The sequence below is a fragment of the Myotis yumanensis genome, unplaced genomic scaffold (genome assembly GCF_028538775.1).
Source record: "Myotis yumanensis isolate MYYU_CA2020_CCGP unplaced genomic scaffold, mMyoYum1.0.hap1 SCAF_6, whole genome shotgun sequence".
Taxonomy (NCBI): Eukaryota; Metazoa; Chordata; class Mammalia; order Chiroptera; family Vespertilionidae; genus Myotis; species Myotis yumanensis.
Window position 1 is genome coordinate 44,434,985 of NW_027223757.1, and position 144,179 is coordinate 44,579,163.

Below are 144,179 nucleotides of genomic sequence, written 5' to 3' on the forward strand. Positions count from 1 at the left end.
TCGATCCGGGCTTTGGTGCCCAGCCCCAGGGGGTGGCGGGTGGCGTTTCCGCTCCGCGCGGCCAGGTGAGTCCATGGCGCTCCCCACTCTCTGGCTCGCGGGAGGGGCCGGAGGCGGGCCGCGGGTTGAGGGGGACCGAGATCCGGGCTCGGACTGCAGCTTCCTCCGGGAGGAGCCGCATCTGCAGCCACCCCCGCAGCCCTGCCGAGCGCGCGGAGCCTCTGCAGGCCGTGCCGCCGGGGCGCGGGCCGGTCTGGCGCGCCCCAGCCCTGCAGCTCCGGCCGGGGCGGAGGCCGCCGGACCGCGGAGATGCGGGGCGGGGGCAGGGCGCGGGGTAGGTGACTTTCTCCCGCCTGTTTCCCTGCCCCGGGGAGCAATGACATCACGCGGCCTTTTCCAGGCGCCGACACAAAGAGAGGCTCGGAGAGGCCGCCGCGGGGGCACCCGGCGGCCGCCCTGGGCCCTGGGGTGCCGCCGGTCAGGACCGCCTGGCGCGGCCGGAGCCCTTTCAACTCCTCCTCCTCCTCCTCCTCCTCTGCAGCCACCGCCGAGGTCGCCGCTCGCGCCCGCAGCACGCAGCTGAGCCCGCGCCCGGCCGCGCCGGCCCCTTCCCATGCGGGCGGCGCGGGCCCTGGGAGGGGCGCCCGCAGCCAGCCGCGCAGCATGCACTGGGGGGTTGGCTTTGCCTCGTCCAGGCCGTGCGTGGTGGATCTGAGCTGGAACCAGAGCGTCTCCTTCTTCGGCTGGTGGGCCGGGTCCGAGGAGCCCTTCTCCTTTTATGGGGACATCATCGCTTTCCCTTTGCAGGATTACGGTGGGATCATGGCAGGGCTGGGCTCCGATCCCTGGTGGAAGAAAACACTTTACTTGACCGGGGGAGCTTTGCTGGCCGCAGCTGCGTATCTGCTCCACGAACTCCTGGTCATTAGGTGAGCCGGAGAGAGGGCCCCCGCAGGGGCGCCGGAGGGGCACCTGGCCTGGGCAGGGCTGGCGCGAGGGGGGACCCTCGGTCTCGCCGCTCAGATGCCCAGGTGACCATGGCCTTGAGGGGCAGTTTAGAGTTGACAGAATTAAACTGGTATTGGGAGGGGAAAACATGCGTCTCCCAATTTTTCGGTGCTGAAAGCAAAGTCTTTGGCAAGATCCTAAGTGCAATGTTTTACAACAGAATTAGGCCCTGTAGGAATACTAAGTTACACTTTTATGAAAGACCTTATTTATTTATAGAGAATAATGCTGGAACATTAACCACTAACCTTATATTTTACTTAAAGGCTAGTTCTCCATTTTACACCCCTTCCCTTCCGCCCCACCCCCTCCCTTCCGCCCCAGTGTTACATCCTGAAAAGGCTGAAATTGCAAAGGGTCCAGAGAGCTCTGGGCTCCTGTTAAGGCTGCATGGCCAGGTATAGTGCTGTGCAGTTTTGATGCAACCTTCACCTGGTTGTCTGCTAATCTGTTATTTAAAGCGAAGCACCATCTTGGGGTTTACCTGCTGTTGTTTTGTGAGCCATAGGAAATGTAGGACTAGCATATGGGCGTGTTTGACAAGAACATGAGAGTCACCCAGTGCCACCAACAGTTGCATGGCTGCCTGCCGCAGAATGTTGACAGGATTCACTTCGAAATAGCAGAAAATGGAGGCCCTGCTGTTGGCACATCCAGCCCCACAGGAGATCTTTGTTTGAGTAGGACAATACCATAGACTACTGAGGTGGTCGGTTGGCTAATGGCTACATTAATTGACCTTTAAAATTTCTGTGTGTTGGGCCCTCTGTCCCTGGGAGATGACCAGAAGCAAGCAGTTTTCAGTAGCTTAGAATGTAGCCCTCTTGTAGTATCTTTTAAACAATGAGAAATGAGCCCACACTGCCTTTTTCCAGTGGGGGAGACCTGCACAATAGGTTGTAAACAAAGACAGTGACCTTTACTAGGCCTGCAGGCATTCCAGGAGGACACTGTGACAGACCAGCTCAGGTGCTGTGAGTATTTCTAGTCTCAGAGGGTGGGAAGTCATTTAGGTCTGGGGAAAGGTATTTTCGTATTATTTAGTCATAATTGAGAAGTTTTGTTTCCATCTTACACATTGAATGCTCTCACTTAGCACAGTGCTTGAATCTAGTCTAGTTGAACCGAATAAAAAAATGTAAAGTGAAATGATCTTTTGGTTATTTTATGTTTTTGTTACTTTTAGAACTCTATTTCAGTTAGGTTTCAAGCTATATGAAAAACTGACACATTTGTGCAGTAGTTTAAACGGTAACCCCATTGTTTCTCAATTATAGTCCAGCCCAAAGCCTTTTCAGGATCCCAAACCACTTCTCATCAGTTGGCCACTTTGTGAAGGGAGGGAAGGCACACTTCACAGGACTGAGTCTAAACCCTGCTTAAATGACCTTGCAGTAATAGCGAGGAGCTCATAGCTCACGCTGAGAGCAGGCCACGCCCTGGTAGGTGTGGTCGCTGGACAAAGAAGAGGCCTCTGGACAGAAATGTGTCCTTTCCCTACTTAGGAGACTGCTTGGATACTTATTTAGTTGAGGCGTGTTTAATCCTTGGTTGATTCACTTTTGTTTCTTTTTTTTTTTTTTTTTTAAATATATTTTATTGATTTCTTAACAGAGAGGAAGGGAGAGAGATAGAGAGTCAGAAACATCGATGAGAGAGAAACATCGACCAGCTGCCTCCTGCACACCCCCACTGGGGATGTGCCCGCAACCCAGGTACATGCCCTTGACCGGAACCGAACCCGGGACCTTTCAGTCCGCAGGCCGACGCTCTATCCACTGAGCCAAACCGGTTTCGGCCACTTTTGTTTCTTAACAGATACTTAAATTGAGTTGGAAAATCCTGTTCTAATGCAAGTAATAAAAGTGGCTGCCCATTTCTGAGTCCTTAGTAGGGGCTCTACATAGCAGTGCTTTACTTGTGTGATTAGATTTACTCCTCACAACTAGCATTGGATGTTTGATCCCTTTTTATAGGTAACGAAATTGTGGCCCAGGATGGGTAAGCAACTTGCCCAGGATCACACAGTAAGAGTAGTAGGATCCAGATTCAAATCTGAGAATGTGTGTGGGCCGAGCCGGATCTTTTTTACCACTGCCTCCTAGAGAGTACCACTTGTGAAGGAGATTTTGATGTGGGGGAGAGGAAGAGAAATGTAGAGAATTGGGGCATAGCTCAGGGAAGACAGGCCTGTGGAAGGACCTGAATTTTTGACAGCCTCTAGGGCAGCGGTTCTCAACCTGTGGGTCGCGGCCCCTTTGGCGGTCGAATGACCCTTTCACAGGGCTCGCCTAAGACCATCCTGCATATCATATATTTACATTACGATTCATAACAGTAGCAACATTACAGTTATGAAGTAGCAATGAAAATAATTTTATGGTTGGGTCACAACATGAGGAACTGTATTTAAAGAGCCAGAAGGTTGAGAACCACTGCTCTAGAGGCATGGAGGGATAGTAGAAAAAAAACTGAGGTCTGGGACTGAGGTTCAGAGGGTCCATGATAGAGACCTCTGCTTAAAGGGAAATCGTCAATTGTCTGTGTATTTTAGGGAAAACACTAAACAATATGAAATATGAGAAATGGACACTATACCTTGAAATGGCTATACTGTCTGAGTTCACTGGCAATTGTATAGTCGTCACTATCTGCTTGGATTTGCTGCTGCATAGACTTAACCTTAATCTATGGCTATGTCTCCAGAGCGGAAACTAAAGTTGATGGATGAGAATTATTCACAAAGTTTCATTAATGAGTATAACCCAAGTAGGTATTTTGGATTTTCCCCCACCACAATATTTTTAAACAAATATAGTCCCAACCCTGTGCTTTTTTCTCCCAGTGGAGGTAGCCCAGCAGCTATCTTAAATTCAATGTGGCATTTGGACATGTATTGTTTGTAAGTTGAGTGACTAAATAGTGGCTTTTATTGGTAGCTCATTTGCACTTAAGGCCCACAGGCTCAGCCTGTCCTAGAAAACTTAGGCAATCAGAGCAGCCCATGGGGTCATCTGATCTCCCTAAAGAGCTCATCAGCCGTCCACAGAGGCATGTTCACTGTGGTATTTTTCACTGTGGGAGTAGGGGCCAGTCTTGCTCTGTACAGTGGGGCTTTGACTTACGAGTTTAATTCGTTCTGTGACGGAGCTCGTAACTCAAATTACTCGTATGTCAAATCAAAAAGTGAACGAGTGAGACACGTGATGCTGGGCTGATGTTGTGGCGTTCACTGTGACGTTCGCTGAGCCAGCTAGCGGTGGGGTATCTGAAGCTGGCTTGTAACCCGAATTTTAGCTCGCAACTCAAAGCAAAAAATCGGCCGAGAGACGGCTCATATCTCGAAAAACTCGTTAGTCGGGACACTCGTAAGTCAAGACCCCACTGTACAAGTATTCTCTTATATACCCCTTGTTTTATGGGCACTTTATGAAATATTAGAGGCCTGGTGCATGACATTCGTGCACTGGGGTAGGGTCCTCAGCCCGGCCTGCGCCCTCTCGCAGTCCAGGACCCCTTGGGGGATACCGCCTGCCAGCTTAAGGCCTAAGCTGGCAGTCAGACATACCCCAAGTGGTCCTTAGCGCTGCTGCAGAGGCGGGAGAGGCTCCTGCCACCGCTGCTGCACTCGCCAGCTGTGAGCCCGGCTTCTGGCTGAGTGGCACTCCCCCTGTGGGAGCTCACTGACCACCAGGTGGCAGCTCCTGCGTTGAGCGTCTGCCCCCTGGTGGTCAGTGCACGTCACAGCGACTGGTTGTTTGGTCGATTTGCATATTAGCCTTTTATTACATAGGATAGCTTCTGGGAAACAGGTCACCTACTTCCCTGCTCCTGTTAGAGAGAGATTCCTGATGTGTGGAGGGAGGGCTCTGGGGCCTGATTGAGTTCAGATTTACTCTTCTTTTAATCAGTCATGTGACCTTGGATTGGAGAGTAGGCTTCTTGGCTACTGGGTTTTCTCATCTGTAAATAGGGATGATGATAGTAGCCTCTTCACAGAGTTGATGAAATGAGTTAGTATAATGTTTGATAATATAGTGAGCAGACAGTAACAGTTGGACATTAGTTGTTATAGACTTTCATCAGAAAGTTAGGCTTGAGTGGGCTGAGTCAAACTGGCTGTTTTCATATTACTAAGTGAGGAATTGTTCATTTTGGTGTAGTTGAAGTGCTTAAGAGCTTGGGACCTGGAGCTGTGAACAACTTGATCTTAAGTTGGTAGTCCTTGGGCACGTTACACCCTCTCTGAGCTTCAGTTTTGCTGTCTACTATAAAAGATAAATATCGTATAATATACTAAATTTAAACTGCAGCAATATCCCCTCTGTAGTTACTGAAATCATGTAATATACATGTATACAAAGTCATTGGCATACATGCTTGTCACATAGTTAACATCCATTCTTCTTATGACATGGCTCATGTTAACCATTACAATTAGATTGTTCTGGCCAGTGGCTCAGGGGATTTTATATTTACCTCCTAACCTTTCAGTCCTTATATTTTTGCCCGGCTAATTTACGTAAAAATACCACTCCGTGATTTGAATTATTTGAGTGGACAAAATCAGTTAGTTTGCACTTTCTGGGAATATAGTCTAAATGGCTCCTTAATTCTGACCTCCCAAACATTTCATCTAAATGAAAACCTTTGTTTCATAGCAAATATTTTTATTCATTTGACCAATGTTTTAAAAAGGAGCCATTCTTACCTCTTTATTTTTAATTTTTATTTTTTTAAAATATATTTTATTGATTTCTTACAGAGAGGAAGGGAGACGGGTAGAGAGTTAGAAACATCGATGAGAGAGAAACATCGATCAGCTGCCTCCTGCACACCCCCCACTGGGGATGTGCCCGCAGCCAAGGTACATGCCCTTGACCGGAATCGAACCTGGGACCCTTCAGTCCGCAGGCCGACGCTCTATCCACTGAGCCAAACCGGTTAGCAGGGGTGGGCAAACTTTTTGACTCGAGGGCCACAATGGGCTCTTAAACTGGACCGGAGGGCCGGAACAAAAGCATGGATGGAGTGTTTGTGTGAACTAATATAAATTCAAAGTAAACATAAAGGGGTACGGTCTTTTTTTTTTTTTTAGTTTTATTCATTTCAAACGGGCCGGATCCGGCCCGCGGGCCGTAGTTTCCCACGGCTGGGTTAGGGCCTTACCTCTTTAATTGGAATGGCCACTTCAGTGGTAAACTTTTCCAAAAGAGTTGTTATATTGATTGGAGATGCTGCAATAGGTGACCATCTGTGTGATGATGATATGAAGAGCTTGTCTTTGCTTGCTTAGGTAGATAGATGTATTTGAGGGATTCAGCTAGGAATGATGTGAGGGAACCAGAGCTCAGGGAAGGCCAACGAGAAGAGTAGGTAGCGGTTAGGTAGAGTAAAAGATGGAAATTGCAGAAGCTTCCTGTGGTGTATGAGTGGAACTGTGTGGAATGATGAGATTTTGTAGTGTAAGGGGATAAGACCATATCTCTTTGAATTACAGTAAAGTCCATCCCTCCTACATATGCTTGATAGCTCACCAAATATTTATAGATATTAGTTTATTTAATTCTCAGGATAATCAATACAGAATAGGAACTCTCCTCACTCTCTCTGTGATAGAGGAGAAGAGGGCGAGGCCAGTAGGAAGCAGGACGTGGACTTGACCTCACCTGTCCAGACTTGGAATCCAGTATTTGTTTTACTTCATGGCGGCTATTGAAAAACTGTACCAGGGAAGTCCTCCCCACCCAAAAAAAGTAGCTAAAGAAAAGATAGATGATGTGTGGCTGAGACAGAAGAAGGGGCAAAGGTAGGGACACTGAGATGCGTGCTGTGTGGTGAAAGGTGGGACCCTGGGAAGGAGGAGAGTATGAGAGAGCCCAGAAGCCAGTTCCTCTGCTCTGCAGGTGACAGGCCAGGTGAGGGGCAGGTAGTTTGGAAGAGGGACCAGAGTGCTCAGTGTCTCAGACGCCCTGCAGACGTGGGTCAGGGCGGAGGAAATCTGCATGCTATGCAGGGCCCTGTGGAAGAAGAGCCTGTTTCATGGTGCAGCCTCAAGAACACAGGCTCTGACTACCTGTGCAGTCTAGCTTCTGCCACTTACTAGTGATGTGACTTCAGTGTCCTCATCCATAAAACACGGATCACAGTAGCATCTACTTCGTAGGGTTATTGTGAAGGTTAAAGGAGATAATACCTGTGAAGCCCTCAAAACCATGCCTGACACATAATAAGCCCAGAATATAATTTTAATCTATCCATCTTGTCCTCTGGCAGGTAAAGATAGCCAGTAAGGGGAAAAAGGGGACCTGTACCCGAAAGTACTCTTCCTGTCCATAAGCTACAGGAACCAGAAGGAGGTTGATATGTAGTTACTTTTCTGGGCCCTGGAGGTTGTGGTAATATCGGAGCTTGTAAGGTTCTTTTGTAGTTCACCAAGCTTCCACTCGCTCAGTGCCTCAGGGTGAGGTAAGCCCCAAGACAAACATCTGCTTATTCTTGAGGAGCAACAGTCCAGCAGGGGTCTCTGAGGAACTAAGGGAACTGAATGTATAACACGTGGATTGTTCTTTATTTCTGTTTTGGTTTTAACAGGAAACAGCAAGAGATTGACTCCAAAGATGCTATTATATTGCATCAGTTTGCAAGACCTAACAATGGTGTCCCCAGTTTATCTCCTTTCTGTTTGAAAATGGAAACTTATTTAAGGATGGCTGACTTACCCTATCAGGTACTTGTGTGCAAATACGTTTTATACTCATAACAGCAAAATCTGTTAGACCTCGGTCCCTTATCTCACGTGGTGGGAAGGGCTGGCACTCTTTGCTAGAGGGGGCGAGCATGAACTTTCGTAGGGTTCAGGGCCATGTTATTTTTCCTGAATAGAGTATAATTTGGTTAATAGTTTGGATAGGCTGTTAATACAGGTGGGTGTACCATTCATTGCCTGATGTGGTTTTATCCTTCAGGTTTTTATTTATTAACAGCATTAAATTTTGTCTCATGAATCCTGGGGGCAGAGCACCCAGCAGGCACCAGGAAAATGTTCGCAGGTCTTGTGAATTTCTCCACAGTTTCCATGATTTGTTTGGGTGACTTTCAGGGAAACACTGGCTCATTCAGCATTGGAGAGTGAACATAGGCGTGTATTTAAGGGCATACTTTGTTCTCTGAGTAATGCTTGAGCTGTGTCTCACAGATTTGACAGGTTGTGTTTTCATTGTCATTCAATTCTACGTATTTTTAAAAAATTCCCTGATGTTTTTCCTTTTCACCTAAGTTCTAGCCAAATGCAACTTTTTTAAGGTTTTTTAAAAAAAATATATATTTCTTTATTGGTTTCAGAGAGGAAGGGAGAAGGAGAGAGAGATAGAAACATCAATGATGAGAGAGAATCATTGATCGGCTGCCTCCTACATGCTCCCTACTGGGAACTGAGCCGGCATCCCAGGCATGTGCCCTTGGCCGGAATTGAACCTGGGACCCTTCAGTCTGCAGGCTGACGCTCTATCCACTGAGCCAAGCCGGCCAGGGCTTAAGGTTTTGATTTTTGTTGCTGCTTTTTAATTTTATGGTCAGAGCAGGTGGTTTCAGTGATATTAATTTCATGGAATTTACTGACCCTTTAGCCTAGTGCAGTGGTCGGCAAACTGCGGCTCGGGAGCCACATGCGGCTCTTTGGCCCCTGGAGTGTGGTTCTTCCACAAAATACCGACTTCTGCGCATGGGCCACGAAGTTTCAATGCACTGTACATGCGCACCTGCACCTGGTATTTTGTGGAAGAGCCACACTCAAGGGGCCAAAGAGCATGTGGCTCGCGAGCCACGGTTTGCCGACCACTGGCCTAGTGTATGGCTGCTTTTTAAAATATATATATTTTTATTGACTTCAGAAGGGAAAGGAGAGAGAGAGAAAGATAGAAACATCAATGATGAGAGAGAATCATTGATCAGCTGCCTCCTGCATGCCCCAGACGGGGGATTGAGCCCACAACCCGGGCATGTGCCGTGACCGGGAATTGAATCGTGACCTCCTGGTTCATAGGTCGACCCTCAACCACTGAGCCATGTCAGCTGGGCTGTTAAGACTTATTTCTAACATCTTATTTAATACTTGTCTCCTTACTATTACTTTGCTTTTAATTTTTCTTATTTCCTGTTTTCAATTGGATAGTTAAAAATTTTTTTCTTGTCATTTAAAACAAATTCTATTTTTGTTGCTATAGTGGTTGCTCTTAAGATCCTAATTTGTGCTTATTTATCCCCATTTATTTCTTAAATGTATCCCATTGTATTTGCCCTCTACTGATACAAGTGTGTTAGCAGGTTCACATGAACCTTGGGTCTCTTCCTCCCAGCCCTCATCCCATCTGTGTTGCTGTTGTGTAATATGCTACTTCTGGAATTTTTGAAATACTATCTCTTTTTGTTTGTTTTATAAACAGCAAGCCTTACTAAGTTATTTGACAAGCCTAATTTCCCATCTCTTATCCCACAGGATTTGTTTATCTTTTTCTCTGAGTACTTCCTTGATGAGTATTTTCAGAGTGAGCCGTTCAGTGGCAATCTGTGGCTTTGCATGCCTGAGAGCTTTGTTATGTCCCCGCATTGGATAATTCTGTGATAAAAGTTTTTTCCCTTTGGTGGTTTAAAAATTATATTTTCTTTTTTTTTTTTTTTTTAAATATATTTTATTGAATTTTTACAGAGAGGAAGGGAGAGAGATAGAGAGTTAGAAACATCGATGAGAGAGAAACATCGATCAGCCGCCTCCTGCACATCTCCCACTGGGGATGTGCCGGCAACCCAGGTACATGCCCTTGACCGGAATCGAACCTGGGACCCTTGAGTCCGCAGGCCGACGCTCTATCCACTGAGCCAAACCGGTTTCGGCATATATTTTCTTTTTTATATAAAAATTTGACAATATAACTCAGTTGCCTTTTTTGCATTGGTGTTGCTATTGAAAAATCTGATGTTAATCTGACTCTTTTTCTTTCTTTTTTTCTCTGGAAACTTTAGAGTATTTGTTTAATCTTGACATTCTTAAATTTCACTATAATGTGCCTTGGTGTGGGTCTTTAGTATCTTGTTTGGTCCTTTATCAATATTTAATTTGAAATCTTTAATCTTTTTAATTCTGGGGAATTATCAGTTTTCAAGTATTTCCTTTTCTTTTTTATTTGTTTTCCTTTTCGCCTTTCCTGTTCCGTGTTTTCTGAATACTGAAGGCTCTGCTTTTATTTTCTGCATCTCAGAATGTATTCCTTCATTCTTTTCTGCTTCCTTCTGGGAGGATTCCTCTCTGGGTTTCCATTGCTCTATTCTCTCCTTGAATCGATCGTGCTATTTCTCTCATCTATTGTGTTCAGCTTTTACATTTTTTTTCTTAATAGTTCCCCTTGGTTTGTATTACTAATCTCTTCTACTATCGCTTAGAGGACATTTATTATGCTAATTAAAAATTTTTGGCCTGTCCCAATAAGACTGCCTCCCGTTGTAGATATCCAGTCTGTTGCCCTTCTCCCACCGTGGTTGTACTCCTCTGGTGCCTAGTTATTTTGGTTTGAGATCTCCTTTCACCGGGGAGGTCAGCTTCCCTGCCTGGGAATTTATACTGAGCCAGGGCTAAAGCTCAGGCTGCAGGTTGTGTACCTGGGAGGGGGTTGAAGAAAGGGAAGGAGGTGAGCCCCAGACATTCTCCAAACCAGTGTGGTCTCTGGTTTGCTGCCACTCCTCCCAATGGCTCCCACAGATCAGGGGTTCACCTTTAAGCTCTTACAAAGTAGCAGCATTGAGAGGAGGTGGTCTCCTTGGATGGAAACAGACCAGCAGGGAAGCTGGAACGGGGAGAGCTCACCCAGCCAAGCTTTTGGCTGCCCTGATAACAATATTCTCCCTCCATCTCCTGACTCCCCACGGCCTGTGCTTTCTGAGCCAGTTTCTCTACAGAAGAGGGGATGGGGATCCTTGTGAGCAGCACTGGGATGAGAGTGAGTGTCATGCTCTCAGCTTGGGAGTGCTGTTATGGAGGTTCCCTGGGAATGTGGTGGAGTGGCACCGAATTTGGACTCTGGGGGATCTGGGAGGGCATGGGGTCTTTATGACTGGGGGCTGAAATGCAAGGGTGAGTCTGGCGACGGAAGCAGGGAGAAAATTACTCAGGACTTTCTAAGCCAGCGATGGAGGAGAAAATAGCCACAGAAACAGACCAGGCTGGGATTCTCTAAATGCAGTGGATCAGGTTTGAAGATCGCTGTTCAGCGTGGTGTTGGCAGTTGGCACTAAAGATGTGTGTCACCGAGGGGTGCTGATTGGAGGAGAACGCTGTCCTGCAGCTGCCTGTCTCCACTCCATCGTCACTCTAGACAAGCTTCCCCCTTTAGCTGTGGCAGGTTTGGGACGGTGAGGGTCAGAACCTGAATCTGTGCTTTGAGTTTCTGGCTGCTTCCAAGATCATGTGTGCCTTCACCTCATGAAGGGATCCCGCTGTTGGCAGCCACTGCTGGGCGGTCTGCCCTTCCTCTCCTGACTCTGCCCCATCTTTACCAGCAGCCTATGTACCGACCTTTGTTCATTTTTTGGAGCAGCTGCTTTTTAGTTCGTATAACGGAAGCAGCAGGACACACGCCTCACTGTGAACCTGGAGCTCTTACAGAGCCTTTGAGAAGGGCAACGCTTACCCCCTCCCAAAATTATTGTTTCTTGTTCAGTATAGATGCATTTTTAAAAAGGGATGATATAGGAGTGTTTTTCTTCTGTGCGGTCCCTGTGGGAAATAAATGGAGGGGTGTTCAGCGTGGGGCAGAGATCTGGGTGGAAGGAAAGTGGTTCTGTGGTTTAGAAGTGGGTGTGCCTGCCCGAGTGCCTGGACGCCCAAGTGCCATCAGCAAGGGTTTGTGACGCCTGTGGTGCCTGGGAAGTGGTGGTGGGAAGTGCCCATTTCTCAAAGGATCAGTTAGAGAGGTTTGTCTTATTCCCAGGGGCTCCACCCTTGGCCCCTTCTTTGCCCTTTGCCTTTTAAAAAAATATTAAAATACCATGTTCCTAAGAGCATGACTTTATATTTGAAACTTTTCTATTTTTTAACCTAAGGGAGGCTGGAATAAATATTTGATGACCATTAATAGGCACTCACAAAGCTTTTTAAAAAAAAGTTATCATAGTTATTATCTTTTTTAAATCAAGATATAAATATCAATAGGTCAATTTAAAAAAGTTTCATATTGTAATAATTAAAGATTCATGGGAAGTTGCAAAACATGTAGAGGGAGATCCCACAGATATGAGTAATAAAAGAAAGAAAATAGCTTTAGCATTTTTTCTGATTACATGTATTTGACATATGGCCCTTATAAGGATTTCAAACAGTGCAAAAAGTATAAGTGGAAAAGGAAAATCGCCTGCCATCCTACTAGCTAGAGATTGCTGTCACTGATATTGTTGACCATCCTTCCATTCATTTCTCTAGACCAGTGGTTCTCAACCTTCCTAATGCCGCAACCCTTTAATACAGTTCCTCATGCTGTGGTGACCCCCAACCATAAAATGATTTTTGTTGCTACTTCATAACTGTAATTGTGCTACTGTTATGAATTATAATGTAAATATCTGATATGCAGGATGTATTTTCATTGTTCGCGACCCACAGGTTGAGAACCGCTGCTCTAGATGTACGTGAAGACACCTACATCATTTGACATAACTGATTGTATAAGAAGCATGTATTTCACACAATAATTCTTTTAAAATAGATAATGGCTTCTTCGGAACTCACTGCTCTGGCTCTCAGTTTTAACTTTTGATTTTTTTTAATTTGCTGATCTTGCCTTTTTTCCCATTTATTTATTTATTTAAAATTTTTAATAGAAATTATTGGGGTGGCATCCCAATCTTTAAAAAATTTTCTAAGCTACAGACAAGTTAAAAGGATAATAGAGTGAACACCCATATGCCCTTCACCTGGGCAGTTGTTGACATGCTGCTTTTTTGCTTTATTTCTCTTTATACATACCTTATGGACAATTTTTTTCTTTTTAATTTGTCTGTATTTGCCACAATCTTTTAAAGTAGAACGTGACTCAAGCACTACATTTCTAACTTGCTCTGAGTTACTTTCAAACGGCTTTACAACAACTCTAGGTTGGCTTGTAATTTTGCCATGCTAAACAATACTTTTCTTTGGAGACAAGCCCTATGGATAGTTGCTCTCATCAAGTTGGTCAGCTTAAAATACTGATTTCTAGAGGCCGTGCATGCAGTTGGTAACTACAGGGGATGTTAGGCTTAAAAAGTAGATCTCAGGGAATGAGAGTTGTTTTAAGCATGTATCTCAGGACACTTTAGCAACAAAAAATTTGGTCTACTTGGGAATCCACTTGAGAGATAAACACTTTAGACCACAAAGCTAACAAACATTAGCCTACATGTATCTTACAACAAACATAACCCCATTCTGTTAAAACATACCTTTATGGACAGTTTTTTTAATGAACCATTTGAGAATAGGCAGCAGAAATCATAACACTTCATCCCTCACTATTTCAGTGTGTATCTCCAAAAAATGAGGACATCCTTCTATAAAATTATAATAGACACTACATTATTGTATCATATATAATATAATAATAGCTTCATGGATTTTTTCAGTGAGTTATAACCCACAGAAATTGCTCAAGTTACTTCAAATTTAGTTGGTGGGAGACCTTTCAAAGGTTGCAAAGCTTCAGGGAATATAATAGACTAGAGGCCCAGTGCACAAAATTTGTGCACAGGTAGGGTCCCTAGTGGCTGCCAGCTACCAGCTGGGGCCTCCCTTGGTTCTATGCTGCCTGCTGGTGGTCAGCATACGTCATAGCGAGTGATCTCCTGAGGGGACACTTTGCATATTAGGCTTTTATATATATAGATGTAAATTTAGCTGAAAATTTGGGGCATCATGACTGTGTAGCAAATCAGAATGACAAAATTTGGAGTGAAGGCACTTTGTCAGATACTTCATGCGCATTTGGTTCTAGCAATTGTTATTATATTGTCCTCATTTTTTAGAGAAGGAAAATGAGGCCCTGGGAGGATTAGGGAGACGCAGGGAGGTCCAAGGTCACACATTGAATAAATGATGGAGCCAGATTTTTATGCCAAAGCCTATAGCTTTCACTGCTGTGCTAATAATGCAGTGTGAATGTAGATATATTGACCTCACCAGGGACAGACTTGCAGGGGAAACATCAGCTTGAGAAAAATGTAGAGAGTTTACCTCTTCATCTTTCTTCCCAAAAATTGCTTTCAGAAACTGTCCTCAGTGGGTCAGTCAGACTCCAATTGCTTAAATAAAAGTAGGCCAAGAGTTCTTTAATATATTTATGGAAGTTAAGGAAAATATATACTTTATTTTAAAAGTAATATAACCACATTTAGAAATTTGAAATGCATGTGAAAGACCACCTGCATCTACCCATAGTCATGCAGGTTGTTCACTGCATAGCAATGCCTGGTGAACGAGTGGGAGCAGGGAGGACTTGCCAGGCTGTGAACCCTGGCATAGTCTGTATCCACCAGAGGAGGTTCTGTTTTCCTAGTTGCCCAAAAGCAATATGGCTAGCAGCAGCCCCATTAACTCCCCTTATTCCAGGCTGGGCCCAGAATGAATTACTTTAGAATAAGCAATAAGATCAAGTATCGATACCAAGAGATGGAGACCAGTTAAACCTGCTCTGGTTTTTAGCCTTCCAAAAAGGTGATATTTCCTCAGAGGTCTGAGAAGCCTGGGACCCTCAAACGTAGTCCATGCCCAATTCTTGTGGGCACAAATGGGCAACTGCCTTTAAGGACCATGATTTCTAGCCATAACCCTGTTATCTCATTGGAGGCCAATTCAATGGTCATATGTACCACATACAACATACAAGCATAATTCTTAGACACAGAGAGACTTGACTTAGAAATTTTGTATCATTCTATATTTTTTATCCCTTGTGGTGAGATGTGCTTTTTGTTTTTTTGGGAAAGGCACACACAAATCTTGGTGTGATTTAGGTAAGAACAATTAGAGCAATAATCATCTTCGTTAAACCCAATAATTTCTCACACAAATAAACCTCAAATGGTAATTTTTTTTTCTTGGAAAATTTTGGTTTCTAGTCTAAGATTTGACTGGGGTCTCCTAGAAGGAGGCCCTCACAGAGTTTGCTGTCATCAAGCACAAGGAAGGATCTTGTGCGGGACTTGATGGGTGTGGTTACGTAGGTTTAATTCTGTTTCTCTAGGAGGTAATGAGGGTAAGTGGGTGCTCCTAAAGCAGAGGTGGGCAGGCTGCAGGTCTGTGGGCCAAAGTCAAAGGAGGAAGAATATTTTGTATTACATTACATTCACATTTCAGTGAACAACTTTTTATTGCCACTCATATTCATTTATGTGTTGTCTATGGCTGCTTTTGAGCTATGACTGCAATGTTGAGTTGTGACAGAGACCATATGGGCTGCCTAAAATTTACTATCTGGCCCTTTACAGAAAAAGTTTGCTGACCCCTAGTTTAGAGAAACAGTTTAAAGATGTGAAGGTCTGATATATTTAAAATTCACCCAATGCAACATTTTAAAATAAACAACATTATTGAGATATAATTGGCATGCTATAAACTGCACATATTTAAAATGTGTAATTTGGTAAATTTTGGCATTTGTAAATATTCATGAAAACTCACCATAATCAAGATAGTGATGTATCCATTACCCACAAAATTTCTTTTTGCCTTCTTGGAATCCTGTTGTCCTGTCACTTCCTGTCCCCTATCCTCCCGAGTAAATACTGATCAGCTTTCTGTCACTATGAATCAGTGTGAATTCTCCAGAGTTTTATCAAATGGAATCCTACAGTAAGTACTCTTTTTTTGGTCTGACTTCTTTCACTTAGCAGCGTTATTTTGAGATTCACCCGTGTTAATGAGTATATCAGTAGTTCATTCCTTTTTATTGTAAGGTTATACCAGAATTTGCTTATTCATTTACCTCTTGATGAGCTTTTGCTTCCCCCCCTGTGTTGGACAATTGCAAATAAAGCTTCTATGAACATTTGTGTACAAGCCTTTGCATGAATATATGCTTTCTTTTCGTTTGGCTCTCTCTCTCTCAACAATAAGCTAGAGTCCATGATAAAATCAATTGGAGAAAAGCAGTATCTTCATGTGCAGTAAATCTTTTGTGTGTGTTTTTATTCCCAAGAGTAACCATTTATTCTCTTTAAGATTTTATATGCTGAGTACATTCACTTGAGTAGTATAGTCACTATCAAATATACAGTTGAGATGTTTGTTTCTGTTAATCAAACAGTGAAATTTAAATAAAACATTGCTTTTCTCTTTTTAAACTTTACTCTGCTTAGAACTATTTTGGTGGAAAACTCTCTGCTCAAGGGAAAATGCCTTGGATTGAATATAATCATGAAAAAGTTTCTGGCACAGAATTCATAATTGACTTCCTGGAGGAGAAGCTTGGAGTGAACTTAAACAAGAACCTGGGGCCTCAGGAAAGAGCCATCTCCAGGGCGGTGACCAAGATGGTGGAGGAGCACTTCTACTGGTGAGTGCCCGGTGCTGGGCAGTGCCCAGCCTGTCCCCACCCTTCCAGTCAGCCAAGTTCTCTGTCACTTTTCAGATACTCCCAAAACCATTCTTTTTGAAAAGAAAACTTTGCAAAAATTTTCTGTGTTCTGGCGGACTTAGGGATCAAACTTATGACTGTTAAGTTTCTAGAACATTTTCTGTAGGTGCCCAGCTAGTACCTGTCTTAGGCTTTGTGTGACACATGTCTCTGTAGAAACTACAGTTGACCCTTGAACAACGTGGGGATTAGGGGCACCAACGCTCTACAAAGTTGCAAATCCACATGTAACTTTTGACTCCTTCAAAACTTAACTACAACTAATAGCCTACGGTTGACTGGAAGCCTTGCCGAGAACATGAACAGCCAATTAACACATATTTTGTATGTTATATCTATTATATACTATTATATTTTTACAATAAAGTAATCTAGAGAAAAGAAAATGTATTAAGAAAAGCATAAGGGAGAGAAAATACATTTATAGTATTGTACATATTTATTGAAAAAATCCACATATAAGTTGTCCCATGCAGTTCAAACCCATGTTGTTCAAGGGCCAGCTGTACTGAACTGTGCCCTGATGTTGAAGTAGAAAAGTGGCCATAGATGATATGCAAATGAATAAGCATGACTGTCTCCGTAAAAGCACTGAAATTTGAATTTCACTTAATGCAAAATATTTATTTTTTTGACTTTTTTTGCATCAACTATTTTAAAATGTAAATTTGTTAGCCTATGGGCTATAGTTTTCTGACCCCTGCTCTGGACTGGAACTCACTAAGGTGAGGGAGATATTTTAATAAACTGGGCTCTTCACCAATACAAACTGCTGCATTAAAATAACATTCATCAGACACCCAGAGCAGGGAACAGGAAACGAAGTCAGGATACAAGTCTTTTTTTTTTTTAAAATATATTTTATTGATTTTTTACAGAGAGGAAGGGAGAGGGATAGAGAGTTAGAAACATCGATGAGAGAGAAACATCAATCAGCTGCCTCCTGCACACCTCTCACTGGGGATGTGCCCGCAACCAAGGTACATGCCCTTGACCGGAATCGAACCCGGGACCCTTCAGTCCGCAGGCCGACGCTCTATCCACTGAGCCAAACTGGTCAGGGCAGTATACAAGTCTTAGGTGAAATAAATTACGCAAGCTTTGTAGGATTGTTGTCAGTTTGCCTTAGAGGACAAGAGTGTCTCTGTGCTCAGCAGGAAAGCATGCTACTGCTCTCTGCCCTGACTGCCTGGCTGCTGGCTGGTGTTCCCTGAGTCTGGAGCATCACACACACTGTGCTGTGCGCTGGCTCGTTCTGCACATGGCCTTGTGCTGGCTGTGACACTGAGCGAGTTACACAGACCCAGTTCTTCTTGCTTTATTGTCATCTGTGTTTTTAAAAAATTCTTTTTCTTTCATCCATTTTTTGGAAGTCGGAACACCTTTTCCTACCCCAGTAGATAAGTTTTCTCTCTGATTTCTGCAAACGTTATCTTGTTCTAAAGATGTAATTAAGTATTATTAAGCCCACTTTTTGGCATTAATTGTTATTCCTGGGCCAGTAGCTCACCCAGTAGCGTTTCCCTCCTGCACTGGGAGATACACTCATTGTGGAGTTGACTCTGGAAGGCTCTTCCTCATCACCTTCCTATTTCATCCATTCAGCACTCTTTCTAACTAGAAAACTTGTTGTTCTAGCTCTTAGATCTTAAGTGCCTTTCTGTTTTTCTTTTCCTCTTTCTACTCTCAGTTCCTGCCCAGTTTATTGCAGGGCTGACCTGAAGCACCACTTCAGAAGGGGTGGGAGCAAGGAGGGAGGCAGCAGCGGTGCAGGTCGGCGTGGGAGTAATCACAGGCTGGGTTCCAGAATGAACCCAGGCCTTTCCTTAGAGTAACACCTGTCCAGAACTGCTGGACTTCCCATTTCAGAGTGCAGGGTTCTGCAGTTAGAACCAAAATGCATGCCATGCTTAGCCTCAGGGAGTAGCCTGTAGGACAGAGCCTGTCTCACCTGCTTGCCAGGTTCCAGGCCCTACTTTGTGGCACTGAGGGAAATGAAGAACCAGCACAGGGCCACCCTGACCCCTCTGCGTTCCTTTGATGTGGCCCTCCAAAGCCCACTTCATTCGACTGATGGGCCCTAGGAGAGCTAGCACTTTGTTAGCTGCCTGAAAAGAAGCTGGGAGCCTTACATTGGTTGGTAGTTTTGTTACAACTCTTTGATTTCTGTAGTGGTTCATAAAATTTATATTTCAGTTAGAAAATATATGTATTTTTTGTTTTGTTAATATTCACCCGAGGATATTTTTTCCATTGATTTTTTTAGAGAGTGGAAAGGAGGGAGGAAGGAAGAGAGAGAGAGAAAGGTAGAGAGAGAGAAACATCGATGTGAGAGAGACACATCAATTGGTTGCCTTCTGCACAGCCCCATCTGGGCTGGGATCTAACCTGCAACCCCGGTACGTTCATGCCCTTGACTGGACATTGAACTCATGTCCCTTCGGTGTGCAGGCTGCCCCTCCATGCACTGAGCCACACTGACGAGGGTTAGAAAGACTTTTATCCAGAAAGATTTCCAAGTACCACTTGTCACTACTATGAGTGTATGGACATATTTACTTCATGGTAGAAGTTCATCTTCTGCCCTTCCCTCCCCGCCTCTCTCTACAAGGGCCCCTGCTAATACTTGCTGGGGGTTGGGCTGTGGTGGGGGAGGGAAGGGTGCTTTTGGGAGGAGTGGGAGGGAGAGATGGGAGGTGCTATCCTGGTAGGAAACTACCTTAATTTTACTGACCACAAACTTCCAAATGGTTGAATCATACATAGATTCTTTTTTCTTTTTAATTAGAAAAATACTTTTTTGGGTTAGCCAATATTTCCCATTTGTGTCTCCTCAAGGGTTATTTTGAGGAAGAAATAGTTAAGGTGCAAGGCCATGTCTTGATTGAGATGAGAATATACAGTGAATTTTCAAAAAGGAAAATCCTAATTCCTCCAATTCCCTTAAGTCCCTAGTACAGAAGGAAAAACAGACCCTCCTCTGTTTCATAAGCTTTCCAGACCTTTAGCCAACTTCTTGCTTTGGGAGATGCAGAGCAGCCTTTCCCGAAAGCTCTAAATCCCAGTGGAGAAAAGACCCTGTCCCCACTCATGATGAGAAAATGTGTGACACAGAAAATCCATGGATTCTGCACCATTGGGCTCCTCCTTCTTCCCATTTTGTAGTCTCAGAGGCAAAACACCAAATGTGCACCCGTAGAAACTGGGGCCAGCTTAGGGGACTATAGTATGTAGGAAAGCAGTGTTAAATGTGAGCTTTCCATGAGAGCCTGTTCAATTCTAGCAGTCCATAAGCCCGCAGGTGTGTCTGCACTTACAGTGGTGGAAGAGGTGGAACCAGTTGTTTGACTAATGTGATTCAATTATCTGGAGTTTTCAGATACGTTTACTTTGGTCTGAAGCTTTAAAAATGTTCCAGGTATGGTTTTTGAAGAGCAAGGACAGTAGAAAGGTGTTATTGTTATGTAACATCACACAATTCTGAAGCTGTTTTAGGTCTGCTCAAATAAGCACGCTCAGCTATAAAGTGGTTTTTTTCTTGCACTTGAAAAAAAACCATAGCATTATGTCCCACTGGCTTTATAAAGCCATTATGGAAGATGAAGAAGACAGGTTTTTATCTCCTTTGTTCCACTGAATGCCTAAGTCAGATCCAATTCCATATAAGGGGAAGTCTGGGAGACACAGGGTCAAATTACAGGAATAAACTTGATTTTTGGTAACAGACACCATAGCTTCTTCTGTGTGACATACTGCCCCCTTGTGGACACCAGTGAGTGTCTTAAGAGTCTTCCAACCCCATAGGGAAGTGTGTAGGGTAGGGTTGTCAAACTATCTAGTCATAACATTATCAACTATAAATATATAGGCATTAGAACAGGGAATTCAAGTTCGACTCTAGGTTGGCCATAATTTTACAATTTTGACTTTGTAAATGAATAGTGTGTGTGTGTGTGTGTGTGTGTGTGTGTGTAGCTTTAATCAAATGACTTATCGCCAGGATCTTCTCTAAAAGCCAGGGATTCTCTCTCCCTGATTACACCTCGATTGATGTGTTCTCTGATATCCTCCCTCCCAGTTTTAGATGTAGTGAGGGCTCCTGTTTGGAGGAGCTAATCTCATGCCTGTGACTTGGTGAAAATACAGAAGTTTATCCTATGCTCCTGCACCCATGAGCATTTAGGGTACAAGCAAAATACAGCAAGGAGAGCACAACATGGAGAAAGGCGTCCTCATGGTTGGGAAGGCCACGTGCAAGGACTCCTCATTAAACAGTGGTCTGCAGTTTGCCACATATTGATATTTGTTTCTGCAATGGGCCAGGTCTCATGTTTGGTTATAACAAGAGAAATTTTCATTTAAACAGCCAGGGTCAGTGTTTCTTTCCTGTCTTCTCGCTCGCCTTTAAAAATGTTTGAGTCGGGTTTATTCTTCTGTTCTAAGATAATCATATTTTTAAGAACACACCTCTTCGCCCTAACGGGTTTGGCTCAGTGGATAGAGCGTCGGCCTGCGGACTGAAGGGTCCCAGGTTCGATTCCGGTCAAGGGCATGTACATGGGTTGCGGGCACATCCCCAGTAGGAGATGTGCAGGAGGCAGCTGATTGATGTTTCTCTCTCATCGATGTTTCTAACTCTCTATCCCTCTCCCTTCCTCTCTGTAAAAAATCAATAAAATATATTTTAAAAAAAGAACACACCTCTTTGACCCCATTTTGCAGAACAGATCAGATCCATCAGTTGCACTAAAGAACATGAGTATCAACTTCCTGAAAGAGGCTCTGCGAATGATAAATTACTTTAATTGCTTAGCCTAGTCTGCTTTCCAGATTGGCCGTCCTCGGCCTCTCCAGCTAAGAATTCATGACTCCTTGTGCCGCTGCCTCTTCCCAGTGGAGAGTGACACAGATCTCAGAAGAGAGCAGTGGCAGCCTCTTCTTCATCCTCCATAGGCACTGCAGCTCTTTCCCTTTTTCTACTTAAATACTGTCATCCCTTAGAAACACTGCTGAGCAGTGGCTGGCTCAGAGGGAAGCCTTTTTTCATCCAATCAATAATTCATTTCTTCAGTGAATGAATGATTACTAGTGGCCAGGCACCATGCCAGATGGGGGCGGGGGAAGCGAGGCGATGAGATGCTATCTCTGTCCTCCAGTGGCTCCCAGGCTGGCGGGTGACATGGAGCCTTGGTCAGTGCTGGGGAAGAGTTTGAAGAACCAAGCAAGGAAAGGCAGCCAGCACCTGCTGGGGGATGAGGGGAAGGCTTCCCAGAGGAGCTGGGGTCACAACAGAATCTAGGGACAATCAGAGTGGCAGGTGAAAGGGCAGGGTGGTAGGGAACGATTAGGATATCCGGGTAGAGGGAACAGCCTCTGCAAATGTCTAGAGGCACAAAAGGGGGGTTTGGCAGGCACATGTAATTCTTTATGGTGCCGCATGGGAGGCAGTGCAGGGGGTGGGTCAGACTGTGGGAGGGGGCTGGTGTGTCAAGCAAAAGAGCTATGGGGAGTTAATGACTCTGAGAAGCATTGTCATTCTGATACATGATCAGATTTGTGTTTTAGGAAGCTCTTTGTGGTAAAGGGATTTCTGGAGGGCCTTGAGGAGATGTCAGGAGACCTGCTAGGAGGGTTCTGTCCTCAGGGTTGAGAATGATGAAGGGCTGAACTCCAGTGTTAACTGAGTTGGAGGAAAGAGTGAATTCCCAGGGTGACTGGTGGTCGGGAGTGAGGGGTGGGAGCAGTGAGGAATAAATAGCTCCTGAGCTTCTTTCTGGCTCAGGTGAGGAGAAGCAGGTTGGAAGGGAAGGAAGATGATGAGTCCAGTGTGGAAGTGTTGGTTTTCAGTTCCTGAGAATCTCTCATGAGGGTCCCTGGATCTCAGGACAGAGGTCTGGGCTGGCTATGGAGTTGGGAGTCATCAGTTTGAAATCATGGGTGGGAAGTAGATCACTCCATGAGTGAGAAAGATAGAAGGAGTAAAGGTAAAATCTTGGGAACATGTAAGAGGTGGGAGGAAAAGCAGTGAAGACATAGGTTAAGAAAGAATTCTAAGAAATACGCCAATATTGTTGGCTCTATAGGGAATTAAAGAAAGATAAATATGGAAGGAGGTTGATTTGGAGTTTGCAATAAGGAGGGATTGTGGACTTGGGCAGGGTGGTTTCAGTGGAGTGTAATGGGTGGGAGCCCTGACATGCAGACAGAGTTTCCAGGAAGCGTGGTTGCAAGAGGAGGTGGATTCGTGCTTGTAGTGGTATGGAAACGTGGTCAGTGATGTCTTGGACCTGTAGTAACTGATTTAGAAATCCACGAAGCACCTATTTTCTTTGGTAGTTAAAGTTCATACACACTTCACAGGGCTTGACCCTGAAAGAGCCTTCCTGGCCCTCATTACCTTCTCTTCCCTAACACACATCTATAATACGGGGCCCAGGGGATGAAAGAGAGGAAGGAAATCAAGAGTAGGGCAGGAAAGAGAAGGGAGAAAGACCAGACAGTTTCTGAGGTTACTTTTAACTGCAAAATTCTGAATCAACCCAGTGTTCCTTCTTCTGTGCCCTGCATTCAACTTGCTAATGCAGGCAGGGAACCTTACACTCTTCCTTGCATTGGTGGGGCTCCTGCCTGTCCCACCCCCACCTGCTGCTCTACCCATTAGTCTTCAAAAACTCTTTCCCCATTGCTGCATCCTCATCTTCTGCACCTGCTCTCCTCTCCTGCACAACAAAGGAGATGGAAGTCATCAGTAAGGAGCCTTGAACCTCTCTGCAACTCCTCACCTCTTGCAAGCGGTGCCCCTGCTTCTCTCCAGGCTGGCCCTTCCAGCCGGCCGTCTCCTCTTCTAACTGCCCTTGAACTGTGGTTTCCCCACTCCTTACTCTGGAAACTTCCTTAGGCAACCTCATTTCCTCCCCCAGCTTTAAAACTGCCACCAATGCCTCTGCCCACAGATTCTCTATCTGGACCTAAACTGTCTCCCGAGTTCTCAACCTGCTGGACTCCTCACTCAGCACTCACATGGAACCTTCAAATGCAACAAGTTAACTTATCTTTCATCAACGAAGTCTATTCCACCTTGTGTATTGCCAGTGTTGGCTAAAGCAATATCGTCCACTCAAACCATCAGCCTGGGAGAAAAGGCCTAGTTTCTCTTATACCTCATCCTGTATATCCATTGGTCTTTTTCTCATATCTCAGTATTTGTCCTATGTGTGCCCTGTTCACCATCCCCTTGCCATTGTCTTAATTCAGTGCATCATTTCTTTTTTTAAAATATATTTTATTGATTTTTACAGAGAGGAAGGGAGAGGGATAGAGAATCAGAAACACTGATGAGAGAGAAACATCAATCAGCTGCTACCTGCACACCCCCCACTGTGGATGTGCCCGAAACCAAGGTACATGCCCTTGACCGGAATCGAACCCAGGACCCTTCAGTCTGCAGTCCGACGCTTTATCCACTGAGCCAAACCGGCTAGGGCTTAGTGCATCATTTCACGCCTGGTCTTGCCGTGGTCTTCTAGCCAGCCTCCCTCCGCCAATTTCTTTACCTTCACCCCGTCCTTCACCATCAGTCTGATCATGTTTCTTGTCTGCTTAAAACCTTTTAAGTGTTTAAACTTTGCTTTCAAAATCAAGTTTAGCCTCCTTTGCTTCACATCCATCCTGATCTGATCCTTGCCCACTCTTCCAGCCCCCAAACACTTTCAAACTTCCTCAGGCATCCTGTACCCCAACCCCCATCCTGAAGTTCTTGCCACTCATCCACCAGCCAATGCTCTTGCTGCACGCACCATCTCCCTCTGCTCTGCTTGAGAGCTTCTGCTCATCCTTCAGCATCAGTTATGCTTATGACAAAACCTATGTAATTTGCCTACAAAGAATGCATTCCCCCGCATGTCAACCTATCAGCTTAGAGCCACGGTATTCCTCATTTTTACACGTTAGATGCTTCCTGGTTGCTATTATTACCTGGCCATACTTAAATTAGGATAATTCTGTTTTATTCTCGGATCACTGACTTCCAAAATAATGAAGGATGATATAGCCCGTTTATTTAGATCTGTACAATTAGAATGAATGTGCTGAATTATTCTAAGAGAATGTGAACATTGACACCTTAATTACTTAATTGCAGGTGTAAAAAGAAGAGCAAATAGAAAAGCATTTAGCTTGAATAGTTTTAAAGAATTTACTAGAATAAATGTGAGCTCTTTCATACCAAAAGCTCCATTGACTCCTCGAATGTCTCGCTGATTAGTCACCATTGCCATATACCTTTTCCTTTTCTCACCAAAATCCATTGCTTGGTTTCTCAATAGTTTATTTTGAGAGACTTTTAAAGAAGAGGCACACAAACCCTTCTAACAAGATTTTAAAACATTCCTTTAAAAAGGTAATAAAGCCTCGCCAGTTTGGCTCAGTGGATAGAGCTTTGGCCTGTAGAACAAAGGGTCCCGGGTGTGATTCTGGTTAAGGGCATGTACCTGTGTTGCAGGCTCCTCCCCAGCCTGTGCAGGAGGCAACCAATCGATGAGTTTCTCTCACATTGATATTTCTCTCTGTCTTTCCCTCTCTCTTCCACTCCTTCTAAATTTTAGAATCTAAAAGTCAATGGAAAAATATCCTTGGGTGAGGATTAAAAAAAAAAAAAAGATAATAAATGGTTGCAGTACAGAGAATATGTTGAAATTGGTTGTAGGACCTTTCAGTAAAAATCAGGAATGTTTAAAAATTTTTAGGAAAATCTTTTGCTTTTGTTTTTCCCCCTAATTTTTATTTTGTAGAGGAGCAAACCCTAAAGAAGAAGAAGAAGAACAATATAAAATGATCAAATTTCACGACCTATTTTCAGGTGTATTTTTTTTCTTGAGGTGGAAAGTAGCTACAATTTACTATCATCCCTTGTGTTCTCTCTGTAAAAATATTTTTTACTCTTCTAATTATTTTGAAGTAATCATTACTGCTATATCAACATAGGAGTTGAGATGACTGCTAATGCATCTTTTATTACTCATTAAAAGGAAAAACTAAATATCTTATGCCTGTAGCCCACAGCTACATTTTTCTGTCTTCAGTAGGAAACCCTTTAATTTCTTTAGAAAAAAAAAACCAACCACACATGTTTTTATTGATTTCAGAGAGAGGAAGGGAGAGAGAGAGAGAGAAACATTAATGATGAGAGAGAATCATCGTTCGGCTGCCTCCTGCAGACCCCACACTGGGGATTAAGCCTGCAACCTGGCCATGTGCCCTGACCAGGAATCGAACTCAATCTCCTGGTTCATGGAAACCTTTAATTTCTGTCTACCAACACTTAACCGTAAAGACATTCCTGCAGTTGCACAAGTACAGAGAACAAGATCAGCAAGGGCCTGGGTATCAGCCAGCATAACACAGGAACAGTGAATAGCCACCTGTTACATAGGGACACATGGGCAGGTGGGAAATGATCCCATCAAGTTCCTTTGGTGTTTGTATCCACCTTAGAGTCCTAGAGAACAGACTGAAGCAGAGAGTTGACTTTTTGGAGAGCGAGTTGTTAATGAAATACTTATAATTTATATAGTTTATTATAAACATGAACAGGTATACCTACTCCCTAATCCTTTCGCAAAGGCAAAAGGTTTCTTTAAAATAAAATTTTTTGTTATCATGAAATATAAAGTACATACACAAAGTATACAAAACAAAAATGTGCGGCTTGATTAATTAACAGAACATAACCTGTGTAACCATTGCTTTGATCAAGAAAGGGAATGAAGCCAGCACCCCAGTCATTGCCCCCCCATTCCCTCCCTGCCATTGCCCCCGCTAGGTACGCACTGTGCTGCCTAGAAGCCTTTCAAAGTGGGTTTCTACTTGTTTTTTGTGGGGTTGCCTAAGAGAAAGCAGAAGCATGGCCTTGTGGGTGGGTGAGGGGGGCGGTCTGCGGGCGGGTGGCAGGAGAGGTTTGGTGGAATGGCAGCACGGCATCGTTATCTGAGTTTGTGACTGTGTCTCCCACGCGCCCCAAGTCCAAACATCCACTAGGGCCTGTGTAACACCTGCCATGCTTTTATAGAGAAGCTGCAATGATTCAGTTCCTCCAGAGTGTTCCAAATCCTGACCCACGCGTGGGGAGGTGCCCCGTGGAGCTGCCATGTATCTAATGCTCAGTAGTAACTTGTTTCCACACACTTCCAGGACGTTAGCTTATTGCCAGTGGGTGGACAATCTCAATGAGACCCGGAAGATGCTCTCTCTTAGTGGTGGTGGTCCCTTCAGCAACCTGCTGAGGTGGGTCGTGTGCCACATAACGAAAGGAATTGTGAAACGCGAGATGCACGGCCACGGCATTGGCCGCTTCTCAGAGGAAGAGATTTACATGCTGATGGAGAAGGACATGCGGTCTTTAGCAGGGCTTTTGGGTAACGTACCACACCTTCTATTCCATATTTTCTATCCTTACTTTTTGCATGATTAGTAGAGCACTGTTAGTTTACTGATTTAAAGTTTGATTTCGGTTGGTTTCTTTGCTTCCACGTGTAGGTTTCTGTCCCACCATGGGCTTAATTGTGCTGGGGAGGTCCCTCCAGGAATAGCAAAGAGCGGTGTGTGTCCAAGGGCCGGTGAGGATGCTGAGAGCAGAGTGACCCACCCTCATTCACCTGTTGGCTGCAGGTGGCTGGGCTGATGTGATTCTATACTGGGCAGACTTGAGTCTTAGCTATAATGATTCATAAATATGATTTGAACTTAGGAGCTTCTATGTGTGAAATGACGGCCTCTCCTGGGGACAACTCACGTACAGGGAGCCAAGCTCTCTATGTGACTAGTCATACGACCTAGTCCTTCGGGCTGCTGATTTTGTTTGGGGAGGGTGGGGTTCACTGGCCCTCTCTCGGCACCCTCATCTCCATTCTGGAGCACATTAGGGACCTCACCTCTAGGAAGTGGGGTTTGGGATTTGTTTTGTTGAAACCCTCCTGATGCCCTAGGAACTGGGGGCTGTGCTGGGTGTAACCTGCCCCCTGCAGGGTGACCCACTTTGGCTCCTTCCTGCTCCACATTCCAGATGCTTACTGGACCCGGAGTCCTCCCCTGAACCCCAGCATTGGTTCTCGGCAGCTTTGTTACATGGGGTGGTGGTGGGGCTGGCTGGGCTCCTATCTAAACAGGCATTCGAAAGCACTGCCTGGCTTGAAGATTGACACTGTCTGGACCTTCTGGTGCCTTTCCTCCCTGAGCCAGGGGGGCCTGCCTGATGTGGATATGAGTGGGATTAGTCTCCAGTTTGTCCCATTCTGTTGGAATGTTAGACTAGACGCCCAGCCTCACAGAGCAGGAGTGCCGAGGGCCATTTCCTCCTTAGCAGTGGTTCTGTCTGCTCCTGGCTTCCTCCCTTCCTCACCAGCTCATGCTGTTGGGAGCCCCAGCAAGCCAGGCATGGAGCCCTCGAAGTTAAGACTTATGCCAGTGACATGCTGCTCATCTCTCACAATTTAACAGTGGGGCTCCTTAACCAGAGAGGGGTGGTCATCACCTTTCTGGGGCATTTCTGGTTGGGAGAACTAGGGGGCAGGATGCTAGCTGTATTAATGATCACTGTCAGTGTTTCTCTGGCATGTATGACTTGGAAATGCTTTCTCCCCAATTGTGGTGAGATGGGAGGTGAATGAATTGCTAATAGCTAGCAAGTATTCAAGACAGCATCACCAATCTAGATGATTTTCTGCAAAGAGAAACAGTGGCTGCTCAGAAGCTGAGTGAGCTGGAGTTAGGTGCTGTTTGGGGGCCAATCAAACTCTCTCACAGAGGCACTTTTTTTTCTGCATTGAGGAGTGAGAAGCTCTTTGGCTGAATATCATAGTTTTTCTTACTAAATGAGGCAAAAATCATCTACTTCTCCCTACACCCAGGAACAGAGCTTACCTTTAATGCCCAATGCCTAAGGGACTCAAAATGCAAAATGACTTTCTGTTGGGATTGTTCAAGAGTTGGGGAAATTGCCCAGTTGGCATAGCTCAGTGGTTGAGGGTTGACCTATGAACCAGGAAGTCACAGTTCAATTTCTGGTCAGGGCACATGACTGGGTTGTGGGCTCAGTCCCTAGTGTGGGGTGTGCAGGAGGCAGCCGATCAGTGATTCTCTCTCATCATTGATGTTTCTATCCCTTTATCCCTTCCTCTCGGAAATCAATTAAAAAAAATGTATATATATGTAATTGTCCATGGATATGTTTGATTCATCAGGATAAATTAGATATTGATGTTTCAGTGTAATAGACATCAATGATTTGAACACCTCTATATCCAGGAGCTGGGGAATTCAAAGACAAATTAGAGGTCGTCCCTGCTCTCAGGGAGCTTACAGTCCAGTGGGAGAGATGAGACTTTAAAGTATGAGTAGGAATGGATGGCCCTGAGATGGTGATCCATTTTCTTTTGTTTGGTTTTATGGCCTATGAGTTAAAAATGGCATTTACATTATTAAATTATGTGGATAAAAATGCAACTGAGATTAAATGTAGTCTGGGAACCCTAAAATGTTTACTGTCTGACCCGCCAGAGAAGCTCGCTATTCCCTGCCCTAGAGGAGGAGCCATGCACAAGGCGGGATGTGAGGTCGCAGGACAGGACGGAGCTCCATGCCTTTGGGGTTTCAAACCTCTGCTCTGGGGACACATCAGAAGCCGGATGGAATGTGGGGAGAACTAGGAGGCCATACAAGAGGTGGCCGTCGTGCTGGCCCAAGAAAGTAAACAGTCGTCCTAGTGAAGAAAATAAGGAAGGATCTTATTATTTCCAGGCAAATAATGAGAAAGGGACCCACGAGAGAGGAGCATTTTAGGATCAAAATAGTTGTCATTGATTTAGATTTCCTGGGCTTTGTGAGTCGAGGTCATACCCTTCCTTAGGAGGCTGGCTCCCCAACAAAGAGATGTTAAAACTTCAGGCTGACATGCATAAGTACTTGAGGAGAAATGATCTCTTTTTGGAGCTGCTATTGAAAGAGCCAAGTAATGAAGTGGAATTTGTTAATGGAAGTCAGAAAAACAAGCTGATTGCCAGCCAGCTGTGCTTGACTAATGAAAAATGGATAGCACCCTTCTTCCCCGCCCAGCCTGAAGCCTTTATTAAGACATAAAGATGGCTTGGGGAGCCTCTATTTTTCAGAGTCCTTGTTGACATTGGGTTGTTACATGTCAAAGAGCCAAATCTCTTGGTTATTTTAATAAACATCAGTATGTGAGCTCAATGATTTAAGAAAGAGTCTAGGGAGGCCAAGGAGTGCTTCCTTCCAACGGCAGTAAGAGGAGTCACCTGCCATGCATGCGTCATGGCCACCCTTTTCAGCATGTATAGTTACAATGTGGTACAGCTTTTCAGGATGAATTAAAAAATAAAATAGTTTTTAAGTACATAGATATTTGATTGATCACTTCATTCTTAGTTAAATAATATATAAAAGATGAAAAGAAGCTTTTGTGATTAGTAATAGAAAATTTCTAGCCCACTCTTAACCAAAAATGCCTTTGGGATTTCGTACCTCCAGCCTGGGGAGCCTCACTGTGGTACAAAAGTGGTGCTATGGCTCAGGAAGTAAGTGGGCTGTGGTAGAGTGAGGGGACTCAGGGAAGGGTGTGTGTCAAGGAAAAGGTAAAGAGAGTATGGCTGCAATTATGCCTGGAAGTCTAGGCCAGAAATCTTTGAAAGGCAGGGTGCCACTTTGCAGAACCCCTTAGCCCTCTGACATGCCAGGAGAAGGGAGAGCCAGTCTCAGTGAGCCAGGACTCCAAAGGAGGAAGCTGGGATCTAAGAAGAAACAGATTAGGGGAGGGAATGTGATCACTACAATAAGGGAGCTTCCCTCTTTAGGGAATGTGCCTTTCTTGTCTCTACTGACCCCTAGAACTCAGGCTGGGGTCACAGTCTGCAGAATGGTGGGGGGGGGGGGGGGCGAGGTATTGGTGATAGTTCAGACTGTTACAAAGGAGTCTTAAGGAAGCTGTGCATTTATCTGATGGCAATAAGGCAGCACAGACTACTAAAGTCGAATGTTTCTTTGCTTTTAATTGAACTGTTATAGACCCTATGGGGTGACACAGTAGTTATCTCATGAGAAAACCAAATGCATGATTGGTAAATAAAATTGGTTCGGGAGAGATAATCATATAGGGGGAGGATAATAAAAATATGGCTTCAATTATAAGGCTCAACTGTGCACCATTGATGAGCAATAAATATGTGTTGGGTGAAGGAAAGAGCTAAAGAATGTCAGGGTGCATTTAGCAGACAGCCAATCTGGATTCCAGCATCTGTGGACCTAGGAGTACTTTCTGAGCAAAATATTGAAATTTGTAAATGCATTAAGAGGTGGAATCAGAAATAGTGATGGGTTCTCCAGGTGGCATCTGCAATTTCCTATGGAAGGATATACTTTTCAGTTATGGCTAGAGACTTAGAAGGGAGAGTATCCTATATAATAAAAGCCTAATATGCAAATTTTCCCCTCAACCCAGAGTTTGACCAGGGGACAGGGCCGGCCGGCCAACCTCCCGTGAACCCTTCCCCAGCTGGCCCGGCCCGATTGGCCCAGATTGGGGCCGGCTGGCTGGACCCCACCTGTGCACAAATTTGTGCACCAGGCCTGTAGCCCTATATAATAAAAGGCTAATATGCAAATCAACCAAACAGCAGAATGACAGATCGCTATGACACGCACTGACCACCAGAGGGCAGACACTCAATGCAGGAGCACTGCTCAGCCAAAAGCCAGGCTCACAGCTGGCGAGTGCAACGATGGTGGCAGGAGCCTCTTCCGCCTCCATGGCAGTGCTAAGGATGTCTGACTGATGGCTTAGGCCTGCTCTCTATGGGGATGGCTTAGGCCTGCTCCCCAGAGGGAGCAGACTAAAGCCGTCAGTAGGACATCCCCCGAGGGCTCCCGGACTGTGAGAGGGTGCAGGCTGGGCTGAGGGACTCCCCTCTCTTCCCCCCTCCCGCCAGTGCATGAATTTCGTGCACTGGGCCTCTAGTACTTGTAATAATTGGAATTCAGACAGAAGGGCAATGCCTTTGACTGAGGCCGTGTGAGTCTGGCTATATGGTCAAACACACAAAGGTGTGCCGGGCTCTTTGTGGGGGTTGAAGAGACAGTGGTGAACAAGTTGGGCACAACTTTGAGAGACTAGAGCTGTCACCTGACAGAGGATGCTTTAAAGAGCTAAGCAGTGAGCTATGGTGTCAGGAGGTTGGAGTTCAGTGGGATACCTAAAGGTTTTTTTAAGGGTATAAAGTTAAAAGTGACAGCAAGGAGAAAGTAAAAATACTTAACTCATAATTTGCTTCTAGATAAGTAGGAATTGAAATACAAACTAGGTGAGAAGGTCACAAGAGAGCACTCCAATAATTGTAAACAACTAACAGACTAATAAGCAAACTAATTATTTATATACTATTTTTTGTATTAGTTATATAGCAGGTACTATTCGAGGTTCCTGGGAAACAAAGATGAGTAAGAATGGTCTCTATCTTCAAGAAGCTTATAATCAAGTCCTAGGATGTGAAAAATGTCCCAATGATGTATTAAGATGTGAAAAATTTCCCATGTGATCTTGGAACTCTGATTGTAGTCTTTCAGAAGTGGGAGGGATAGGGAAAATGTCAGAAGATGGAGACAGGAAATTGTTCCAGTTTCTAAAAGGGGAGGGAGAAGTAGAGTCGCATAGTGAAATGAAAAAAATACTAGAATGAATTATTAAGTAGATAGTTTTCATGAAGGACTGTCATTGGCTCATTATGAATAAATCACTGTCTCTTCTTGACTTGCTGGACTTACTGGTTGGATCGACCATCTCTTGATTTCTTTAAACCATAGGACACCATCTGTCATGATACTCTTGTGGGCAAGAAGCTGGTTTTCAAAGGAGGCTTCATGGACGTGTGGTGACATCGAGGTTTGTTGAGTGCTCTCATGGGGAGGAGAGGGATTTCACCTGGAGCAGCGTTTTCCTAAAGAGATTTACAAAGTGACAGTAGAAGGAAGATTGAGGTATGAGTTTGAAGGCTCATCAGTAACAGGCCTTATTACTGAAAAACAGTTTACCACCTTATGCATTGTAAACTGTTATCTTAAGGTTATTTTAGTTTTCTGATTCTTTACTCACTTGTAAGAAACATTTTTTCCCTTTGGATTTTTCCTAATTATGTTTCTTACGTGAATTGGTGCTCCAATCCTTTGTCCATTTTTTAATTGAATATTGGGGTTTTTCTTTAAAATAGAATCGATATACTTATATATCACAGATACAGTCTCTGAGTGACATTTGAGGCAATATTTTCTCTGTCTTGCTTGGAATCTTAAAGACTTTTGTGACTCACGGTCATCCTCTTCAACCCCAGCTCCACTGTAGGCATTCACAGTGCTTGTATGGACCTTCTGGCCAACACCTCAGAGCCTTGAACCCTGTCCCTGCAGTGAGCTCTGCTCCTTCTATTGAGCTGCCTTTTGCCATAGGCCAGCTCCAGGCTCAGGCAACACCTGGGCTGTCTGACGTCTGACCAGGACTCAGAGCCTGCCAGCATGCTCCCTCTTATACCACCCAGTTTTGCTTTTTAGTTCCAGTAGAGTGGTTCATCTAAAATGCACATCAGACCTGTAAGCTCTCAATCATTTTAGACTAAAATCCAAATTCCTTTTCTTCACAATCTGAGTTCTACTCACATCTCTCTCCTTATTGCTTCCCTCTCCCTACACGCACCTTGATTCCCACTGCACGAAGTTACCCTTGGATCCCTGAAGCCCACTGTGCTGTTTTTCAGCTTCATGCCTTCCCATAGGCTTCCCTTGCCTTGCTTAATTTGACAGATTCTCAAGACTTACTTCCACTTACTTAAAAACTTCTGTCCTCCCCAACCCCCTCCAACCTCATGGGGCTCCCTACATTGGGCCTTTCTCTCCTCTCCTGCTCCATTCTCTGCATACTTCCATCATGGAAGTACGACATTGTATACTACATTGTACTTCTCCAGCCTCTTCCTGTGCTTCTCCCCTCCCCTGACTATCCCCCAACTTGGCCTGTGGACATTGTCATTTTGAAGGAATTGGCTCTAACCCTGGTATCTAACAGGAGGCCTGGTAAATAATAGGCAGTCAATAACTATTTGCTGAATGAATACTAACTTCCAAAAGGAATTCGAGGCAATCCACATATAAGACAGGGAAATATACTAGTATTCAACATTAATACAAAAATTTTAGGAACCAATTTAGAAAAAAAATTGTGTTCTTGGAATGAGTATTTCTATAATCGGGCACAATTTAACTTTGAGTGTTTTGGCTACCAAGATGAAATGGGAAATGTATGGGAGCAGGTTTGCATTTATTTTCTAGGAAAAGAAAACACACAATTTCTTTTTCAATTAGGACAATTTTTTTAAAACCTGAATTCGAGGAAGAAATTCTTCAATGGATGCTACATAAGGGATATTGGATTTCCTTAAATACAGTGCTTTTGTTTTTCTTTTCTGGACAGTGCTTTTGAATATAAACATTTGTAAAAATGTTCTTAATGAAAGCTCAAGGTTTAACATTGAATTGCAGCTCCAAAGGCATTTGCTTGGGGACCTACTTTAATATAATTCCAATATTTTTTCTGATATAATTTATTATAGAGGTGGAGCTTAGAGAACCTAGAGGTTTTGATAACTTACTCTACAACCATTGCACAGGTACCTCTTACTGGTAGATCCACTTTCTAATGTTATTTTTTTTGCAAGAAGGGGTTGAGGGCAATCTTTGGCTGGTCCTGAGTCAGCTATTTTATGTTTAATTCCTTAGTGACTACCAGAGGTATACTCTTCCATGTTGTTGGGTAAAGAGAGTTCTTCTTGCATTAGGTGGTCCAGCCTTGGACATTCTCTCAGGAGAATTTAAGGGCTGACTTGCTGTGCTGCCTGGTTAGAAGGCCATCTTGCTTTCATGGAAGGTGAGCTATAGCAGTATGGAGCGAGGTCAAACTAGTTCTTCATGAACTATTAGCTCAAGTACCTATACAGGCCCTTGGGTGCTCCCCAGAGTTCTGCATCCTAGAGTCCTTACTATCAAGTATTTAGAGGGATAATTGTGGTCTAAACAATTTAAGGGCAAGGTATTATAATATAGTTGTCATTCACTGAAAAACATATTTATTGAGTACTTACTGTGTGCTGGGCACTAGGATGGGTACTGGGGGATCCAGTTTTAACTCTCAAGTGGTTATTTATAGTGTGATTTCTTTCACTGATTTTACAATTTAGACAAAAATCACAAGAGAACCACTCTGATGAGACTGTCAGGGTATCCAGGTACCAATAAACCTCCAAATAGTTAAGTTCATTCACCTGTTAAAGGAGGGTCACTCAGCATTGTCCATTTAAACATTGGAGGATGACTGCCAAATGTTATAATTTAAGATTTAACATTTTTTCCTTGACCCATTATTAGTGAACAAGATCCATTGGTTTGGATTTTTTAAATGAATTTTTTTTCAAGCATACAGAAGAGTGGACGAGTAGTCCAATAAATAGCTTTTATAACCATCACTGCAATTTAATAGCTGTTAACATTTTGTCACAATTTTTCAATTATTTTTTTGGGCGTGTGTGTGTGGATGTATTTTACAGAAAATCCAGATATGATGATGTTGAACCTCCAAATACTTTTGAGTATAGCTCTGATGTTTTCCTCCTGCAGTGGGCAACCTTCGAGATGGCCACCAATAATCCCGCCTCCCAGGGTTCTTCCCCTTGTGTAATCCCCTCGCTTGGACTTATTGATTTGCTTCGACAAATAGAATATGGCAGAAGCAATAGGATGTCCCTTCTAAGATTAGGCCACAAAAAGACAATAGCTTGCATCTTGGGCATCCTCTCTCCTGCGCTTGCTCACTCACTCATGTGCTCTAGTGGAAGTGAGCTCTTTTGTGGGTTGCTCAATGGAGAGGTCCACCTGGCAAGGACCCATATCTCTGGCCAAGAGCCAGCGAGGACTGAAGCCTGTTAACACCCGTGTGAATGAGTGTGGAAACAGGTTCTCCCCGAGTCAGGCCTTGAGTGACATCTTGATTGCAGCCTGTGAAAGACCCTGGCCCAGAGGCACTGGGCTAAGGCCGCATATATTCTTAGCCCACAGAAACTGTGAGGTAATAAGTGTTTGTTGTTTTAAGCTGCTAAGTTTTGGGGTAATTTGTTATTCAGTTAGCAATAACTAATGTACCTACATAGCTCCAACCCCATTAATCCCAGTAGGTACCTCCTGGAGCAGCTGTTGTGTTTGAAGAGTAAAGCCATATTGTCAGCAGAAAATTTCTTTTCCTGCCAAGGTGGGTTGTGGGCACCAGATCTCAGTTGCCCCAAGTTATTTAGATGAAAGGTTTTACATCACTTAGAAGTAGAATCTTATCATTCAATCTGTCAAGAGACAAATATTACTACCTATTCTGATTCTAGCATGAGTATTCTCAGTTTAGCTGTGAAGAAACCTGAATCTATTCAAGATTATGGAGCTTGGCACACAAGTTTTCTGTTTCTGGATTCACTAACCTTTGAGGAAGCAGTCTGCTCTGGGGAGAGTTATAGGGAACATTCTTAACCATTTAATAGTCAAATACATGGATAATAGCTTTCAGTAGGGAAATAAGGCCTCCTACAGTAGGTGATAAAAAAAAAGTCCTACACTTGAAGCATCATACAGAGTTTTGATCTGATGCCCAGCATACTCATGAGTATGTCATTTGAGAAAGTGTAGGACTTCCATTTTAAGTAATGAGGTCAATAGTAATTTGATTTCTTCCCAAGGGGCCTGTGTCTATTGAGTAAATAAGTAAGGTCCACCACTGTGGGCAGGTCCTAAACAGTTTTGATGGTTAAAAAGCTTTACCAGTTTTTAAAAAAATATATTTTTTATTGATTTCAGAGAGGGAGAGAGAGAGAGATAGAAACATCAATGATGAAATAATCATTGTTTCCTGCACACACCCCTACTGGGGATTGAGCCTGCAACCCTGGGCATCATTGCCTTCTGCACGCCCTCTATTGATCCTTGACTGAAATCAAACCTGGGACCCACAGGCTGACGCTCTATCCACTGAGCTAAACCAGCTAGCGTTCTTTACCAGGTTTTGATAACTGCTCAGAAGTTTGAAAGTGGATGAGGATATTGGGATCCATAAAATAAAGAAAAATCCTTTGGAAATGTGAAGTCTGTTTGCTTGACCCTGATGGCCAAACACCACACCTTCCATTAGAATCTATTAGTATTCGGCTTTCTTAAAGGAAGGATACGTTTCTTATAAAAGGATTTGAACTTGAATTTCAACATGACATTGAGTTCTGTCTGATGTGTTTTTTATGGACTATACCAGACTTTAGGGGGCTACCAGATAGTCTTTATTGGATAAAGAGAGAGAATAGCTGATTGCCCAAATACAGGACAGCCAAGACAGAAATGAAATTAAGGGGAAAACTTCTCCTGGGATGTAGTTTGAGGTGAGTGCTCTGTATTCTTCATTCTCAGGAGGTGTATTTGGGAAAGTAAAACTGGGGAGCCCTATATAACTTTTGTTGTTGCTAATCTTCACCTGAGGATATTTTCCCATTGATTTTTAGAGAGTGTGGAAGGGAGGGGGAAAGACAGAGAGAGACACACATTGATTAGTTGCCTCTGGCATGCTCAGAGCACCAGGGATTGAGCCTACAACTGAGGTACATGCCCTTCATTGGAACTGAGCTCATGACCCTTCAGTCCATGGGCCAGATGCTCTATTCATGGAGCCAAACTGGCTAGGGCCCCATCTAACTCTTATACCCCTTAAATCGCACCATTTCAGTCAAATATGTAGTCAGACACAGAAATAACAATATTGCATCAACTTAAAGAAGAGCGACAAATAGCTCTGGCCAGCTCACAGTTGATTGAGAACAAAGGTTGCTGAATTGAATCCCAGTCAGGACACATGCCTGGGTTGCATGCTCGATCCCCTTGGGGGTATGATGTTTTTCTCTCCCTCTCTCTCTAAAATTCAATTAAAAACGTAAAAAACAAAACAAAAACGAATGCTGATCGTCAATGGCCAGTAACACTGCGTCATCGTTAGACATGTTCTTTAAGACTGCCAGAAGCTGTTGTTTAATGTTATTAAATTATATTAATAAATGAGTCTGAGCAGGCATTTGCCTCCTCCTGAGAAATACTTTCCTAATCTAGATTTCCTGTGTGCATTTTTCCATAACTGCTGGAAAGGTTTCTAAAATTATAATATATGCCCATAGAGGCTTTGAGTGGAGTTTAGGAGGTGCTCATGAGGACTGAAGTACAGAGAAGCAAGGGCAACCTGTTCCTTGTAGCGGGGAATGTACGTATTTCTGAGTTTCATCGTAGGGGGTTTTAAGAGCCAGGATGTCAAAGAGAAGACTGGGAGGAAGAGGTGAGATGATTTGTTTTGATGGTCAGTGGGAAATGGATCAGGATAGTTCATACAAGTTGAAAAAAAAATCCCTCTTGTGTGTCCTTTCAGAGAATCTTATAGGAAATTGCAGGACTATCTAATTGCATCCATAATGAACTCTGAGGAGAGATTAAATTTAGGGGCTTCTTCTGTTGTCCCCCTCACCCATTTTTATCTTTTCCCAGAGTGTGAACCAATTGGTGCAGCTAGTAGATGGCAGAAAGTTGTCAAAGTTGATGATTTTAATTCTGAGATTTATTCATAGGACCATGAATAACCTCACATATAAGATACCACCTCCCATCACCATCCCCCGCCCCAGCTGAAAAAATGAATACTCAGTGATTTTAGACTATGCTGGGAATATGAACAGGAGCTCTTTAAAGGAAGTGGCCAGTCATATTATTTCCGACAAAGAGAGTTTGATCAGGAGTATAAGAGAGAACAGAAAGGAGATTTTATTTTCTCTGTAGCTTTGGGAGAGTCACATGTACCAAGAGCTTAACGAGTGAGTGTGTTCTTTGAAGGTTGGCTGGCAAGATTACTGTGCCCTGTGCTGTCCTTGGGGGAAGTACTTAAAATCTTTGTTTCTCAATTTTTCTTAAATTCCCATTTAATTAAAGGTGAGAGGAACAATTAGAAATATGAATGGTGTCCACATTAACTTCACGGAAATAATCTGTTTAAAAATTGCATCCATGCTCTAGTATAGGGGACTCTATGTAGGTGAAAGACAGAATTACTCTTTGTTTCTTAGACTAACAGAAAATGAGTGCTTGAAAATATGGTTGTTCGCTTTAATTTCTCTCTTGAACTTATATTTTCTAGCAAAGCCAGTCTTTTATCTTTTATATGTACAGAACTTGAAAATTTAGCTAAATGGTGTAAGTGGAGCTGATAGTGAGCATTAGCTGCTGGTGACTAATTCTGGGAACAGAATTCATAATGGAGGAAGCAGATGCGATGCAAAGGTTCATTTCTATAGCAATTTTTAGTGTTTGGAAATAAACTTTTTACCCACTATTCCACAGTGATATATGTGAAAACAAGTAATTAACTTTTACTTAGAAGTATGTTAGTGGAGACTTACTTTCCCAGGAATAGGAAATATGGCCATACATTCTTTGTGTGATTCCAAAGGAAAGAACCGGGATCAATGGTGGAAGTTCTGAGACACGTTTTGTCTCAGTATCAGGAGCTATCTAACCATAGAATAGTTTGCCCTGCCCATGAAGTAATGGAGAAATTCCTAGTGGGCTGGGATTGAGGAATGTGGGGTAGGGAAGTGGGAAAAGAGATTTCTACACTGGGAGAGATGTTAGACTGCTTTTGTCCACAGGTAGTGTTCTGATTATTGGTGATGACTATAAAATAATTCCGTAAGTTAGAATAGCACCTTTTTGCTTGCAAAATGCTTTCACATTTTCACATTATTATAGATATACTAGAGGCCCGATGCACGAAATTCGTGTAAGGAGCTTGGCCCTCGCAGCCCTGGCTTCGTCCGAAAGGATGTCTGGAAGGTTGTTCAACTGTCTGGTCTAATTAGCATATTACGTTTTTATTATTATAGATATTTAAATCCTCACCCAAGGATGTCTCTTGATTTTAGAGAGAGAGAGAGAGATTGATGTGAGCGAGAAACATCAATTGGTTGCTCCTCCTTCCCTCCCCCGTATGCACCCCAACCCCAAAAGGGGATCGAATCCACAACCTAGGTATGTGCCTTGTCTGGGAATTGAATGGGCAATCTTTTGGTGCATGGGATGATGCTCAACCAATGAGCCACACCAACCAGGGCTCTAGTGGGACTTTTAAGGCCCACATTGCTCTTTGCTTTTCTCCTCTTTTCCCTTGGTTCCCCTGCTTACCAAACCCAGCGTGTATCAACTCTGCACCTTGCTTGTTCTCTCAGTTGGGCTTGAATCTTCAGCCATCCCTCAGGGATTCTGATGTATCTTGAGCCCCTCACCTCCCAGGGTTTCTGGTATATTCAGCCTGGAGACTGACAGGGAGTTACAGGTACTCAGATATTCCTCAGCTGCTTCTGTTCATCCCTACAGAAACCAGTGGGGTGGTTCAGCTACTGCTCCTAGGAAAAATGGCCATACATTCTTTGACTTATTGCCCATGCCTGCTTCTTCAGAACCCTTCAGAAGTGCCCTTAATGCTTTGGTTTTGCTAAAACCCTTGGATTGTGAGATCTGGGATCACTGGGAAGACCTGGGAGTGCTCAGACTTGAGACTTCAACTTGGTTTGGCTGTCTCTAAGCAGTCAAATCTAAATTCAGGTTCCCTCTTAAAAACACTTCCTGCCAAGGCCCCGAAGGCCAAAGCTGAAACAATTTGAGCAACAAAATAAATAATGAGAGTACTGGATTATGAGCCTCAGAATAAAATAATTATCCATAAGTGCATACTTAACATAAATAAATAATTGAGCACATTAGTAAATGAGGGATGAAGTGAACAGTAGACATTTAATCAATACATGTAGAAGGAATGAGATAGAAAATCTTGATTAGGCAAACACTACGGAAGTAATTGTTTCAGATAACATCCACCAATGGGTGTTAAAAAATCAAAGGGCCAACGTTTGTGGACAAACAGGAGATTTATACAGTCTCAAAATATCTCTCCTAAGATTATTAATCGCAAAAGGAAAAATAGTACCATGACAGTGAAGAAACCTCACAGACACTACCTTTATCACATGGTCAAGGTTAACATCTCCAGTGACAAGATATGGACATTATGGACCCTCTGATTTGATGCTCTGAGAAGGTGTATTAGTCAGGGTTCCCAGAGAAACAGACCAATAGACTATATGAAAAAAAATTTAGTATAAAGACTTAGTATAAGGAGTTGGCTCATGCAGTTATGGAAGCTGACAGTCCAAAGGTCTGCAGGGTGAGTTGGCAAGCGTGGATCCAGGGTGGCTGATGGTGTGGTTTGAGGCAGGAAAAGCCATGTCCCAGTTGGAAAGCAGTCAGGAAGGAAGGGTTCTTTCTTGCCTGGAAGAGAGTCAGCCTTTCTGTTCTAGTCAGACCTTCAACTAATCAGACAAGGCCCACCCACATAAGAGAGGGAAATCTGTTTCACGCAATCTACCACTTAAATGTTCATCTCATCCAAGACACCCTCACAAAAGCACCCAAAATAATGTTTGACCAAATAACTGAGCACTTCATAGCCTAGTCAAGTTGGCAAAAAAAATTAACCACTACAGAAGGGTACAGTAATACTTATCTGGTATTCTTGCCAAAAATACATGACCTAATCTAATCATAAAAAACCTTAGACCTAATCTAATCATAAAAAACCTTAGACAAACCCAGATTGGTGAACATTTTACAAAAGAACTGACCAGTATTCTTTAAAAGTTCAAGGTTATGAAAGAGAAGGGAAGACTGAGCAATTTCATAGGTCGAGGAGAAAGGAGGCATGACAACTAAATGCAACGTGAGCTCATGGACTGGATCCCGGAATGGAAAAGAACATTAGTTGAAAAACTAATAAAATTTGAATGATGTCTATAGTGCAGTTAATAGTATTGTATTAATGTTAATTTCCTAGTTTTGATAAATGTACTGTGATTATATAAAATGTTAATATTAGCAGAAGGTGGTTGAAGAGTACATGGCAACTCGGCTATTTTTATAACTTTTCTGTGAGTCTAAAATTATTTAAAAATAAATCGTTTTTAAAATGCTACCTGCCATTGGGTACTCTAAGGACTTTTTAGTAACAGGATATTTTTATATTCTTTAAATTTATAAATGTTGTATGTGTATACACATAGACTTTTGTATCTACCATTCACTATTTCCACAAATGATAAATTTCATCAGTTTTGTTTGCTAGCACCTTTTAAAAATATATTTACTGATTCAGAGAGGAATGGAGAGGGAGAGAAAGATAGAAACATCAATGATGAGAGAGAATCACTGATCCGCTGCTTCCTGCATGCCCCACACTGGGGATTGAGCCCGCAACCCGGGCATATGCCCTGACTGGGAATCGAACTGTGACCTCTTGGTTCATAGGTCGATGCTCAACCACTGAGCCACTCTGGCTGGGCTGTTTGCTAGCACCTTTTAAAAACTCTGAAACTTCTGCACCCTCTGTATTCTGTATTCCTCATGGTAAAGCATCTTTTTGTAAACATCCACAGCTCAGCCCTCCTGTTGCTCCATGGGGTCTTTATCGCTGAGATGATGGCCCACGAGGCATATTAGGCAGAGCAAAGAGCGATGGGCGGGAAGTCAGGGACCTGGTGCCAGCATTCTTAGCCTGGTTCTGTTACCAACTCAGTGTCCTTCCAGTTCTAGTGTTCTGAGGCCAGTGGCAAAGTTGAGCTGAAACCTACATGCGCTAGTTCATGTACAGTTTCAAATTATTATATTTTAAATTATTTTTTCTTTTTATCAACATCCTATGTGTTCCATTTTTAGGTTTCTGAAGTTTTTTTTTTTTTTAAATCAGTTTTTCCTCTTGTCTTGGATTGTACAGTGGACTTCACAGATTTCTCTCAGCATTGCACCCTGAGACTTTTTAGCAATTTGAGATAATTTATTTTTCCCTTTTGATCAGAAAGAAGTTCTCCTTTATCTTTTCTTCTCTGTGAAACAGTGTGTAGCCCTTCTCCTAATAGTCCCTAAAATCCTCTTGTGGCTTCCAGTTGGTGGGCTTCCTTGCATTCAGGCCTTGAATGGGCTGAGCCTGTCACAGCTCCCAAGGGAGCACTGGCTGGCACACCCCTCCTATCCTTGCAGGATGATGGTATAAGAGCTCTAGGCCGGGGTCCTTCTGCCTTCTGCATCACTGATGCCAGCAGGGGGGTGGCTGAGGCATGGAGCCAGCAGGATGCACTATTAAGCAGTAACGGACACTCTTGAGAACAAATTATATACTTGGCTTTTTAAAAACATTTTTAAAAATATGTTTTCATTGATTTCAGAGAGTAGAAGGGAGAGGGAGAGAGAGATAGAAACATCAATGATGAGAGAGAATTATGGACCAGCTGCCTCCTGCATGCCCCCTACTGGGGATTGAGCCTGCAACCAGGAATCGAACTGTGACCTCCTGGTTCATGGGTAGATGTTCAACCACTAAGCCACACTGGCCAGGCATATATTTGGCTTTTCTTTGTTCTTGTAGCCTGGGTAGTATTTTTCCCTTGTATTCCCAGTATTTGGGTAGTGGGTTTAGATCCCAGGTAAAGACTCAAATGTTGGATGAGTTGGTTGGCAATGGAAAACACCTAAGGGCTCTAGCATGGACACCTTGCTTATCCTCACCAGAAAAGACAATTTGGTAGGTTCAGTATATTGTACTATTGTAGGTTATTCCCTGGTCCCTGTGGAAAATAGAGTAGAAATACATTTTTAAAAATTGCCTCCAGCTCCATATGGTGGCCTTGTTGTTGTTTTAGTTTTTTGAAATCGAGATGTAATTGATGTATATATAATATTGTGCAAGTTGGGACGTACACCTTATTGATTCGATATATGTATATATTGCAATGTAATTACTACCGTAGGGTTCACCAGCACCTTTATAATAGCATCAATTTGTTAGATTGCATTCCCCTCCTAGTTTGCCTGTGTGTTGTCATCAGGTATTTAATTTACTCAGCTTGACACTCAGGAACAGAGAAACAGGCAGATATTTGTAGAGTACAGCATGTAGACCCATGCCTGACGTGTAGGAAACACTGTATTAGAGTTTGCTAAATAAAAATAAGAAATTACCCTTACTTTCAAAGAGTTCACCATTTAGTTGGAAAGATAAAATGAACAAATGAAAAACAACCAATATATGGTTCAAGAAATTGAGGTTAATTGGCATTAAATGACTTAAAATTCTATAGGGTTGTACGTGTAAAAGTGAGATTTGAACACAGGGCTGTCTGAATTAAAAGCTACTGTTGCCACCAGATAAAGTAAACACAGAAATCTTTGAAGCTGAACCTCATAAGATGATAGTCTTTATCATATGGAGGGAAGTGAGGAGCACATAGGTTTTGGGGGAGCAGAAGAGGGGTAAGTTCAGCATGAGCAGTAGCAAGCATAAAGTGTCCTGGGGACTGTGGGGTGTTCCTTAGATTTACTAGAGAAAGGGAGGCATGTGGAATAAAACTGGAACATGGGTTGGAGGCCGAGTATAATGAGCTTGAATTCATAGTTAAGTTTGGACTTTTACTTTATAACCCATTTTGTAAACCATTAAAGGTATTTGTGAAAGGGAGGGATATGATGAAAGAGTGTCTTAGAGAGTTACGTTCAGGGGTATGGGATGGGCTGGAGATCCAGAGGGGCTATCGTCATGAGAGCTAATGTTTATTGAGTCACCCAGATATGGTGCTATGTGCTCTACATGCATTATGCCATTTACTCCTCACAGCAGCTCTAAGAAATGGGCACCGTTAATATCATCTCATTTTCCAGAGGTTTTAAGAGTTTTAAGACCAGGCTCCCACAGTGAACTAGGTGGATCACTTCCACCTGTGCTGCCTCTACATGCTATAGCACCTGACGGTGGCCCAGGAGACAACCTAGGTCAGATGTGATAGTCAGGTGACAAGGCCTGAATTAGGTCAGTAGTGGTGGAAAATGAGAGATGGGAGCAGCAGTGTGAAACTTCCTGTAATTTTATAGCTTTTCTTTATGTAGTGTTTCCTATGGAGCTGGTCCTTAGTGGTGAGAACCTTGCCGAGACCAAGGAGGCTTCATGGAAAACCTTGCCTCCAAACTTCTTAACTAACTTAGGCCTCTTGTTTTCCCCAAGGAAATGTATTAAATTAATAAAGTAAGTGCTGAGTTTGGTGTGCTTGGCTTGGGTTACTATTGAGATGGTTTAAGCAAACTTCCAGGTGTTCTCAAGCTTTAATCACTAGAATTGGAGACGAAGAGGTACCTCCAGGTCTGTGGGCGATCTGTTGTTCTTTTTTTCCACGAATCTCCTCCCTTATCTGTTTATCTTGACATCTTCCCAGTTACTTCCCAGCGTTGCAATTGTTTGGTTTAATATATCACAGAATTGTTCAATTTGTTTTACTTTTGTTTCTCTCATTTTTTGAAAGAAAGAGGGGTGCATGCATTCTGACTCTGGAAATCTTTTGATTCACAGTTAAATGAGCACATAATGCAAGTGTGCTGAGTGCCATGTGACCTTGCGGGGCAGCACAGGCCAGCAGTGACCTCTCTGTTCTGTCTGCTGCAGGTGATAAGAAGTACATCATGGGGCCCAAGTTCTCCACTCTCGACGCCACCGTCTTTGGACACTTGGCACAGGCAATGTGGACCTTACCTGGGACGAGACCTGAGCGGTTGATCAAAGGCAAGCACTACGAACCTCTTCAGGTTTTGAGAGTTGCTGGGAGGGTGCAGGGTAGGAGTAACACAATGGAGAATTCTAGCTGATGCCTGGGAGCTTGATGGAGACACCAGGCAGTGATATCCAGGGCCAGGGTGTTTTCTGTGATCAGCATATGTACAGGTGGAGGAGATACTGGGCTTCTCACCTGCCGTCTTGTTCATGTTGTGTTCTGGCAAAGCTGACACAAATCTTGCCATGTCTACACCGGGGCTTTTCTCCCAGCTCTTACGTATTGACATAACACTTGTTGCTGAAATATGGCTTGAGTTCTTATGGCAAGGGTTCCTAGTACCCTTGTTTTGTTGGTCTTCATTATTTTCTTTGGGACGGTGGTAGTTTACCACTTTCTGGTGTGTCCACTGCTGCAGCAAGCACAGTGGGCTAATGGACTCACTGCTCCTTTTGTCTCACCTGATTTTATATTTTTCACATGTAGGTGAAAGTACACTATCCTGTGTCGTTTGAGTTCAAAGCACTCCTTTCTCCTATTTCAGTAGTGTCTGTAGATCAGACAGACAGTGAGGAAAGTGTCAATAAATGCTTTGTAAGTCTGGTGCTATGCAAAGTTTTATATTAATACTAGAGGCCTGGTGCACGAATTTGTGCACAGACGGGGGGGCGGGGGGGCTATGGGAAGTTGGCCAGCTGTGGGGGAGGGACTGTGGGAGGTTGGCCACCGGCTCCCAAGGAGGGAGCCGGCTCTCGGCCCCCATGGGAAAGGGGCGCATCCGCCGCCACCCACCACTGGTTCCCTGTCCCAGCCTGGCCTGAAGGCCCTGATGGGGTTGGGAGAGGAGGTGATGGTCCCCAGCCGGGTGTGGAAGGGACAGACGCCAGACATCGCCGCCGCCGCCGTCGGTGCCCCATCACTGCGCAGTTCCCCACCTTACCCCCTCCTCCTTCCTTCACCACCACGCCACCACCACTGTGGGGCAGGCAGCACCTGGAAAAGGGAGAGGATGGGAGCGAGATAAACGCTTGTGTCGAGGGCTGACTTTCAATAGATCGCAGCAAAGGGAGCTGCTCTGCTATGTACGAAACCCCAACCCAGAAGCAGGTCTCTACGAATGGCTCAGCACCAGGAGCTGATGGGGGCCAGCCAGCCAGGGGGAGGGGTCGTGGGAGGTTGGCTGTGGGAGTGCACTGATCACCAGGGGGCAGCTCCTGTGTCAAGTGTCTGCCCCCTGGCGGTCAGTGCATGTCACAGTGACTGGTTGACTGGTCATTCAGTCATAACAGTCACTTAGGCTTTTATATATATATATTATTTGTACATTTTGACCAAAGAAACACAATCGTGTATTTTTGTTGTGTGATCTTGGCTGTAAGACCTGTCAGAATTACAATTCTAGACTGGAGGGGTAGAAGTGGAGATGAGTGGAACCTGAGCAAGAGATGAACATACATACATGTGGGGGTGGGGGTGGGGATGGGGTTGGTAGCCAGGAGTAAATTTCATGTTGGCAAGGGGGCAGGAAACATCAGTTTAACTTGGGTTGATGTCAAGGAACCAGATATTGGCGTGTATGTGTGTGTGTGTGTTTGTGCATGTGGCTTGTGTATGGTGGAGTGGGGTGGTGATGTAAACAAGGTAATGGGGGCCTCTGGAAGAGGCTTCCCTTGCATTGCTGGTGGGAACTGTTTAGAGTCATCTCCAGTTTGAAGCAGTGCCTAAACAAGTGCCTGGGAGTTAGGGATGTAGGGATCAAGGTTCAATATTTAGGTTTGGGGAAGGGGGTTGACAAGAGTTAATCAAGGTGTTTATGCTCCAACTGAGCAGGCTGGGCATGTAGATGAGATCACCAGTGCGTAGCATATAGAATGCTCTCAATTATTGTTGGATGGGTGGAAGGATGGAAGAAACCAAGCAAGGTAGAATTGTACATGAACCTGAGGCAGGCGAGCAGCCATGTGTGGTGGTCATGGGTGGGTGGGGAGATTGGCTGGTGGAGGTTGTAGCTGTGTGTGTGTGTGTGTGTGAGTGTGTGTGAGTGTGTGTGTGTGTGAGTGTGTGTGAGTGTGTGTGTGTGTGCGTGTGAGTGTGTGTGAGTGTGTGTGTGTGTGAGTGTGTGTGTGTGAGTGTGAGTGTGTGTGTGTGTGTGTGTACTTACGTGCACTCATGTGCACGCTCAGAAGTTCAGACCAGGCTATTGGTAATAGGAGTCACTCTCCAGATTCTGCTATTGGTGAGGCTGGGGCTCCAGGTACGTGGCCAGGCTTGGTTGGAATGGTTCAGGCATTGATGGAAGATCTTTTGGACTTCTGCTGAGTGGGGCTAGGGATAGTATGGATTGATATCAAATTTCCTAAATGATCAGTGTAGAGATGGTCCTTATTAGTAGATGGAACTTATCTACTAGTAATTTGAATGTTGTCATATTGGTGATATTTATAGCTTTTACAATATTAGTTTCCCTTTTTTAATCCGAATTTCCACAGTGGTCTAAAAAGTATTGATTCCTTTTAGTTCATTTAGGAGTGTGTTTTATATTTACTCTCCTTTCTTGTTACTTTCCACTCCCTCCCTCTGATTCTCTATCACACCACCCTTACACACCCACTAGCACAGCCCCCACATCTACTTACTTCTACACACACGCCCCATACACACTCACTTGTACACATACACTTACACTCCTGGCCAAGCATATTCGCGCATGCGCACGCACAGACACACACCTTATGCATACACACATGCCCATCTCTTGTGGTGACCTGTTAGTCAGAAGCACTCAGGAATCCATCATCAGTGGAATTCTCAGATCCTGTAGTATTCATCCCTTTTTGCAGAAATGAAGCATCTTTTGTAATTTATTTATGACTTGGCCCTTTCCTCTATTACTTTCTGGAAGGACTTGAGGCATTTAGTGTTCTTTTTAGAGGATTGATCAGCCTTTTTGGAGGATTGATTTTGAGTCCTATCCTGAGACACACACGTTTGGGGAAATCTTACACCATCATCTGCAGGGGCCTTCTGGCACACAGCTGCATGCACTTCGATTCTTAAAACAAGTTGGTAGCTTTCAGCTCTCCCCGGGGATGGGTGTAGCATGAATTATTCAAGTGCAGAGACTTTCAAATCCCATTTTAGTCATTAGATTCAGGCCCTTCCAAACCTTTGGATCCAGGCTACTAACATGCAGGCACACTGCTAATTTGGTCTCAACTTCTTCTCTGTCTTTGTTTTTTCTGTGATGGAGACTTTCCCAAGAAGTAACGAGAGAAAGGAGATGTAGAAACAGTCAAGCCTGGATAATTTAGAACTGGCTCAAACACAGGAGTGTGAATGGCTTGGGTCAGACAGTGTGCTGCCTTAGCTTTGAAACACCCATGTGTGTGAGTGTATAAATATTAGCTTTTTGGTTCTACATATTATTGACAATATGTAGCCATAGAAACTACTTCTGGAACCTTCTAGATTAATGAGAAATGTTCCTTAATTTAGGTGAGTAAAGGGACAGACTATGAATAATCAGCAATTCTTAAAATATTTATGTATTTGTTTATGTAGCTAGATCTCTGTAGATATAAATATATGAAATATTATTTTCTTAACTGGAGATAATTTAGACAAGATAGAAAAGTTAAAAAGATAAAAAACAACTTGTGACCCCCATCACTCACAGAGAACTGCTATTAACACTGTGGTATATATACTCATCTTATATCAAGTAAATGAATGTCCATATTTTTAAAAATTGAGATCATAATATCAATACAATTATAACCTACAGTTTTTAAATTATCTATGTAAATTGCCATTTCCCTTGTCATTAAATATTCTTCAAAACAGTATATTTAGTAGTTGTATAATACCCTATCCTATGGCTGCATTGTAATGTATGTGATTAATCTTCTTTTTTCTGGACTTGTGGTTTATTTCAAATAAATTTTACTAATATTCTTTAGTGAATATTGTATAAATATATACTCCTGCTTTTCACTGCCTATTTAATTACATTTCAAGTTGGGGAATTATTGTCTCAAAGGGTATAAGCTCTTGGTCTATATGGCCACGTTGCTTTCTAGAAAGACTTTAGCAGTTTATATTCTCACAAACATTTGAAAACACTTCAAATTTTGTTCCTCAATTAGGGTTGCATATAATTTATTTTGAAATTTTTGCCATTTTTATAGTCAAAAAAGAATCTTCTCAGTTTTATTATCAGCAACACTCTTAATGAGGAGTCACATTTGATGTATTGATCAGAGTATACTTATTAGAGAACTAGAGGCTCAGTGCATGAAAATTCATGCACTGGAGGGGGGTCCCTCAGCCTGGCCTGCCCCCTCTCACAGTCCGGGAGCCCTCAGGGGCGGGAGGCGACCCGGCGATCAGGGGAAGGTGACGCCCCATCACACCTCTGCTGCTGCCACTGCTGGCAGCACAAGCCTCGGCCGGTCCTGGTTACCTGAGCCTCAGGCCAGCCCTGGGTGGCTGGGTGCCACCATCTGAGGTTTGCCTGCGCCTTGGGCCAGCCCTGGGCAGCTGGGGGGCTGAGAGGACTGGGGTTCTCCAGAGGCAGGCACCCTGGAGGGGTTGAGGGGACTGGGTGCCACCATCTTGTGGCTGTGGGCGCCACCATCTTTGAGGGTGGGGCAGTCAATTAGCATATTCCCTCTGTATTGGCTGTGGGTGCTGCCATCTTTGAGGGTGGGACAGTCAATTAACATATTTCCCCCTTATTGGCTGTGGGTGCTGCCATCTCTGCGATGGTGTGAGGGTCAATTAGCATATTCCCGCTTGATTATATAGGATTGCATGTGGACTCGGGTTCTCTTTAAACAGACACAGAGACTGGAGGGCTGCCCAGGAAAGTGAAACGGAAGCAACAGAAGGGAATGGGTTCTGTGATGCCTCTGCTTGCCCTGCAGAGCCATATCCAAACCACACAACCTAAAGCTGGTTTTCTGAATTTGTAAGAAATACAACTCTGTGTTCTAAGAAAAGCCTTGATCAGCAACTCTTTTGCCAGCAGTTATTTATTGCACTTGGACTTTATTTTTTGCTTATTCTCTGACAGGTTAAAAGGTAGGAAAAATGCTGGATATGCTTGAAAAACAAGAGTCCTCACTCTTGCTGTGCTCCACCCTGAAGTGTTCAGGAAAGGTTGTTGTGGGGGCATGCAGGTCCCAACAAAGGGCTGGCTCAGAGGACTTGTGTGGGTCTTTGGATTTTGAAATATATGAATTAGTGCCCTCTTGCTTCAAGGAGACGAGGGCAAGGGGCTGTCCTCATTAGGGAGTATCCTCATTAGGGCATTCAAGTTTGCAAAGGACTTTTCTGGGAGGATATTTCAGTGCCCTTCCTGCCCGTGTGACAGAATGCTAATGTGAACAACCAAGAGCACAGCCAGCACCTTGCACAGTGTGGAACTGGGCGATGCTGAGCAAATACCTGGAGACCAACTGAGTGTGTGTGGGCACTGGCTCCACGTTTTCCAAATATTTGCTAGTTAATGACCAAGGGCTGGGCAGGTGGTGCTGGGAGGCTGGCAGGCTTCTTCTCACTCGCCCTCCTGTCATGCAGGATTGGCAGCCCGGAGAAACCGAGGCCTGGGTTCTGGGTATGGTTGCCAAGCTCTTCAATGTCAAATTGTACAGAATGTTTCTGAATATTAGAGAAATTGGAGTGACATGGGAAAATAAAAGGAGTCACCTTTTTCAAAGAATGGTGGGGCATAGTTCCGTTGGAGAAACTCCCAGGAAGAGCTCTTTACTCTGGGATTGTGCTCTGGTTAGAGGGCCATTTGGCGTTCTGATGAATATCCTGGCTAAGGTGTTTGTGAGTATCACTGATCACTCATTAGTATTTTACTAATTTATTTTATTCATTTTTAAATTTAAAATGTAATACATGATTGTCACAATAAGTTGAAAAATACAGGTATATTTTCAAAGATTTTTGACCTTCCCTCATCCATATCCAATACCACCCCCTATGGAATAAGCAGTATTAAGGATTTGGAGTCAATCCTCTGTGTATTTCTTTTTTTTTTAATCTACAAACTTATATACATGTATATATATATATGCCTGTTTTGATTTGTTTTTACTATTTTAAAACAATGAAATTACATTGTACATATTACTTTGGTTTTTTTTAAAAAATATTTTATTGATTTTTTACAGAGAGGAAGGGAGAGAGATAGATAGTTAGAAACATCGATGGGAGAGAAACATCGATCAGCTGCCTCCTGCACATCTCCCACTGGGGATGTGCCCGCAACCCAGGTACATGCCCTTGACCGGAATCGAACCTGGGACCTTTCAGTCCGCAGGCCGACGCTCTATCCACTGAGCCAAACCGGTTTCGGCTACTTTGATTTTTTATCTTAATACACTATCATATCTCTTTAACATTTGTATATTATTCTATAGAATTTATACACCATACTTTATCAATCAATTCCTATTGATGGACACTCAAACTCTTTTCATCTTTCTTATCTTTCTTTTTTTTTATTGACACAATTCTGTATTCAACATCCATATACATGTAGCTTTACATACTGATGCTCTTATTTTAGTAGACTAGAGTACTAAAGGTGGTCTGCTATGTACGTTTAAAATTTCAACAGACAGCATCAGATTACTTTCCAAGAAAGGTTATAGCAATTTATTTAGACTTCCACCAGCCATGTAGTACAGTGCCTGACCTCTACATTGATGTTCAGACTTTAATGTTTACCAGTGGATGAAATTGTTATTTGATTGTTGAGTACACTTTGAAAATGTACTTTTCCTATTGTTTCACAAAGTTTGCATCTTCAATATAAGCATTTATGTTTAGTCATTATCTCTCTCTCTCTCTCTCTCTCTCTCCCTCTCCCTCTCCCTCCCCCCCCCCCCCCCCCCCACACACACACTACATACAACCTGTTTCTGCTGCCAAGTTTTTCTATTTTTTTGGCTGGTAGGCATGTTGAGTGGGTTCACTGATGGAAAATCTGGGCACAGGAAGGATTGGCAAAGAGAGATAAAGGTAGAACTTAATTATAGATTTTCACTCTATCAGGATGGGTGTGTGAGCTCCCAGTCCTTGCTTATCAAAGCAAACCCTTTCTTAACTGCATGATAGAATAATCACTTCCTTCATGACAAGTCATTTTGAAGGCAGCATCTTATAATTCTTTGAGACCTCAGAAACAATTACAGAAAAATATTCTGTGACAGATGGTGCAAAGCTGTTAATTCCCAGGCCAGGCTGTCAGCTCCCCAGTAGAGGGGCAGAGTAGAGTCATAGTGAAGGGCTCAGAGCCTGGGGAATGCTGGAGTTTGAATCCTGGCTCTGCCACTATCTAGAACTTGACCTTAGTCAAGTTAATTAACCTCTCTGTTGCAGTTTTCCCATTACAGATAGGGATAATAATGCTTCCTGCCTCATACAGCATTTTTGCAAGGACTAAGAGAGTCAATATGACTTCAACAAATGAAAAAAGCACATCAAACAGTGCCTGGTACACAGTAAGGACTATATATGTATTTGCTATTCTTATTAACTTTTATTATTGACCAGTGAAGTGCTATTGATGTTGCACAGTCATGAAGGGGGCAGGTCTCGGGAAGGAAGATAAAGAAACAGGCTGTAGAAAGAACAGCCACAAAGAAGTGGATAGACTCATGGATGGTGTAGATCCTGTGGCCCTTGTGACCAGATTATGACTTTCTCACAGCTCCTAGGGAATGCACTTGATTAAGGCAAACAGGGCTGTCCCCAGGGCCTGCTGTGAAGTGACCATAAGTCATTTGTGGTGTCCCCCCACCACCTCCTTGCTGCTGCCTCCCATCTTTATCCAACCCTTGGTTACCTGTGACTGGCAGCAATACCTGGTGAGGTGTGTCTCAGGACTGTTTCTTTTCGGTAGAAAACAGGTTAAGGTTTTGCATGTCTTTCCAAAGGGAACAGTGAGGTTGGCTTTTCTGCTTCTGGCTCCTTAGTGTATACATAAAAATCTTTGAGTAGGGAGCAATCCAAAGTGTGAATTGAGTTATTACACAGTGTGAATTGAGCTATTATGATCTGATAGGACTGAAAATGGTACCCTGGAACCAATACAAGAACATCCTATATAACAAAAGCCTAATATGCAAATAGACCAAACAGTGGAACAGCTGGTGGAACGACCAGTCGCTATGACACACACTGACCACCAGGGGGCATACATAGGAGCTGCCCCCAGTCTGCAGGCCCCAGGCTGGCCAAGGCAGGTGCCAGCAGAGGCCCCCCAATTGCCCTGCCTGTCGCCCCACAGATTAGCCCTGATCGCGGCCAGGCCTAGGGACCCTACCCATGCATGAATTTCGTGCACCAGGCCTCTAGTTGGTTTATAGGCTTCACGAAGCAGGGAGATTTGCTTTATTGTGTTTTGTAGGGAATATGTGTTTATTTAAAAGCAGAACAGCAATCAAGATTTGAAAAATTTTGCCCAGTGGGTGTGGCGGCTCAGTGGTTGAGCATCAACCTATGAATCAAGAGATCACTGTTCGATTCCTGGTCAGGGCTCTACCCAGGTTTCAGGCTCGATCCCAGTGTGAGGTGTGCAGGAGGCAGCCGATAGATGATTCTCTCTCATCATTGATGTTTCTTTCTCCCTCTCCCTTCCTCTCTGAAATCAATAAAAAAAAAAAAATCTAAAAAAAAATTTGAAAAATTTTAATGACATGGGAAAACATTTGCATTAATGCTAACAGGAAGTAACAGTTAAGTAATAATAATAATGCCAATAAATAAATAGGAAAAAATACTGGGGGAAATGACACCAAAATGTTAATTGTGGTTATCTTGGATTGATAAGATTATAGATCCTTTGTGTTTTCCTTTTTTTTTTTTTTAAATATATTTTATTGATTTTTTACAGAGAGGAAGGGAGAGAGATAGAGAGTTAGAAACATCGATGAGAGAGAAACATCGATCAGCTGCCTCCTGCACATCTACCACTGGTACATGCCCTTGACCGGAATCGAACCTGGGACCTTTCAGTCCGCAGGCCGACGCTCTATCCACTGAGCCAAACCGGCTTCGGCTGTGTTTTCCTTTTTATGATTTATAGTTTCTCTATACATAGTTCTAATTTTCCAAAATGGGAATATGTTATTTTTTGATGGAAAATAAAATAGAGTAGTTATAGATTATAATTAATAGACTATTTATACAGAAACAACCTAATTGGCCTGTGATAGGAGATTGGTAATAACAAAATGAAACTATGGTATATCTGTATAATGAAATACTATGCAATTATCAATTGTGATAATGTGAAATTGAAAGATTTTAATTATATGTTAAGTGGAAAAAAGTAGGATAGGAAACAAAATATATAGTAAATGTCATACAGCAAATGTAAATATATATATATATATATAAATACTATATAAAATTCTGGAAGAATACAAATGAAAATATTATGGAAAATGGGATTATTGATAATTCTTTTATTTTTTTGTTTATCTATATTATCTATTTTTTGCAATAAAATATGGATTACCCACCTACACAATAAGTGAATGTTTATATAACTTTTAAATATATGTATTTTAATTTAAATTCTTTATTGTTAAATATATTACATAAGTCTCCTTTTTCCCCCATTGACCTCTCCCTGGCAACCCCCAACCCCCAGCACATGCCCTCCCCCCACCCCTAGGTCTGTGTCCATTGGTTATGCTCATATGCATGCATACAAGTCCTTTGGTTGATCTCTTACCCCTCACTCCCTGCCTTCCCTCATAGGTGAATATATTTTTATTGAGGGAGAGTGAGATAAAAACAGTGATGAGAGAGAATCATAGATCGGGTGCCTCCTGCACAACCTCCTGGGGATCAAGCCCGCAATCCTGGCATGTGCTCTGACCAGGAATCGAACCATGACCTCCTGGTTCATAGGTCGACGCTCCACCACTGAGCCATGCTGGTCGAGCTTTATATAACTTTTAAAAAGTAAACATCCTAAGACTATTTTTAGGGCAATGAAGTTCTGTAAGACAGTGACAAATTACATATTTATAAGCAATGTTGCCATCTGGTGGATTAAAGGCAAAAACTCACCCTCTTCCTTCCTCACTTGAAATTAGGAAAGGAAGGCCAAATACTGTGTTGTGTTTCAGACAAATGCCTGGATGATTTTAGCAATTTAACCATGTTCCTTTGATTCATATGGAAAAGAAGTAGTCCAGTCACTGAATGAGAACCCAATTGTTGGTGCTGCTGTGGAATTTAATTTAAAAAGTGAAAAAAAAATCTACTTTACTCTGGGTACACTCATCCATAGAGACAATTCTGAGTTATCCATTTGACGGATTATTTAGAGCAAAGTTTCCATCCTAACATAACATTTGTTAACCACTTGGCATAGTGCCCAGCCTGTAATAACTCTACAAATATTTATGGAATGAATGATTACCTCTGGCTGGTTTAATCCAATTGACAGTTGGTGTATTTTCATGGACTATAAATTAATTTACATATGAACCAGTTGAAGCAAACATAAAATAATAAAATGCTTCACAAAGCCAAGTGATGGTAGTGTAGCTGCCATTTCAGATAAACTATCCATCCCCAATTTCTCATCACCATAAAACTCACTCCTAAATTTCATCTAGCCCCTCACTGAATTTACCTTTTCCCACTCACCTTTCTTTTTTTTTTTTTTTTTAAATTAAATCTTTATTGTTCAGATTATTACATTTGTTCCTCTTTTTTCCCCCCATAACTCCCCTCCTTCCAGCTCCCACCCCACCCTCCACCCTCACTCCCCACCCACTGTGTTCATCCATAGGTGCATGATTTTTGTCCAGTCACTTCCCGCATCTCCCACACCCCTTTTTCCCCCAAGAATAGTCAGTCTATTCCCTTTCTATGTCCCTGATTCTATTATAATCACCAGTTCATTCTGTACATCAGGTTATTTATTCACTTGATTCTTAGATTCATTTGTTGATAGATGCATGTTTGTTGTTCATAATTTGTATCTTTACCTTTTTCTTCTTCTTCCTCTTCTTAAAGGATACCTTTCAGCATTTCATATAATACTGGTTTGGCGGTGATGAACTCCTTTAGCTTTTCCTTATCTGTGAAGCTCTTTATCTGACCTTCAATTCTGAATGATAGCTTTGCTGGATAAAGTAATCTTGGTTGTAGGTTCTTGGTATTCAGCACTTTGAATATTTCTTGCCATTCCCTTCTGGCCTGCAAAGTTTCTGTTGAGAAATCAGCTGACAGTCGTATGGGTATTCCCTTGTAGGTAATTGAGCCTCTTTCTCTTGCTGCTTTTAAGATTTTCTCTTTGTCTTTTGCTCTTGGCATTTTAATGATGATGTGTCTTGGTGTGGTCCTCTTTGGATTCCTTTTGTTTGGGGTTCTCTGCGCTTCTTGGACCTGTAAGTCCATTTCTTTCACCAGGTGGGGGAAGTTTTCTGCCATTATTTCTTGAAATAGGTTTTCAATATCTTGCTGTCTCTCATCTTCTGGCACTCCAATGACTCTGATATTAGACCGCTTAAAGCTGTCCCAGAGGCTCCTTACACTATCTTCACACTTTCGGATTCTTTTTTCATTTTGCTTTTCCAATTGGGTGTTTTTTGTCGAATCTTTGGTTTGATTATTGTACTCCTCTGGTCTGCTATTGGGTATAATATTCTTTATTTCAGTCCGTGTATGCTTACTTTCTAATTTCTTTATCGTAGCATCGAGGGTCTCATTAGTTTTCGTGAGGCTCTGCACAAATTTATGGCAAGCCCTCAAAATTGCGATTCTTAGCTCCATATCCTCCATTTCTGTCATGTTTTTTTGTCTCCGCATCTTTTATGCTTTCTTGGTGCACCCCCTTGTGGTCTCTGTGCGCAGTCTTGTTCTAGCCAAGCCTTAATTGTTGTAGTTAACACTAGAGGGGTTTGACCACCAGGCCGGCTGGCTGTGGAAATCAGCTGTGTGGAAAACGTCTGCCTTCTGGGGAGGTGCTAATCCAGCCTTTGCCTGAGGCAATCGGCAAATGGCTGTGCGCAGGGTTTGGGCGGGGCGGGATCCACAGGGCGGGCGGAGGGAGCAGTTATGGCCACGCTCAGTCCCGTTCCCAGAGGCTCTGCTTCTCAGAACCCCGGCAGCCGCTGCAAACCTCGGAGAGAAAGCTGCCCTCAGGTCCCAACTGATGCCGGATAATCCCGCTTCTCCCGTTTGAGTCTGGGTCCCTAGAGACTCGCCCGGATCTGGAGCCCAGAGTCTGAGACTCACTCCTGGCAGAAAACGACAACCGCGCCCTCAGCCACCAGCCCGCTTTGCGCGCGCACCTCGGTACCTTTGTATTTTCCACACTGCGCCGCCTCTGAGCCTCGATTTGCTGTTCTCTTTCCTTCTAGTTGTAGAGTCTCTCTTCAGCCAGCCTTCCTGTGGTTCTGGGTGATGTCCGTTCAGTCTTTTAGTTGTATTTTTGAAATGGTTGTTTGCGGCAGCGGTCTCCGGTGTTTACCTACGCCGCCATCTTGGTCTCTCCCCACTCACCTTTCTTATTATGTGTAGAAAGTCTAAACATTTTGACAGTTCCTCTGTGGGGAAATTTTTTTTTAAGTATTTTTGATTGATTTCAGAGAGGAAGGAGAGGAAGAGAGAGAGATCACTGATGAGAGAGAATCATTGATCGCCTGCTTTCTGCATGACCCCTACTGGGGACCTGAGCCCAAAACCCAGGCATGTACCCTGACCGGCAATTGATCTGTGATCTCCTGGTCTATAGGTCGACACTCAGCCACTGAGCCACGCCGGCCCGGCTTGAAAACATTTTTAATGTCTGCCCCGCCCCATTCTCCCACATTCCCCAGAAAGCCCAGCGCGGGCAGATTGCTGCCCCTGAGAGCTAACCCTGGCTGTCCTTGCCGCCCTGCAGGTGAGCTCATCAACCTGGCCATGTACTGCGAGAGGATCCGGAGGAAGTTCTGGCCCGAGTGGCACCACGACGACGACAACACCATCTACGAGTCGGAGGAGAGCAGCGAGGGCAGCAAGACCCACACCCCTCTGCTGGATTTCAGCCTGTACTCAAGGACAGAGACCTTCGAGGACGAGGGAGCAGAGAACAGCTTTTCCAGAACCCCAGACACGGATTTCACTGGACACTCGCTCTTTGATTCCGACGTGGACATGGACGACTACACAGAGCACGAGCCATGCAAGTGACACAGCCTCGCGGGCCCTTCCTGCTGGAGCTGCCACTGCCTGGGTCGGTCTGGGTGCCCAGGTAGAAATCCACCGGAGCCGGGAAGAGGCCTCCGTGCCTGGCACCCTTCTCACAAGCGACTGGATGAGAGCAGCCTTATTTCTCTTTTGTACACACAAAACACAGAACCGTTCAGATGGCTCCATTGCAAACAAACAAACAAAATGTCAGCATGGTTCCTGAAATCCATTTTTGTTTTCATTAGAAAACTAATATTGTGAGGTAGACCAGGTGCAAGGGCAGGTTTTCCTCCGATGGTGTATGTGGATCCTCTCCAACCTGGGGCTTCGTTGTGAGATGAATTCTTGAACATCCCCATCCACCAGGGTTTGAAGGAATGAGAGATGTCATCAGAAGAAAAATGTAGGAGATGAATGTCCTGTGCCTGTATTTTATGTGTGTATATTGTATGTTGAGGTATAAGTCAAATAAAATCCATAGATATTCAGTGAACACCTACTATGTGCAAAGCACTGTGCTAGGTGCTAATCAGTATATGTTGTATCCTAAGCCCTGCCAGGGACCAGCTGTGTGATTTTGGGCAAGTCTCTTAATTCTTGTGTGCCTCATTCCCCCCACCTGTAAAGTGGGGATAACAATGCTCTCCACCTACCTACCTCACAGGGGTGTTGTGAGGATTCATGGGTTCCTTGTGGCGCTTTAAACCTCTTGGAAGAGGTGTGACATAAACACATTTTATTCTTTATTGTGCTCTTCATACATTTGAAGATTTGAGGGCAAAGGAATTCCACATCCAGGCAGTAACCACTGCAATCCCTCCAAAAAGCCGGTCAGATGAAACACACAAAGGCTCAGCCAGGACTCTATCATCCTGTCTCTTGGTGCCCTTGCTTGAATTGAAATCTTATGTTGAAAGAAAAACTTGGACGTATTTTTACAAATTATCAACAGCTACAGATGGTCTTTAATTATGTCTATTTGCAGAAACGTCTTCCTTCCATTGCCTGAACGCATCCTGGGATGTGCCCTTTGCTGATTCCTGAGTGTTAAGTAGTTTGATTTATTTGGCGGGAATAAAGTTCAGGAATATGGGCTTAATTGAGGAGAAGGGGAAAGCATTTGATTGATTTTTGGAAGCAGAAGCTAGCCAACTTGTGATATCTGTTTGAAAACAAACCTTGCAAGAGGCATTGAAAAGGGGAAGGAGGAAGAGGATCATGTTACTAGCATCAAAGCACTTTGTGCAGTGTAGACTCTATGCAGTTTTATTAATGCAACTTTTCTGGTGTGCTCAGTCGGTGCCCAGTGAGAGGAAGGCAGTGCTGAGGACAAATTTTAATGTTTCTTAGGGATCTCCCATTCATTCCCTCCCGTACTCCCACCCTCCCCTGAGAGCCCATGAACTCTGTATTTACTGAGGCCCTTTATCTCGGAGGACACAGTTTTTGTTGATTTAAAACATTTCCAGTGAAATTTGGGGTGAAGATCCTGGGGTGGCAGCCATGGATGTGGGCTAATAGAGTCAGTGTTAAGATCTGCAGCTGGAAACTAAACAGCTTTGCTTCTGATCATAACGGACTGGCGAGGTAAGGACTATTCATTATGGGGTGGAAGAGGCACTTCTTGAAAGACAGCAATTTCTTCTGAGAAGTTCATGTACTTTACTTCAAAAAGACTCTATGAATATAGCTTTTGCAAAAACAATCCTCAAATAGTGAGGATGCACAGAGAGATAAAGGGGGCGAATTTTTGAAGCTGTTTACCATTTAAGCAACTGTGTAGGGCAAGCATGTCAAACTCGCGGCCCACGGGCCACATGCCTCGTTTATTTGGTCCGTGTTAGCCTTTGAGTTTGACATGCTTGATTTAGGGGCTATGGAACAAGGAAGAAGTGTTGCGATACCCTAAGTTAGAAATTCTTATTCTACAGATAACTTTGTTGTTCATATCTTATTAAAATGATTCATTTTTGAGAGGACTGTTTGATGCCTAATGAGAATGTGGTGCTAAAGATAGGAATGTATAAGCCTTTTTTTTTTTTTTTTTTTGGTCTCCAGTATCATTTGGGAGGTCTATTTGCCTCTCTTTTCTCTAGCAAGTGTGTCAAACGGCATACTGGAGGCAGTTCTGTGTGACAAGGGAAATTCCTGTCCTGAAAATGTGAATGTGATGAACATGGACTGTGGATCTGGCTCCACCAAGACTCACCCTTTCTCCACCCACAGCTGGAAAGACTTGTGTTTGAAATTTTGTCTATAATTTATGCTTCCTGTATAGCACTGTTTAATGTATCTTCAATCCAAGAATGATTAAGTTACGAGTCTGTAGGTTCACATATGTTCTTTATTGTGTTGTACTTGGAGAGCAAGTACATGGAGAGCCAACATTCAGAGTGAAGTTATGACAGTTGAGTCTATCCAGGTCACTCCCATAGGAGCTTGAATGGACATTGTACCCGGAGGCTTGGGTGCTGCCCTGACAACTCATGACTGGGTCATCAATATTTTGTAGGTGTAACTTGATTTGGAATCCTAGAAGGCCCCCCCCCCCCCCCCGCCCGTATATGTTATGGCAATGAAATGACCAAGACAAAATCACTGTGGTGCGGAATGACTTACACAGTCTTTATTGGGAGGGCTTTAATTTTATGTGGTTCATTCTTAAGCTATGCAGATTTGAAGTGTTTTCCAAGTTGATGAACAGGTGCTATTTATTACAAAAATTAACATAAAAAATTAGGGGACATTTTGGTCATCTGGCTCAGTTGTTCAACTTCTGTGTTTCTTTTTACTGGAAGGTAACTTAAGGAAGTGGCTCTTCGATGCTAACATGATGTTGGTTGGACAGAAGACCCAGAGGCCACCAGTCTTGTGTCACCTCTCATTGTGAACATACATTCTGCCTCTCTATCCGCTTCTCTTTTCCCTCCCTGTCCCGACTCATCAGGATGAATGAGCAGCAGTAGTATGTTTTGTATGAATCAGAGTAGATACAAGGACAATATACGTTTATTGCAGAATTGGACTATATTGTCAGAGTTTAACACTTTGTTGAATTGTAACATAATGAATTGTGAATGGTGACATTACCAAGGCCACGGGCTACCCAGAAGACTGATCACAGACTTAGAGCAACTGGGCCGTGAATCACCACAGCTGTCTAGTCCTCCAGTGAGCCCTGCCTATGGGTACTGGGGTAGTAGAATATGCTGGAGTTCAAGAAAGGAAGTGTTAAGGATTAGCCTCATGGGTCTTGCTTGGATTATTTGAGAGTGACTGTCGGATCATAGAAATGTATAGGTAGGCTGTGGATTATCTCAAAAGCCCCTTACAAGAGAGCCCGAGGGCATTACTGGCTCAGTGTCACAAATATTTATTTGCAGGGTAGGACCAGAAACAGGTCTTTCACCTTGCCTTTGGTGGTGTTAACCACTTTGACTTGATTTCCTTTTGAATACACGCTCCCTGAGAGATCACTCCTAGATGTCCCTAGAACCAGCTCATCCCACCCTCTTAGAGAGTGCTGGGATTCCTCCTCCCTTGTTCCCAGGTCTGTTCAACCTGGTCCAGACCAATGCAAGAGAACTTTCTTCAGTATCCACTCTGTGCAAGGCACCGCTAGGCTCTGTGAATGATACCAAGATGGACACCCACGTCACCAGCACTCTTCATTCTTTGTTATGTATCTTTTAAAGCATCCACACCCATATTCTCACCACCCACTGAACACCTGCCCTGTCCTGGCCCTGGGATGCACCCTGGATTTAGATAGTGAACAGAACAGACATGGCACCTTCATTTCAGGACATCCTCTTCCGGGTAGACCTCTGCAGTAGCCTCTTTTACATCCTTGGCCGCTTCCCTGATCCAGTCCCCCTATCGCCACCAGGTCAATCTTTGTAAAAAGCTCTGGCCCTCGTGGGGTGCCGTACTGCTTCAGGATGAGGGTCACTCCTTAGGGCCTGGTATGCTCACCTCTTTTTTTGGTTGTTGTTCATCCTCACCTGAGGATATTTTTCTATTGATCTTTTAGAGAGAGTGGAAGAAGAGGGAAAGGAAGAGAAACATCGATGTAAGAGAAACACATTGATTGGTTGCCTCCTGCACACACCCTGACCAAGGCTAGGGCCGGGGAGGAGCCTGCAACCAAGGTACGTGCCCTTGACCGGAATCAAACCCAGGACCCTTTGGTCTGTAGGCCGACTCTTATCCACTGAGCCAAACTGGCGAGGGCCTCACCTCTTTATTCACCTTGTCTCCTGGAGCCCCTTCCTGTAAGCCATCCAGGTTGGCTCATTTGCTCTGGCCTGAACATGCCTCGTGTGCCCCCACTCTGTGCCTCTGTCCATGCCAGTCCCTCTCATGAAATGCCTGCCCTTCCTCTCCACTGGCCCAACTCACGCCCACTTGTCAAGGCCCAGCTTCATTGGTTCTGCAAGAAGGCATCTGAGCTCACAATCTAGAAACACAACACTCATCTCCTTCCCAGAGGCTCATGGGAAAGGTATGCTCAGGAAAGGGCCCCAGGCTAGGAAGTAGTGCTTTCAAAGGAATGTTGTATCATGACTCCCTCGGTAACCTAATGAAAGTCCTACACCCTTTTCCCAGAAAAATACACGTGTGTAAACATATACAATTTACATATAAGTTTAGGAGATTCAGAAACCTTTTTAAATTACCTGTGGATTTCTTAAGGGGTTCATGGACCCCAGTTGAAGAAGCTTTCTTCTAAAGAGTCTTTAAACTTGTTGTTAGTGTTCGTCTTTCTTGCCTTCAACATATCCAGAGAGGAGAAAAATAAGAATGGGATAAGCAAGCAAAAGTCATCTCACCCTGGCCCATGTTCTCAGTGGGTAGAGTGTCGGCCCATGCACCGAGGGGTCGAGGTTCCATCCCTGATCAAGGGCATGTACCTGGGTTGTGGGTTTGATCCTTGGCCTTCGTTGGGGTGTATGCAGGAGGCAGCTAAGTGATGTGTCTCTCTGGCATCAATGTTTCTCTCCCCCACCCCTCTCTTCCCCTCTCTAAATATCAATGGGGGGGAAAATCCTCAGGTGAGGATTAACAAAAATAAAAAAAGTAATCTCTATTATTATTCCCATTGATTATGTTCTGAGTGATAAGGAAGGAAGGAGGAAAAGTTGACTTACATTGAGAGAATATGTTTTTTGACAAATTAGGTATTTTGAAAGTGACAGGATTTTGTTGTCACCATTGTCATGTATCTTTTAACCATCCAAAAGGTCTACTTATCAAAATCAGTTCAGGCCAGGTGAGATTCATTTGGACTCTGAAACCCACCTCTTCTGCATGGGCAGGCTGACTGGCCTGGGGCTGAGATGGAGGGAAACTGGCTGGATTTTTCCTTACAGGAAAAGGTCTGCACATGCAGATTTTCCTTTATTCATTTGCCCATTCATTCATTCATTCATAGAACAATTGTTGAGTGTATTTTCAAAAAAAGGATGGTGACTTAATTTCCTCCCTTTCTTCCTCCTCCCCCTCCTCCCCCTCCTCCTCTTCCTCCTCCCCTCTCCTCTCCTCTTTTCCCTCTTCCTTTTTCTTCTTTCTTTTCCCTCCTTCCTTCTTTTTCTTCTTTTTCACAGGCTGAAGTTATTTTTTGTTGCTCCTGACTATGACCCAGGTTGTTCTCTTTTACATGCAGTGCTATTTAAGTTAAATAAGAACTGATGGTAATACATTCAACGACAAATACATCTGAGTCTAAATGCTGAACTTGGGCCACCCAGCTTAGCAGGTCTAGGGGTCAATTGTGTGGGATGTGGAGTGCTTGACTTTAATTCCATGGCTTCCAGTGGTCTGGGTGAAACTCCAAGTTCAAAAGGGTCCTTGGTGAGTGAGACAGGAGGTGCCTCTTGCCTGCAGAACTCCTGCCAGTGCCAGGATTTTTGACATTTGAATCTTCACCAGAAATTTAGGAGGCAGCCACATATGGGCCATGCCCCTTAGAGGTGGTTACAAAGAATGCTGAAAAGCAGCTTGGAGGAAAGCTGATTTGGGGCTGACGGTGACCACCTCAATCATTCTGGCTCTTGCTGAAGCAGAGAACTTGTCCCCAAACCAAAGCTCTCTGAAACCGCTACTGGCTGGACCACGACACATTAAGACGCTCAGATTTCAAAAGGACTGATTGTTGCCCCAGATTGTAAATTTGTACAAAAATAAAGGGGATCATTGCAACAATAAAACAAATAACTTATGGATGTGGTCTAGCCAGTGCCAACCCTCCCTGTCATTCCAGTGGGGAAACAAGTTACCCAGAGCGAAAGATGGATACAGTGCTTTGGTGTTCTGTACACAATGAAATATTTCAACAATGAACTTGATGTCCTTTTTGAATATTTAAAAATTGCTGCTGTCCCTAACTATAGCTTTAAATATTTTTGAAACAATTTAATCATTGTAGAGCAATATATATTTATGATAATAGTTAATTTATGAAAAGTAGTGTTATTGTGGCTGATTCACCTCCCATTCCCCATTGGCAAGCATTTTTTTTTTTTTTTTACTTTGTGGCTCTGCAATTGAGTAACTTTTATTTATTAGTAACATTTAACACTCCCCTCCCTTTTTTTTAGTATTTTTAAAAATTCCCCCATGGCTTTGAAAACAGTAGGATTCACATCCTGAATTGCCATGTTAATTAGCATTGGCTAAACAGATAGCAAAGGGAACATAATATAATTGCCCACTGGAGGGCTAGAGAAGAGAAATGCTTTGGATATTTACTACCTCCCTCCTCTTAAAAAACACACACCAACAAACAAAAAACAACAATCTATGGACTTTTTCCCTCTAACAGTTGTTCAGAATTGGAAGATTTCTCTCATGCTAGCACTGTCCCTCAACAAGATCCCACATCTGGCTTATTAAAATATACACCATGTCCAAATAGTTATATTTTTGTCTTTAACAAGTTATATCTGAATTTTTTTTTCCAGCAATAAAGCTAAAGACAGTGCTCAAAATTTTGAGGGATTTCTGCTTCATTAGGGGCGACATGTTTGTGTGACTCTTGTCAAAGTGATTTTACTTCAAGTAATCAGTCTCATGGGATTATGCTTATTGTAAACATATGTTTTTCCCTGTGATCTGCATCACGAAGGGTGTCTGACAGCTCAAATGTTGATGAAGAAGGTGATGGCTTCTTGATAGTGACGGTCGGGAAGATGAGGATCCCAGCCTTTCACTTGGTTGTATTCAAATTTCACTGCGTAGACAAAGAAAATGACACAACCGGATGGTGTGGCTGGGCTAGAGGCGTGTCAGGCACACTGAAGTTTTTTAGACGGTGACATCCTACTAAAGGGAAGGTTGTAAATACAAAAACAAATGCAATCTTAGGAAGGATGGTCTATGGATATTCAGGTGGCTGGTGCAGGGAGCATTGAAGCAACCTGATCTTTGTCTTGTTTATATCCTCATGCTCCCAGATTGTCCCACCCGAAGCAACTCCCGGGAACCAGGGGAGCACTGAGTGGCCTGCCCCAGAGTGTCCACTCCTGTGGAACTTCCTCCTAGTCTTCACAAATGTTTGTGGCACATAGTTTCCATTTTATAAATATAAAATGTACAAAGCAATGTAGATTTGTTATATAGAAACCCTTTAAAATGTTTGGAGATACCCCAAGTCATCCCTAGGTAGGCAGTGGTCTCCTTGTGCTCACTCACCTCATCAGTAAAACTCCCTGAGCATGTCCCTCCGCATAGTTATCTACAAACACACACGCTGCTCCTACTGCTGTACTGAGATATCGTGCACACTGAAAGCCACGGCGAACACAGAAATTTACACAGAATATTCTCCTGTTCTCTGCCCTAGAGTAGAGTAAGAGGCAGGATAAGCACGTAGGTAGCACCTTGAAGGCTGCAACTGACTAAAGAGTGTGGATGTAACATTTGTGGCAAAGTGGGTGTAAAGTAAACGTGGATGCATGCTTTTAGTTCAGGCATTTCTTTATTATTTTTACTTAAAACAGGCATTTGTGGTTAGGGGAAGAGAAGTGTGAATTAGATCTTGCCTTTACAAGATCTCATTTTAATTCTGTTTTTGGGGATCACTTGTTCTAGAATGTCTTGAAAATTCCTGAAAGATTTTACAATCCACTGATTTAAGCAAAACAAGAAAAGAAAGGAGGGGGAGGGGGGGAAACAAATAATGCAAATGCAGGATGTATTGCCTGAGAACTTGAGTGCCAATGTGAAAAACATTTGGATAATCCCTGGTCACCATCATCTCATTGATATGTCTGTTTTCTGTTTGTTTATAATCTCGTGTCCTCAAATGTGTAGGAGATGGACAGATTTATTTTCTGGTCTCTGAGGCGGAGGGACCACTGCAGGTGTACTTGGAATCCGTATTTCAGCGGCTTGTGGGCAGGGGGGCAGGTGGACGCTGCCTAGACACATTGACCTGTGCCATCTGTTTCATAAACACAATGACTAGCATCTGGCTGAAGAAGGCCTCATGTGGAGCCGGCATTCCAGGGTTTGTTTCTGGACTGTGAGTTCCTTTAGCACAGTTACTGTTAGTACTCATAAAGCCATACCTAAACTTGTACACTTGATTATAAGACAGATTTGAACTGTGCACTCTGTTGGTTACTGTATATAGATGTGGAAATTCTGTATATTTGGTCTTAATGTTGTATGTATTTGATGTGTAGATGATAACGAATGGATATGAAATAGCTTTCTGTGAATGTCTTTATTCCAATTCACTTCTCTTCTGCAAATTTGAATCTTTAAACTTTACACCCAGGAGGAAAATATAAAACTTTTGCATCTAATGTACTGTTAAATGATGGTCTCTTAGATGATTGGGAGAATATTTTAGTTGTAAGGCTCTTGTATAATTAGAACAGAGGCAATGAATTTTTTAGGCATATAACTTTCTGAGAGCATTTCAAGTGAATATTTTTAAAGTGGAAAAGCACTTTGAATATGCTGTCCTACCCTCTCCTGCCCTTGCTTCCTGCCCAGTGTGCTGCCCTCAGAGCTCTCTGAGGAGTGATGTGTACTGGTGGAGGGAAGAAAAGGAGAAGGAGAGCGCAGGGCACGTTATTAAGACCTCCCCTTGGTAGCTCGGCTTGATAGTAGACCAAATTCCCTTTCTAAAAATACTATTCAATTAGTTTTCTCACCTCTTCAATCAGGTAATTACGATTCCCATTTTACAGATGAGGAGAGAGGCTTGGGGTGGTAAATTAGAGTAATGTGGCTAAAATATGCTCAAGTAATATCTTGCAGTTAGAGAGTTACAGAGAGGTTTTGGAAATACAAATCTTATTACTAAGTGTTTCACACATATATGCGTGAACTGCAAAGGTAGCTGGGCCTAAGGGCCTGTCAGGATTGAGGCATTCTGGATGTTTGAAATCCTATCTATAAATTGGACCAGCTATTATTCAAATACTAGAGGACCGGTGCACAAATTCATGCATGGGTGGAGTCCCTAGGCCTGGCCGGTGATAGGGCCAATTGGGGCCATCTCACCCAGTCCTGATCAGGGCAGCTCAGGGCCAGCTGGCCAGCCGGGGGGAGGGACAGAGAGAGGTTAGCCAGCCATGGGAGGTTGGTTGTGGGAGCGCACTGACCACCAGGGTACAGCTCCTGCACTGAGTGTCTGCCCCCTGGTGGTCAGTGCACATCATAGCAACCAGTCATCTGGTCACTTAGGCATATATATATATATATACTAGAGGCCCGGTGCACAAAAATTTGTGCACTCGGGGGGGGGGGGCGGTCCCTCAGCTCGGCCTGTGCCCTCTCCCAGTCTGGGACCCCTCGGGAGATAATGACCTGCTGGCTTAGGCCTGCTCCCAGGTGGCAGAGGGCAGGCCCAATCCCTAGGTGCAGCCCCTGGTAGGGCTCAGAGCAGGGCTGACTGGGGAGTTGGGGCGCCGCCCCCTGTCATGCACAGAGCAGGGCGGATTGAGAGGTTGCGATGCCACCCCTAGTCAGGCTCAGGGTAGGGCCGATTGGGGGGTTGGGGCACCACCCCCTGTCACATTCAAGGCAGGGTCGATAGGGAAGTTGTGGCGCCACCCCCTGTCACACACAGAGCAGGGCCGATCAGGGGGTTGGGGCTCCATACCCTGTCACGCTCAGAGCAGGGCCAATCAGGGGGTTGAGGAGCTCCCCCCTGTCACTCACAGAGTAGGGCTGATAGGGGAGTTAGGGCACCGCCCCCTGTCACACACACAGCAGGGCGGATCAGGGGGTTGGGGGCCGCCCTCTATCACCCACAGAGCAGGGCCAATGGGGAGGTTATGGCTCTACCCCATCACACACAGAGCAGGGCCCGTCGGGGGTGGGGTTGGGGCGCTGCCCTCTATCACCCACAGAGCAGGGCCGATCAGGGGATTGGGGCGCCGCCACTCTCACACTCAGGGCAGGGCCGATGGGGAGGTTATGGCTCTACCCTGTCACACACAGAGCAGGGCCTGTGGCGAGGGGGGGGGGAAGGGTTGGGGCGCCGCACCCTGTCACACACAGAGCCATAGCGTGATCAGGGTGTTTGGGTGCTGCCCCCTGTCACGCTGATCCGGTGCCAGGAGGCCTCGTGGCTCTGCTGATCCCGGTGCTGGGAGGCATATTACCCTTTTACTATAGAGGATAGAGGCCTGGGGGCCGGCTGGTTTGCCCTAAAGGGTGTCCTGGATCAGGGTGGGGTCCCCACTGGGGTGCCTGGCCAGCCTGGATGAGGAGATGATGGCTGTTTGCAGCTGGTCACACACCCTTCAGGGTGGGGGTCCCCACTAGGGTGCCTGGCCAGTCTGGGTGAGGAGCTGAGGGCTGCTTTCAGGTTGGCAGTTGACTGAAGCTCCCAACCGCTCCTTTTTTTCTTTTTTATTCTGGGCCAGCTTTAGCTCTGGCTCTAGCTCTGAGGTTTCCGCTGCTGAAAGAAGCTATCTGGTTTGTTTGCGTTCTATAATCGAAACAATGTATAACTCCAGCTCTGAGATCCCGGCCGGCTGAAAGCTGGTTTCTGGGGTTTTGTTTAGCTTCTTATTTGCAACATAGTACATAGTTTCTTAGAGCTGCAGCTCAGAGGCCGGCAAGTCAGGCGGGGAACGTTGGAGTCCGCAATCACTGGAGCAAGCAAGCCTCCCTGTTCCCTTCAGTGCATGGCTGCCGGTGGCCATCTTGGCTGACAGTTAATTTGCATAAGGATATGCTGATTAGCCAATGGGAAGGGTAGCGGTGGTACGCTAATTACCATGTTTCTCTTTTATTAGTATATATATATATATTATATATATATTAGCTTCTAACCATTTAGAGCAAATTACGATAAGGTAACATCCAAAATCACCAACTGCCCAGACCATAGGAATATCTATTAAGTATAAAATGAGAGAGCCCCCTAATCATATATTCTAGAGATACAAGTTTGTTTGTTTTTATCCCTTTTACACCCCCTTTCTCTCTTGACCGAATAAATCCCAAATATTCCGTCCTGCGTATTAACACAGGTCCTGCCTGGAAGTGCTCTGGGACAAAGAGACGTCTCCTTCAGCTGAAGTGGCTCCAGACCCGTCCATCCCGACTCACGCTGGGCCTCTGGCCCTCGGGGAAACGTGATTCTCCTCGCTTTGGAGCGGGGTGGGGGTGGGTGCGGGTGGGGGTGGCACAGGGAAGGGGCCATTTGCCTTTCCAGCGAGCTGTGCTCTCGAAGTGTTAAGAGAAAGGTTTGCTGCCGGTTGTCCCGAGTACCCCAGGCCCTCCTTTCCATGCTTCTGTCCTCCTGTCCTTGAGAGGAGGCAGAGCAGGCGGTCGCCTTGCTTGCCCGGGCTGCCCGGCCTGTTTGTAGACGCTGCCGCTCCGGGTACCATGGAACACTGACCAGCGCAGGCCTTTCTCTTAGACCTGCCGAGGGTGAAGGAGCCCGGCCTCGGGGTGACAGGGACTTCGGGAACAGAGACAATGACTGTGCTGTTGCCCTGCACACCCAAGAGGCACCTGATCTAGTTCAGGGACTGTTCTTGTGTGAGGACTTACTAGGAGGGTCTCCAGTTGAGGGCCGTCAGGACTGGAGAGTCGCCCACCGGGGGCGCGTTTGGCCGGGGCAAGCACCCTGGGTAACGCGTGCTCACCGTGCCTCCAGATAAACCCCGAATAAAACACATCGCAGCGGCCTTAAAAGGGAGGAGAGTGGGGGAAGGGCTGCATGTAGGGAGCAGTCCCAGCCCTGCCCCAACCCTCTCGTGTTCATTGCGTAGAGCCAGCTGCTTCCGTCTCTGCCCTCGCAGGCCTCCCCCCACTGTAGCTGGTGAATCCAACAAGAAAGAGCAGACATTTTAAGGAAGGCTCAGGGCTCAGGGCTCAGGGACGTCACACAGTCCAGCTGTGCTGGCGGCACAAGCATGGAGGGGGGAGGAAGTGGGCGGAGGACCCTGGGCACACTGTTGGGAAGTTATCCCGTTGTGGGTGAGGAGGGTTTCTGAGCAGCGGAGGAGCATGAGGAAAGAGTGAGTAAATGAGGCTCATCTGGAGGCAATCTGGATGCAGAACCGGTCAGAGGAGAGGCCGCAGCCGGGCAGCTGGGCCTGACCTCAGTGTCCCAGAGGGAAGCTGGACGGTGAGGTGGGGGTGAGGGCGGCATGGGGTGGGGTGGGGTGGTGGGGATGGGGAGAGGGAAAGAGCAGCCACCGAGCACACGAGAACCCTGGGACTCCTGGATGTGGGAGCACAGGGGGCTGGGAGAGGGATGATGAAGGGAACCCTGGGACATTGGGGACATGGCGATTGGCCGCCAGAGGTAGGAAATGAGAAGGGGTTTACACTGAATTTGAGGAACCAGTAGGAGAAGCAGGACTGGAACTTGGGAAGCTATGGCCCGAGGGCATTGCTGAGGAAGTAAGCTGGAGAGATAATAGAACTCAGGAGTGCCTGCATTTGTGTAATGCGCCAAGACCGTACCCTTTTATGTAATGATGTTTACTTTGAATTTATATTAGTTTACACAAACACTCCATCCATGCTTTTGTTCCGGCCCTCTGGTCCAGTTTAAGAACCCATTGTGGCCCTGGAGTCAAAAAGTTTGCCCACCTCTGGGTTAGAGGCAGCGAGACCTGGGCCATGCGCCTTGTAGCCCCATATGCAAACTCCCAGTCCTGGCAGGTTGATCTTTAAGATCCCTCCCAGCTCAAATGTCCTTCCTTCTTTCCCTGAGGTTGAAATCGCTTCCCTGTTGATTCTCATTGTGCTGAAGAGAGGAGTTTATTGACCAAATAACTAGTAATAGCTAACGTCTACATATTAGCTACTGTTCTTAGCAACCTGCATGTATTAACTCATTTATTCCTCACCACAACCTTGTGAGATAGGTACTATCGTCACCATCATCTTTACCACCACCACCACCACCACCACCACCTTCATCACCATCCTCAGTTTACAGATGGGAAAACGGAGGCAAACAGAGATTAAGTCACTTCCCAGGATCTCTGCCCAGTGAACAGAGGGGCTGTGGTTTAAATGCAGAGAGTCTGAGCGTACGAGTCTAGCTTTTCTCTACTGTATACCACCAGCTGTACTCCTTTCAAGGGATAAAGGATGCAAAGACGTGTCATAAAAGGGTTAAGGTGGACATGGAGTGCATCTGCGGTAGGGAGGGGCAAGGTTTTGCTGGGAGGCATTATAGCAGTTGCTTGCAGGCAGGTGTGGGTTGATTGGGTGTATTACCTCATGTCTTAGCATCAGCTAAGCCAGTGGTTCTCAACCTTGCCTGCACATTAGAATCACCTGGGAATCTTTTAAAATCCTGATTTCTGGGCCTCATCCTCCGGAAATTCTGTTTCTTTGTTATGTGGTGGGGCCACAACATTAGAAAAAAGAAACAGAATTTCCGGAGGATGAGGCCCAGAAATCAGGATTTTAAAAGATTCCCAGGTGATTCTAATGTGTAGCCAAGGCTGAGAACCACTGAGCTAAGCCAACCCTTTTCTCCTTAAAAGCAGCTTCCCCAAGTCACTGTGCAGTAGCTTTTCCCTATGAGTGGAGCCCTGGGAAACTGCATAGACAGACCCCCAAGGATGGGGCACTCTGGGAACCACATGCCCTCCACAAAGCCCCTGGCTGTATCCCCATTAGACGTTTGTTTTAGTTTTTTCTGTTTGTTTGTTTGGGTTTTTTTTTGTTGTTGTTGTTAATCCTCACCCGAGAATATTTTTTCCATTGATTTTTAGGCAGAGTGGAATAGAGAGGGAAAGACAGAGAAACATTGATGTGAGAGAAACACATCGATTGGTTGCCTCCCGCATGAGCTCCAACCAGGGCCCAGGCCAGGGAGGAGCCTGCAACCAAGGTACATGCCCTTGAATGGAATTGAACCCGGGACCCTTTGGTCCACAGGCAACGCTCTATCCACTGATCTAAACCGGCTACAGCATTTTTTGTTGTTTTTGATGGGTATTTACTCTAGCTGGCTCATGTAGGATGTCTGCTTTCTGGTGTAGGACAGCTTTAAGGGTGTAAAGCCTGCAGCAGCCGGAGGCCAGGACTGCACCGTCCACTTCTCCCCACATGACAGCATGTACATGTAGTAAATGCTCAATAAAGATTGGTTACAGGAGCGGGCAGGTTCTTGGGTAAAATATAAATCAAATTGCAAAGAAATATCCAGTGTTTGACAGGATAGGCTATGCAAAGGCAGTAAATTACTCATAGAACAAACCAGAGGTGACTGAAGGATGGGGTAGTAATTTCTGGAGGCTCAAGTGGTTTATGCAGCCCTCAGATCCCTTGATGGAATTATAGCCCCGAAACTCAGATAGCTCTTGTTTCTTTGACACACATATACCATGGATCTGAATCCCGAATCCTGCTAATGGTTGGCACTGTGTTTTCCCCACCCTGTGCTCTTATGCTGCCCAACAAGTTCTTTTGTTAGAGCCTCTATTGTTAGGTACATTCACCTATTTTTTGTCTTATATTGTTATTATGTGTTGCAGGATATTTAACTTAATAATGAAACTATATGCATTATAACTTTGTGGATAGCTTTATTTTGGGGTCTTGGAAGTTTATTCCTTGTAGTATCAGTTTTGCATAGTACAGGAAGCAGAGTGAGGTTAGTGATTCACTCTTTCTTCAGTACTGACACATGTGGAGTTAGTGCGACCTCTGCACACAAAAAGAGGAGAAATTCCTGATAGCTAGGAGGTAAGTCTTCTTCTTTCACCTTTTCTACTGGCTGCTTCAACTCTTTCCTGACATTAGGAATTTGAGTCCAAAGTAATATGTTATTGTTTTTAGCCCTCTTTCCTATATTGTCATATATATATATATATATATATATATATACACACACTAGTATATGGTACTAGTGGCCCGGTGCATGACATTTGTGCACTGGGGGGGGGGGGGGGGGGAGAGGGGCCTGTCGCTCAGCCTGGCCTGCACCCGCCAGCCATGAGCCTGACTTCTGGCTAAGCGGTGCTCCTCCTGTAGGAGCACACTGACCACCACGGGGCAGCTCACCCCCCTGGTAGTCAGTGCGCATCATAGCAATGGGTTGTTTTGCTGTTCCGTCAATTTGCATATTAGAGTTTTATTATATAGGATAATTAGTACCTTAATAGCAGACATGAGAATGTCAAGTACAATTAGAAGTTTTTTACTTTTATATAACTGCCCCTGAAAAATTACTCGGTGGAGCAGTTTTTTCCTAGTGTTGGGTGAAGTTTTGGCAAGCCTCATTGTTTATCTGCTTACTTGTAGTCAGTGAGAAGTTGGATATCTCCTTAGTCCAGCGGTTCTCAACCTGTGGGTCGCGACCCCTTTGGGGGTCGAACGACCCTTTCACAGGGGTTGCCTAAGACCATCGGAAAACACATATTGAATATATAATTACATATTGTTTTTGTGATTAATCACTATGCTTTAATTATGTTCAATTTGTAACAATGAAAATACATCCTGCATATCAGATATTTACATTGTGATTCATAACAGTAGCAAAATTACAGTTATGAAGTAGCAACGAAAATAATTTTATGGTTGGGGGTCACCACAACATGAGGAACTGTATTAAAGGGTCGCGGCATTAGGAAGGTTGAGAACCACTGCCTTAGTCCCTCAGACAGCTGCAGTTCTGTTATTACTACATGCAGTCAACTGTAATATGAATTTCTGAATTGTGGTCAATGCTGACGCTGCTCTCCTGATTTGCTTTTGCTATTCACATTGTTGATTTCAATTTGGGTCCTTATTGCTTCTTGTCAGAACTTCTTGCCCAGATGCCTTTGATGGCTCCTCACCTTCTACAGAATAGTCTCAACTCTTTGTCAAGGGCTTTCAGTATTTGGTTCCTAAGCATCTCGTTGTCCTGCTGTCCTTCGTTTTCTTGAAGAACTGTGCCCTCCCCAGGCAGCTGACTTACTCAACATGGTGTCATCCCCTTGGCCACTGTCATGTCTTGGTTCGTGGGGTTCCATCCTGTTGGCTTATGTGCCCGTCCCGTGCATTATGGCCACAGCAATTCATTCTTCTCTAGGAAGTCTCCCTGCTCGGAGACATGGTCCCATTTCTTCATTTCTGAAGCAATCATTGCTCATCTGTTCCTTAAACACCAAGCATGTGCTTATATGCTTTCCTGTTCATGTCCTGTCCCACTTTCTCGATTATAAACTTTCAGACACAACACCTGAGTTCCTATATTTTTAAAATTTTCTCTGAGGCTTTGATAAATGTGTGTTTTCCCAGGTGGTGGCAGTGGAAATAGAGGGTGAGAGGCATATGCATGAGGAAGCATTCACAGACTTTGCTATTACTGCCTTATCTAATAATAATAAAGAATAAATCCTTCTTGGAGGTTTATTTTTATTTGCATGCTGTTCAAACTCTTGAAATAATGGGTTTCGTATGCATCCATACTCTTGTGCAAACAAATTCTTCCTTTTATTTGTCCTAAATTGCCCTTTATACTAATGATCCTATTTAAAGCATAAGGTCTATATGCCTTTTAAAGGTTAGGGCACTGTTTAGCCAGACGCCCAAATATTTATATACTGAGATCGACACGAGTGTTGTCTGATTAATACCTGTCTTCTTGGGAAAGCTGTGAATAATGTCAACATGAACTACATTATTCCTGCTAAAAATTCATCCATTTAGTTTAACTTGCATGTAACGACACCTGAAAGTCAGGAGCTGTTTGCTGAGCCTGATGCAACACTGTTGTAGCTCATTCGCACCGAATGGCCCGGAAGTCCCTTTAACATCCCGAGTGGGAGAATCCGCATAAATAGAAAGTTTGGGGGCTCCAGGAAACCTTTAATATGTGATGAATATAAAGGGAAAATGCAATGGGTCTCAGAGAAGTCCTTGTTTGGGGGAAAAAAGACACCTTTAGGAATAAAATCGATTTGAGAGTTAAAACGATGTTATTAGCCAAATGCTTTACATCAATGTCAGTTGAACTCTCTCAAAATAGCTAAACAATAAAGAAGGTGCTGATGGAGCTATTAAATAGATTGAAGAAGACCGGGGGTGGGGGGTGGGGGGTGGTATGGGAGTGGGGGGTTGGGGGGGAGGAACAACTTCTCCATTCTCTTTCCTCTTTTTTGATTCCTTCTTTTCTCTCCTGTTACATGACTCAGTTTATGCTTTTTCTTTCCTCATAAAAACTTTTACTTCCCTGGTCTGTCATCAGCCTCTCCTCTTTCTCTCACTGCAGAGTCCTTTCTCCCCTCCATCCTCTTTCCTACTCTCCCTGAGTCATATTCCCGCTCCGCTGTAAGTTACAGAGTCTTGCAATTTGAGAGACCAGGAGGCCATCTAATCTAGTCTCATCTTTTTACAGGTGAGACTGAAGGAAATTAACTTACCCACTCAAGGCACCAGGCAGCGATGGACAGGGCCCACACAAGACACCTCACATCCTAGTATTCAAAGGAACTGAGGTGTCATCCATCCAGTGCAGAGCACTTTCTAAAACATCCGGAAGTATTTAGCCTGTTGGAGAACTTCCCCAGGGAGGACCGCCCACTTCTCGGTTAGGTGCATTCTTATATTGGAGAATCTGATAGAAAGCTAGTCTTTAAATCCTGCCTCCCTGTGACTTTCTGCCACTGTTCCTACTTCTGTCCCCTGGAGTTACAAGGAAGGCTTTCTTTCATGTGCTCGCTTTTACATAGGTGACAAGGCAATAGGACTCCCTTCGGCCTCTCGTTCCCGACACCAGTCATCCCCAGTTCTGCTCATGGTTCCCCATGTCACATGGTTTACACGTTCCTTACCACTTTAGACCCCTTCCCCATGATCTCTAGTCAGTGTCATTCTTATAGGATGACAATGGACTTAACCACAATATTTCACAATATTTCACATAATATTTAATGCACGCAGACTGCAGTGTCACGATTACTTATCATGATCTGGAAACTTGGCCAGTTTCTTAGTGCTCATGCTCTTGTGCTCATATAATGTTAGTTTATCCTGAGATTAGATGCAGCTGAAACCCTCACGTATCTTCCAATTGAACCGCCAAGAATCCAGATCTTCCCAGCTCCTATCTGAGTATGTGATGATTATAACATTAATTTAGGTCTCAATCACTGTTCCTTTAGTATTTGATCATTTTGGTTTTGGACCATTTTCTCCCCAGCAATCTAGCTCTTTCTAGGTTGGTAGCATTCACCCACGTTCCTGGGCTTTACACACCGACAGCTTCTGCTGGTCAACAGCCAACTTTGATCAACGTGTACATTTATTTTGGCTGTGACTTAGGGCCCCATTGCTCCAGTGATATCTGCCAGGTAGAATGTTAGGGGAAGAGCCACGTGCTACAGGGCGGAATGGAGGACACCTCGGCTTATATCCGTTAAGGTTTGTTTGATTGCAAGCAAGAGGAACCAATTGGAAGAACTTTGTGTCTCACACAGCTAAAGAAAGAACAGGACAGGCAAACCTCAGAACGGGCAATTCTATGGTAGCTGTTCATGATGTTTTCAGAGATTGGTCTCTCCCAGTCTTTGGGTCAGATGCACAAGTTGAAGGATCTTTCAGAACAAGGGAACTTCAAACGAACTAACTAACTATATATTTATATATATGTACTAAATGCAGGGCTGTGATGTTCCTCTCCTTAGGAATAAACCCAGAGAAGGCCACTTAACTTTTAAAATTTTTGGTGAAAAAAATCTGATTAATTCAACTTGGGTGCCACTGAGGTCCCTGGCACTATTTGCCCACTCAAGGTTATCTCACTTTGCTCTGGGTCATGTAGTCAGTGACGCAAAGTTTTGTTACATAAACACAGAGTCACCATGATCCTGTGCCCTGGACTTCTTAGCGAAGAAGAAATGTAAGCTAGTCAGCCTCAGTGACTAAGGGCATAGCAAAGTGTAAAAAGGATGCCAAAGGAAGAGAGTGCGTTTACTGGAACATGTGAGAATATAGCCTCATTGCTACATAACGAGAGCAAGGTCAGGGCAATAAAGGATTGTCTTCAACAGCCACACAGTGCTGAAGGGTAGCCACAGGACTAGAGATGTATAAGGACACTGCAGAATGTGGTTATATTGTAGGAGTGATTCTGCCACAATTTTGCTGACCGCATTTGCTCATTAAATAGCCATCAAATACTTATGTGTTTACTAAGTGCGAGTCACTATAGGAGCTAGAGAAACCACGGTGAATATGACACTTGGCTACTGAACACTTGAAACGTGGCCAGTCCAATGGAGGGACTTTCATTTTAATGAATTAAAATGTAAGTTTTAAATAGACACACATGGCTGGTGGCTACCATATTGACTAGTTTAGCTTTAGAATACGTGGGGCCACAAGAGAGTCTAGATGGGTAAGTGATGCAATTAGATGTATGTTCAATGATTCCTCAAGTGGAGGAATCATTACTATGGAACGGTATCAATGCTAGGACAATCAGTCAAGTAAGAAAAAAATAAATTTATTGATTAATTTCTGCATGGACCGGCCTTAGAAATAAAACAACGGTGATCCTGGGGTGGAGGGTGCTCACCATACAGGCTTTTCTAGCATGGATACTCATGGGGTCAGAATGAATGCTGCTTTAACACCTCTACTTTAGTAATAGTATTAGCAGCGTTTGTATTATGATATGACAACAAAAGGATCACAAATAAGATACTGTTTTATTAAGGCTCCCCTCTTTCCTTAGGTTATTATGTTGCATTTCTGTAAGATTTCTGAATTTTTGTGTATATATTAAGAATGTAGTCATTAAAAAAAGCCATCCCGGTTCATTTATCTTTCACTAGCTAAGTTGCAAATGATGTGGCAGCTAACAGGGAAATTGTAAATCTTTCATTAGCACAGGGTAATCTCCAGAGAAACTGACTTCAACACACAGTTTGGCTATGTTCCAAGCTAGGGAAGATATCTCTCAACATTTCTAAAAACAAAAGTAGTCCTTTTAGCTCTCAAAGGGCTGTCTTGTTTGGCCCGGTGGGGATGAGACTTGGGCTGCTGCATGGGGGCTCAGCATCTGCTTCCTTCCTGGCTACTCTGTGTGGATTCACCTCCCTTCTTGCCCCCTAGAGTCTGGCTTGTTGTCACGGTTGATCTAGTTCAGGATTTCATGATGGATTGAAGCCCCTCATCTTAGCTACTCTAGAGATGTAACCCCAAGGAGGAGTTCTGAATATCCCATCTTACTAGCTCTTCCCACCCCCACCACCCTTGGCTGGCCCAGGGTTAGCCAACAGTTCAAATCCAGATTTGTGCCATTGGAAAGTTATAAGCACTATGACAAGTCAGACCTTTTGTTGTTTTTCCTCCTTCACCTTTTCTTACAAGGCTGAGGACATACCCAGACTTCCTTTGGCTACACCAAGCCCCCGGCAGAACTAGATGGATTTCTGGACACACATGGGATGGTCGGGAGCAAACAGAGGTGTAATTTTTCCAGGTTCTCTGCTGAGGTGAGCTGGGCTTTGGACACCTTGTATACTCTCCCGCACCTCCCATCCCTTTTACAAGCGTCTTGTCTTGGAAACTGGTGGGGAAAGATACCAAGTCACCACAAGAGGGCAGCAAATGATTTCCAGTCTGGCTTTGTTTCTCTTCCACAGAGCTTCTATTGAGGCAAGAAATAAAAATTTGATGCGGATGGGAGGAATGGGACCTGGGTTTCATTTCCCTGTGCAGCTTTCTGGTGCACATTTCCCAGGTATCCTTGTTAGCATGGCTTATCGCCGGAGTGTGGCAAGTCCTGGCTGTGGCTCCCAGGCCCAGGCATGTGGGATGAGGAGGCCCGCGGGGATTAGGCCTTCTCTCCTTTCGAGGTCAGAGTTTATTTCTGAGAAGAGGACCATCACAGCCCTGCATTTAGTAAAAAAATAAAAATTCAAAAAATAATTTGTTTCAACTTCCCCTGTTCAGAAAGATTCTTCAGATTGTGCCTCTGACCAAATTATCAGATGCTGTTCAGTTGCCAATTTACGGACCCGGGAGACTGAACATGGTTGGGATGTCTCCAGAGTGGGGGGCTTTCTCTCGCTGGTGAGGAATGAGGTGGATTATTCCTGTGTTCCCACTGTGTGAGGCGCACATAGGCTTCGGCTCCACTGTGAGATTGGCCCTAACGTGGGATCCTTTGATCACCTCTCTGTGCCCCTCTCTCTTGTGGGAGGGGCTTTCTATAGTCTCCAATTCAAATCATCAAATGTTTATTAAGCACCTCCACTAGCAAGCAGATGCTCGAATGACCATCAAATGGCACTATTAATGATAATTTATTTATTAAATGTGTATGCTCAGTTCATTTCCTGAGTCCTGTAAATGACCCTTTGAATTAGCTATTATTCCCAATTTGCAGATGAAGAAACTGAGGCAGGGAGAAGTTAAGTAATTTTTCACTCAGTCAAGGGAGAGGAACAGGAATATAAACCCAGGCTTGGCTGACTCTGGGACCTGAACTGTGCTGCTATGTTGGTTTTCTTCCAAAAAGGCCTTTAGTCTCAAACACCTTGCAGTAGTTTTCCAACTTGGGTGCACAACAGAATCACCTAGGGCAGTGGTCGGCAAACTGCGGCCCCTTGAGTGTGGCTCTTCCACAAAATACCACGTGCGGGCGCACACGTACAGTGCGATTGAAACTTCGTGGCCACACTCAAGGGGCCAAAGAGCCGCATGTGCCTCGTGAGCTGCAGTTTGCCGACCACTGACCTAGGGAGCTTTAAAAAACCCCAATGCCAGGGACTTTCCCCAGGCCAGCTAAAGCAGTGTGTGTGTGTGTGTGTGTGTGTGTTTGGGGGTGTGGTGCTGTCCCGGGCACTGACATTTTATAAAGCCCCCCAGGTGATTCCTCTGGGCAGCCAGAGTTGAGGATCCCTGCTGTTGAGGAGGAGAAGGGATGCGTGATGTGAAGTCCAGGCACCAAACGAAGAGGGGAATGCACTGGCTTTGGGTGGGAGCACCTGTCAGTGTTGCTCACTGCTCTCCAGCAGGCGGTAGTTGACCATTCCTGTCACGTTGAGCACCTCTGTGCAGAAGGTGCTCCCACGTGATAGCAGTTATAACTAACATTTGTTGAGTGCTTTCCCCTTGTGAGGTAGTTTTAATTTTCTCGGATATGAACTCTTAATCCTCACAACAATCTAATGCAGTGGGTCCTACGTTTTCATCAAGTCTAAGAGGCTATGGGTTCTACGATGCATCATCATTTTATGTATGCTAAGAAATAAAGAAAAAACCACTACCAGCTAATTGTCCCTACAAATTATGATCCCTCCCCCCCCCCCCCATGTTAAAATGTGAGAAACCATACATCTTAAAATGAATAAAATACAGTGGTGTCATTTCCACTTACAGATGAGGAAACAGGAGCAAAGAAAGCTTAAGTTGTGTCTCAGATCGCTCAGCTAGGAGCCATTATGAGCAGTTACTATGCCATCAATATTCTTCCTAAACATAATTTTTTTTTTAAATTAAATCTTTATTGTTTAGATTATTACATTTGTTCCTCTTTTTTCCCCCCCATAACTCCCCTCCTTCCAGCTCCCACTCCACCCTCCGCCCTCACTCCCCACCCACTGTCCTCATCCATAGGTGCACGATTTTTGTCCAGTCTCTTCCCGCATCTCCCACACCCCTTTTCCCCCCAAGAATAGTCAGTCAATTCCCTTTCTATGTCCCTGATTCTATTATAATCACCAGTTCATTCTGTACATCAGATTATTTATTCACTTGATTCTTAGATTCACTTGTTGATAGATGCATATTTGTTGTTCATAATTTGTATCTTTACCTTTTTCTTCTTCTTCCTCTTCTTAAAGGATACCTTTCAGCATTTCATATAATACTGGTTTGGTGGTGATGAACTCCTTTAGCTTTTCCTTATCTGTGAAGCTCTTTATCTGACCTTCAATTCTGAATGATAGCTTTGCTAGATAAAGTAATCTTGGTTATAGGTTCTTGGCATTCATCACTTTGAATATTTCTTGCCACTCCCTTCTGGCCTGCAAAGTTTCTGTTGAGAAATCAACTGAAAGTCGTATGGGTATTCCCTTGTAGGTAACTGAGTTTCTTTCTCTTGTTGCTTTTAAGATTCTCTCTTTGTCTTTTGCTCTTGGCATTTTAATTATGATGTGTCTTTGTGTGGTCCTCTTTGGATTCCTTTTGTTTGGAGTTCTCTGCGCTTCCTGGACCTGTAAGTCTATTTCTTTCACCAGGTGGGGGAAGTTTTCTGTCATTATTTCTTCAAATAGGTTTTCAATATCTTGCTCTCTCTCATCTTCTGGTACCCCTATAATTCTGATGTTGGTACGTTTGAAGCTGTCCCAGAGGCTCCTTACACTATCTTCGTATTTTTGGATTCTTTTTTCATTTTGCTTTTCTGGTTGGGTGTTTCTTGCTTCTTCGAATTTTAAATCTTTGACTTGATTCTTGCGCTCCTCTGGTCTGCTGTTGGGAGTCTGTATAATATTCTTTATTTCAGTCAGTGTATGCTTACTTTCTAGATGGTCCTTTATCACACCATCGAGGGTCTCATTAGATTTCCTGTACATCTCATCAAGTTTATCGACAGACTCTAGAAGCCTCTTGAGAGACCTCAAAAGTGTGGTTCTGAACTCAATATCCTCCCTTGATAGTTTTGTCCTGTTTCTTTGTCTCCGCATTTTTTACGCTTTCTTGGTATACCCCCTAGTGGTCTTTGTGCGCAGTCTTGTTGTAGTTAAGCCTTGATTATTGTAGTTAATACTAGAGGGATTTGACCTCCAGGCCAACTGGCTGTGATAATCAGTTGTGTCTGCAGTGGAAGAACTTGTGTCCTCTAGGGAGGTGCTAATCTAGCCTTTGCCTGAGGCTATCCGGCAAATGCCTCTGTGCAGGGCTTGGGCGGGGCGGGTCCCATGGGATCAACAGGGCAGAGGAGGGAGCAGTTATGGCTGCTCTCAGTCCGTCCCCAGGGGCTCTGCCTCTCTGTCCCAGCAACCGCTGCAAACCTCGGATGGACCGTAGCTAGACAGTCCTGCTTCTCCTGTTTGAGTCTGGGTCCCTAGAGACTCACCCGGATCTGGAGCTCAGAGTCTGAGGCTCCCTCCGGATTGAAACAGACAACCACGCCCTCAGCCACCAGCCTGCGCCGTGCGCACTCCGCACCTTAGTATTTTACTTCAGCACTGTGCCTCCTCTGATTCTCGGTTCCTCCTAGTTGTAGAACTTCCACTCAGCCAGCCTTCCTGTGGTTCTGGATGATGTCTGTTCCGTCTTTTAGTTGTATTTTTGAAGTGGTTGTTCGAGGCAGCAAGCTCCGGCGTTAACCTATGCCGCCATCTTGGTTTCTCCCTAAACATAATTTTTAATGGCAACATTAAGTTTCATATAAATACACTCTAATTACTTTAATTATTCCTCCAATTTTAGTTGATTATATCTTGATGTAGGTTTTTATATGTGCCTTTTCCCAGGGCATTGCCAACCATACATTGTGTGCTGAGTATTTTACTGCCAATAATTCTGTTAAGTCATCCCCACTGATTCTCCATGTGTCTTATGTGGAATAGATGCTGGGACATGGCAGGCCTCTTGTAGAGCTTTCTCTTTTTGCGCCGCTTTATGTTGAGCTATGTGGGCAGTAGGATGCTGACTGGCTGCACTTGACTGGCTTTATCACCCAGCATCTCTCAACCATCAGCTCAAATCAGGCCTTTCCTCTGCCTCCCCCAGCTGCTATCTGAGACCTAAGGGCCAATGGTTGCAGAGTAAATCAGTCTGCAGTGTGTTGCTTTTCCTTCAGCTTTGGGAAGTGAGTGGAATTTTATGACCCGAGGAGTGAGCACATTTGGTGAATGGGGGTGGGGGTGTGCGGGGTGGGGGAAGTTGCTGGGGCTTTTTGATTCTGGGAGATCCAACCCTTTTCATTGCAAACACCCGTAGACATCTATGCAGAATAGAACTAGAGGAAAGATTGAGACTAAAAACAGAATCAGGATCACGAAGAAAAACGTTAGGAATATTAACAAAAAGAGGAAGGACTCAACAGGGCCAGGTAGGTATAGGGATAGGGAGTGGGTAAGGTAGCACAGGCTTCTCAAACTTTTATGTGCAAGGAAATGACATGGAGGTGCCGATAAAATGCAGATTCCTACTTAGTAGTGTAGCGTGGGCTTTGAGAGTCTGCAATTCTAACAAGGTCCCAGGTATTGCTGATGCTGCCTGTCTAAGAAAGATCTAGTGAAAAGGAGCAAAAAGACAAATTTTCAGGATGAAGAAAAATAGGTGAGGCTTTCAGGTGGTGAAATACTAAAGGAGTCACTTTTCTCTGAGTGGCCCTACCAACATTTCTCTAGCAGGTCTACGGAAGGTGGTGAGGCAATGCCCTTCCAGAAGGCAGTTGTGTGGGAAGGAAATATCCCAGGTGTTGTCTGTTTATTTGGTGCAATTTGGCAAGTTGAACTCAGATATTTTCTAAAATACTCCCCGCTCAACACTTCCCTTCTCCCCAGGCATTGGAATTCTATTTTTCTAGCATGACCTGTAAAATGGTCTCAGAGATTCATTCTTGGAGGGGAGAGGAGGAGAGGGAATTTGTTAATTTTGAAACTGCTTTGAGATTATGGACAGATGCTATGATAGCCCAATATTCATTTGAAGATCAAAGTGATGTTTGAAGACTTCGGATGGTCAACGAAGATGAGAAATACTTGGAAAAAATTTATCTAAAGACTATTTCTCACTTATTCTCATTTTTCTTACATGGCAAGACTTTCATTTTCTCTGTTCAATATGGTGACCATCCTAAATAGTGTGAAATTACTTATGATTCTAAGAATATGCTTCTAGTCCTCCAATAAAATCCCGTTAATCCACTGTAGCTGTATGGACGCCCATGTCTCCCTCTCATCTGAGATAGATGGACCCAGGGCCACCATTACTTCCATGGTGAGAACTGTATATAGACTGTAATGGGAGGTTAACACCTCTGTAGATTTATGACTCCCAGCCAACCCCAGCCACTGTTCAGATAGACAATATCTCCTTTTATCACATCCCTTCTGTCCTAACCTGGGAGATTGCAGTCAGGGTCCAAATAAATGATACCACTCAAGTTCAATTGATGCTTTTTGTATCATAATGGTTATTTCAGGTGAACACTCCCACACTCTATGAAACACAGGGCTGTGTCTTTATTTGTGCAGGAACTGTTGATTTGTAATACTAATTTTCCAGATAATTGTTTTCCTTGGTCTTGTATTGCTGCAAATCACTCCCTGGAAAGCTAATATTGTATCTTCTCCTTCTTTTAAAGTGGCCCAATGTAGATAAGGAAACATGATTTCAGATTCTTATCCAAAGCCTATGCAAACCACTTCGGTTTAGAAAATTGGTCTGTAAATCTTACAGGGGCAGGGATTTTCTTGGGCACTTACATGGTTTCAGATGGATCAGAAATATTGATGCGGTCCGTCCTTAGAATTACAGCATTGCCTGGAAGCCCGCCCATAATTGCAAATATTGGGCAGTGTTATGAGATAGGAAGGAGAGGTACTTGGTTGTTTTGAACTCTGAAAAGAATGTTTGTTTCATTTCCATGTTAGCTGAAAGGCCAGTCTTCTCCCATGGTAAAGCTTAGTAGGTCCTCTGGGGCTCACCCAGCCTTGATAGAAACAGTTTGCCTGGTCTCCAGGGGCCTCAGGTAAAGGCAGCCAGATTGGGGTAATGCTGTGTCTGCCTGGTCTGAGGAAGCTGAGCTGTGTGTGGTACTGTGTGTGGAAGTTAGTTACAGAGAAGGATGCTGTGCATGACTTGTCAGGGGCCTAAACAGTGATAACTGCTGCCATTTATTGTATGCCTGGGCTCTGTGAGGACATCGTATCATTTAATTCCTTCAACAGCCCTGCAAGATAGGCAGCACCATTTCCATTTCCCCGTGGAGAAAACCACAGCTTAGAGAGGAGAGACCTTCTACGTTCTGCCGTGATGACAATAGAAGGACCTGTCAATACAGCTAGCTTTCACAGCGGCAGGAAGTTAATTGGATTGGTCTCCCCTTCCAACCTCACCCATCTCTTTAGCCTCTTTCTCCTACCCACAACCCTGCTTTTCCCATTTGGGAATACAGGGAAGGATATGAGGGGAAGAAGGAGGAGGAGCAGAAAAAGAGGACGATGTTAGTAGTTCAAGTTAGGAAAAGGACTGTGCAGACTCCGAAAGTGCAGGTGAATGGAATAAGGTTGCTCTGTCTCGATCCTCTGGGCCCTGACACGCATGGGCATTTTTCATGGAAAGAGACACGAGCTGTCCAGATAAATTCTTCTTTGAAAAATATAGAGGGTAGGGTGGAGGACAGGCTCCCTGGGACGAGCTCTTCCAGGCAACATGCCCGCACCATGGGTGCGGTGGTGTGGAAGGCATAGGAACCTTTCGAGTGTGGAGGAAGCACCCCTATTCTTTAAAGATAGGCCAGGGCCTGCTATGTTATCAAGGATCAGAATTCAGATAGGTGTTTTGTTTTTCAGTACAGCAGACAGCCTTTGGGAGAAGCGCCTCCTTTCTTTTGTTAAACTTACGCTCTGTCCTAGGGGTAAGGATGGGGCTTCACAGCTTTGTGGGATGAGGCACCACAGACCCTGGTTCTGGAAAGCCTGAGTCTTTCTTCTGGAATCCTCTATGGAGGCTCTGGGTTTGCAAGGCAGCTGTCTCTGTTCTTTGAAACGGAGGTTATTTGCTAAGCAAAGGCAGCACCATCTCATCTTGCTGATGCTTCTAGCAAACATCAGTAGCAAATGATCCTCTTAAGCAAGTGCAAGTGGCTGGAGGCAATGCTGGGGGCTAAAAATACCGAATGGACTGAAACCCAAACAACTGCTCAACCTCAATGCCAGGCATCGGAGGACCCCTACAGAATACTGATGTGGGGAAGGCGCCTTAGAACCGGCAGGCTGATGAGCGGCAGAAGCAAACTGCTCACATGCTGGGGCACCGAGTCAGGGCTTCGGCTCTTCTGCTTTGTCTTTATGGTTAGAGAGAGTCTCAGCCGCTGAGGCCAACATGGGTCTGAGCTGGAAAGGGAAGCCTTATTTCTGTGAGTCTGACGGACCATTGCCCATCCCTTTCAACGGATGGCAGAAGCTCTTCTACTCAAGTGAATGGTCTATGTTTTGATTTGGGAAAAGAAAACCCTTGCATGTTTTTCACATCATCCTTGCTCAATCTTGACATTCTTGTCAGCAGTTTACTCTAAATCACAGGGATTCTCTTTTCTGATGGAAGCCTGGGACAGGGCTTTTTGCATGGGAAGGAAGTAAGGGGATGCTGATGGCTGGTGGCCTTGTGTTACTAGCTTATTAGTAACATGAGGTTACTAGTGTAATTGGGACACATCGAAGAGGGGCCACATGAGATTCAAGCTTCTTAACCATGGAGCTACTTTTCTGCAGAGTGGAGGTGGTGTTTTCAGAATACTGTTGGAATGGTCGATGGAATTTGATGTTTGGGTTTTTCTGGAATCCCATGTCCTTTCTCTTTACTGGAGTCATTAGGGTCCTGTTTGCTTCCTAAGTTATCCTGTTTCCAGCAGTTGTTGTCTCCTCTCCCAGGACTGAGCCTCCTGAACAGCCGTAGTCTCAGCTCTGCCCTGGGCTCAAGGACTAGTCCCATGTCCAGGTAGGAGGGGCTAAGGCGTTCCAGACTGCAGCGTCAAGTGGCCTTTGGTGCTAGGACAGTCTTGACCTCATGCCCCCGCTCTGACAGCTGAAGTTGTGTGCCAGTCCTGAGCCATCTCACTCCGTGCCTTAAGTCTGAAAGTTGAGCTTCTGTCTAGTACTCAAGACCCAATTGTTGTTTTCTCATTGGTGAGTTTAGTTTTTGTTTTGTTATTTTCCTGTTATAAATTCTTGTTTCAGCAATCTTCCTTTCATGTTGGTTTCTCCAGGATGGAGGTTCTACTCTAATTAGATTTCTCCTGTTCTCTGTCCCTGAATACCTGCCACCTACTGATAGGTATCTCTGATACAAACGGCTGCTGAATTTCTCATCTGTCCTCATGTCGCCTGATTTGCTGCCTTTAGAAGTAACATGCTATCTCTTTTTAGATCCTGACTCTGAATGGCTGTTCATCCACTCTCCACCCACCTATCCATCCACTCACACATCCATCTCCATCCATCCATCCATCCATCCACCTACCCATTCATCCTTCCTTCCAGGAGTTACTGAATACCTACTGTGTGCCAGGCATTGTCTCCTGTGTCTGTACCCTTTAGAGACCATGTTGCACCTGGAAGGTTGTGTTTCCTTCCAGCACTTATAACCCAGTCTATCATTCAACTCCACTGAGTGGATCCAGGCACAGGCCATTCTTCCCTGATGTTAGGCCCTTCTAGCTGCTCTGTCTAGTTGTACTTTATTGAGATTTCTTATTTGCCCACATGCAAGAGAATCTTCAATTCAGTTTTTTTAATTCTTTCTTTTATGATTGTGATCACCATTAGTTTAACATTTTAAATTCAATTATTAACTTCATGGTATTCCTTGACTGTGTTTATGAAGACTCAGGATCTGGTCAGTGCAAACATGATTCTATTGTTCCAATATATTCAAAGTTCTTCCAAGTTATACAGTTAGTTCATAGCAATTCCACTCCTGCTTTTGTCTTGGTGAATTTTAATGTTGTGTTCTTCTGAGAACTTTTGTACCATTCTGTAAAAAATCTCACATTTTAAAGACACTTATGAATGGAGAAATCACGGTGGCAAAGAATAAATGTCTTGTCAATGCAGCCAACCTCTGAGAGTGACCAGAATAGAGAGAAAGCCTTACATACTCACTCTTCAGAATTCAATAGGTGATTATTGTTCTGCTTTGCAGATAATTGTTTAAAATGATTTCCTTTGAAGTAGTAGATTTGTTCTGCCACACAGTAAAATGGTAGAAAAGAGTTAAATAATTAAAAAGACATAAAATATTATTTGATTTAAAAGAGTATGAAAAGACATTTAATAATCTGAAAATATGGTAAAGGAAATTTTTTTTTTTACTTAAAAATGAGTGCCATGTATGGGGAGTGGGAGCAGGTGGGGAGAGGTCAATGGGGGAAAAAGGAGCCATTATGTAATACTTTCAACAATAAAGAATTTAAATAATAAAAAAATTAGTGGCATGTATAATAAGTTATTACAAAAGCAAGTGCTAAATGCAAATGAAGTGCTCAACTCAGTGAACTGGTAGAATGCATGAACATCTCAGGGACAGGGGTTGGTTCATCTGAGGAAGATGGTTGGAATCTGGGTGCTGCTCTCTGGAAGGTCGGAAGTCCCAGCATTCAGGTGGTGACATTTAAAGACAAGAAGATGCCACTGGAATCCCGGACACTTTCATTGAAGCGTCCAGACAGCGTGTTCTGAGCGAGCACTTGAATAGTTCCTCTGGGCAAAGTCCTTAGATGTGGTGGCTGAAAGCCAGGCCTATTATCTCCACAGTCCTCCTCCTCTCAACTTTATAACAATCCACTGGATTCCCAAATGAAATGTTTCTCTCCCGCCAGAGCCTTTGATCTGGCGTGTCAGCGTCACATCGGATTGCGTCACCTGCTCTCTTGTCTCCTCGCTATATCATCTTACTCTGTTTCTTCTGAACTGCATGTCCCTTCACATTTGGATGATTGTTTGAAAACGCTGCCTCGACATTTTCCCTATTGTATCATATGTCTTGTGCTTCCACTCTTTGTTGGAAATGAGATCACAGTTAAAAGAAACCCAAACATTTTAGTTAACAAGATAGGATGGAAACCTTGCTCTGCGTGCCTCGCACTGGAGTACAGATAACCTTCAACAAAAAAGGACTTCTTTAAAAGCATTGCATATAATTCATTTAAAGTATTAAATTTAAAGTTTAGAAAACTCTATATCTGCATAGACTTTGATTCATTTTCTTCTGCTTTTAAAAAAAAATTGTTAAGACCTACAGGCTAAATTCTATGGATCTCTCTGCTCTTTATTACAACATGGTATATATTACTTATTAAGGAATAGTATTACAGTCTGTTCTATGTTACTTAAGCATGATCACAATCATCTGGACCCTCATCAAATTTATATTTATAACAGGTCCTGCTTACTAAGCACATCTATATATATATAAAAGCCTAAGCGACTGGCCGACTGGCCAACCGTTCGACCATCTGACTGGTAGTTATGATGCACACTGACCACCAGGGAGCAGACACTCAATGCAGGAGCTGCCGAGCTGCAGTGACTTGGCAGCTGTGGTTCTCGGGTGACGCACCCAGAACAAGAGAGGAGGGAGCCCGATTCTGGGGTGCATCGCCCGAGAACTATCCTCTTGCAATCTGGGACCCCTCGGGGGATGTCAGAGAGTTTTGGCCTGATCCCCGCAGGCCAGGCCGAGGGACCCCCCCGCCAGTGCACAAATCTGTGCACCGGGCCTCTAGTACTACATAAAATAGTGGCTTTCAAATGGGTGCACCTCAGAATTACCTAAGGAACTTTTAAAAATCCCACTGCTCAGCCACACCCCCAGATCAATTAAGTGAGCATCTCAGAGGTGAGACCTGGTCACCAGGATTTTTTACAGTTCCTTGGCAAGGTGCACTCAGGTTTGAGAACCAGAGCTGTAAAGCCTTGCTACTCCAAGGCTGGTCAGTGTACCAGCAGTATCGGTATCACCTGCAAGTTTGTTGGGACTCTTAGGCCCCATTACAGACTTACTGAATCAGAATCTGCATTTTCTCAAGATTCCAAGATGCTTCCAGATGCGCTTTAAAATTTCGGAAACACCGATGGACATGGAAGGGCGCTCTGCTAAGCCTCTTGAGGCCTTCAGTCACTAACAATTTATTACCCATCCGCAATGTGCTGGGCACCACGCACGGCTTAAATTCATCACTGCCTGGCAAAGTGGTATTTGAGCATTATTTTATGAGGAAATTGAGGCTTGGGCAGGTTAAATATCTCAAAAGGGCTCAGCCAGGATCTGTATCCTGGCCTCTGTTACTCTAACATGCACCCTTTTCCCACAGCACCGAACTGTTTCTAAGTATAGTTCTCAGATATTTTCTACAGTAAGCCAAATAAACAACGCTTCCTAAATATGTACTCTATTAATAACATCTTTAATCTGTTTATAAAAAAACAAAATTAAAGGTAAGCTTGCCTGGTGACACATGTCATTCCTGACAGAGAAGCATAGTAAGGCGGAGGGTTGTTCGTTAGTCGCCGATGCAGAAGGCAAGAGGTAGGACAAAAATATTCCCTTTTCCTTAGGAGTGAGTCCCAGGGGAAACACTGAATATTCATTTTAAAGAGGAAATACCTTCAGTCAGTCATATAGGGGCTCTAGTGTGCCTGACTTCAGGTAACTGGTCTGGAGGAACCAAAATTGCCTGTGGGGTAGCTTCCCGTAATTCAACATACATTCTTGTCATCTCACTCAGCTGTTTGCCTCAAGGGCATCATTCTGGGGCTGCTTGTTGGAAGATTTTGTGTGAGCGAATTCACAGGGACGCCAGGAGTAGGATGTGAGGGATATTTGAGATGACTGGAAATGTGCTCTTGCAATCTGGGTGTATATTGTATGTACTGATATTATTTCAACTAAATAATAATAATGATCTGCCACTGTAATTCTTGCTCACAAATCTAACTCTTGGCTATCTTGTGTCAGTTTCCTTCCCAAATTAGAGATAGTTTAGTGGAAAATTTCTAAGATATATTAGACATAATAAAATGGAATAGATAAAATAAACCCTACCTTTTCACTTAATTATAAGCATTTTTCCTGTCTTTAAAAACCATAAACATGCAACAGCTTTTCAAAATTATTGTTTGACATTTTGATCTATGGCTACTTCCTGATTTTCTTCACCACTGTCATATTTCGGCCGCCTCACTTTTTTTCCATTTTATGTGAACCTTTTTCTCCGTAAAGCTTTTTTCATAATTTAGATAATTTCCTCAGGATGTGCTTCCTAAGTAAAGACAGTGACTTAGAGAGTATGGACATTAAAATCAGAAAGGGAATGTATTAATTCACAATGAAAAGGATAATTATCAAAAAGGCCACTCAACACATTCTCTCCTTATCCCGATACATACTGTACAGCTGCTTTCCAGAAAGTTTATACAGGTGCGCAGTTGCACCAGAGAGGTGGCACTTGAATACCAGCTGTCCCCATGGGGCTGTGATGAGGGTCAGCGCTGGGGCAACCATCTGAAAGGAGCAGAGCTGATACCCCGGGGAATTAACCCCAGCTCTGCCACTCCAGAGCTCTGTGATGTCGGTGGCCACTTTTGATGGCTGTTTTCTGAAAAATAAGTAAATAAATAAATAAAAAAGATAAATAAAAATTAAAAAAAAAACAAGTTATTTAGCTGAAACAAGAATTCCAAGAGGATGGAGCAGGCCATAGGCACAACCAGATCTAGTGGACCCATTGCTGTCATTAGAACATTGTCTCCTCTCTTAGATCTTGTCTATTTAGGCTCGTTAAACTTAGATATTCCTCATAAATAACAATCTGGCGTCAAAGATATGAAGTCCTCTTGCTCTATATCCAGACCAATTTCTGGCAATGATTCTAATTGTTTGCATCACATATCCACCCCTGGACCAAGCCCTATGTCTTGGGGATATGTATCCTGATTGGCAGCCAGAATCATGTGCGCATTTCTGTATCTGCAAGTTTACCAGAGAGAGAAAGGAAGCTACCCAAAGAAAAAGTTGGAGGACAGACAAACAGGTAAATGCAGAAGACAAAAATTATCCATTGTGTAATTCTCTGGGCTCCAGTTTCTTCAATGATATAATTAAGGAATTGAATGAGATAATCTCTAAATTTCTTTTTAAAAACTTTATTAACTTACCTGACTCTCAAAGTAACATATGATGGTGAAAAAATTAAAACAACATAAAAGTTTATGTATTTATTTATTGTTAGCATGCAATTACATTTATTTAGCACCCATTCTTCAGGAGGGCCTTTTATAAGTATCATTTCAACTAATAATACACAAACTTATAATGTAAAAGAGGAAAATCACCTAACCTCCAATTTGGTATATGTCTTCTAGGTCCCCTTCCCCCATGCATTACCAATAGTTATTTTACAAAAAGTTTATCTATTATTGGGCTGCTAGAATAAAATCTCTACATATAAAAGGCTAAGTGTTCATCCGACCAGTAGCTATGATGCCCACTGACCACCAGGGGGCAGATGCTCAATGCAGGAGCTGCCATGATGTGCACTGGTTATTTAAAAATAAATGGCACCACAGACCTGGCGTGGACAAACCAACATGCGGCTTCCCCCAAGTGGGACACAGGCCACGCCACGACTCCAGAGTGACAGCCCACAAAATTGCAGCCAATGCTGCCAAGACCCCATGGCACAATGTGGCCCACAGCCCAGCCCGGAAATGGTGGCTGTGGGCGCTGTAATGACATCATGTAGCAATGCCCAGCTTCCTCTCCCTAGCGACTAGCCTCCTTGCAGTTTCTTCAGCCCAGGAACATGAGTTGCTTTATAGCCAGGTGCAAACATTTTACACTTTAACCAAATGTTTGTGAAGCGTTTTCCCATGCCTGATGTCATTTGATCCTCACAGAAGTCCTGGAGTAGGTAGAAAGGAGACTTGGTAGAATCCTATTTTCTTTTCATTAGCCAGAAAATGGGGATTTAGAACATTTAGAGACTTGACCTGACTGAAAAGAAGTAAGAAATGGTGAAACTTGAAAATGACTTCAGGTTTTCTCACTGTGCAGAATATAGTCAAACACTGCTGCAGTTAAATATTTTATCTTTTGTTCTCCCTGCATGAGCTATAATAATAATGTTGATATTTACTGCTGTGTTGCTGACAATTACCTGAAAGAGAAGTTGGGGTGCTTCACTGGGCTGGAAAAAGTTCAGCTAAATCAGAAAGCAGGTCTAATTAAGCCAGTTTATTCTATATATATAAAAGGCTAAGTTGACTCGCGCATGTGCGATACATGTAAAACTCCCGCTGGTGCCAATCGCACGCGTGTGTTTCTATCTGTCATTATCGATCGTGGATTTGGTTGATACTTCTACTATAGAGAAAGGGTGAATAGTAATATTAAAATATTTCTTCTAATTAATTTCCTGTCAATGTGCATGAATCCATGCACTGGGACACTAGTACCATGTAATGGGTGGCTTCTAAATAGCAGAAATTTATTGCTCACTGTTCTGAAGGCTGGAAGTCTGAGATTGCAGTGCCAGCATGTTCAGGTGAGGGTCCTCTTCCAAGTGCATATCTCTCACATGATGGAAGGAGGTTAGGTGCTCTTTGGAGTCTTTTTAAAATAAGAACATGAATTCCATTCATAAGGGCTCCACCTCCATGACCTATTCACCTCCCAAAGGTCCTACCTCCTAATACCATCACATTGAAGGCTAAGATGTCAACATATAAATTTGGGGCATGGGAAACAAACATTTAGTCCATAACAAATAGATGTGTATTTAAAATGTACATATATGAAGACTTACCAAAAGGTTGTGTGAATTTATATTCCCCCTGACAGTGATTGAGAGAACTTGCTTCCCTATACCTTCATCAATATAAAACAGGGTCTGTTTTCTTAATCTTTGCCAATCCAACAGATACAATATATTTGACCAATTATAATTGACCAAATTCTTCAATTTTTTAAGGCTTGCCATAAGGTGACCCTGGCTTATATAGTCAATCATCACTTATATAATTTCAAGTAAATGAGGTAAATATGGTAAAATTTTAAGGACTTTGAAGGCTGCACATGAATCACAATAGAACAGTACCTGACTGTAGCAGAAAGTTGTGTTCATTAATTTATTCAACAGCAATTTATTGAGCACCTACTATGTGTAAAGTACTATGATTGGTAGTGATGATCTAGAAGTAAATAAGATAGATACGATTCTTTTCCTCTTCCTTAAGATAGGAAAATATATATCGCATAAATAATTACTAAAAGGAAAATAGGGTGCATTGGGGATTTAAAATAAGGAGACCAGACTTTATCTGGAGAATTAATTAAGCTTCTCTGAGAAAGTGACATTTCTATTGAAACCCAAAGGATGAGTTAGCTATAGGAGTGAGGGTAGAGAAATTTTCAGACAGAAGGAGGCCTATAGGAAACCTGAGAAGGACTGGAGTTGAGAGGAACGTGGTCCATTTAAAGAAGTCTAAATTGCCTGGAACAGAGAAAACAAGAGTAGTACAGGCTGTGCTGGACAGGTGGGTGGGGCCAGATCACATGGGTCTAGTAGGCCATAGTAGAGATTTTGGATCTTTTTCTAAGGACAATGGGGAACTTCCCTAAGGTTTGAAGCAGTGGAGTGACATGATTGTAATTTGCATTCAAAAAGATCACCCTAGCTGGAGTGTGGATAATGGATTGGAGGTAACAGGAGAGTGTATAGAGTTCATCAGGAGGCTACTGCAGTGGTCCAGGCAAGACAGGGACCAGGTGAGGACAGAGGAGGTAGAGAAATGAGGAGAGATATCAAAAGTGGGTAGAAGAGAGAATCAATAGGACTTAGATGTAGGGGTGGGAGAGGAGCTAAGCGTGCGTTTAATAGAAGGCTTGCCTAGATGACATTCAAATTTCTTTGCATCTCTGAAGTGACAACATTCCATGAGCCTTGGGCATAAGAGGGTCACACGAATTTGAAATTTTTTCTGTAAGGTGATGCACTTGGCTCTGGGGAGAAAAAAACAATCCTTGAGCACAGACAGAATCAATGCTTAAGGCTGGGTTAAAAATAAGCACAACAATGGTAATAATAAAGTTTGTATTTGAAGCTTATTTATTTCAAAGCAGCTTTATTAAGATGTAAATGAACCACTAAATTACATATCTTTAAAGACTATAACTTTATATGTTTTGGCTTATGTATACGACCATGACACCATCACCACAATCAAGAGAGCAAATGCATCCATTACCCCCAAACATCTCCTTGTGCCTCTGGGTAGTCCCTCTCTTCCATTTCATCCCCAGGCAACCACCAATCTACTTTTTGTTACGATTGATTAGTTTGCATTTGATGAGTTAAATGGAGCCGTATGACATTGTACTCTTTTTTTTTTTTTTTTTTTAGGTGTGGTAGGTCTGTCCTCTTTTACATACAATTGTCCTACCTAATTATTATAACAATGACTCTATTATCAAAAAACAGATATTCAAAGAGGCTAAGTCCCAAGGTCACCCAGCTAAATAGTAACGGCATGGGTTTCAGAGCCCATGCTTTCCCCATCGCCAGACACAGCCTGGCCCAGACACCCCCACAGCATGAACAGTCTCTGAGGTGCTTCTTCTCTATGGCAGAGTCTAAGAGGAGGGGTCCAGCCTTGTCTTATGGGTTTGGAGGTTGGAATCGACCTGGAGTATCTGAAGATGAGGCCCTTACCTCCCGTGACAAGAATGTTGGTTGGTGGCAGAGCAAACAGACCCCAGTGGCCTGAAGTTCCGAGGACCTTCAGTTGTGAAGGCCCCGGAGGCCTGGGCTGGTGGAGACAGAGGGATCAGAAGACTGCAGAGATTACTCTCTCTTGGTTTGGAAACGGAACTCAGGGCAGACCCGGATTTAGCAGAAGGTGGGAAGAGAGCTCTGGCTGCCCACCTCACCCAGCTCTGTTCTTATCTATTTCTTTTGACAGAAGACCTTTGTCCTTAAAGGAGTTTGAAAATCACTGATCTAGTTTAATATTCCACTTACAGATGAGGAAACGGAGGCCTTGATAAGGTTGCCAGATTAAGAGTAGGAGACACAATCAAATTTGAATTTCAGATGAATAAACAAAATTATTCTTTAGTAGTCTCAAATATGGTTTGGGACACACTTATATGAACAATTATTATTATTATTATTACTATTATTATTATTTTTCGGGAATCTGACAACACTAAGCCCATGGAGCACAGCTGCTCTGCCAGAGAACCAGTCAGGGCTGATGAGGCATAAAAAGGCGAGCATGTGGCTGATTTGGACGCACCGTCTCCTGTCCAGAAGTGGACCTTGTCAGGGCTGTACTGCATTAAAGTACAGAGCCTCCCTTGCTGGAGGTCGAAAACTCATTTCAGCAGAGCCACATTTGTTTAAGGGTTGGAGCAAGAGAGGCTAGTGGAGGGAGGCCTGGATGCGGCCAGCGGCCCAGCTGGTGTCCCCCATGCCTGCCTCCTCCCTGTGTACCTTCCTGTCCTCACGTCCCAGCTGGGCCCTGGCATCCTGGGGCTGGGCAGCCCATGACACTTGGGGTGATGAGCCACATTATGGCTCCAGCATTGGTGCTTGGCACACCGCATCCTCGTCCTGTAAGACTCCAGCTTTCTCTCTGGAGCAGGGGAGAGAGGAGAGGAGGGGGAGAGAAGAGGCCTGAAAGTTAACAAGCAAAATCACTCAAATGATCTCCTGTCTTCCTCTTCCCTGACTCGGCCTCATTAACACAGGGGGCTAATATTTGGCTCTGGAGCGCGGCAGGACGGAAGCTCTCTCCAGGGGCTCTGGTAAATGTCATAAATTGTGAGAGTGCAGCTGGAGGAGCTTGTGAATGGCATCTGAGCCCGAGGCCATCTAGTAATATTTATACTGTGGAAGTTCAGCCTTTTTCCCCCTTTAAAAAAAGTTTCCGATTTGTTTCAGAGGATGTCCATCTTAATCACTGTTTCTGGCGCTCTAATGGGAAGATGCTCAGGTCCTGGATGCCAGGGGAAGGCCGTGGAAGAAACTAAGAGTTCACACTAAGGAGGTGCTCACAGGAGCTCAGTTTCCAGACCTTTTATTCTGCCCAGTGCCCTTTCTCTGTTTGGGGTACAGTTAGGAAACAGGTCTCTAACTGTAGGCAAAGAGAATCATACTTATTTTTAGTCTATAAAATCCAGAGAATGAATGAAATATGCTTGTTTAGCTATCACCAAAGGACATAAAATTCCTCATCAGGAATGATAAAATATTACAGAAAATAATAAAATAAAAGTTATATATTATATATATTCATTTTATCCTTCAAACAATACAATGGGGTGGGTACTCTTATCCCCATTTTAAAGGCTGAGAAACTGAGGTTGGGGTCTTAACCACTAATCTCTGTTACAGACCCAAGTAGAAGACCATGCTAGCTGCTCACACCGAGGTTGTACCCCATGGTGTGGCATTTCAGGCCCCTCACAATTTACCCCCAACCTGCCTTTTCAGTTTTATCTTGCATGACTCATCTTTGAGCACAACTCAGATAGGCAGGTCTCACTGTCCCTGAGCTCATCAGGCACATTCCTCCTCTGAGACTGAGTCCTTGGGTATGTTGTCTTCCCATACTTCCAGAATATTCCATCCACCCTTCAATTAGGTCCCACCTTCTACCTGGGCATGCTCATGGCCATTCCATCGAGATTTCTCTCTTTTGGTCTGAATGTTTGAAGAAACGTTGCTCAGTTGGTTAAGCCTGTACAGTCCCTGAAGTTACTTTGTTCTGTCCCCCAAGTCTGTGCTGTTTCTTAATGACTCATCTCTCTATCTTCTTCCCTAACTAAATTATAAGCTACAGGAGGGAAGAGGCTCTGTATGAACATAATGGTCCCTCAGTCAGGATAAGTGGCTGGGAGCTTTATTTTATACTTGCTGATTCTTAAAAGAATCACTAAAGAGGTAAGTGGTTGTCTTCACGGGCAGCTGGGATGCTCGTAGTGTCTCCTGGATTAGGCAAGGTCTAAAATATAATATCGCCTATAAGCAGACAGCTCTCCCACTTACGCAATACTGGTCTTAGGCAAATTCATTTTCCTCAAATTATTCCATAAAACACATAATAAGATTTTAGAGTTGGAGAAAGTTTGTGTTCTTACAGGAACAAAGAGTCAACTATTGCGGGCAGTAGCCACTCTAAGCAGGTCTTTCCCTCTCTTTCTGGCATTATTTTGGTGACCAAAGGACTCATGATGCATCAGCTTATCGTATATCAGTGTTATTTGTGTCATTTTCCCATTAATTGCCATGAGTTCCCATTAAGTGCCTTTCCCATTAATTGCAGAGCAATGATTTAGGAGAGACTAGAAGTCTGACTGGGGATGTAAGGGGAAAGCCCAGCGGTGCCAACACGGACTTTTGTCTAGCTGTGGATGGCTCAAGAGACTGAGCTCAGGCTTATGTTTATAATGCAAAAGTGAGCACTGAAAGGAACAGCCTTTATGCTGAAGTATTCTGGGCTTTCACTAAGTATGAGCTTTGAAAGACCTTTTCTATCTGAACAGTTGTGTGTCTCAGGGAGCATTTGTCATTTATGAATCTGGGTAAGATAAACTGAAGGTGAAATATTTCTGGAAATGTGCCTTTATCCTTTATGACAGCGGTTCTCAACCTGTGGGTCACGACTCCTTTGGGGGTCGAACGTCCCTTTCACAGGGGTCGCCTAAGACCATCGGAAAACACATATTGTTTTTGTGATTAATCATGCTTTAATTAATCGTGCTTTAATTATGTTCAATTTATAACAATGAAAATACATCCTGCATATCAGATATTTACATTACGATTCGTAACAGTAGCAAAATTACAGTTATGAGGTAGCAACGAAAATAATTTTATGGTTGAGGGTCACCACAACATGAGGAACTGTATTAAAGGGTCGCGGCGTTAGGAAGGTTGAGAACCACTGCTTTGTGAGGTCTCTCTGCTCACACCTATGGCACTTCTGGCCTCCAGGCCTGCCCTCAGTTTTCTCCATTGTCCAAGGAGAGCTGTTTGTCCTCATGACAAGGGGCGGGGGGCAGGGGGGGCGGGGGGAGAGGAGTCCTTCCGGGGACAGAGAACAATGACTGCTTTTCCTTTATATTCATCACAAAGATCGATAATCCACATATGATTTCCACACTGGGCCGTAAGTATAAGTAATTACGGAATAATTAAATGTGCTAAGGGTGGCCAGGACTGTTAAAAGAGCAATTATGTAGCTAACCCCTCTGGGCTGCCTTCACTCTGAGCTGAAATGAAATAATTTGAAATATAAAATCTGATTTCAGAATGAACATTTCAGAGACCTCTTCTATTACACACTGTTTACCTGTAATATAACTTCTTTTTTCTTTCTCAAAATTTAATGAACAGATACCAGACTTAGGACTGCAAACAAGAGCAGACAAAAAGGGAATTCAACACTGTGCCAAGGTAAGGCTGTCCCCACCTGCCTGAGTGCGTGTTTCTACTAGAATCCTCCAGTCTTTCAATATCTAGTTCAAGTGCCACTTTCATGAAGACGTCTATGATTCTGTTTGTCTGAGTCTCCCCTAACCGTAGTACTTTCTACTTCTATTGTAGAATTCAGTAAAATCTGTCTTATTTTACAACTCTTTGGTAATAAAAACCTTTTTTTACTGCTTTATAACTTATAAAGCATTTTTCATGTATCTTATTTCATTTTAATCCTCATAACTTTGTAGGGGTACACAGTAATGCAAATTTATAGATAAAGAAACTAAAACTCAAATGACTTAAAATAAGACTTTAAAACTCAAATGCATATAGGAGCCAAGCAAACACAAATACAAAATATTCTGTTCAGGGATGTATCAGTTAGCATAAGCTAAAGTATGGGCAGCACCAAAGTGATTCCCAAATCCTGGTGGCTTGTATCAAAGCAGCCTTATTTCTCAGTCATGTTTCATGTTCGTTGACTGTGGTGCTGCTCCATATCCTTAATGTTGGGATCCAGACTGATCACAGGGCCATTGCTGGGAGTGAGGCAAAAGATAACCGGATACAACCGGATGACAGCTTCGAAAGGTCCTCCTGAGAAGTGGTGCATATCTCTTTGGCTCACAAATCAAAACGTGCCCTTTTTCTTGGGCACGATCTAGCAGATCTAGATGAACCAAACATTCACCCTGCATTAGGGGTTGGAAAAACTAAAAGGTTGACAAAAATCAAAAGCATAATATTTTGTGACACATGAAAATTACATGAAATTCAGATGGTAATGTGTCTATCAATTAAGATTTATTTGGACAAAGTCATTCTATTTGTGTATCCCCATGACTCTACCATGCTACAAAGGCAGAGATGAGTTACAACAGCCTTCGAAGCTTAAAATATTTACTGCATGGGCCCTTTACAGAGAATGGGCTGTACCTTCTCCTGTATCACCAGTCAGAGACCAACTCAATCAGGTAGGAGTCCAATCTAGGTTAGTTCTAGCTGTGTGTGTGTTTCTTTTTCTTTTTTTTCTTTTCAGTTTCTATGGACAATGTGTTTGGAATCCAGGGCCACTACATACTGCTGTGCATACCAGAGGGTGTTGTTCAAACAGCTCCTCATGTGACTGGAGCTCCTGAACTCATGGGGGTGGGCAGCAAGGCTTTATTTTCTTTGACACAAAAAATGTGTGATTCCTGAAGTTGGCCTCTCTTACCTGGGCATTTAGGAGAAAATATTTTGCTTGGATGCTCTGAGGTATTTAGAGAATTGCCTCAGCTCAGCAGACCACTTGATTACGGTGGCTGTGGTTTAATCAGAGGCCAGGGTGCTTTCTGGGAAGGAATGATCCAGCATTGAATAGAAATGCTCTTCTAAATCAGGGTAGGCCGCGTGTGGTCTTCATTGAGAGTCTGCAGCTTCTCCACCCCCTGAGATGCTGGGCGCCTCCTCACCCCAGCCCAGGCGAGCCTGAGCATCAGGGGGCAGCAGCCTGGTGCTGGTCTCACTTTGGAAAGGTTTCCTACTGCTCCTCAAGAAAATTGCTTTTGTTTTCCAGCTCTTGTTACTGCTAGTCTGGCCCTGGTTGTCTGTGATAAATGAAATTTGAAACAAAGTTTGGAGAAAGTTGAATACTTTTCTTGGGTCTGTGGCTAGAAATCTACAAAGTTCTGGGCAAAAGCCTATTTAATTTCTTTTGGAAGTCAGCGTTTGCCAAGCCTCTCAGCCATGGTGCCAGCACAGAGCGCCTTACCTGACATCTCTGGTGTCCAGATGCTTCCTGTCCTTTCTTAGGATCCACACTGCCGTGGATCAGGTGCTCACAGGCAGATGGGCAGACTGAGGGGACTGGGAAGAGGCCCAGAATGGCTCTGGTCAACCTTCAGGGGCCGAGGGAGGATTGGTCTGGCCAGCACAGAGAGAGTCTCAGGAGCAGGGAAATAGCCAGTACAGCCCTGCCATGCTGTCATTAAGGGGATCCAAGACTATGTAGCTGGAGGTCCTGCAGAGAAGCAGATCCCAGCAGGTGGAGTACGGGGTGAAAGTGTTCTGCATTCCCAGTGAGCAGCTAGTGAGTGGTGGCAGGGCACCAGCCACCAGCTGCCGGGTTCAGAGCTACTAGATGCCTAGCACGAGAGCATGGTAAGGGCCTAGCACTGGTCAGGTGGTGCAGTGGAAGGGTGTGGGTTTTGGAGCCAGACAGACCTCGCTGTGGGCTGTCGGTGAAAGCCTTGCTGTCTTACCTGCGAGTAGGGCTAATACCACCCAGCTCTGGGAGGCGCTGGGAGAATAAATGAGGTAAGTTGTATAATGCCTTAGACTGGAGCAGACACACAAAGGGACCTTCTTAAGGCTCTTCTGCCCCAGCCCAGAATTAGAACTGGGAGTTGGGCTGGGCTTGCAAATAGAGTCAGTGGTCCCAGCCAGGGGACCTGTTGTACTGAGGCTGAAAGCCAGTCTGGGTCTCACAGTGTCGATAAGGATTTTAGGAAAATGTTCCCACTGGGTTTTCCTACGTTGTTTCCAAAGGTTTTCTTTTTGGAAAGTCAAGGACTTTAATCTGATTTGGTTAAAATTTGAGGTGATTAGAAAAGAATGGGGGTGTTTGAAAACAACAGATCTTGGGCTTGTGGAGAGAATTTCAGAATGCAGTAGAAATTCTTGCAAAGATCTAAAATTATGAACGTGTGTTGAGAGAGACAATAAAAATGTAAAGATTATTGTTCATCTGACACATTGCTTTCCAGTTTTAGAGAACATGAGTATGAATCTATTCTTTAGGCTTTAGATCCTTTGCAAATAATCTAAAAAGATTTATTGAGGGAAATATTTGTTTTTATCAGTTTGTAAAATTACTACCACTGTAACCCTTTAAGTACTGCATTAAAACATTCCAGATTTTCTATAGTCAGGACATAATGCCCATTGTGACATTCAGTGAACACAAAATAATGGTGCCGACTCCTTGAAGCCCACAGGACCTGTGCCACACTCACCTCTGCCTCTCTGACCCTTAGCCCCCGGCACCTCTCCTCCTAGTGGACCCTCCATAAAGGGTTGTTGAACTAAACTGAATGACAAGAGCATTTTATGTTATTACAGCTCTATTGAGGTGTAATTGATATGCAAAAACTATACCGATTTAATGTATACATTTTGATGAGTTTGAGCATATGCACACACCTGTGGTGCCAGCATTACAATCAAGGTAATAAACATATCCCTCACCTTTTTAGATTATTTGCAAAAGATAAGCAACATTTTCAGTTGAATGTGCTCCACTCTACAAAAACCCAAAGACCGTTGAGATTTACCAGATACATAAGGTGGTGGTGGTAACGGTTTGAATGCGAGGGAAGTTACAATACACACTACAAATGGTTTGTTCTTTTACATAGCAAAAGTGATTTTAAAGAGAAAGTCCCGTGTTGAATAAAAAGAAAGTTGGAGAGGTTCATCTCTGCATTCCTTTTTGGGGATGGTTTTATGAACTAAGGAACATAGATCCTCCCTTTTCTGTCAAAGTCATTTAGCAATAGCAAAAACAAACTTGGTTTCCTGGAGTTGTCAGAGAATGTGTGGTTCTCTGACCCTAATGAGGAGAGGAACTGCCCCAATTCTGCTATGGACCTAAAACCGAAATTCCTAACACCGAGAGTCCAAGTCCTCCAGCTCACCTACTGAAGAGCTCCACTGGGTATCTGTGCCCTTGGACACATGGTAGAGCAACAGTGATGGGGGCAGAAAGCTCCTGGACATTAGGCGTCGATGTGTCTGAGTCCCGTGGCCTCCCAGGACCAGACACGCTTGGTGTGGGAGTTCTTTTCTGCAGAGAAACGAAGGTCTCTGTGGGTGCTTGAGCTGCAGAGAGAGATTCTAGTCTCAAAGTACCTGAGGGGTACAGGCAAGGCACCAGTAAAAAGGTGATACGCTCAGAGAAGACAACTTCTAAAATATAGAAGATGAAGTGAGTTATTTACCTTGTTTGCATTACTCTGGAGAGTATTCTCTGGCCTCACGCAGGGGTTTGGACTATTGGGCATTGGAAGTTAATATACCAGGAGTGACCCTTAGTCCTGAGAGGGGACAAACAGTCTAGCTTTCTCGTTCCTGAACATTCTGAGGGATGTTTAGCCTCTTCCAGAGACTCCTCATGGGGGAAATACCAGATGTTTAAAGGGTTAACTGATCATTGCAGGATCCTCTGTTGGTTTTCCTCTTTTTGCTGCCTTGACTTCCACTCCTTAGGCTCACTGAGACCTTCTTCCTCCCAAATAAACTACTTGCATTCAACTTCTTATCCCAAGATCTGTTTTGGGGGAAACCCAAACTGCAGACAACTTTCCCTATATTCTAAATGTCAGTAGGTAGTGTCTTTCCATGCCCGAGTCACATGACATGCTACCTATGCTCTTTGCATTGCACAGATTATAGTTTACCTCATTTTAGAGAAAGCTGCATCTGTGACTTATCTCCCCTAAGAAAGTGTAACCATTTTGAGGGCAGGATACCTCCTTGTCCAACAGTACTTTTCATAGAGTAGCTATTCAATATCTATCCATTGACTAAATGAGTAAGTGAATGATGAGTGAATTAACAAATGAACGACAAAGCTCCTCTTCACTTTGCTATTTATCAGGGCAGGTTTAGGCAGCAAGCATCCCAGAGGCTCTGCATCCCTGGTCTTTGCACACAGGAGGTGCTCTACAGATGTGAGTGGTGTGAAAAACACAACCTGCAGGAGGGGCCAGAGTCTCTGATCAGCCCTATGTCCAGGTCATGGAACTTGGTCCAATGGTATTTGAGAAGTCTGTATGCTCTGCTGACTTTAGAGGCCATTGGCAGCCAAGCCCGTTTCTTTGGGGCTTCATGGAAACAGCCAAAACAGTCTGTCAGTCTGGGCTCTGTCCCTGTCTCCATGAATGAGCCTCAGGACTGGCTGGCGGCAAGAGGGGGGCCTGCCTCCCTGACAGCTGTCAGCTGCCCTTGGACAGTGGGAAACCAACTCAAGTTAGAGCCTACAGAATTCACACTACTCTGAACCACTGAGGGGGAGCCTTAAAACCCCTCAGCTAGTGCCCTAGAGGCTGATCTCAGCCCAGAGAAACCCCTGGGGGGCTGGGGCTTGCCTGACTCCACTGGCAATGAATGGGAGGAGGGAACCCAGAACATTTCTTGGGTTGTGGAAGTGTTGGGATAGTGATTCAGACTCTCGGGTGCTTCAAGTATTTTCATGCTAGTGGACTGTGTTGATGCCCCAGGGTCCACAGTGGTAGAAGAGGTGACACCTACTTCCTTGTATCAAGGATATTGTTTAGCATGTTAGGAAAAGATCTCACACAAAAAATGAGGTGTGTGGGCAAGGGCACTAACACGCATTAAGTGACCGTCCTATGCAACCTATTGCAAGGAGTGGACTTGGGAGTTGAAATCTCTGAGGGACAGCAGAAAAAGACACACCAGCTCTGATGCTTGTAAGTCCTGGGCCATATGTAAGTTGCATACATGCACACCTTCAGCTGCCTTCCCTGCTATTGGAGCAATAATGACAACCTAGGCCCAGCTGCTGTGGCTCAGTGGTTGAGCATCGACCTATGAACCAGAAGGTCACTGTTCAATTCCTGGTCAGGGCACATGCCTGGGTTGCAGGCTTGATCCCCAGTGTGGGGTGTGCAGGAGGCAGCCGATCAGTGATTCTCTCTCATCATTGATGTTTCTATCTCTCTCTCCCTCTCCCTTCCTCTCTAAAATCAATATATATTAAAAAATAATGACAACCTAGGACAATTAGGAGGACAATCAGTGAGAGATAAGGACATAAAACACCCAGTCCACATATGTCCTTTCTTTCCGTGCTCTCCTCTCTCTTCTTTTCCATTTCTCATTTATTTCCATTACACCTTGAGAGAAAGAGTAATGAACTGGCAATCATTCTTGAAGCACCAAGTATTTGGTCCTTATCACTAACAAACTATGGACTGATTTGTTTTTGAACATTGGAGAGGTACATGCAGGAGCATGTAGGTTCCAGTCAGTTGTCAAGGGCAGCTCATTCTAATTCTTCTCACAGCTCATCTAGGTCCCGGGCTTTGGGTGCCCACCCCCTCCTTCCAGCCCTGTGCCTGCCCTGGGGCTGGTTCTGACCCAAGACCCTGAGCTTCTGCCTGAGAGGTCTCTGAGGAAGTCGACGCCCGCAGGTACATCTAACTTACCCAAGGTAGACTTCTTAGTGGGACTTGGAAGTTTCCAAAAGTGGAAAAACTCAGAAGCAATCCAGTTGATGGAGATAGTCTTATACCTTCCTGTCTCCTGAGAGGAAGTGGAGAGCAATACATAGCTTAAAAAGAGACAAAAGCCTCCAGGAGCATCCCATGCAACTCAGAAAAGACATGAAAAACTTCATAATTTTTAGTGTTAAGAAGAGTATAATTTAAATATACAATTGTTAACAGAGAAACAGGAATGTTGCATAATAAACTTTTTAACACTTTTGTTGGGAAAAATGAGCTGAAAGTAAAAGTTCAAAGCCAAATCTGCTTTGTTAAGGAGAGAAAAGTTTTTTTGGTTTACTTTTATTGCGATACTATTACAGATGTCCCCATTTTGCTCCCTTTGCCCACCCCAAACCAGTCCCTGCCCCACCTTCCCTCTGGGCATTACCACTCTGTTGTCTGTGTCCATGGGTTATGCATAAATATTTCTTAGATCAGTGAGAACTCTCTTCTGTTACAATTTTGTTTATAGTGTTGGAAGCTACACTTTCATTATTTTATTAATTAATGTATCTAATATTCTTTTTTAAAGGATTCTCATTTCAACAGAACAACAGAGGGCCTTGTGTGTTTCTATTGATTGCTTTCAATAAAACTGAAGCAAAATACATTTTGATATAATGATATATAGTGTTATAGCCCTATCTTGGTATATACATCTATTAATAAAATGTTATGGGTTAGATTTGTAAATTTTACTGCTATAAAGCACCAATGAAAATAACTACATTGACTTTCTAAATATTCTTTCTTACTTTTGGAAAGTGGAATGACCTTGAAATGCTTATGTATAAAAAATGAGGTGTCCAGAAAAAAAATAGTATTCCATCTGTTCCAGCCTCAGAACTGCATGTGAATTTAGTTGTTTCTTTTTAAAAATATATATTTTATTGATTTTTAGAGAGAGGGGAAAAGAGAGGGAGAGATTGGCACATTGATGACAGAGAAACATCAGTCGGCTGCCTCTTGCACGCCACCTACTGGGGATGGAGCCCACAACCCAGGCATGTGCCCTGACTGGGAATCAAACCAGTGATCTCTTGGTGCATGGGTGGATGCGCAACCACTGTGCCACACCAGCCGAACTTAGTTGTTCCTTAAAGCGATCCACCACCTTGAATGGGGATGTGTGTACCTGTGGTTGCCATAAGGTCTGCAATTGGTCTTGAGGGGAGAACATGAGGGACTGGGGTGGGTAAGGGGCTGGGGGGCAAGGTAGGGGACACCTTTCTACTGGAAGGTCATTAGAGAGTCCAGCTAAGATGAGGGAAGCTCATGTCCCCATGGGTGCACTGGGATCAGTATAGTCTCTTATAGGAAGAGGTGTTGGAGGTCACAGGTGTGGGTAACAGGAGAGGAAAAATGAAAGAGAGGACAGATGGCTTGGCACAGATTGCTAGCTCCTATCAGTCATGGATTTCCTGGAATAGATTAAAAAGGCCCTGAACTCTCATGAGCCCAGGATGTAGGACCTTGAGATTGGGAGATTATCCTGGATTTCCCAGGGGGTCCAATCTTATCACATGGATTCCTAAGAGTGGAGAACCTTTCCAGGCCATGGTCAGAGAGATGTGACTACAGAAAAATGGTCAGAGAGATACATCATCGCTGGCTTGGAGGATGGAGGGTGGGGTCCATCGCTAAGAAAGGCAAGACACAGATTCTCTCCCCGAGCCTCCAGAAGGGAATGAATCCTTGCAGAGCTTCTTGATATTAACCTATGAGACCTGTCCCAGACTTCTGACCTACAGGTCTGTAAGATAATAAATATCTGTTGCTTTAGGCCATCCAGTTTACAGTAGTTTATTACAGTTGCAATAGGAACCTAATGCAGCAGTAGAGAGCTGGACGAAGTGACCACAGGTTTTTAGAGTGCTTCTAATCTGGGATTCCTTAATCCCATCTGGCATGTTAAATATCTCCTCCTATATGAATAATTTCCATATTAGCCTCACGTATTTCCAGAGATTGGGACAGCATAAAATATTTATATCAAGACAGATTTAATGAATTGGCTTATCTTGATTTTTACAAAAATTTTCTCATTGGCCAAAGAGTCTACTTCAAACATTCTGTTTACTCAGAACAGCCCTTCTCCAACACATTTCCTTTGGAGCTGAGTTCACATGTGCATCCTGTGCGCATTGTCACGGTTTTGTGCTCCAGGACCCTAGGAAATGAACTTTTATATGTTACCTTTTAGCTGCCAAGACAGGTCCCTGACACCTGGAGAGACGAGATTTAATGAAAGCTTACATGAAAATGTACCAGTGTGCTACCAAGAGCAAGCCAGGCCTGGCCGAAGAGGGCTTAGGACAGCACAGATTCCCAGTCAATTAGCAATAGCAGAGAACTCAGGGCCCGCGGAGCAGGGAGCCATGTTGACCCAGGTGTCACTGGGCTACTCTGTGAAGGGATTTCCCTTTCAAAGTGGTCATTAGGCAAAACACCCTGAAATAAGGATGAAAATGAATATTTATGCTCAAAAGACGAAAAGATTTTGAAAAGGTCATTGAGTCTTATTCCTTCCTAGAGTGTTTCGCAGCTCAGAAAGGAAAGAACATTCAGAGAGGGAGAGGCATCCACTTTCAAAGACAAAAAACAAATTAAATTTCCACTTTCAGCAGGTGAGAGGGTCTCAGCCACTGAAACACACATTTTTTCACATCACAATTCCCTACCTCAAAGCTTTCTGGAATCTGTAGACAAGAAGATAAATCTAGGGCATACCATTCCATTCTTTCTATGCTACTGAATTCAATTCAATTTATGTTTATTGAGCACCTATGATCAGTCAGACATAAGATGCAATTTTTTTTTTTTTACCCTCAAAGGATTCACTGTTGAGCAGGAAAAACATGCAAACACATTTTGGTTCAGAGATTAATACCACAATAGGGGTAAATATAAAGTGTAGAGGGAGCAGAGGAGGAAGGGATTAATCAAGAGGGCAGAGTGGAAGGCTCCCTGGAGGAGGTGATGTCCTTACTGGGTTTTAATTGTGATTGCTATTTTATCAGGTGGAAAGGGGAAGAAAGTGTGTTGTGGGCCGTGGAACAGCCCTACAGGTGCCTTCTCACCTACCCCTGAATGGATGACTGGAGCCCTTCTTAGCAGATTGGGTACTAAAGGGTCCTAAGTATACTGACCATAGACTTTGTTTCCAGGAGGACCTTCATGTGAGTTTTGACACAACTTCCTGTGTAACCTTTAAAAAATTACTTACCTTTGTAAAGCCTTGGATTTCTTTCTTGTACATTGGAGATATGAATAATGACTACCTTATAAAGCTGTTCTGAGGGTTAAATGAACTAATGCTTTGCATATTGCTTGGTACCTAGTAGCAAACAGTACTGGTTATTTTTATCCCCACCTAAGTTTTATCCTCCAAAAACCTGAACACAACACCCCCCAACCCCCTTATTTTTTACTACAAGTCTGCTTAGGTCACTAGAGTGTCATGGATATTAACCTCATTTTCTCCCTTAGACAAAGACATTGGAGCCAGAATTGGTCTGGCATGAGCAGTGGTGCAACCAGTGGCATTGGTGGCTGAAATAAGAGCAGATGACGAGCAAGTCTGGCTTCATGGGCACGTAACCCGGGTAGTACACAAGGCCTCACACTCAGAAGGACCCCACACTTGGCTTCTGTGGTCACTGTCTTGAAATTATTAATTTTTGAAAAGGGACCCTATGTTTTCATTTTGCATGAGACTCTGCAAGTTATATAGCTGGTCTTGCTGATGGGATTGTCTTGGGGATGGTTCGTCCCTTCTATGTTATACTCCCCTATTGTGTAGGGACTGTGGGATCACACTCCTTCTTGAGGTCCTTCCTGGGCCAAGCACTGTGGCATTTCTTCCTCTGGGCCCCTCAAAGTTTCTGGCACAGGTCTGAGGCTGGGCAAAACCCCCTCACCCACCAGCTCTACTCTGGGGCATTTACAGCTTTTACCTTGGGGGAGCTCACAGTCTAGAAGGTGGAGACAGTGCATATACACAGCACTACAGGTTGAAAGAGACAGTGCTAGACGCAGAGATACAGATGTTCTGGGATGTGCAGGGTTCCTATTTATTGAACATTTATGACCTTTGCCTGTGGCCTTTTTCTCTGTCTTCTTGGCTGAAAGAGTCCTTTTCCTCATGATTTTATTTCCCTGAGTGAGGAAGCAAGGAAGGGAAGTTTTGATAGTGTGATTCTTGAAAACTCAAAAAGGCACAATACTCGGACTTGCTCTGGCAGAGGCTCCTGCTGCTGAAATCTTACAGCGGCTTCTGAAAGCTCCAGCCCACCAGCCTGCAAACAGCACCTGGTAACCGCAGTCTGGCACACAGGCACCTGGAGCCAACGGGGCCTTCATCATTAGGTCCCTTAACATATTTTCTAATAACATGTTCCTGGGTAATCTTATCCTTTCCAAAATAAGAATATCTCCCCTGTCACTTGGAAATGCCTTGAATGTTACCATTGCTAGAGGTGAAAGGTTCTAGAAAGAAATATGCATTCAGTGCTCTCAATTATAAAATGTTTTTATTGGTCACCCAAGGAGATGAATTGTGGGAGATTTAGACTTCACCTACCCCCTACCCCCTTCTGACAAAGAATTATAAACAAAGGTCTAGACAGGAAGGTGGCCCCAATACAAAAACTCGTATCTCTTCATACCGAGGTCCATTAAGGCAGAACTCATGCCTTTTGAACTTGGTCTCTGCCAGGCCCAGCACAGTGCCTGACACTTGGTAAGGGCTCAAACAACAACTGATGAAATGGAATAGAATAATAATGGAGTTGAATTAAATGCTTTTAGAAACATGAGTATCAAAAAGAAATTTTGAGGTCTGGCTAGTGTTGCTCAGTGGTTGACCACCGATTTATGAACCAGGAGGTGGGCTCAATCCCCAGTGTGGGCATGCAGGAGGCAGCTGATCAATGATTCTTTCTCATCATTGAAGTTACGATCTCTCTCTCCCTCTCCCTTCCTCTCTGAAATCAATAAAAAAATTTTTTTTAATAAAAGCAATTTTGAGAGGTATTCTGTAGCTTAAGCTCCTGAAAAGTAGTAAACCATGCCAGCTCCTGGTCCGTTCAGGGTCCTGGAGCACCAGGATCCTGTTGTACGGCGTTAACACCAAGGTTAAACCTCCCTGATGCCAAGCAATTGGATGAACCGGTTTCAGCTTTCCCTGAGTTGGCCAGTTGTGTGCTGTTCTTGTGAAGAGAATCACAGAGCGCTCCAGTTTCTCTTCAGTCACACAAACTGAGGCCCGAGCCCCTCTCTAGATTATTTCCCAACTGGCTTGACTCAATGTGTTGCATTATTCTATGTAACCTAATACCTTTTCCAGGCAGAAACAACAGACCTGGTCTCACTTGCAGCCAAGGCATGAATATGCATGTCTCTAACAGAACACAGTGCTCTTTCAGAGCCAAATCCCGCCTTCGGAGGGTGACACTGCTCCTTTGGAAGTCACCTGGAGCTGGGAGCCCATCTCCACAGACGTCAGTTTGGCCTTTGATTCTAGTCATGTTCTCCAGCAGCCGAGGAAGCATTGAAGGTGAGAGGAGCTCCCGGGAGCTGAACCTCTGCCCCTTATTTCCTTATGAGAAGGTCTAGCACTTCTCATAACGTAACACCTAGCATTCGTTTTATTTAATGGAGAGAGACAGAGAGAGAAAGAAAAACCAAGTACAACAGAATGCATTTGTGAAAGAAAATCTTTGTAGTTGAAGCTCTGAGATCAGACTCCTACCCTGGGTGTCTTTTTCCTCATTTGTATATCGAATAACAACTTGTTGTTGATGAGATGACCAGCATTCATTATTATTATATGTCAGCCACATAGCACCAGCTATGTGCAAAGTTACTTACAACCATGCTTTATGATTTATTAAAGAGAAAGTAATTCTTTGAAGAGAACTGACTTTTCATTTTGGGAGTTTTTGTCTACTGCTTTCTAGTTCACATAACTCAGGAAGCAAGAATGAACGGCTCATTTTCACTCCTAAATTTGAGCACCTTTGTACACAACCTCCAAATTTTAGGATTTAACACTTTGGTGAACAATAAAAGACAGATACAGTTTTTGTGAAAAATATTTAGCCTTTCATAAAAATATCCCTTCTGTAGTACTTGTAATTTTGCTAGTAACAGAGAGTTTAAATTAGAAAAAAGGAAAATAGCTTAGAAGGAAGAAGAGACTGACTTGGATTTAAAGCAAATGTCACCTCGATTGCCACTGCCTGAATGCTGGCTCTCTTTGTTTGGTGTAGGCAATTAGAATAACTTACTCTGTCTCTCCCTTCCACAGTTCACCTCCTGTAGTAACAGTCGGTCCACGTGATTATGTTGCCCCTTGGTTGAACTTGGGTTGAATTTGTTTGTTGAAATTCTCATTTACAATACCACTAGGCCATAGGAAAGGAGTCAGGAAGGAGAGAGAGTTTTGATTGATTACTAATTAGGTAGATTTCCCCCCCCCCCCCCAAGTTTATAGTTTATTAAAGTTATGTGTGTAAATTTTCTGTTTATGTCCCTCATTTGTTTTTCTGATGTGGTCAAGATACACTATTTAAACTAGTCTCATGTTCTTTTCTATAAACCTTGCCTTTTCTTCCTGCCCTATATCTAAAGTGCCTTAGCGGTACTACCCTTGTCTAGGCATTAAGTTTCACCATTGTGGTCTCAAGCACGGGCTTTAAATGAACTCCTTCATTAAGGAGGCCTAAGCTTTATGCCCTGGAGTGAGCATTCTTCCCTCTGTTGGGAATCCTTTCCCAGGTCCTCACTGCTGATTTTCCCATCTGCTCTGCATGAAGCTGGTAAGGAAGGACTAGAAAAGGATTGATGGTCAACAAATGCATTAAAAAGCACTTACTGCACACTCTCTCATCATTGGGCAACTTGCAGAGAAGACCTGGTCCTGCCGCCCAGGAGCTGGGCCGGGTTGGGTGCTTGAGCCATAGAGACACCATACTTAAGTTATGAAGTAATAGGAGGCCATAGGTAGTTAGTACTTTGAGGGAATGGTTCAGATAATAAGCACTATAGGAATTGAAGAAAGGACAGAGCTATGGAGACGTACAGAATGGGGAAGTATTGCTAGAGAAAATGGGACTTGACTTGGGATTTGAAGAGTGGTTAGTTTGAGTTATAAAGATGCTCCAGTAAAGAAGATAGAAAGTCTGAAATGGGGATTCTGTTGAGAGAATGGGGAGGAGGCGTGTAAAATGGATTCAGTGGACAGGCGTGGTTCTTTTGTGGCCTTGGGGCCAGGTGAAGCGTGGGCTCTGGGCTGAGGGCCTGCTAGTGGTTTCCCAGAAAAGCTGGCAGGAGATGTGTTTCAGGAGGATGACTCTGCTGACATCATGGTGGAAGAAACGAGGAAAGGGCCTTGAGGGGGTAGATCCCTTGCCTGTCTGTGCTCAGGAGTCTAGTCAGGGTGTCAGAGAAGGGCTTCATCTGAGGAGGGCAGTCCAATAGACAGGCTTGGCCAGATATGGGACTTGATAACTGACTGGACATAGGTCAGAAGTTTAAAACTCGACTCTCTGGTGGGGTCTCTGACAATGGCCTATAAAATGGGAGGGAACTCTGTTTCTACTGTTTGGTAAAAAAACAAAGGACTGTAATACTGGTCCTCTGAATGTTGGGGCTTCTGGCTCTCAGCCACTTCCCTCCTTTCATGATCACCTAGGGACTGTTTTGCTGTTTGGTGCCACCCTGGGCTATGGGAGATTTCACAAGGCCATCAAAGGGCCTGCCACTTATATGCCACTCCTGAACACACGAATTCACTCTGCTGTTCCCACACTTTTCTGGGAGCTGGGGCGTGTGTTGATGGGCTTGTCAGCCTAGATAAAGGACCTGGCCATCTCTTCCCAGGGCATGGGGCACTCTGCTGTCTTCCTGGGGCTCTGTTCAGGAGCTGAGGTTCTCTTGGCTCTCAAAATTTTCCAGCCTATCATCATATTGCACACCCTCCCCCAACACACACACACACACACACACACACACACACACACACGCTCTTTACTTCTCTACATCTCCTTCAGCTCTTCCTTTTCCTAGGCAAGGGGATCTTTATCTAATCTTGGGGTAGGAAATGTTGGGGAGGCTTTGCTCTTCCTCACATGCATCTTTCCAATTTGTCCATGTCAGGACTGAGGCATTTGAAGCCAAGAAGTGGCTCCTGTGTCTTTTCTATTTTATGTTGTGTCATCTCTTCCTTGAGGTAATCAATATTACATCAGGAAGAGTGGAAGTAATAAATATTAGGACAAAATCCTGGCTAATAATTTAATATCTGAAACAAATTGGGGATAGGAGTGTATCCTGCTGTTTTATTTAATAATGTGTGTTTACCATTTTTGTGTCTCATTTAATATTTTTTGAAAATGTGGATTTTAGGGGCTGCGTCATTTATTTAACTACCATTCTATTATTTGAATGCGTTGTGTCTTAGTCTGCTTGGGCTGCTATAACAAAATACCACAGAATGGGTAGCTTATAAACAGCAGAAATTTATTGCTCACAGCTCTGGAGGCTGGAAATCTGAAATTAGGGTGCCGGCATGGTGGGGGGAGGACCCTCTTCTAGTTGCAGACTTATTGTATCCTCACCTGGTGGAAGGAGGCTAGGGAGCCCCCTGGAGCTTCTTTTAAAAGAGCTCTAATCCTTTTCATGAGAGCTCTACCCTCATGACCTAATTACCTCCCAAAGGCCCCACCTGTTAATACTATCACCTTTGGGGGTTAGGATTTCAACATAAAATTTCGTGGAGACACAAACACTGACCATAGCACATTGTTTCCAAGATTCATTTATTTTTTCAGTTTTAAATTAGCTTAGCAAACAAAACATTGCAAGTCTTTGACTACATTTCTCTTTATTTCCTTATTATAAATTCCTAAAGAGGAATTACCAAGTCAAAGCACATGAACATTTGAAGGACTTTTGATAATTGTGTCCAAATTGCCCTCCAGCCAAATTGTTCCAAATGCTCTGAACTGTGGCACCTACTTATTTATACTGTCAGCAGCCTTATTATATTGAGAGGCATCAATTATAGACTCTTCTCCATCTTGAGATCCCATCTTTCTGTGTAGTTTTGAGGTTGAATGTTTTCATTTGTAGTGAGGTCGAATAACAAAAAGGTATTTTGGAAGCTTTCTGCAGACGTGGGACTGGTGTGGGTTTGTAAAGAAAAGGGGAAAGGCCTTGTAATCTTGGGCAGGGCTTACCGTCTGTGCCCAGGAAGGCAGGTGGGAGTGTGCAATGAGGAACGAGAAAATGGGAGCTCAGGCAGGATGGTAGGATGGAGGATCTTCCTGGGAGGAGGGGAATGGAGGCAGGGCATCCAGATGCCACCTAATCTTTCAACTACTCATGAACCTCAGTGTAGTCACACTCACTTGTATTTCGCAGCCACCATACTATAAGACATATAAGAAAACCTCCCTATGTTTTTTCTAAGTAAACTAGAAGTCAGAAAAACTGTAAGGCTGACATACAGCACATTGTAAGTGGGACCTATTTGCTGGCTAAGCAGTAGATCAGCACAAATTATGAGCATTTAGACATGTGTTAACCTACTAATTGAGGGTAGGGGGACATTAGATGATGTGTTCTCCCTAGATGCCCTTGATCTTCCCCTCCTGATTCCTGAAACACCAATTAACACTCTCAGTCAATACTAGAAAACATATGGTGAGGATAAACACTACCCCATAAAAATATCTCACCCTGGCTGTCACAGGACATTAACCGACCCATACTGGCACCCCTAAGGGGGTGGCAGCAGCAAACTGTAATGGAAAAGTTACTATTTTCCTATTTAACTTTCTACTTGAGAAAAAGATCCTTGAATGTCTAAGAACAGTAAAAGAAAGTTTGTGTGCATGTGTGTGTTGGGTCTTGTGTTCTGTCTAATTCTTATCCTCACTCACATGTGATTTGACTGTTGTTGCTTTGATATAAGGGCAGCCTAATTAAAAAGATTGTGAGAGGAGTGAGTACATGATGCATTATGAGAAATCATCCATATAACTTCCCAAATGACGTCTGAAATTTTGCCATTGAGGAGTCATTTTCAGTGAGTGCCTATGTCATGGGAAGACATGGGGAGTCCCTTGGCATGGATTAGTCCATCACTTCACATTCTTTTTTTTTTTTTTTAAATCTATTTTATTGATTTTTTACAGAGAGGAAGGGAGAGAGATAGAGAGCTAGAAACATCGATGAGAGAGAAACATCGATCAGCTGCCTCCCGAACATCTCCCACTGGGGATGTGCCCGCAACCCAGGTACATGCTCTCAACCGGAATCGAACCTGGGACCCCTCAGTCCGCAGGCCGATGCCCTATCCACCGAGCCAAACCGGCTTCGGCATCACTTCACATTCTTTCCTGAAAGGAGAGGTGAAGCCACCTTAAAGGCAGGCGGCTCTGGTGGCACCCTGGGAAGGACAGCAGCACTGGCCCTTTGGCCGAGGCTCTCTGTAGGCAATGCTCTCAAGCCTGAGGGCTTTCTCTGCTCCATCCTGAGGCAGTTCCTCCCAGGGCTTTGGGACTTTGCTTCTCCTGCTCTTCATGCCTATGGTAGTCAGCATGATGGCCCACAAAGCTGCCCACATCCCAGTCCCTGGAACCTTTGAGTATGTTAGGTCACATGGCAAAGGGAATTAAAATTACAGGTGGAACTAAGGTTGCAAATGACCTGACCTTGAGATGAAGATTATATTGGATTAATCAGGTGGGTTAACATAATCATAAGAGCCCTAATAAATGGAAGAGGGAGGCAGAAGAAAGAGAACCAGAGAGAAAGCGGGCTGAGAGTCACCTAATGTGAGCTTTGGAGATGCAGAAATGGGGCCTTGAGCCAAGAATGCAGGTGGCCTCTAGGAGCTGAGAAATAAAAGGAAGTTGGTTTACCCTTGAGTCTCCAGAAGAAATGTGCCCCTGTTGACACCTTGGTTTTAGCCCAGTGAGACCTGTTTTAAACTTCTGAATTCCAGAACTTTAAGATGATACTAGTAAATTTGTATTGTCTTAAGCCACTGACATTTGTGGCAATTTTTTACAGCAGCAATAGGAAACTAATACAATGCCCAATTTGTTTGTCCCTCAGCCTGGGACCCAGGTAGGGACATTGTCTGAACTCCCACCGAACTCAAGGTTGTGCTGATTCTCTTGGCTGGTATATGCTGATTATTTAGTAGAAACTTAAAATTGCCAGAAATGGGATGCCTGGGACACCTGGGAAGATGTTGCAGAATATTTCCAAGTTGGGCCAACTGCACTGGGGAGGAGATGGGAAAAATACAGGGATAACGCTTTGAGTCCCTAAGCATTTTAAAACTCATAAATAATACCTTTGTGTCCCTTCAAGAATCATTAAGATCTACTGTCCACTTGATCATCTTCTTGTGTTCCTGTTCAGTCTAGGTATTTTTCTCCAGGGGTCTGTGCTACTCAGAACATTAAGAGTCATAAAAGGAGGTTTTTGTCTTTATCTATAGAGGTGACTGTAAACATTTATTCATTCATTTATCCCATGCAAATTAACTTTAGGTTTCGTCATGTAAGCTGGCAGGAGAATACTGTCTCCTCTTCAGAAAATGTAAACCTGTGCCTGAGAGCAAGGACATGAGATCTGCCCTTGAAGGACTTACCCTCTAGTGGAGGAACTGAGACAGATTAAACCCCAACTCTATTATAAGAGAGATTTCGGAATTCCCTGAGGGAGGTATTAGTAGGGGGCAATGAGTTCAGAGGGTCAAAGAGAAAACGGTTACGTTGGGACAGTGGACCCAGTCTTTGAAATGGGACAGATCACCTGTTACAAAGGTGCATTCTACTTCGGGTAGAATTTAGTACAATATTTGGGGCCAGTTCAGTTTGAAAGACAAAACTCTCAGTGCCTCCGTAGGAACAAACCCGCATTTACTCTTAGGGTCAGAAGAGCTAAACACCTTTTTAAAAATGGGTTTACTTTTTTCAGGTTTCATAATAATGATGCAAGTGTGCAATAGCAGCAGATTGTCCTCGAGCAAAGGGACAAGGCTATAAATATAAATGGTCAGAGTGTAACAATCTCCTAAGGATGTGGACCATGGAAGGGCAACCCAGAGTGCTTCAAATTGAGTTGCTTTGTTGTCTAAGCTCGAGTAATGAGCCAAGCAAGTATATGTGAGTCATTCTGCTTCTGTTTCCAAAACAGACTCACTGACTTGATTTAAGAGCATTAAAAGGGACGAAGTTGACATTTGCAAATATATTTAACTTATTTGTCTGCAGGCAGAGAACATGTTGGGACAACTTTCAACTGCATTATGTGTGGTCCAGGAGCTTTGATTTCTTTATGCTTCCTTTATATTGAAAAAAAAAAAAAAGCTTTGAAGTATCCTGCAATAATGGGTTGCTATGAAATTGATTTGACTCTACCAAGGGTCAACTGTTGTCTCCTGATGAAACCCTCATGCGCCGTAAAAGCCTTTTCCCTCCCAGTAACCTGAGAGAAGAGTGTTAGTCATACTTCCTCTTTTCAGCTCAGGAGGGAGTATTTACCATTAAAGTTTCTCCTTCAACTCATTGATTAGATAGGGTATCTGTACCAGAATGGCTGTCACGTTGGCCAATACAAGAGGAGGTGACATGATTCCTAGGCATCTACCTCTAGGTGATTTTTTTCAGTTGTAAATGAACTACTGGGTGATGCTGGTGATTTTGACATGATGCTTTTTCTTATGATTATTCCATTGATCAGGGAAACTAGAGCAAAACCTAAAATTAACAGTCTCTTGGATTTATATTATCCATGGCTCATAGGTAGGTTTAGTCTGGTTTTACCTGGCAGTTTGGAGCACGTAAGACACAAATCTTGTGTTTGATCAACTGAGTATCCCTTTCTGAGTTCTTTGCCTAGGCATTTAAAATTAGAGTAAAGAATTGGGAGCTCTGTAGTCCCTGAGGTCCCACCTTTCTGGGCCGTGGGACTCATAGCTAAGAGTTCTGAAGGGGGGTGGCATGCATCTATGCTGGTCACTGTAACTCCTAGCCATTCTTTAGTGGATAGAACAAGGTGGAAATCATACTTGTGCTTCCACTGAGCAGAGATAACTTTCCTATTCTTTCTTTCTTTTCTGCCTCCCACCCCATTTTGGTCCTTTCATATTCCCAAGCTTCTGGTCGTGTGGGCATTATGATCTGAGAAGTAGAGATGGGGACCTGGGGGCCCTGCACACTCATGTCTCAGTGTTTGTGGTTTCTTTTTGTACTGAGGTGGCTCTGTGTGGGATACAGGCCTCTGCCTGGGATTTGCCAAACCCTTGTCAAACCTTTAGTGAAACCCTAATTCAAAGGGACAGGTCATAAGCAGCCAGTGAATGTTGCATCTTTTGGGTGAGGCTAATTCGAAATAGCTGGGTGCTATTTTGAGAAGCTGAGGAGCAAAGGGTTGGTCTAAGTAACAAGTATCTCTCCTGTGGTAGGGAGGAGGTGTTTGTACGACTTAGAAAGTGTGGCTCTAGACATAATAATGAGTACTGGGCCTGGCTGGTGTGGCTCAGTGTTTGAGGGTCATAGTTCCATTCTTGGTCAGGGCACATACCTGGGTTGCGGGCTCAATCCTCAGTAGGGGGTGTGCGGGAGGCAGCCAATCAATGATTCTCTCTCATCATTGATGTTTCTATTTCTCTCTCCCTCTGCCTTCCTCTCTGAAATATATTTTAAAAAATGAATACTGGAATTCCAACAATGAAACACTGGTCTTTAATAAACTCCAAAATAATCTCCTCTCACTGGATTGCCTTTCACATCAGTAGGGTCGTTTGTGGCTGACATCCATCCACAGTGCTCCTTTAATGAGAAACATAGTGACCTGCGACGAGGGAGGCCTGTTTAGAGCACAGATAGCTATTATTACAATTTTAGATAACCCAGTCTAACAGAAGGCCATGTGATTGAAAGGACAGATGATAAAATCTAAATATGAGTAGAGCCTGAGAATATTCTCTTTTCTTCTAGTGCTGACTGTCTAGTTGTGTTTGTTATCTAACCCTGTAATTAGGATGGCATTTAGAAAATATGAGGAAAGTTGGTATTCTTTTCATAACCCCCAAATCTTTGCATTGCTGCATGAAACTTTTGGCTTCAGCTTTTCCCTGTTCATTAACCATGCCAAAATTTTTAATCTAACACCACTGTTAAAGAGTGGCAGGCTTCCAGGGAAATATATCAGCCAGGCTTATTAATTTCATGCCAAGTGCTGGAGGCGTGAATGTAGAGAACGCTGTTTGACTTTGGATAATAGGAATCAGGCAGCTTAAAGGCAAGGGATAAAGATCAGGAGCCCTGTGTCTCAGGAGGAGGAGCAGGTGCAGGCTTCAAGCAAGGCCTTCAGGCCCAAAGGGGCAGCCCATGCTTAAAACAATCTGCAGTGCTTTTTTTTTTTTTTTTTAATTTGGCGTGTGCCTCTCACAGCTTAACAGACCGCTGCTCCACAAAGAGGGGTAAACAGAGAAAGGGAAATTAAAAAGGGATGTCTCAAGGTAGACAAAAACAAATTAGGGCAAACAAATTACACAGAGTCAACAAATAAACAAGGGAACATCTGTGAATATATTTCTTGGATTTTCTGATTCTGAATGCAACCTAAGAAATGGCAGAGGGAGGTGAGCGGTTTAATCTAGAGCAAAGTCTTTTTTGGAAGGAAGAACAAGCTGAACACAAAAAAGTGAGAGGTACTTAGAAGTCTTACTCTCGGCAGGGTGCTGTAGGAGGGGGTCAGGCACATTGCAGAGCGGGCCGCAGCCTAAGGCAGTAGCCTGGGTAAGCTGGTCTCACAGTTGCTTTCCCTGCTGCACCCTGTCTCCCTTGGAGGGTGGTTGCTGCTGTGGTTTCTGCCGACCTTCACATAGGAAAGGGCTGTAGAGAAAGAGGTGTCAGTCTGTTCATTATCAGCAAAACAAAATAAAGCAAGCAACATGCCAATAGCGAATGTGTTCCCCTTATCCATTCTTCACACTTAGTCCTAGTGGGCACACTTAACTCTTCTGACCACTAGACGCTTGCCAGGTGTTGACTGGACCCGGGGAAACATTTGAGCTGCTCCCTTTGGCGGTTTGGTTGCTACACACACAATTTCCCTTTTACCACCAGGGCTGGTGAGATGGACTCAAGGTTGCACAGGAAGTACAGCCCACTGCTTACTGTTAGCCAAAGGCAGGAATAGTGTTACTGAAGTCAGAGACATACCTGTCTTTTTCTAAAAAGTGGGAATTGGTTTACAACATCTTCCATGGATCCTCTCACTGTGGGGAGTGGAGAATTATAACATGGTAGTGAAGAAATGAGACATATTTTATTTATTCATTGCATAAACTCAAATGATATTCATATAGTTTCTAGAACTTCTCCTTTGGATTTTTTAAGCTTCATGAAGTGTGCAGTTGTGTAGGGTCTAAGCTACTCTTTTTCTAATCTTATTGTTGTTCTAAATGCCCTATTTACCTTTCCTCTCCTTTGCTTTCTTCTTGCAGGAGATAATAACCTACAAGAAACATCCAAATAGGTGAGGTCTTTTTTGTGTAAATGCAAAAGGGAAATGAGTGTCCAATTCTCCCCCTATTTCTCACTTATATAACTTTGCTTTATTGCTTATTCCTAAATGGGGCACAAAGGTGAGTTGTGCATTAGAAGAATTATACTGGATATAGTCAGTCTGCAAACATATGAATGGTACCACTATGTTAGAAAGTCTAGCAGTTAGGATTTGGTCTATGAAGTAAATTGGGTGTAACAGTAAGCAGAAAGTCAATGCCAATCAATAACTCATGAGATTGGTAGTGGGGACACCGTGGCACTTTATTTACCTGAGGTGGGCATGTTATGTGACCTTTGTTGAAATATTTGACTTCTGTGTGCTTGCTGATTTGTAAAATGGACATAGCCATATTTGTTTCTTCCTAGTCTTAAAAAAAAGAAAAAAAAGCTAAGAAGTCCAGCTAGTCTCTATGTGATACTTTTAATTCTGGACAGAAATTGGGTATAAAAATACCGACCTCCATTTATTGCTGATCCTCAATTCATAGGGCTGCAAGGGGCCTTGTGAGGTCAGCCTGTTCTCACCCAGCTTGTGTGCTTGTTACTTGTAATCTTGGAGAAGCGTCATGATGGATTATCCCAAATTCTTTTGTGTCTAGGTATTAAGATGAGGTACCCAATTACTATCAAAGCCCCACTAAAAACTCATTGTAGGATGTAAGAAATCAATATTATCAAATATTTATTGGGTGTCTATTGGATGCTTTGTGTTTCATTTGTAACAATTTGCCATAATTTAGAGTTCAGGTCTACAGGTTCTTACTCAATTATGTAGTAACTCCCTCCCCCGCGCCCCACCCCCCCCCAACTCAGTTTTTCTTTTTAAATCTTTTAGACTTCTTTTATAAGCTGAATATGCTTCTCTGGAAAGAATTTGTAAGAAATCCAAGTTTAGTGCCAATTCTGGAGAGAAGGCATAGAAATAACTCCAATTTCATAGAACAAAATATCACTTCGAAGGCCACTGCTACACTAAACCTGAAAGGATAAGCAAAATATGGTTTGTAATATTGTTTATGATTGCACTTACACAAGAAAGAAAACCAGTTCTGAATTAAACTGCACAATTTGTTATTCTATAAATCTTATAGAAAATGATGTCATGCCCTAGTTGGTTTGGCTGGGTGAATAGAGCATTGGCCTGTGGACTGAAGAGTCCCAGTTTTGATTCCAGTCAAGGGCATGTACCTTGGTTGCGGGCACATCCCCAGTAGGGCGTGTGCAGGAGGCAGCTGATCGATGTTTCTCATCGATGTTTCTAACTCTATCTCCCTCCCTTCCTCTCTGTGAAAAAAATCAATAAAACAAATTAAAATAAAAAGAAAATGATGTCACTGTAATTATGTTGTTAAAAACATAATTTGAGTAGCCTTGATACCAATCTATATACTTTAGTTGATGAAGTGTCCAAACCGGCATTTAGTACACTCTACATACATTTCTCTGGCTACCTGTGTACCTGGGAATTTGTTATTTTATTCCATTACTCCAACTTTAGATTTACAAATGAGAGCTGGAGGGATCTAGCAGCGGTCCTTTGTTAATGTGTAGAAGTGCTTTGCAATCCTTGGAAGAATGGTGTTACAGAAATTCAAGGTGGTTACTAGTCTAATTAACCAAATAATTTAATGGATCCAATTAGTTCTTAAGTTTGTGTTGCTTGTAGCTTATTAAAAAGTAATTACCACTCTTGCTTTGGATTAAGATTAAGTAGTTAGTATCAGACTAACCTTCCTGCTAAGAGCAACTAAAAACCAGTTTGAAGCAATGATGGGAAATCAAGGCAGCCAGGACTTGACAGATCAAAATTCCAGAAAGGAGAACAATGCATTGAAGTGAGCCCTACATTCACTGTGAGCTTTTCCTGGTGGGCATTTGCCAGTTCTAGTACAGGGCATAGAGTCTGGACAGAAACCTTTAGTAAGTGTACCCATTGTGCTAGGAGTCAAATATTAGAGTTCAAGGCTCCCAAGGCAGCCAGGACTTGAGGAGCAAGATCCTAGAGGAAAGGGTGCTATAGTCTATTGAGCCCACTATTCCGCCTGCAATTTCTCGAGTCATTTGTCGCACCCTAAAAAGGACATGCTTTGGATGAGATGCTGATAAACTAAGCAGAAAGCTGCAAGAAGCTAAAAAGCAGGGAGAGTGGTATTACAGTGCTTTGGAGACTGAAACTGAGTTCAGGATGAGGGGCTCTGGGAAATAGTGGAGGCTTTCAATTGAGACTCCTAAAGGGCTAAGCATCAGAACAAGGGAAAACCAGAAATAGACTCTCCTCACCTGGATCAGGACAATCTCTCAGTTCTCCATCTGTCTTCCAGAAAAAAACAAATAATTAAATCCCCTCCGTGGAATCCTACACAGACAGGATTTTTCACACATTCAAATAAAAGATTACGAGGCATAGAGGGAAACAGAACCAAATGAAAAACAGAAAAGGAAAAAGAATCAAAATGAAGCAAAAATTAAACAAACAACTTCTCCCTCCCACCCATGAAAAGGAAAAATGATAAAAGAAACAGACCCACAGGTGATCCAGATATTGGGGTTCTCAGACACAGGCATAGTTTAAAATAACTGTGAGTAATGTGCTCAACAAAGTAAAGGAAACAATGGATACTTTCACCAGAGAATAAGAACTTATAAAAATGAAGCAAAAATAAGAATCTGCATAACTGAAATTATAGTAATGAATTTAATAATTCAATAGATAGGTTTAATAGCAGATTAGAGTTCAGTAAAATAGGATTATTGAACTGGAAACTAGGTCAGTAGAAAATACCCTGGTTAATCTAGAAGGGGAAAAAAAGGATGGGGAAAAAAAGGATGAGGAAAAAAGGATGGAAAATATGCAATAAAAGATATACTGTATATGGAAAGTGGGAGTGTAAATTGGTAAAATCAGTTTGTAAACTGTTTGATGATATGTTCTAAAGCTAAAGGTATACACACTCTATGATGCAGTAATACCATCCACTGCTAGGTATAAACCTAAAAGAAATTAATAAATATGTATGCCAAAAGACATGTATGAGAATGTTCATAGCAGCATAATTTATAATTGCTGACATTAGAAACAACCCAGATATCTATCAACAGTAGAGTGGACAAATTGTAGTATATTCATATAATAGAATATTATACAGCAGTAAAAAAGAATGAATTAATTGTTAACGTAAACAACATTTAAACCTGTGAAGAATTTTTGTGAGTTTATTTGAGCCAAACTGTCAACAATTGCCAGAAAGCAGAATCTCAGTGTATTGAGATAATGGAGAATGGTGGTTTTTCATCTATTTTTATAAATTACCATCAAAGGAGGAGATATAAGTGGGTTACATGAAATCCATTGGTGATAGATTAGGGAGTTGGAGAAAGCAAAGTGGGGAAACCTCTGGGATTGGATACAAAATAAAATGATAGGCACATGATTCTTTTACATAGGTAGGTACAGCATAGTTAACAGTCAACAATTAACACCATAGCAATAAGAATGAGGAAATCTGTGGTCTCCGCCCTGGTGTCCTGGCACATTGGTTGTGGCCTGGGGGGTCCGGAAAAAGGGAAGTTACAAATTACTCTGACATTCCAAAGGTATGTTCTCATAGATGCAAAAAGACAATAGGCTCAGTCAAGATCAAAGTTCATCTTTGTCAGGAAAGATACTACCCTAGGACATGACTACTCACCATAGACTGCTTTTTAGTGAAAAAGTTTTAATTTAAGACCATCCTTTGTGGGTATTTTAGGTCTCTGAGTTTGCAAGGCCACCATGCAGGCCTTTCCTAAGCTTGTCAGGTTAGCATGTGGCCCCTTTCCTCCAATGATTTCCACAACAACATAGATTTATGTCGTGGACATACTGTCTGAGCAAAAGAAGCCAGACAGAAAAGAGTGTGTATGGTATGATTCAGTTTAAACCAGGCAAAGCAAATAAGAATGGCAATTGACTGACTTAATGACTGGCAGGAGGTATATGGTACATGGGGCTTCTGGGATACTAGTAACGACATATACAATATCTTGATCCAGGTGCTGGTTAACAAAGTGAACACAGGATGTCCGCTTTGTAAAAACTCTTTCGGTGTACACTTACAATATGTGTACATTTATGTATTTATACATCAATCAAAAATTTACCCAAGTAATTGCTATCAATAATCTAGAGATATACCGTGGGTTGCTTTTCCAGGGGAGTGAAGAAGCACTTTCGGTGGAGCTGAATGAATCAAGGCAGGTTTCTAAAGGCAGCTTTCAAAAAGTAAAGATTGTCCTCAAATTCCTCTGATCCCCTGTTTACCTGGTGATTCAATTGTTATGCTAAATACAGGGAAGATTTTTTTTTTTTTTTTTAAGCTAGCCAAGCTGGTTAAGGCTGATTCAATGACAAAGGGTTGTTTAAAGCATCTTGAGGGAAAAACCACATTTGGGATTAACAAACTCTTTTTACTACCTTTTCTCTAAGAGCCAGGGGTGGAGGGACCGAATTGATAATGCTTTTTCTTTGCTTGGATTTTAAGTAAAAGAAAGAGGACTTCTAGCCTAGCATGTTTTGGGGCACACAAAACAAAAGGATACATGTGGGCCAGGGTGATGATGGGGAGAGGGAGCACCAGACCCTGGATCGGGGATTGAAAAGGACCAAAAGAGCAGGATTCAGAGCATCTGAGGGAGGAAAAGGGAGTGTCGGAGGCCGAGAGTTAAGAGGCAGCGAGGGAACCTGAAGTGAATGGGTATTTGTTCATTTGGATATGTAAAGCGCCTAAGGGAGAAGAAAACAGGTGCAATACGAATACATTAATGGAATGAAAAATGAGGCTTGACCTATGAATAGATATTCGGAATAAAAGCATTTTAAAATGTATCTTGTTTTTAGGGCATTTACTCTGTCTGGCAGCTAATTCAAAGTTTTCATGGTCACACACACTCCCATGGTTTATCAGCTTCCTGTGGGGCTGAGCTGCATCACTGAAGGTTCCTGGGTCTGTGCATCTCCTTCCTCTTCTGTTGTTCAGTCATATATATTTTTTTATCAACAGAGTCTGCCTAAATTGTATGAAGTAAGATCCTTAGTATATGGATTCAGATGTTCATATTATGTCACCAGAATCATGACCTAGACCTAAAGCCCCTGTCAGCAATCCTTGAGGCTGGTTGGTTCCTTCAAGTCTCCCAGGAGAGGATTTGGTGGCACCTGCACTATGGCCTTGGATATTGCCCCAGTCCTGTGATCGAAATCTTACCAGAAACGGATGAAAGGAAAGGATAAGTTATTTCCCCTTAGAAATGTGGCTTGTGGCAGGTTGGGTGGAGACCCCCATTAGTTCAGGTATGTGGGGAGCATTGCTGAGAAACAAGGAAACAGGCTTCCAAAAACAATTTCTCAGCCTGGAGACGGGCAAGGGCACCAGGAAACTGAATTCCACCCACAGCTGCCTCTCTGGCCTGAGACATGAGTGCAGAAATGGGCCTTCCCACAGTTTCAAGGAGTGGCCCCTGTCCCCTGCCCAAATACTGAAAAGGTTTTTCTGACTCAAGGGAGAGTTTACTGATGAGACAACTTAAGATCCTTCAGGGCAGGCAGGCTTCCATGTCCCCAGGATCCCCCCTTCCCACGGCCCAGAGCAGTGCCCAGCCTGCCCCATCCTCCCGATCCTTTGTCCTGCTCTGCGCTGGCCTTTGAAGATGCTGCCCAGCCTCAGCTTTGTAAGAAGTCTGAGGAATGTAATTTAGCTATTGAACCTTTTTGAGATCTCAAGTTGGAAAGTAAGATTTTGTTTTATTTGTTTGTTTATTTGTTTGTTTTACCATAGAACCACATTTAGATTTCATTAATTTCTGTACGTAGCAGGGGGCCAGAGGAGCAATATGGCACAGACAGAATATGGAAGCTATTCAGGGAGTGGGCATGGGGTCAGGTGGGCATACCATGATGTTTCCATGATAATTCTCTGTCCCTGTTTTAGCCACTTCTGAAAAATGACCCCATATCTTTCACTTCTTTGAAAATCTCCCCCTCCCCCATTCTCTAAGACAGCCGTGGGCAAACTACGGCCTGTAGGCCGGATCCGGCCAGTTTGAAATGAATAAAACTAAAAAAAAAAAAAAGACCGTACCCTTTTATGTAATGATGTTTACTTTGAATTTATATTAGTTCACACAAACACTCCATCCATGCTTTTGTTCCGGCCCTCTGGTCCAGTTTAAGAACCCATTGTGACCCTCGAGTCAAAAAGTTTGCCCACTCCTGCATCAGCTTTCAAGAAAATTTCAGTTGGTGCAAGGAAGTGATTGAAGGTTCCTGTTACACATTTGTGCTTTCTCTGGAAAAAAGGATCTTTTGTAATAGAGAAGAGCTATACTTTCCCCACAAGATTTAAAATTTTTAAGATTGCAGATGTTGACCTTAAACAAATAGCAAGATAATTTCTCCAGCAAAATGAAATTATTTGGAAACACAAAGAATTGCAATTGTGGACATGTTGTGAAATGACAAACGAGGTGCAAGTTGATAGGAAAAAAAGGAGAGAAACACTTTTTTTAAGGACTTGGGAGGGGCAGTTGTAAACACGACTCCATTGGAGGAAACTGAGAGTTGAAGTGACTTTTCATTGGCTGAGCTACGGTGGTCTCACATTGGCTGAGCTGTTGCTGGGCCAGGAGGAATCTTCCTCCACCTGAGCGAAGTTAGGTCATATCACATCCTATTGGGGATACAAGGCATCTATGCTCTGTTAGGGTAAGTAGTGTGAATTGAGTGACATATAGGTGAGAGTCCCCACTTTTAGCCTCTCGACTCCACTTTAAATGAGGTTTTTGTTTATTAATTTTCACGGAGAAACAACCAAGGGCTTATTGAATTTCCCTGTGATTTGGTATAGGGTCAACCTCAGGTTTGGGAGGGGTTGGATATACAGCAGGGCCTCAAGCTGTTCAGGAGGTGGAGGTGGGGAGAGTGGGGGCAAGAGAAAGGGTGGGGTTGGGCAGGAGGGACATCTCCAGCATTTAGGAGTGGCTGTCCCCTTTGCTCAGTATTTGGAATTGCTAATATGTGACCAGTGTTCCTCCTCTTGTACCCCATGGGATACAGTCCTTTAATGACATTGTCTTGAAGATTTCACTAAAAATGTCTTATTCTCTTCCCTGCTGTTATTTGGAATTTTTTGTTGTTAATAACAGTGATAGTAATAGCTAACACATGTAACTAGCTCATTTATGTTTACAACAGTTATGTGAAGTAAACAGTTATGTGAAGTATGAACTGTTATTAGCCCCATCTCATAGAAGAGGAATCTAAATTACCATTAGATTAATGACCTGCCCAGGGTCACTGGGGGTAAATTTGAACCCGAAATTTAAACCCTTGCTCTTAACCACTACACTGCTATTTCAAGAAGAGCTCCTAAGTTTATCTTGGTATTGCATATGGAATAGATAACCAAGCCTCAGAATTTGGAAAGCATAATAGTGTCTCCTATTGTTTGTTTGATTGGTTGACTAATTCATTTGATGAAAGAAGGAGAGCCCATTATGTGCCTTTGTGCTGGGTGTGGGGAATTCAGAGATGAGTAAGACTAGGAGCTCACCATCTATATAAGAGAAGGCATATGTGTACAATTATTTACTAAATCACAGTACACATGTGAATGTGGAGATAAGTATAGTATGCATTCAAATCATTGAAAAAAGGCAAAGGAAATCAGTGGAAGATTACAGAGTTGACATTTAAGCAAAGCCTGGCAAGAAAAACAAAACAATAAAAACAATTACTTGAGATACAGTTGCTGTATAAAATTGCAAACTGCACAGAGTGTATACAATAATAAGGGAAAGACTACGCCTCTCAGAAGTATCTATTAAAGTTTAATATGTATTCTTCTATATATTTATATTCTATGTGTTCTTTCAAACATTTTTCTACATATTTACATATACTACATAGAGCTAAGTCTCAAACAAAATGGGTACAGATTATACACACTGTTCTGTACATTGTCCCTCCAGCTTATTGATAATGTCTTAAAGATTTTTCTATGTCATATAGAAGTCCATTTCATTCTTTTAATTATTCTGTAATAATTGATTAAATGGTTATAGCACAGTTTATTTACAATCATGTTACCGATGGGCATTTTATTTTTTGTTCTCATAAACAACGATGCCACAAAAATATGCATAAATATCATTGTCACTATGTGTTTAGCATATATATTATTGTCACTATACAGCATTTCTATGGTATATATGCTCATTTCAAAATTGTATACACACTAACAATTTAGCCTCCATTGAGGCTATACCAACTGTTGAGTGCCCATTTCCTCTTACACTTGTCCATAGTGGATATTAACAATTAAAATTTAACCAATGGGATCATTAAAAATGATACCTCATTATTATATTATTTATTTCCCTGAACACTAAAATGTTTAGGGAAACATTTGTATCATCTTGCTTTGTGCTTTCAACTTCTAAGTTGTTATTACTATAGCTTTGTTTCTAGGATTTTGCTGTGTGAGTCATATTTTATCTTCTTCAGTGACTTGTATGGCTTATATCCTGCTTGAAATTTCATATTGCCTACTTCTTTGGGTTTCAAAAACTTTCCTCAGTTTACATTTCATGTATTCTGTAGCATTATTTTACTGTATTCTCCATTCTCTGCAATTCCTCCCCACCTCTACCCTCTTGGTTCTTCTTACTGACAACAGATTACTGTTGTTAAATTATTATCCTTTTACTCTTCACATCTTTTCTTTCAAGAATATTTCTAGATAGATGTGGTTGATTTTGTTTCCACATACACCTATTATTTTTGCCTTTGACTGTTTACAATATTCACTGCTGATCTTTTTATATCCCAGCTCCCAGCTCTTTATTTTGATCTATTACTTATTTGACTAGAGTTACTTTTTCAAGAAGGGGAAGAGTATGGTGTATGTTTTGGGCCCCAGTATGCCTGAGGATGTTTTTCTATTCCCTTAACACTTGAATGACAACTTGGCTGGGTGTATAATTTTATAATTTTTTGTTTGTTTTTGTCAAAATTTTATTTTTGGATTTAGTGTATGGAGGAGACATTTGAGCTCGGATTGATTTTATTTTTGTATTGTAGGAGTTTCCCTTTCCTAACTGGTTGCTTGTCTCCTCCTGCCTCTCCTTCTTCTATTTAGAGAAGTTTAAAAGGTATCCAATAGTACAAAGAATAAAACAAATATTAAATACTCTCAAGACAGGACTCTCAATGTACAGAATGAACAACTATATTCTGTCTCCTGTGCTTTAAATCTTTTCTTCTCTCCTTTCTCTCCCTTCCTACCTCCTTTTCTTCCTTCCTTCCAACAAAATATTACAGATGCTTTTTTGTTGTTTTCAACCGAGAGGATTTTGTCTATTTAATTTACGCAGCATAGAGGAAAGCAGAGGGTACACATTTTGAGATTATGCTAGTCATAAAAGGAGCTCTGAATGGGGTTTGGAAACTAACTGGCAAAAGTGTGGGTCAGCATCCAGCTTCTGATCCCTCAGGCTGACAGAGAACGCCTTGTATTCGACTCTCTGCCCCAGACACGGTATTTAAGAAGGACCATGGTCAAGACAGGAGTCTACTGAAGTGACTTATTTTCCCAGACACCCATTTTAAAAACAGAAGTCTAATTGCCTATGGGGAATTTAAATAACAAAATAATGTAATTTATTTTTAAAACCAATTACCAGCATTTAAAAGGCTGCTTCTGTAGGATGTCAGGATGAATCCCTTACTTAAATTGACCCCTTAATAACACACTTATTGATTTTTCCCCCTTGAAACAGGCTAATTTTAAATAGCAGTTTTGGGGAGGGTAAGATTCATTTATTTATTCAACAAATATGCATGGCATGACTACTTGTTGCCAGGCACTGTTCTAGGTACTGTCTTCATTCTAATGAGGAAGGAAAATAACAAATAGTCTGGTCGATGTGGCTCAGTGCTTGAGCATCGACCTATGAACCAGGAGGTCATGGTTTGATTCTCTGTCAGGGCACATGCCAGGGTTGCAGGCTCAATCCCAGAGGGAGGGGGAGGTGGTGGTACAAGAGGCAGCCAGTCAGTGATTCTCTCTCATCACTGATGTTTCTCTCTCTCTCTCCTTCCTCTCTAAAATAGATAAAAATATATTTAAAAAACAACAACAAATAGATTTTATAATATAATATAATAAAGTATTTGCAACAAAATATAAGTAACATACAATATGATATTAATTTTATGGAGTAAAATATATATATATGACAGTAAAATTAATATCTTGACAATAATTTTAATGTATTTATTAAGAATAAATATAATTATAGTAATTATATAACATAATGTTAGGTAGTGATATTATTAAATTCATAAGTGCACAAAATCTAGAAATTTATTCCTTCCTGGCATCATGCTGAAATAGAAAAAATATAATTTACTCTTCAGAAAAATAAAGACTATTAAATAAAGGCCTTTTTTTTTTTTTTTTCAAAGTGGGAAAGGGATAAAGACCCCTCTAAAGGTAGCTCTGGGAAGACATTTGGTGGCCCTGGTATGTCAAGTAGGAATGCTTTTGCCTGCATGGGAGAGAAAACCCAGTTTTTAGTGGCTCATATAACAAAAGGTCAGGGAGGCAGGTAGCTGCTGGAGTTGGCTCAGCAGCTTGACAGTGTCAGGGTGAGTTTTGCAGTATACTTGTTGCCTTTCATCACTAACTGGCCACTCAGAATCAGGTATAACACTCACCTTCAAAGCAGAAAGATTGGAAGGAGGGAGGGATGAGACAAGGGCAGCTGTATTTGCCTCTCTTATCAGGAAACCAAAAGCCTTCCCAGGGCGATCCTTCCCTCAGTAGGTTGCTGCTACATCTTTTTGAACAGACCTGTGCCATATGGCTATCCTCACTATAGAGGAGCCTGGGAAGGTGCTTACTTGATCATTCCATGTTCTGTAGTGGAAAGGACTGAAGGACAAAAGGAGCAAGAAATCGGGTATGGATGTTCATTAGCTGGTCAGCAGGGGTTGCCACAGGGGTCTCTGAGTTAGGGGCATAAAATGAATTGACTCGTTCTCAAAGCTTTTCCTGCATTCCATACTTACCTGTTACCAAGGTTTCCTCTGATTCGGAGAAAGGCAGAAGCAGTTTTGGTGAATATTTACTTTGGTGAAGGGGCTTTAGGGAAATGGAGGAATCATAATAATGAGTCGGGTTGTTTTTCCTGAGCAGGGTGCAAGGGTGGTTTCGTTCCCAGGTTCTTGTCCAGATGGATTCAAAGAATGACACCACGGACAAAGGTAATAGATGAAAAGGGTGGAAATTTATTGGAAGCAAGTACAGACTCCCACGTAGGGAGGGAGTTCCAAGGGGGTAACCCATCAAGCTCCTTTTTCTAAGGTTTATAAAGGCTGCAGTTCTTTGTTTCTTCATATTGCCTTCCAATTGGTCATTGTATCAGCTTAAAGCTCAAACCCCACGTGGTGCCCCCCTCATTCTCTCCCCCTTCAGAATTCTCTGTCTCCTGTGAAAATTTGTTCTCCTCTTTCTCCCATTTGTCAGCATTTCTCTCTCCCCTGTGAAAGTTTGTTTCCTTTTTCTCCCCATACCCTGCGCTTTCCCCTATCTCCCGTGAATGGGTGTCTTCCTCTCCCCTTATCCTGTGGCACCTCTTTTTTTCTCTCCCCTCTGTGAATGTATGCCTTTGGCAGCTCTAAGCTCTCACCTATGCAGTCCTTCCCCATGGACCCTCTTTATTTCTAAAACTCCCTAATCCTGCCTATTTTATCCCTAAAACTCCTTTCAATAATGGCATAAAATGAGAGCTTTTGGTTTAAAAATGATAAACATAGCAGGGACTTGACAATAATGGCCTGGCTCCATGCTAGGGGTGGGGAAGTCATGGATTAATGGGATTGTAAGAAACAAAACAAATTGCTACTCCTTGGCAGGAAGAGTGGTGGGAGAGAGAATCCACTTTTCAGCTTAGTCCAAATACGATGCAGCAGAGTTGGTTAAAATAAAACAACACATTGTGGATGATCTAGAAAGATGTGATACGGACTAGAGAACCCAGTATTGGGGACACCAGATTGAAGGTGTTCTAATGTTGGTTGAAGCTGAGACTGTGTAGATACTGAGGGCCGGTGGAAGTAAGAAGGGGAGGGGCAGGCCCTGCCACCCTTTTGTAAGTCATGAGTAGAACACCTGCTTGGGTAGCAGGACAGGAAGTAAATATGGAAAGACAAAAAGCAAAAGGCACCAGAGGTTGTGTGGTTCACTGCCCATCTGCCTTTAAAAACAAAGTAAAATATATTTACTTTCTCATTGTTTTTGGTACAGTTGGATTTATAATAGGTCACTACATGCTCACTGAACTAGTTTGAAATAAACCTGGGTCAATGGGAAGGTCTGGCCTGTGGGGATGATTCACTAGTGTTCGTATATAAGGTGATCTTTGTTATACAGTGATAATCTTTACCCATTAGTTGAGAAAGCATTTGTCATGTTGAAAGAACCCCATCAAAACTAGAGAGAGGCTTACAGGCTGACATAGAATGATGAACGTCAATCCTTGAAGGATACTTGGGTTGGAAAGCAGGCTCTTCCTTTGGAGGGATTATAGGTCCTGGGCTCAGGTTAAGAGAGTTCAGTATGATCCCCATTAAGAAATTTCATCTTCTGGGTTCAGAAGTAGAATTTCAGGGCTTTTTTGTAGGGTTACTTGAAAGAATAAGTGTTTTGCAGTGTTAGAACAACCTTGGCTAGACTGTTGAATATGGCAAGAACCCAGTGGCTTTCTTTGTACTTTAAGAAACAGTCACCAACCATAAGAAAAAGTAATTTCAGTCTTTGCTTGCATCGCTTGAAGAATTAAAGAGAGATTTAATTTATACTTTGTAGTATTACTTATTAAGGTCTCCTTGAAAATTTCTAAATCCCTACTTTTTGAAATCTCTTTCTCTTCATCATGACTTTCTCCAGCACTCAGGTCACTGTCTGTCTTCTTCATTTCCTGAGTTCTTCAGCATGTTTTAGATAGATACATTTAGGCTTGTCTAATTTTGTTTTCCTACCCCCTGGACTTCTTTCCTAGATTTTCTGCAACATAGGAAAAGCCAGTAAGTATGTTTGCATCCCCCCACTGCACCAGAAATTTAGGATATTTGAACCCATTTCAGTATATAAGCCATGAGGAAGGTAACACCCTCAGAATTGTTGCTTTGAGGCAGTAACTTCATATGTCAGAAAATTGTATAAGAGCCTTAGAAGCAGATGTTCTGGCTTTGTCCGAATCATTTGGCAGGAGCATTACCTCTTCGCTGAGGGAATAGGGAAGGGGACGGGGGAGGGGAGCAGAATTTGGTAACTTATCAAGGTCAGGGCAAAAGAAAAAGCACTTTATTTACTTAATATAAGGAATTATTAATTTTAGTAGGGGATTGGGGCAATGAGGGATTAGCTAATAAGATGTAAAGAGAACCTAAAGAATACAGGCATAGCAGATGTAAGGAGCAGCTATCATCCTTGTTCTGGGCCTGAGATAGAGTCCCCTCCCTTCCCCACTTCACCTTTCTACCCCAAGGCTGAGGTCAGGATGTTGGGGCTCAGTGGATGCAGAGCAGTTGCTGAGATGCTGTGCCACGGGAGTGTGTTGGAAGTCCTTCCTTTGGAACGTAGGGAAATGGATCCATAGGGAGGCGCAGCACCTCAAACTCACTGGGAAGCCACCTGAGGGGAGCTGGAGGGTCTGCAGGCTCCGAGCACTGGAGAAGCCATGTGAGCTGCCCCTCATTTTATCTTTCCACCACAAATATACTCTAGGTCTGACTCACTGGTGTGCAAATCTCAATTTCTCCCTCTTTAGGCAATCAAGCAGCTACTTCCTGCCTGGTAACTGTGGAGAAATAGCTAAAAAACAACTATAAGCTGTTTTCATAGGTTCACATCCGGAGGAGTTTCCCTTCGGCATGAAGTTTTGTACTCTGTTAAAATGCAAATACCCTGTAGAAGAAATGGCATTTTAAAGCTATTATCAATCATTTATACCTTAGTGTATGTGACGATACTATGTCCATCGCGATAGCAGGGTTCCATGTGATGGCTGGAGATGGGAGGGAGGTGAGATGATGCTGGGCAGCTAAGGACCTTGGAAATGGATGCCTCCAACCTGACCGACAGTGGAGAACAGGACCCAGGGGTACCAGCCAGACCCTGCCTACTTCACGGTTTTGGGGAGTCCTGTCCTGCCTGAGTTCCATCAAAACATCAAATGCAAAATCCACTTTCTTATAGAACATTTCCCTTCTGTTTCTTCTCTTTTCTTACTTGCTTTGGGGAGGTTTATGGTTTGAAAAATTAAAGTGCGGATCTATTTTCATTACCGAAGGATTTGCAGAACTGAGCTGGGCCTGCCTGAGCTCACATTTGCATTTGCCATCCCTTAAGCTGATTTTCAATGCTGAGCAGCTATTTTAAATATTTTCAAGAGCCTCCTTTTTAACTCTTTTCCTTACTTGTGTTATCTATTTCTGCAGTAAGAAAACAAATTCCATTGCTGATTCTTGGTGGAAAATCCCTATGCCACAAGCCAGATGCAATCATGGGTAAGAGTATTTGCTCAGGGAATGACCAGAAGTTAGAGCCTTCCAAGGGGTGGCTCACCCCAAAAAGCTGGGCTGGGGTGGGGGGTGGTGGGTGGGCAGTGGCAGCAGATCTGCAGCTTCAGGGAATTTAGATGACTTCATAAAGTGTCTTTATGGCTGGAGCAGTGATTGGCCCAGAGTTGGTACTCAAATAGTATTTATCGAATGCATGAATGGGCTAAAGGGGAAAATTTTTTTCTGGGCAAATGAGGAAACTATCCATGTCCAATACCCATTTCCCACAGGATAGACTCTGTAGCCCTTCGTGTGGTGTGACCTTTAATGGTGGCACCTGCTCGCCCCCTCCCACTCCTCACATTTTGTGCTTTGACCTGGAGTGCTGCTGAGGCTTTTTGCGAGGCCATCCCTGACTCTTCTAGGGCACGGCTCTACACTCTACCTTATACACCTCCCATTGCAATAATGGTCATCTTGTTTTACATACTGTTGTTACCAGAGAATTAAACTTCCCTGTTGTTGGGGAAGCAAGGTGGGGGCTCTTGGGGTGCTGCTGAAATAAGCCCCCACAGGAGGATGGGGTTGGAAGAAGGCTTTATTTGCATGGAGTTATATTTCTCAGGTTCCAAAGTAGCCTGCCCCTTAGGCCAGTCCTAGACAAGCTGCAGCTGGGGTTCCAGCAGAGCCCAAACAAGCCAGTGTCCAGAGCTCCCGTTCCATGTTGCAGCTGGGTGTGGTTCAGCATCCAAGCGAATTAAAGTCCATTAGTCCTTGTGTGGAGTCCAACATGGCCGTGCGCCACATGCGCACAGGGGAGCGCATCCCCCAGCCACAGGAGTCCCAAGGCGGAGAACAGAGAGCGAGAACTTCCCTCCGTTTGGAAGTTTAAATATTCAGATGTCCTGCACTTGCAGTGGCCACGCCCATCCTGGCCACTAATTTGTTCCCAGGTATGACTGGCAGACAGGTAGGCACCTTCCTACGCCACTCAGACCTTTACTGGGTATGTGCCTACATTGCTAAATGGCCTTTGTCTAGTCCTTTCCCCATCAATCAGCAGGGAACAGACTTGGAGAATGTTAAATGCAGCTTTTTTTGGCAAAGCTGTATAAATGGCATGTATATATCTAGTCTTCCCTTTCCTCCTGTTAAATAATAACCACGTTATTACAACGGCATCATTATAATATACTTTTTCTTTTGCTTGTCTATCTTCCCACTAGACTAAACGTGTGTTGCTTCCAGGCATCATGTCTTATTATTTGAGCCCTTCATTAAGTGTTTGTTGAATGAATAAGTAAAGTAGTAACTATATACTAGAAACAGATGACCTAAGTAGCCAGAGTGCCTATGGCTCTGCGTTGGCTCCTGGGGCAGTCAGTGGTGAACCCTGGTGCTTAGTGCTAAAGAGCCAGTCAAGGAGAGGGATGCACCGGGAGGTCAGCCCAATGCTGACTGCAGGACCAATTGTCAGCCCCCGCCTATGGGAAAATGATGGTTATGGTTGACTTTTTGTATTTTATTTGTGCACCATTTTATTTGTTGTGTAAGTTCCTTTCTTTTTCAAAATTTTTTCCTTTTTGTGTAAGTAGTTTTTATATGAACTTATACATGAGAATCCAACCCTAAGAGAGAAAAAGAGGAGGGTCTCTGGTAAAAGCAGGGCGGGGGGGGGGGGGGGGGGGTTGGGGGGAGGGGGAAGTGTGGAGCCTGCAAAGCCGATGCCCCTTCCGTTCTGTCAGTGGTAGACCCTCAGACTCCAAGGGGCACAGTTTGAATGCCACTGGGGTGTACTAAGGAATAAAGTGAACACAGGAGAATAAATCTTTTCCTGATATATTAAGTAGAAACCCTTTGGCAACCAGGTTGTGTATTTACCAAGCCTTTCATATGCCTTGAAACTCTGTAATTCCAAATCAGTTTCTACAGCTTAAAAGTTGGAATGGAAATAGTTCCTTAGGTTTAATTTTAGACAACTCAGGTCAATCAATATGTATGACTTTTAAGTGTAATCCTTCCTGTGGGGATCACGGGAGCTCCTTCCGGCTCCAGTGCTCTTTGATTTTCTGATTGTGAAGGGCGAGGTGGGGAAGAAATAAACAAGGTGACTAGGTTTCAAGGGCTAGCATTCTTGGCATGAATGAGTAATTGGGAAGCCAGCATAATCAAAGTAATTTCATCCATCATGTACAGAAAGGGAAATAGAAGTCAGGTTATTAAGGTTGCATGCAACTGCTTTTTGAATGTATGTACATATTTCTTCCTAGGGGCCAGGTAACGTTTCCCATTTTTATTTCTAAATGGAGCTGTGGAAAAAGACAACTGAAAATAAAACAGCAACTGTGGTCTCAGAGCAAAACTAGAATAATTCATTCAAGAGAAAAAAAAGGTTTTAGGTTTCCTTTTTAAAAGAAGCGTGAGAACCAGAACACATGTTTTCATCCCCTGAAGGGCCCCCTGGCCATGAGTCAGCAATGTCCTCCGTGGCTCCTGCCCAGGGCAGGGCCCGCTTGAAGACGCAAGCCAGGACCTCAGTTCTTAGCTCCCCACACCCCTTCCTCCCTGGAGGAAGGAATCACAGAACTACTTTTGGGTTTCGTATTTGTGTGGGTGTGTGACCTTTTGGAGTTTGGGGAAAATAGACAATGGGGGAATGGAGGAAAAGAGAATGTCTCGCCCAGGTAAGAGAGATGCAGAAAGAGCCGAGGAAGGCCAGCTCCGTAAAGCAGAAGAGAATTGATGGCTAACTGGAAAGGCAAGGGGAGGAGTTCCTGAAAAGGAACCAGCAGAGAAAGGCTACATGTCTGGACTCAGTGTCAGAGAGGTGAATTTTCCCTGTGGGATATACTAAAAAAAATCTAGGTTGATTTTCACTATTAGAGCTAAGGTATATCCAAAGGTTTGTTTACCTCATTCTTTCTAAAAATCCTAAGATGGAGAAAATTAAAAAAAAAAAATCCTCACCCGAGGATATTTTTCCCCATTGATTTTCAGAGTAGGAGGGAGCGAGGTAGGTGGGGGGTGGGGGTGGGGTGGGGAGTGGGGCGGAGAGCAAAAATGCAAGCACGAGAGTGCAAGTGAAACAGACACAATTGGTTGCCTCCCACATATGCCCCAACTGGGGCTGGGGATGGAACCTGTAACCCAAGTACGTGCTCTTGACTAGGAATGGAACCCAAGACCCTTTGGTCAATGGGTCAACGCTTTAACCACTGAGAAAACTGGCCAGGGTGAGAATTCTTTTCTATTGACACAAACACTCCAAAATTGTCAGGAATTTATCTCTTTTGTTCACAGCTGTGTCTCTAGCACCTAAAGCAGTAGTAGGTATGCAATAAAAAATTTTAGAGTAAATGAATGAATGAAGAAAATGATCTTTATTTCTTTACTTTCCCTTCATTAATTTTTCTTCCTTTAAAAAATATATTGGAATAAGTAGAGGAAATACACTCCTGGGAGCTATGATGCATTCTGCAGTTATTAGGGATGAATGGATAGAAAGAGTACGGTTGCATTTTCCAGGCATTAAATGGGTCCAGATTGCTGAGCCTTCAGTGTTCTGCTTCATTCATCATTATTAGTAGTTACCACTCTGCTACCAGCTTGTCTTAAGTAATGCAGCCTCCCTACTTTTCTCTTATTATTTCAAATTTACTCCTCCCCCAAATCTAGGAAGACCGAAGATCGTCTAGACAATAAGAATGCAAAATTTATTAAATTGTCAACCTTATTTTATACATTTTTCCAGGTCATAGAAAATATGTTCCTTTTTTATTAATAAAAAATCAAAAGAGGGGAAAAGAGAGCCATAAAGGTCATTTTACAAACATGCAATTCCATGCACGGTGCCAATTCTTCCCCTTGCATACCCACTTGAGACTAGTTCTGGTAACATCTTCAAAGCCCAAGTGCATGAATTCCATGAAGTCTTTCCCAATTATTCTCATTTTAATTTTCCTTCTCTGAACAGCTATGACATTAATTTATTACTTAATCATGAATTATGACATACAATTCCCTAATTGATGTTTGTGGATTTTTTCCCCAGCTATATTTTAATTTCCTTGAGGACAGAAGCCTGCTCTTATAGTGTTAAAATATCCATCTCCCGCAGCTCTTAACATCGTGATCTGTGTATAGAGGGTATATGCTGGTTCACCAATTTGTTCTTCAAATGTCCAGGGAGATCTTACACAGAGCAAGGACAGACTAGATTCTCACGCCTGTTAAAAACCAGGATGTACTCCTCAGTCACCATTGCTTCCTAAGTCTGTAGGTCCTTCTATTTGTTCTGATAAGAAGGGAGAGTAGAGGGGGACTTTCCTTCTTGGTGAAGCCATGTGTAGGATCACCTGATTCCAGGTCTGAAGTTAGCATTTGGTCCTAAGTCAAGTACCCTTTCCTTCATTTAACTTGTTTTTGCTGCTATCCAGACAACAGTTCTGTAGCATAAAAAAAAGAAAACAACTCTGAGATCCAAGAAGAACTTGGATTATTGTTATTTAACCATTGTTATTAATAGCTGTATATTTTGCATCTGTCCCCTGGGGCTGAAACAAACCCTAGACATCTTAATTACATATAATGTCACTCTCTCTAACCCATTACATTCCACAGGGACCCTAGGCCCTATTTAATGATACTATTTCTGGCTCCAACATCTTTCTTTTTTCATCCTCACATTATATCTGGGTTTGCAAAAGCAGGAAACTTAAACAGCACAATGGGGTGGGGAGAGAGACTTGGCATTATTTCTAAAGACTGACAAGCTTTATTTGATATACTGTTTTTACAACAAAAGTTTCAGATTCCCTGTGACTTTATTACTAATACCTTGAGGGTTTGTGCATGATGAAAGAAAGATGATGTAACCAAAATATAATTGTGTTTGAAACTTTTTAGCTTAGTTCTTCAATTTTCTAATCTGTAGGCCTCAAAATTATGAAAAAAACCCACCCATGCATTATATTTCTCTTGTTAATGATTTTTCTCTTCAGTTACAAGATTAATTTTAAAAGTTTTATTTATTGATTTTAGATAGAGAGAAACATTGATTTGTTGTTCCATTTATTTATGCATTCATTGGTTGCTTCTTGTATGTATGTACCCTGACCAGAGATTGAACCTGCAACCTATATATGTTGGGATGACACTCTAATCAACTGAGCTACTCAGCTAGGGCAAGATTAAATCTTAATATAGAAAATTTGGGGTTTTCTTTTCATTGAATTTGGACTATAGTATTTATGGGGAAATTATTTTTTAATTATCTATATATATAAAACCCTAATATGCAAATATATCGAATGACAAAACAACTCAACAACTGAACAATTGAACAACTGGTCGCTATGACATGTGCTGACCACCAGGGGGCGCACGTGGAACATGGCGGGCATTGACTGTAGTGGGATGGTGGAGCAGGTGAGTGGGAGCGCCAAACCAAAGCGGGGTGCTAGTCGCTGTAATTGGGGCAAACCTCTGGTGGTTACTGAAAATTCTTTGCTCCCGTGCTCCGTGACAGCAGCCCCATTCGCACCCGCTGCCAGTGCCGGAGCTGCCATTCGCACCCACTGCTGGCGCCTGGTGTCAGCCCCGATTGCTTGGTGCCATCAGCAGGTGTGAGCCGTGGCTGCCAGCCCCGATCACCCCTCAGGGCTTCTCCACCTCCCCCTGCTCCTGAGCGGTGATTGGGGCGGGCAGCCACCTCTCGCACCCACTGCCGGTGCCGGAGCCACCACTCATACCCACTGCCAGCGCTGGCCCCAATCGTTCCATGCTGGCAGTGGGTGCGAGCGGAGCTGGCACCCTCAGCACATGGGAGTGGTGGAGGCGGGAGCGGGGCTCCTGGCAGATGGGACCAGGGGTCCACGGCGGGAGGGGCCGGGAGGGGGCGCAGAGGATGGGCCGAGACCTGCCCCGGTGCCCACGGCAGCCTCTCGGCCCACAGTTCCTTGCAAGGTGCATGAATTCGTGCACTGGGCCCCTAGTTTGACATAAGATACATAAAAAATGGTGGAATTTTAGAGCTGTAAGTGGTTCTTGTTGCCCGTGAGCATCACTGGAGAAGTTTTTAAAAATATGGATATCATCCTAGAGATTATATCTCTGTAGATCTGTGGTTTGGCCCAGAAATCTGGGATTCTGGCACAGCTGGTCTACCTACAGTTTGTAAACACTGGTTTAGAATTCACTTTGTGGGATTCCAAAAAGATGGTATTTGTCAGAAAGAGACAGGTATTTTTTTTCTGGATCCAAGCTACCTCTTGCTTTTTACTTCAACCCTTTTGGGCCTTACATTAACAACAAATATCATACACTCTGAGTGCACAAAAGCACCCTCACTTGGCTATTGTTAAAAATCATCACAGCTCCTGCAGGTGGTTTTTATGTACAACCAAAGGGTAGGTAGGTAGTGATTGTACCAGAAGAATTTAATTAAATTTTCTCCCCCCCCCCCCTCCCCCCCAACAAAGTAGTCAACCCACTCTAGATTAAACCTGGTTTTGCTAATTGAAGACGTGTGAGTCAGTCAGGGTTTCCAAGAACCTTGATATTTCAATAAATGTTCCCTCTCAGGGTTCTCCAAAGGACACCTTGCAGAGAATGAATAGCTGAGCCTCCTGGGTAAGTGAGGGTTAGTCGAAGCTGACACCATCTCGTTGTCATTCCTTCACATCTTTGCACCTGTCACAGAGCTGCTCCTCGAAATGCTTCTTAAAGAATAAAAGGATCAAGTCACAGTTTCCTCTTGTTGCTATTGTATATTATGAATGTCTGCCTTTTTAGACTATACCAAATAGAATATAATTTCTTTTTATGATGGCTTAGGCCATCACGCTGAGCCCTAGTACCCTCAGGGGTCTCTTGTAGTATGTAGAATGTTTTTATTCTGCACTAAATGATCCTAAGCTGCTGTGATTTTTATTTCTTTTGTTTGCTTTCTATAGTTATTTCCCCCCTGTTTCCATTCTTGCTGTTAAACCATCAGCTGTCACTCGTTACGGTTATTGATGTGCCTCTCTTAGTTCTCTTCTTTTTTTTTTTTAATCCTCACCCAAAGATATGCTTAGAGAGAAGAAGGGAGAGAGAGAGAGGAAGAGAGCGGGAGGGGGAAAACATCGATGTGAGAGGGAGAAACATGATCGACCTGACCAGGGATTGACTCGACCAGGATTGAACCCACAACCTAAGTATGGACCCTGACTGGGAATTAAACCTGCACCTTATAGAACAATGCTCCATTCAACTGAGCCACTGAGCCATCTGGCCAGGGCTAGTTCTCTTCTTTTAATTTGCTGCTCTTATTGGGCTTTGCTGCTCTTATTGGGTTTCATTCGGAAACCATATC

At 43.4% G+C, this 144,179-nt stretch overlaps 1 protein-coding gene across 1 annotated transcript; it reads left to right on the forward strand.

The window, feature by feature from the left end:
• Window positions 1-378: 378 nt before the first annotated feature.
• FAXC (failed axon connections homolog, metaxin like GST domain containing) lies at window positions 379-60,658 on the forward strand. The gene is made up of 6 exons (XM_070418041.1): window positions 379-929; window positions 7,603-7,738; window positions 16,387-16,583; window positions 26,853-27,076; window positions 45,361-45,477; window positions 58,395-60,658. Exons 1-6 carry the CDS (start codon window positions 664-666, stop codon window positions 58,682-58,684), a joined length of 1,230 nt encoding a protein of 409 aa, XP_070274142.1. The 5' UTR covers window positions 379-663; the 3' UTR covers window positions 58,685-60,658.
• The last annotated feature ends 83,521 nt before the right edge of the window (window positions 60,659-144,179 follow it).

Bases quoted from the DNA above. Each gene is read 5' to 3' on its own strand.
- FAXC (XM_070418041.1), top strand. From the start codon at position 664: ATGCACTGGGGGGTTGGCTTTGCCTCGTCCAGGCCGTGCGTGGTGGAT. The intron at 7,739-16,386 runs GTACTTGTGTGC...TACTCTGCTTAG, and splicing joins TGGCTGACTTACCCTATCAG to AACTATTTTGGTGGAAAACT. The intron at 27,077-45,360 runs GTAACGTACCAC...TGTCTGCTGCAG, and splicing joins GTCTTTAGCAGGGCTTTTGG to GTGATAAGAAGTACATCATG.